This window comes from Cnephaeus nilssonii, assembly GCF_951640355.1.
Source record: "Cnephaeus nilssonii genome assembly, chromosome: 11".
NCBI lineage: Eukaryota > Metazoa > Chordata > Mammalia > Chiroptera > Vespertilionidae > Cnephaeus > Cnephaeus nilssonii.
In genome coordinates, this window is record NC_137082.1 from 39,247,740 (window position 1) to 39,391,918 (window position 144,179).

At 40.0% G+C, this 144,179-nt stretch overlaps 2 protein-coding genes and 1 pseudogene across 10 annotated transcripts; 2 read left to right on the top strand and 1 right to left on the bottom strand.

Annotated features, from left to right (window-relative positions):
• Positions 1-925: 925 nt before the first annotated feature.
• RAB27B (RAB27B, member RAS oncogene family) lies at positions 926-57,576 on the top strand. 5 transcript variants are annotated; one of them, XM_079784181.1, is made up of 7 exons: positions 926-1,151; positions 22,534-22,600; positions 46,392-46,563; positions 48,188-48,273; positions 52,863-52,966; positions 55,274-55,397; positions 56,448-57,576. In XM_079784181.1, the coding sequence occupies exons 3-7, from the start codon at positions 46,411-46,413 to the stop codon at positions 56,635-56,637; spliced, it is 657 nt and encodes a 218-aa protein (XP_079640307.1). In that variant the 5' UTR covers positions 926-1,151; positions 22,534-22,600; positions 46,392-46,410; the 3' UTR covers positions 56,638-57,576. The 5 variants fall into 5 exon arrangements, with proteins under 5 accessions (XP_079640307.1, XP_079640305.1, XP_079640308.1 ...); XM_079784180.1 differs by lacking the exon at positions 926-1,151 and adding an exon at positions 20,378-20,415; XM_079784179.1 differs by lacking the exon at positions 22,534-22,600 and having other exon boundaries at positions 1,015-1,151.
• Positions 57,577-70,322: 12,746 nt separating this feature from the next.
• Positions 70,323-111,957, bottom strand: CCDC68 (coiled-coil domain containing 68). 4 transcript variants are annotated; one of them, XM_079784185.1, is made up of 13 exons: positions 111,836-111,957; positions 102,369-102,448; positions 97,721-97,816; positions 94,237-94,361; positions 93,023-93,109; positions 90,000-90,140; positions 88,882-89,007; positions 86,202-86,330; positions 80,943-81,025; positions 78,530-78,635; positions 77,029-77,112; positions 75,027-75,103; positions 70,323-70,645 (listed from the first exon to the last, which is right to left on the bottom strand). In XM_079784185.1, exons 4-13 carry the CDS (start codon positions 94,351-94,353, stop codon positions 70,588-70,590), a joined length of 1,008 nt encoding a protein of 335 aa, XP_079640311.1. In that variant the 5' UTR covers positions 94,354-94,361; positions 97,721-97,816; positions 102,369-102,448; positions 111,836-111,957; the 3' UTR covers positions 70,323-70,587. The 4 variants fall into 4 exon arrangements, with proteins under 4 accessions (XP_079640311.1, XP_079640312.1, XP_079640309.1 ...); XM_079784183.1 differs by having other exon boundaries at positions 70,326-70,645; positions 94,237-94,365; XM_079784186.1 differs by lacking the exons at positions 102,369-102,448; positions 111,836-111,957 and adding an exon at positions 111,687-111,698.
• LOC307107494 (elongation factor 1-beta-like) lies at positions 100,717-109,668 on the top strand (annotated as a pseudogene). Its single transcript has 3 exons — positions 100,717-100,913; positions 101,431-101,504; positions 108,829-109,668. The product of its transcript is annotated as an elongation factor 1-beta-like (transcript).
• Positions 111,958-144,179: the final 32,222 nt, after the last annotated feature.

Consider the following 144,179-nt stretch of genomic DNA (forward strand, 5'->3'; position numbering starts at 1 on the left):
CTACTTTGCTGTTGTCTGTGTTTCATTTTGATTTGGGGGTATTCCTTTATCCCCTCTCCCCCCACAGCACTTCCCCAGGAGACACTTCCTAGCTGATTCTCTAAGGCCCCCTGTCAGAGGTCAGGGCAGGGTCAAACAATTAAAATTTAAGCATCCATTTCCTTGTTGACCAACATGAGTGCAAGCAACAGGTTGGGACCTTTTAAAATTTTCTTCACAGAGGAAGAAACAGCTGCTATCTGATGTATATGACCTGGGATTCCCACCTTTACATTAGTCTGTAAACTAGGGATGTGAGTCTGTCTGAACCGTGAGCTCAAGAGAGCCAGCCAGGATCCCTGTTGTGGGTGAATCCAAAGTGTCTAGGACAGGGTGTGCCACACAGTAGGTTCTTAGTACTAGTATGTGTTCAGTGACTGTGTGTCCTCCTGATTCTGTTTGATCTCTATTCACTAACCTACTGATCTCTGAAGTGTCTAGGAGGCAAAGCTTAGCCTGCGCATACTGATGAATGTATGCATAGCTACAGATCCTCACTTAAAACACGAATTTCGAGCTGCCCTTCCATTTCCTGGGCCTCTGTTCTTCACTGGCAATGCCTCGCTCTCTATAGTTAATGAGACATTCCCCTGGGAGAGCATGCAAGGGGTTGGGAGCAGTTCTCACAGTGCCCTGGGCTCTCTCAAGAATATATGATTTTATATATATAATCAAAAGAAAACACGGGGAAATAAGGAATAAAAATGAGCTGCTGCTAGGGCTTGAAGCTCCACAAGGAGAATTTAACCAGGAGCCAAGCGCATTTGAGTCACAACCAAGATTGGCCCGAGGTGTGCTCTGCACATCCGCGTTAGGAGTGGGAGACACGCCTTCTTCTCACACAAACCTCCCAGATCCAGGCGGCTGTGCGGACCCAGGGGTGGTGCTCACGTCCTGCCACTCGCCGTCCAGACGGGCAGGGGCTGGGGACCGAGCCAGAGCCACAGGTTGGAAGGAGAAGGAGAAGGTGCTGTCTTCACGATGGTCGCCCTGTAGAGCAGATCCCGCGTCGCTGCTGGTGTGGAAGCCCGGGAGTCCCAGGGCTCCGGGAAGGGGAAGGAAGCCTCTGAAACCCGACACCAGCCCTTGCGCACGGGAAACTTCGCGAGCTGGTGAGTTGGGGAAGTCGGGCTGTTATTGCCGGAATGTGTTCCCACCCACTCAGGGTATTCTCGGCGCCGGGCCTTGGAGAAGGAAGTGAGACGTGGATGAGAGCGATCCACGGCCGGCCCGCCGAGAGGCGAGGGGAGCCTGGCTGTGCGTGAGCGCCTTAGATCCGCAGCGTCCGCAGAAATCCTAGCCGGAGCGGTGATGTGTGCGCGCGCGGATGGCATCAGAAAACTAGCTGGCTGTCTTTTTTTGGTATTTGCATTTCAAACAGCTGGTGAGGATAAAAAAAAACTGGGCACTGCCGTGGCAATTTCCTTCCACTGGTATCTCAAACAACAACCAAGGATTAATAACGATGATGATCGTCATAAGAACGTGTTTAGAGTTTCATTTAAGGAGAGGCAATTTAGTGAGGCGAGCCAGGCAAGTGATCACACATTTCTTTGCCCTTCCTCAGATGAAATAGAAGCAGAGAATTGAAAAGTAAATTCTGTCTTCCAATGTTTTGCTCAGTTGTGTTGTGGTGTTTTTTTTCCCCCCAAAAAAATTCTGATCCAAGTGTTGCAGTAACTAGGGTGTGAGCAAATGTATTCGTTCAAGTGGTAACTATATTAGCTTTCCAGTTTCCCACCCAATACAACATAATCTGAAAACGATTGAAGCAGGTGAAATGTGACTAGCAAGGGAAGCTAGAGGCCTCCTTCCTAGGAAAAATGTATGTTTGGTTAAAGTCACACTCCTATAACAAGGTCTAAAATTAAGGGTAGAAGATTCCAGTTGTTTAAATGGTTAACTTAAGCCCAACTTAATAACATGTAGTTTCAGGATTATTAGCAATAATTTTGTTGCTAATTTAACATAGTAATAGCTATAGATTTTCTCTTCAGTTCTGTTTAAGAGAAAATTTTGTGTTTTTTAAAAATATTTAGTTACATTCATGCATATTCAGTATTATAAAAAGCATATACGTATTATATACATGGTTTATAGTTCTACATTTTAAAAGTTAACAGAAAAGATAGACTTAGCATTATAGCCTCAGGTATTTAAGTTGATTGAATTTTCAAGTTACTATAAAGTTCAAATTGTAGTATGAAGTGAGAGCCATTCTCCCTAAATATATTTCATAGTTTCCTAACATAATCCTCTATCCAGATGGATCAGTCCTTCTTGAAGGGAAGAGGGGATTCTTACAGATGACAAAAAAAAAAAAAAGTATTCTTGACAGTTTGATATTAATGAGGCTTTTCTGTTTAAGAACTGACTATGGCCTACTATGAAATGTTACCATCATTGATTTCAAAAGGAAAATAAAACATTGCATATGAAACTGGATGGGCCTGTTCTCATAGTTGCCAACAAGGAATAAAGGAATCTGTCATATGTGAGCAAACCACTCTCTCATAGGTTGTTTCTGGGACAGGAATACTTGACTTGATAGGGAAGGTAACCCTAGGATAACTGATCATCTAGCTCATTAGCACACCAGCTTTTACTAAAATTATCTGCTGGTGTCTGAATTGCTTTCCATGTACTGACCTACTCTCCTGGAAAAGTGGACGTCATCCAAAGCCCCAGGTGGTTCAGAACAGAAATCTGCTCTTTTCCCACCCTCACTCGGAAATTTCGGGTTAGTTATTTTTTTGATTTTCAGAGCAGTAGAGCATGAAATGTAGACCAATTATTTACATAAAACTCAGCTCATAGTTAATCCAGTTTCTTGAGTTGAATCATCAAGGCAGGTTAACCAATAGTTAAGCTCTTGAGCAAGTAATGTAATGTTGAGATGCAGGAAAACAATTATAGTCAAAGCAGACAGGGGAAACAAGTTGTTTTCCATGTCAAATATGTCCCTTTCTAAAGATGATGGCTAAAGGAGAATTATTTTTTACTCATTGTTAGGTGTATATGGAGCTTGAGTTTATTATATGGTTGTAGGAAGTAGGACTATCACTAAGGGCAGTAAAACCCTATTGTAAACCTCATAAATGAAGTTGAGACTATTAGTTCCCCATAAATGGAGCTGAGACTATTACTTACTTTGCTTTGTGCCTTTTGCAATCATTATTCATGTTCCCTAAATATTAAACTTTTCTCATAGGCCCTCCTTACATGAAGAAAACTTGTCTGGAGTGTTAATAATGAGAACAAAATTCTGTTTAACAAATAGCTTAAAGTATCTTCAATTAGACACCTAAGTTAATAAAGAAATGAGCAATTATGAAAGTTTCAATGCTATTAAAATATTTAAAGTATAATCATGAGAGTGACCTGGGATGGAGAGGGAGGCTTGGTGTGATTCAATGGTCCAGGGAGAGCCTCAGGGGAGGCCATCATTTTATTTATTATATATTTTTATTTTTAATCCTCACCCAAAAATATTTTTTCCATTGACTTTTTTTTTTTTTTTTTGAGAGAGAGAGAATGGTAGGGAGGGAGAGGGAGAGAGAAAGGGAGACAGAGAGAGGGAAAGATTGGTTGCATCCCACATGTACCTCAACTGGGGTCGGGGATTGAACCTGAAACCCAGGTATGTGCCCTTGACTAGGAATCAAACCTGTGACACTTTGGTCCATGGCCCAATAATCTGAGCCACATGAAACAGGGCAAGGCCATCTTTTTAAAAGATCACTATGGCCTCAGTGAAGAGAACATATTATACGGGGACCAGAGTAGACCAGTTAGGACAGTATTCTAGTAGACCAGAGATGACAGTGGGATAAAATAGGTGGAAACAGTGCTAATAGAGAGAAGTGGATAAATTCAGGAAGTATTTGAAGGCAGAGATAATAGGACTTGCTGACTAATTGGATAAAGAGTGGGAATGAAGGAAATGAGAAGACAAAATGATCACCCAGTTTTTTACTGGAGCTACCGGGTAGATGGTAAAGCCATTTCCTAAGATGGATAAAGAAAAACAATTCATTTCCAGACCTTTAATATTTTTAGGTATCCAAGTGGAAATGTCAAACTGGGCTTTTGGATATAACCACCTGGAGAACTTGGGAGAAGTCATAGGCAAATAGAAAAGTTAAGAATCAAGTGCCCATGTAGGCTATTTCCAGCCATGATCTTGAGGACATCACCCAATTTGGAATCATTGGCAGCTTTCATAGAAGATGGAATTCTTAAAAAAAAAGGAGTTCAGATAAACTAACTTTTAAAAAATGTGAAATTAGCATTTCCCATTATCCCAAGAAAGATACCACTAGAGCAATTCATGATTATACATAGAGACTTTAATCAGATCCATTTTTCAAAATGGCTTGTAGAATGGATGAACCAAGGAAGACATAATTAGAAATACTTACAAAGGTGTTAAATGAGCTGTAAGTATAGTGTGAGGAAGAGTAAAACCCAGAGTGGACTGAAATTTGGAAAGAAAAAACAAAACACGCTAAAGGACAGCCCAAAATTCTCATAGTATTGTTTAGAGCAAAGCAGTGAATAAGGAAGTTAATGGGTGTGAGAGAAAGTGTTATTACTCAGTGCCTATTGCTTTCTTCTTCTTTCTAATTAAAAGACATAGGTGTTCAAAAACAGGAAGGACAACACTAAAACAAAATTAAAATCAAAGAAATATGAGAAGTTATTGTGACTGCAAGCAACTTTTTCAAATGGAAAAGAATAATGGTGGGGGCAGTCAAGAGGACTTGTCTAAGGAAATAGTGTTTTCCTTGAGATATAAAGGCTATCTGGGTGTCAGTCTGGTGGACAGTTGGCAGAGAACAATTCAGACAGAGCAAAAGTATCTGCCAAGTTCCTGACTTGGGAAAGAGCTTGATGCATTCAGTGAGCTGGCAGAAGAGTTCAGAGAGTCGAAAGTAGGCAATAGAGAGAGGCACAAGGTGAGGCCAGAAAGACACGTGGGAAGTCATAAGTGTAGGTAGTTCTCCAAGACTTAGTTGTTCCTGGGATGGTTTATATTGGGAAGTTGGACTAAACGACCTTCAAGCTCTCTTCCAAAACTGTGATTCTATAAATATAAGAACACAACTTGTTTGATGTTTGATATATATTCTAGATCACAAATTAAGAGATAGTAGTGAAAGTGTAGTTAATAAAGTTGTAATAAAATAACAGATCAAAGTAAATTAAGTTGTAGTTGCCATATAAACCAAATGTCTAATACCCAGAAATACAGAAAGAAACTTTTAGTAGGTAAAACAAAATCAAGGCTATCAAGCGTCACCCACATAATTTTGGGAACAATTTCAGAGAAGGCTAATTAGATTTCATAAATTAGTAAGGTTTATATAAAAATATTAAGAAAATCATCACTAATAAAATACTGTTAGTGCTGAATAATATAGCTATCAATATGAAATTAGTCTCCAAAAGGTTTGATTTTCTCCTGTGTGAAAGAAAAATGTTGATTATTTTAATATCTCTATTGTCTAGCCTTAGACCTAGGTAACGTATACTTTTTGCTTAATGTTTTTAGTTCCTTTCTCATTTTTTCTTTGTATCTTTCCTCTCTTCTTCCAATTATTTACATATCTACCCATTTAGATAGGTAGATAGATAGATATCCATAGATATTGATACATGCACATACCTACACACAGAGAGAACAAGGAGAGAAAGGCAAGTGTGTGTGTGTGTGTGTGTGTGTGTGTGTGTGTATATATATATATTCTATAAAAGGGGGAAATTCATTTTAAAAGGCTTAAAGAAAAATGTACAATATTTTATTTTAATCTTTTTACTGTAGTATACAATTTTTTTTTAATTATAGTGATCTTGGGATCAACCCAATATGTTTCTTGTGCTTCTCTCTTTAACTTGCTCAGAAAATTGAAATTGTGTACTAAATCTGACCTGAGGGATACACCAGAACAAAAATAATTAGAAAAGCAAAATTGCTTTGTATTCTATTTGTTCAGTCTAACTTAGGCAAGGACCTCACAGCCTAGGTTTGTTAAAAAAAAAATTACTCAGTTCTTGTGGTCTATTATTCAAAATATGCTCTTTTTGTTAAAAAATGTACTTTGGTTAATGTTCTTGGACATGTCAAAATATTTTAAATATAGAACAAAATTAGATTTTCAAAGAGGATAAGAAAAACTTGCATCTCTTAGTGCTTAAAAAAAAGGTGGAAAGCTTTTCCAAGATCAAGAGTGTAACCAAACACAGGTTCGGCTGCCTGCTTCAATGAAAGTCAAACTCTTGAGACGGGGGCTGGTGAGAAGGAAAGTGGTTTATTCAAGTGCCAGCCACCTGAGATGGGGGACTCTTGTCCCAAAGCTCACTTCTCCATCGCAGTATAGATTAAGGTTTTTATAAGAAGGAAGAAGGAAAACAGAACAAAGAGATCAAGGAGAGGGGGTTGAGAGTTCTCCATTAGGGTACTGTGTACAGACCAGCACAGTCTATTCTGATAAAGACCTTGAAACTGGTCAAGCAATGGTTTGGTGTGCATCTTCCTGGTTTTCATATGAAGGTCAACAAATCTCCAAGAGCTGGAATGTCTGAAGGCTGGAGTCTGTAGTTTTTGAAGTTAATTCCTAGGATTTTTATACAAACATGCTGTTCATCTACAAGCTACATATTAGTCAGAATTGACATTACAGAAACAATGTCAAAAGAATAGTGGGGTGAATTTCCTACAGTTACAGAGCTTTTAAATATTGACTCAGGTACCTTCATGGATTGACCTGGGCCTGAGATTTTCTAAAGTTTTCTTCCAAATGCTGGGAAATGCAGGAGCCATGTAACCCATTTGGTAATTTCTTAGTTCACGGAGTAAAACAAAGAGAGTTACCACAATTAACTATGTAGAACCTATTATTCCCAGTCTCTGTTCCTGTCCTGTCCCAATCCAGTCTTTGACTTTAAATTTTTTAAGGTTGGCAATACCTGTTATCAAATGTTGCCTCTCAGGGTTTAGTAATACAAGCTTCTACTAGAAACAATACAGAAAACAACACTGCAAAACATATCTTAGAAAAGTTGCTTTAATAAAAATATTCTGGTATTTATAACTGAGGGTTAAGACATAAGGAAACAGGCATAAAAATAGAGCATAATATGAGGAAGGTCTATTCTTTAATCTTCAGTTGGAAACTGGTGCTAGTTGATAAAGACTGCATAATAGTAATCAAGTGAAATGAGCAACCTGGGTTTTCTTTTCTCTCCAGACCTCACTAGACCATCATCAGGTGCTAGTTATTTTGAAATCGACCTATACAAATCACCCTGGTTAGGTTTTAATTTTTCACTTACTTACTGGAAAAAACAACAAGCAAACCAAATTAGAATGCATAACTCCTTAGTACTAGTCCTGAGCCCCCTTAATGGAGGTGCACTCTGCTCACCCCAGGACTTTATATACTTGATGAGAATTCATTCTGTTTGAGATACAAAGAGTATCCCTGGTAAAGGTGAGGGCCTGATGAGGGTAAGGACCCTTGTCTGATTTGTTTTCCCCTCTAATGCAGAAGTTAACGCCAACCTGAGGGCTTGCCTCTGCAGGCGTGGAGAAAGCCTGGCGTGCACATGTTTTCAGTGCACGCTGCAAGGATGTCTATGAGTTCTATGTTGTGGTTTTCTCTGTAAAACAACAATAGGAAAATAACTATGTTGCTGTGAAGATGAATTTCCCTTGAATTATAGTGTTTTTCTTCCTGGTTCCCAACAGTTTTTCTAATCAAGTGTGGTTTTCATGGTTCTGACCTCCTACAGTGTTTCACTCTTTTAAACTATATTTTGACTTTTACAGTAAACTTATGATAGGAATCAGAAACTAGATTTCTGATTCCTTTAGTTTATGGAAGGTGTTGGGCTAAGATGTTGAGTCTAGAGTAATAATGTTGATTCTTAAAATCAATATAGTAAATATTCACACACCTACAGGGATAGGCACCAACTAATTCAAAAGAAAATAGGAATAATTCAAAATCATAAATGTTAATTATATATTTAAAGAAAGATATACTGTTTGCATCATCATATTTTATAAACAGGAATAATATTTTCTACTTGTCTTATTTTTCAGGAACCACGTTTTCTAAAAGTGTGTAGAACTTGGAATAGGAGGGTTAAAGAAATAGCTTAAAACTGCTTTCTAATTTGTCTTTTCTACCATAAACATGTTATTGTGCATAGTCACTTGATCCAAAAGATAAAAATAAGTAATTCAAAAATTATTCAAATCCTTTGGAGAGCACAAATTCTACCTGGATAGCATAAACTTCAGAGAAAATGTCAAGTTAGTTATGTTAAAGTTGACACTGTTATTTATCACAATAAAATATTTGCTCACCGTGTTAAAACTGATAATAGCAATGTGGTCTCTGGTATAATTTTTTATATCTTAATTTTTCATCAAAAACTTCTTTGAGTACCTTTAATATATCAGCATCATATTTGGTACTTTGGTTATAAAGATGAATAAGACCTAGTTCCTGTTCTTGAAGGGCTTAAAATCTGGTAAGGTAGAGAGAGATACATGAGCAGAAAATTTTTAGTGTAAACTGGTAAAATCAGTGATTTTAATGCTGTTTTGTGGTAATAAAGAGTAAGATAAATTTAATGGGGTTACAACTATAGAGAGATAGTTAAGAGTGGAAAATAAAAAAGGTCTGAAATTAGGTCAGTGATTATAAGGTTAGAGAAGAAAAGTCAGATTAGGGAAATTAATGAATGGTATTGATCAGATATTAGGAGAAAGGAAAAATATAAGGTCTCAATAGTTGGTTTAAGGAGGCAATGGATGGATGAATAATAGTCCTCAAAACTGAAATGAGGTATAAAAAAGGTGAAGCACATTGAGGGGGTAAGACATACAGCATTTGGGGTCATTCAGTTGGATTTGTGTAGGAAAATGACTTCCAGAATCTACACCTCTTAAGGTTGATCAGGCTAGTGATAGTGATTAGGGAATACTGCAATGCAGTAACAATCAAAATTCACAAGAACTAATGCCATCTCAGAGAGACCCTGGAAAGAGGGAGGAATATAGCCATAAGATAGGACTCATAATTTTATTCCTTTTCTGTAAGCACTGACCTGCTTTGGCTAATAGTGACATTTAAGTTCTAGAAGGACTTAGGGGAAATGTAAGGTTATATCTAACTAGAAGCCCGGTGCACGAAATTCGTGCATGGCGGGGGGTTGTCCCTTAGCCCAGCCTGTACCCTCTCCAATCTGGGACTCCTGGAGGGATGTCCGACTGCCCGTTTAGGCCCGATCCCACCAGGATCGGGCCTAAACGGGCAGTCGGACATCCCTCTCACAATCCAGGACTGCTGGCTCCCAACTGCTTGCCTGCCTGCCTTCCTGATTGCCCCTAACCGCTTCTGCCTGCCAGCCTGATCACCCCCTAACCACTCCGCTGCCAGCCTGGTTGATGCTTAACTGCTCCCCTGCCAGCCTGTTTGCCCCCAACTTCCCTCCTCTGCCAGCCTGGTCACCCCTAACTGCCCTCTCCTGCAGGGTTGATCACCTCCAACTGCCCTCCCTTGCAAGCCTGGTCTCTCACAACTGCCCTCCCTTGCAGGCCGGGTGCCTCCCAACTGCCCTCTCCTGCTGGCCATCTTGTAGTGGCCATCTTGTGTCCACATGGGGGCAGGATCTTTGACCACATGGGGGCAGCTATATTGTGTGTTGCAGTGATGATCAATCTGTATATTATTCTTATATTAGATAGGATAGAGGCCTGGTACAGGGGTGGGGGCCAGCTGGTTTGCCCTGAAGGGTGTCACAGATAAGGGTGGGGGTTCCCTTGGGGTGTGGGGCGGCCTGAGCGAGGGGCCTGTGGTGGTTTGCAGGCCGGCCACGCCCTCTGGCAACCCAAGGGGAGGCCCTGGTATCTGGAATTTATTTTCCTTCTACAATTGAAACTTTGTAGCCTGGAGCGGAGCCAAGCCTGGGGCTCCGGCAGCCATTTCTGTGGCAGTTAATTCACCTTCTACAATTGAAACTTTGTTGCCTTAAGCGGGTGGGCCCGGCCAGGGTGTGCGGAAAGCTTTGCTTCCCCTGTTGCCGCCGGCAACCCTGGCCTGCTCTCTCAAGCTCCATTCTGCCACAATTTGTTTGAATTTGTTTACCTTCTATAATTGAAACTTTGTAGCTTGAGTGGAGGCTTAGGCCTGCAATGGCTATGGAAAGCTTGGCTTCCTCTGTTACATGGGAAACCTTGCTCTCTGTGGCTGTAGCCATCTTGGATTGGGGTTAATTTACATACTCGCCCTGATTGGCTGGTGGGCATGGCTTGGCTGGTGGGCGTGGCTTATGTAGCGGAGTGATGGTTAATTTGCATATTACCATTTTATTAGAGAGGATTATTTACATTTATAATTATTATTGATAAATTTAGAGGATATATTAAATACCAGTGGCCCAGTGCACGAAATTCATGCACGGGGGGGGGGGTTCCCTCAGCCCAGCCTGCACCCTCTCTGATCGGGGACATCCCTCTCACAATCTGGGACCGCTGGCTCCTAACCTTTCACCTGCCTGCCTGCCTGATCAGCCCTAACTTCCCTCCCCTGCTGGCCTGATCTCGCCCCCAACTGCCCTCTCTGCCTCAGCCCCCACCACCATGGCTTTATCTGGAAGGAAGTCAGACGTCCGGAAGATGGCCGGTCGACCCGGTCTAATTAGCATATTACCCTTTTATTAGTATAGATGTCTGTAGCTCTTAGTTTATGACTATGACACCATTTATCCCTTTTTGTGGGACAATCATTTTTAAGTAACATTTTTTTCCTATAATTCTGTTCGCCCATATTCTCTCCCATCCACACTGTGAAACGCAAAAAGTCCTGTCTCAGCTAGGAATGTGTCTGTTACCAGAGAATGGAAAATCTAACAGATCCCTAATGTGATTGAATCTATTGATTTGGGCTCCTTAATAACTATCACCCAGTCCATATTGATTTAAGAACAGATAAACTCCCATTGTCTTCATTTTACTCAGGAGCTCTGCTCTAGCTCTTCTATGACTTAATTTATGACACTTTTCACCTCAGGATCTACTTACCAAAGCATAACAAAATATACCACAATGTTCTAAAAGAATTGAAGAACAACTCTTTTGTAATGATTATTTTTTGCTATTTCCTATAATATGTAAAATATTGTCAAATGATTGACTTGCAAGTTTTTGCCAAGAGACTAAGTTTAGGGAAGGTTATTCTCCCTCTCTTCTCTCCTCTTCCTACCCCATCACCATTCCCATGATAATACACATTTCAGTTCACTGTTTGCAATATTTTATTACATCGACAATCATTCATTATACAACCATCTACTGCCTCTCACGCTCCACTCCAAGTATTTTTGATTATTAAATAATCAATATGAACTTCCTGCATGACCACTTGTCCAACTGAGGGGTTCTCTCTGTTCCTTGTGGATTAATTCCAGGTGAGTAAAGCATTCTTTGTTATAGATGCATCATTTCAGACATCTAGTTCTAAACAAATGTGTTTTTCATAAAAGTTTCTTATAATAAGCCAATAGCCCAGTTATTTGTATTCTGATTATTATAGTTGGAGAAGCAAAATCCTTAAAAAAATATGTGATGACTCATCTATGAGTTAGACACATAATCCAGGTCTAGAAATATCCCAGTCAGGATTTCTAATTGGAACCATGTTGACTTTAGTTCTTTTGTACTTTTCCCCCTCAAGCATTTTGTTACTTATGTTATTCACTAAGCTATTATCTAACTGTTTTCCACCTCTGTAAAGTCATCAATATTTCATATTATATTGAAAAATAGCAGTGTGTTTTTTCATTTGTTTGGGGTTTGAGAAGAGGTAAGCGAATATTCTGAACACAAATCTCTCACTTTGCAGAGTATTTGGGTTTGTGTGGAAGTATAATAATAATAATACAAAGAAAAGGCACACATATTATCTCAGATTTAAAAAGTCCTCCTGTAACGTATGATGAGCATTTGAGGATCACTATGAAGTATGGTTGTTTGACATAGTTGTCAAGGGTGAAAACTGGCATTGATAATGAGTTCTCAGTTAAAGACTGACACAAGGGCCATCAGTTTCAGCTTTAAAATACGATCACCTAAAGAATGTATTCATTGCGTGCCCTAATTTTCAGCTGTAAGAAAAGAAAAGTTTGATAATTTTCCTTTTAATGGGACAAGTTTTACAAATTCTGCTTTTTCTTACAACTGCTTTCTGTTTGGTACATGTTTTACATATAACTTGTAAAGATTTCAGAACATGCAAGCAGTGTATATTCCAAGGTCTGAAAAAAGATGAAAATTAAAAAGAAACAGACATTTCTTCCATTCTAGCCATAATCTTTATGAGTTTAGTTTCTTTTTTTCATTTATTCCACATGTATTTTTAATTATTTTTTATCACCACTTATACCCTCTATGCTCTCTTCCACCTCCACCTGCCCACCCTGCAATCACCACAATGTTGTCAATGTCCATGAGTTTAATTTATTTTAACACAATTACCAAAATTGGCCCAAGGAACAATATAAAGGCAAAATTGAACTACATGATCTGGGTAACAATGAAGTCTTCTCTAATCCACAGAGTTCTAAGGAAAAGTGTATATAAAAGCAGAAGTAGAAGTTGTATTTACCTATTGGGGGCCTTCCTCCAGTATTATCTAGTACTCCCAGATACTAAGAACGTATATCTAATCCAACACTAGTTAAGACAAGTCTAAGGAGTAGACTAGATCTTAAATAATATCTTTTGTTTTTTAAGCAGAAAATAAAACTTAATTCCCATTAGTTTAAAATTACCCTGTTTAATTGGACCTAAATTTAATTGATACTAGTATTAAAGAGGGGAGGGAATATTTCTATGATAGCCATTCCAGTGGTGAGTTTCCAGAACAAATTTTAAACCCAGCAATGGTGTCTACAAGTAAACATATATTATTCTTAAGATAGTTGCTTTTGTCATGAAGCTTTATTAAGGAAGAAACAAAAGATGCTTTTTGGTATACTTTTTAGAAAAATGATATATCTTCAGCTTCTCCTATATAATTGGAAATAATGAAACTTTTTATAAGGCCAAACATTCCCTTGGGATCTCTAAACTCCTGCCTGGGCAAATGATTTTATTACATGTCTATTTTATCAGGGATGTAAGATTGTCTCCTTGAGTCTTCTTTTTCTTTGACACTTATTGACAGTTGAACAAAGAACTTTCTTTTTAGTACAAGCCATGGATAAAATTGATTTCTCTCAGAACTGTATATAAGAGCCCACTTTTCTCTTTTGATATTTTTCTACAGTGCTTGGTACCAATTTGTTGCTCCCAAGATGGAAAATCAATGACTTGTTGACCAGTCTTTCTGATGAATCAATTTCTTCTAAAGTAGCTATCACTGAAAACAGCTAATGCCCAGTAGGCTTTTTGCTTTATAACATGTAGCAAAGATCCAAAGCATGCCTAATATTAGAAATTTCAGGATAGACCTCTAGAGGAACAATCTGGGGCAAAAAACTTTATTTGTTAAAGCTAATGTTGCCCAGTTGGATGGTGGGTCTATGGCCTGCAATTTCTGGAGCAGCCACCATTTAAAATCTTCCATGACCAGGGCAGACTCTGGGTTAGATAAGGATTCAAATCCCTCGTTCTGAAAATATGGTCTCATTCCTTTGTAGAAAAGGTGACCTTTCTCTAGAGTCTCTGAAGGCCATCGTAAGAAAGGAAATTGGCCTCTCGTAGAGTTTGAGACTTGCTCACCAATACTATCTGCCTGTGTATCCTTGATAGTTTAAGTTTGCAGTTTCCAGTCTTGTGGGTGAACATTACAAGCATATGCAAATAGACTCCATTGATAAGCTGGCAGATGCCGTGGTTAGTCCACAGACTAAAGTAATAATAAGAGATCAAATTGCCTGAATATTTTTCCATCAGCAATAGATACATGATATCAAAAGATCACTTGGTTATTTGTATCTTGGTAATTGTAGAGTCATTCTTAACACCATCACCGTCCTTTTGCGTTTTTACCTTTAGAAATAGACACCAGTATACTTCAGTCTGATTTCCAGCCTGCCAGCCTAAGAAAACCCAATTACTACATAGAATAAAATAGTTCCAGGTTAAGGATTTAGACAATTCACAGGAATCACAAAGAGGTAACAGTTTGACTTTCCTTAGAGACAAAAATCAAACCTTATTGATTATAGTGAGCCAAATGGAGTCCAGCATTCGCTGTTTAAGCATATTTAGATGTGTTGCCAAGTAACAAGGTAGGTCAGATGCCTAATGGCAGAAGGCTGCTATGTAAGATATAGTCCCAGAGTAATACTAAGTGGTTTATCATGGGGAAATTTAGTCCTGGTTTTCTATCTGTACTTGGCTTGTTTCCAAACAATACTTCATTTCAAGTCGGTGAAATTTAAAAAACTGACCTGGGAGTGGTTGACACACTTGCTTGTAAGAAGGGATCTGCAAGCAGTTTCTTGTTTATTCTACCGTAACTACTGAAATTTTTTGAAATATTTTTATGGGTTTTTCTTTGCAGAACTACTAGAATATTGAATAGAATGAACTGAAATCATTTCTAGTTTCTTTTTCAAGGACCCAAGGTTTTTGAACTATTTTTCAAAAATAGATTTCTGTAAAGCTTTATGTGTGAAAGGAAATGCGGATATATATATATTTTTTCAACTAATTTTTAAGACTAACACGGTTTATCAGAACATTCTCAAATCCATCAAAGCTTAGGTGATAATATAAAGAAAGATAAAGAAAATAACCATTGGGAGCATATCAATAATATAAGTAAAATTACTTTTTTCCTGATGATCAAAGCAGAATTCAAAATACCGACGGCTATATCTTTTAAGATAACCATTGGCATTAGGTCTTACCTGTCTTTACTTTTAAGGGCAAAATGCCTGTTTAAAAATATTCTTAGTTCAGTGGTCTGCTGCAACTAACTATTTTTTCCTTAGATTTTCTAGTTTCAGACAAAAATATTTGTTGTATCTTGAATTAATGTATTTGTATTACATTTGAATGAGCAGAGAAACTGTAAACCTCTATGAAGGTCAATGACTGACTGTCCTTCAGATTTACTTGTACCATTGTCACTGGGTATTGTTTCAGCAAGTAACATAACCAGACTGAAGTTTCTGGTAAAGTTTTCTGATGATTGGGGTTCAGGAAGGCACTAAAATAAATGTATCAAGAAGATGCTTCTGAATCTCTGTACAGAGAACTTGCACTTGAAGTGCTTTTAAAAATAGGTCAGGGATGTATTTGCACTTATCTCTTCTGTTTCCTCTCCTGATTCCCTGAGAACCAGAGGTGATGGTAAACATATTGAATAGCATCGCACCTACTGACCAATCAGGATATCAAGAACATTTAAGCCACACTGGATTGTACCTGCTGCATATCAGCTGGGCCAGGGCACCAATGTCAAACTATTATAAAATAAAGCAGAGCAAACTGGCTATTTTGGAAAGCAGACACATTTTAACCTTTACCTCAATCTATTTGAATATTACACTTTTAAATATCAGATAGTAACAGGAGGATTATTTCTATTCTTCTGAAATATAAACTGTGAATGATGAAGTCTTCTTTAAAATATTTCTTCAAATTTTATAAACTTTGGCCAAACTGGAGCTATACATTCCTCTTCCTTTTCAGATAACCAAGATTAAAATAATTTTTAAGACCATGAATATTAGAGCAGCCATCCCTCATATGCTGGAATCTCTATGCCAATCTTGCATCCAAATAGGTTTAGGACCAGAGTCCAAATGAAGGACAGGAAGTGTAAGTGCCACAGAACTAGAAGAGAAGTCATTTCATAACCCTGAGATGGCTTCAGCGAAGTGGGGAGGAGCATCATAGTAACTAGGGTGGAGTCTGAAATAACAAGGGTGTGACTTCAAGAACCAAGCCAAGTTCATGAATAACACACAGTGTACAATTATGATTTATCTATATATCAATATCCTCCACAGGAAATAACTTCATGGAAAAAGACATTGAATTAGCCATCAACCATAACAAATAGCCATGAGTGAAAATATCTACAGAACTCCATGGTGTTAATAATCCCCATAGTTCTCACAGAATAAGAGATCCAATAGGGTTAATTAGTGTTGGTGAGAAGCCAAGTACAGAAACCATACTGAATCTTCACTTTAGGAGCTAATTAATTTTAAATTAGAGCTACTTCTTATGTAGTTGATCCCCAGAGGACCTACTGTGTGCAACATCCTAATTGAATGGGCTAATTTGCTTTAATACTAGTGATGCAAAATTCACATGCATCTTTCCCAACCTGCTTTCTACCATTTTTTTTTTTTTTTTTTTTTTTTTTTTTTTGCCTATTGTGTGTCTTTGTGTTGGTTTTACTGTGAATATGATGGTGTCAGAGAGGGGGTAGTAGCTGTTCCAGGCTTACTATTGTTTTCTCATCATAAACAGTAGAAAGAGGAGTCTCCCCTCAGAATCTAATATTACAACTTTTACCAACAATTTGGCCAAAATTAACTCGTTACAGATTAGGCTGCTTTTCCGTCAGATGTGTTAGCATTACAGTACTTGGTCATTATAGACTGATACATTTTTCTCAGTTTAGAGTAAGAATTGATTGGGGAAGAAAAAATGTCCCCCTGAATGACTCTAGTTAAGCATTAATGAATATAATAAAAGGGTTACTGTAATAGGAACAAAGTAAAATTGTGAGATAGGTGAATGCTGTGTCCTTTTTAGACTCACCTGTCTCCCCTCTCCTTTCCCCAGAGCCCTGTGCCCCTTGTGGGCCTGCTGCCCTGGATCTGCTCCTCTCATCTTCATTCTAACCTTTCCACGGGTTATCCAAGTGAACCTGTCCCTGGTTCCGCTCCCCCATGGCCTCCTTTATACTCAAGAATCTGAGATTCTAATTGTTGCTAATGCACTAACTGGCCCCAAAATAATGGTTTTACCTTTGGGAAACTGTACAATCAATCCTCAGGATTTGCTGATTGCGTATTTGTGAATTTACCTACTGGTTAAAATTCATTTGTAACCCCAAAACCAATGCCCCTGATGCATTTGCAGTCATCCACAGACATGTTTGGAAGTGGGGAAACTCTTGAATTTCCTGACATGCACTGGCCCCAAGCAAAGCACTGAAGTTCTGAGTAGTGTTTTTAAGCACAGGAAGGCTGTGATGTGCCTATGGAGAAAATATATGTGTTCCATAAGCCTCATTCAGGTATGAGTTACAGGGCTGTTGGCCATGATCTCAAAGTTTATGAATCAGCAACATATATTAAATGTGTGTCTTCAAACAGAAACACATAAAACAAGGCTTGTATTGATCAGCTGGTGAAAATATTGTGGCCATAGGCTCACAGGAACTTCACTCTGCATTTCCATTGGGAGCACAGTATTCCCTGATTCTATGTTTGCAGTGTCTTTATAAAACAAAACTACCATGAATCACTGTGTTTATTTCCTCTCATGAAAGGATTTTCAATAGTTTAGAGAAAAAAATGTAGTCAGGTAGCTAAAGGAAAAAATAAAACACAAGCAAACATGGAGTCATGGAGTCCAGAAATAGAAAAGGTCAAGTTTTTTAACCAGAGGACCTTTGATGCCTATTACATGTAAGCAAAACTCTGAATTCTGACCTTCCAGGTAGCCAAGGCTAAAACAAACAAACAACAACAAAAACACAAGGAATACAACTTTTCCTATCAGATTAAAGAAAGTATATCAATTTATTGGGAGATACTTTTTTTTTGGTATCATTATATTCTAAGAGTAATGTTAGGGCACAAAACACATAATATATGTTTCCAATTGTAGTTTTATGAATGATGCAGAAGTGGAACTTGTATGATTGCCTGTATATTGACAATACCAAAGCCCAAGGCGCTAATACGATCTCTATGTTGTTTGATGAAGGATTTCTACAAGGATCTAAAGTCTGTGTGTGGCTGGGATGCTGACATAAAATGCAGTGTTATCACAGGTTAGGCGCACACTTACATCCTTAAAGAGCTTCCGATGAAATTATTGTCATGGTGAAATTACCGGGTCCTCTGGTAAATTGAAGTGGGGAGATACGTTTGATCAGGCTGCTGTCTTGGTGCCTCTAAAAATCCTGTAGACAGAGAGGTCTGCATTTATCTATGAATTTCACAGTCACCAAGGGGCAGCCCAGGAGAATGAGGAGGCTGGAGGAACACTGACTACTATACTTAATCAAATCCACCCGGAAGTGCCCCCTCCAATCATTCACTCTTTTAAATATCCATGCTCATTTTTATTTATTGGTCCATTCTCCCACTGGTGCTAAGAATTTTCTGATAAGATGTGGAGGAAGGTACAAAGAATAGGCTCAAATAGTGAAATTTTAAGGAAAACCAAAAATATTCAGTGAAAGCTTATAAACTCCTCGAAACCTTCCCACATATATTTTATGGATTGATTGTTGATGCCCAAATTCTTGAGCTTAATTTGTCCTGACTTTTTATTAATTTGATTATTAGCCTAACTCTTGTCAGAATTTATAAAAAATGTTCTTTGTGGCTGTTTTGTAAATCTACATTATCAGCAATTTAAAAAAATATGTTTTTATTGATTTTTAGAGAGAGAGGAAGGGAGAGGGGTAGATATAGAAACATCAATGAGAGAAAAGCATCATCCATCAGCTGCCTCCTGCACACCCCCTATTGGGGATCAAGCCTGCAACCTGGGCATATGACCTGACCAGGAATCATACTGGTGACTTCTTGGTTCGTGGGTCCACACTCAACCACTGAACCACACCAGCCGGGCTATCAGCAATTTTTGTACAGATATTTTTATATTGAGTCTTGGGCCTTCATATTGCTAAAATATTAAATGGGGAAAATTCATGGAACTTATTCATAAATAAATGTACATATGTTTCCACAGACCCTAGATAAGGAGACATTGAAGTAAGAACAGGCTGGTGACATATGGGGGGCGGGAGGGGGGGGAAGGGAGTGAGGTCTTGAGAAAACCGAGAGAAAAAATTTTTAACCATTATAGTTTATAAAGGATATAAACAATTCAATTTCTGTAATTTTAAAATTAGGAAGAGAAAACAAAAAACTTGATTCAGTTAGATATAACAAATACAATTAAATGGAGATGCAATTTAATTTATTGGAAGTAATATAAGTTTTATGCAGATTACTGGCAGTACCTTATGAGGATGTAATACAATTGGGAAAATATCTATCAAATCGAATATATACAAAAATATAAACCATACATTTTATGGTATGGTTTGGGGTGATAAGCAGTAGGGAAGTGGAGGGAGGTAAAATTAACATAAAATCCTCAATTACCCATAGCTTTTGAGACATATCCTTGATGGTGTAGATAAAGCATTTCATGCATATTCTTTAATTTTGTTCTTTCAAAGAAAATGCTCCTTTTTATAAGGGATAAAGAAGAAAATAAACAGAATATTCAGACGACAGCACAAACAAAGATGGCGCTACAGACCAAAGGAGCCATAGTCTGGCCAACAGCGTCTCTGGGGCACCGTTTTCAATGACTCCTGAGTCTATTTTTTAAAAGTATGAATTTGGAATAGTAGTTACTCAGAGGGGTTGATGTACGATGGGAGAAAGCACAAATACGAACAAGGCAGCCCTAACCGCAGCATGCCCTCCTCTAGTTGGCCTGGGGCTGGAGAGGAAGGTACCTGCCTTTCCACCTCTCCGATCCAGACCTGCCAGAGGCCCTGGCACCTGCTGACAGAGACCTTGATACCTGTTCAGGGGGGCAGAGCTCTCTTCTCAATAGGATGAGAGCTTTTGGTCCACTGTTTTTTAAATTATTTACTTTAAAGGTTGTTGAAGTATTAGCTTTCAATTGTCATGTCCAACAGAGAATCCCCTTACCCCGACCCCTGACCCCCTGCCATATGAAGAAGGAAGGCCACTGGGAATATATACTAGTAGAATGTGCAGGCCAAAATAGGTTTTGGAGAAATCGTTTCAAAATCATTCATAATAGAAAACGAAACAGCCCTCTAACATAGTCCTATCTCTGGTAAGCTATGAAAATAGGACTGGCTTGATAAGTTCAGTGACATTCTGCTTCTCCCTGACAAATATTTACTCATACTTTTAAATTAAGAAAGTAACTAAATGCAGACTCAAGCTAGAAACTTAACTACTTAAATCCTTTGTAATTTAGCAGACTCCTCTTCACACATAGACCATCACACATGTATTGTACGAAGACCCTCAACTCCAAAGGGCCATTAGCAGACTCCTAGATTATGTCATTTTGTACACCGTCCAGAAACAACTGAATTAGAGGTCAGTCATATTACAAAATATCTTCCCTTCTATAAAGGAATTTAATAGTTTATTTAAAAAAAGACTCCCAATTTATTCTAAATATGTTTACACTTGTAGAAGTGGCATTTATGAACTGACCTGGAACAGAAGCACTGCATAAAGTGAAGTATGTCTGTATATTTACTTAAAAACAGAGAAAGTACTTACGAGTGTGCCATGTTTCATTGCTTGCTGACTGGTGCTAGTAAGAAAAGTGCTTATTCACTGCTCTCTCTTGTTGCATTGACTTCCATGCCCCAAACCAAATTTCCTGACATTAGGAATGTATATTCTGAAAGGCAGTATGGTGGTGACTTGTGTTTAAAAGCAACAGGCTGTGGATTCTGACAGATCTGGATTCGAACCCTGAGCCTGCCAATTATTAGCTGTGTGGCCCTGGGCAAGTTAACTAACCTTTCTGTGTATCAGTCTTTTCATTTGCAAAATCCCCAAATATTTTTGTGAGAATTAAATTAATGTATCTAAAGTGCTTAGCACAGTGATTACAGTGATTTCAAACTTTTTCATCTCATGGCACACATAAACTAATTACTAAAATTCAACAGCACACCAAAAAAGTATGTGTTTTGCTGATCTGACTAAGAAATAGGTATATGTTTGATCCATTCACAGCAGACAGCTATTGTTGGGTTGGCTATTGTCATTTTTTTAAGTTGACAATCTAAGGGAAAAGAGGTCAGTGCCCCTGACTAAATAGTCAGGTATTGCAGGTTTTAAAAATTCTTGCAGCACACCAGTTGAAAATTGCTGGCTCAACATAATAGCAACACAACAGGAGGTTGCTAAAATTACTAGTAATTCCAGTGATAGTCTAGCAACTCAACAAATGGTTAATATCTACTTACATCTAACTACACTGAAAAATCAGAGTATACTAGAATCAAGTATTTGGGCAAATTCCTATCAGCTTTGTTTTCTAAGTGTACCATATGTATCTGCTTTGTCTCCCTATAGTGATTCTTAACTCCTATTAGAAATTATTTATTTTTAAATTTTATAATTTTATTCTAAAAATAAGTACTACATTCTGTGTTCCAAAATTCAAAAGGCGCAAAAGTATACAGTGAGAAGTATCCTTCCTTTCCTTGCCTCCCATCTAGCTCCCCTCCCGAGAAGCAAATTTTCCAAATCTATTTTATACCTAGATAAATACACAATTAGATACACTTATTCTCTTTTCTCTCCTTTTTTTTTTCTTTTCTTTCTTTTTTTTTTTTTTTTTGCACAAATGTTAGGATACTATTTAGGGTTTTCAAATGAAATACTTGACATCCAGCTAAATGCACAATATTTGGGTCTTATACGAAAAAATTTAATTGGTGTTGTATCTGAAATTCAAATTTAACTGAGTGTCCTGAATATTATTTGCTAACTCTGGCATCTCTAAATTACTATCCTACTGTTTGGCATCTTATTTGTCTGCTTGTGTGTGTGTGTTTTCATATTAGAATCATCTGGGATGGTTTTAAAACTCCTCTCCCCAAGCCACACACTCCAGACCAATTTTATCAGAATGTCTAGGAATTGTACTTGGACAGCAGTATTTTTTCCCCAGTGATTTTCTTTCAGTGATTTAATAGAGGAACAATTTACACACTAAAAAGCACACCCATTTTAAGTGTATAGTCCCATGCCCATTGACAAATGCGTACACCTGTTTTTACTTAACAATATATTTTGGCAATCACTCAAAATTGTTTCTTAAAGTATAAACCCTTTAGAGCAAGTATTATATTCTATGCTACTTTTCTTCATAGGACTTGAGCACTTTATAAGTGTTTCCGATAAATACAGGTTGACTAGGAACAGAGTCGTTTATTGCAGTCATTATTAAGTGGTTTTTAAAATTGATTTAAGAGAGAAAAATAGCAATTTGTTGTTCCACTTATTTATGCATTCATTGGTTGATTTTCTTATGTGCCCTGACTGGATCAAACCTACAACCTTGGAATATTGGCCAACACTCTAATCAACTGAACTTCCTGGCCAGGGTTTTATTATTTAGGTAACGCACAAATTGAGAAATATTATTAATGAGTGTTTGCAGTTGCAATACTAATTAAAAATAAATTACAGGATTGCAAAGAAGTTGTTGCCAACAGATCCATCTCCACGTGTGCAGTATCTTCAAGTTGGCTGAGTGGTAAGCCAGGTTTTTTACGTTTACTGTGTGACCCCATTATTTACACAAGAGGGATCTGGGACTGAGGTTGAATAAATTTTCAGGCCATGTAGCTAGTAAGTAGAGGAGCTGGGATTCGAACCATGTCTGACTCCAAATCTTGCTAGGGTCCCATCCTAATCTGGCCTAATTTTGAGATTCCCGACCTTTCTCAACAAGATTCCAAAACTCCTATATTCAATTTGGAAAAAGATTTAGAATAGCTGGTTTTGTTTCTCAGTGGATGACTTCTTCAGCCAAAATGCCTTCTAGAGAGAACCAGCAAAAGAAACCAAACAGGTAAAATTCCTTTGGGCTCAAGTTTCTTTAGTCTCTGTAAAGCCCTTACAAGATAGTTCTGGATTTTGTGTTTGTTCACCTGTCTTGGATTACCTGAGCATGAGGGCTTATGAAAAAAAACTGAATGAACATAATTACGAGTTGTGATTCAGGAGAGCAAGCAGTGTCTTTTGCTAATGAACCTTATCTTTTTGCTCAGATCATGTGTATCTCTCATACCTGTCTTGATGTGTGACTAAATGAAGGAACTGAATTAGAACAGTAGGGGTGCATATCTTATTTCTGCACATGCCAAATATTGTCTTTCTCTTCCTTTATGGATGTGTTTTACGAAATGCATAATATAGAGACAGACCACAAAACCACTCCAGTTTCTGCAGCAGAGAACACAATGTGAGTATCTGTTTCAAGGTCATTTCCTGATATTGATATCTTCCAGTAAATTTGAGGCAGATTCAGAGTAGAAATTGAATTCAATTCATGGCTTAGCTTCTTTCCTCTGTCTCCATTTACAAGACTTAGGAAATTTATTGCATATAGTTGACTTTCAGTAGATGTTTGTTGAACTTTCTTGACATTCTCTTTTAAAAGTGAGGATATACCACCTGGTTGGTGTTGCTCAGTGGTTGAGCATTGACCTATGAACCAGGAGGTCATGGTTAGATTCCCGGTCAGGGAAAGTGCCCAGGTTTCAAGCTTGATCCCCAGTCGGGGGGGCATGCAGGAGGCAGCCAATCCATGATCCTCTCTAATCATTGATGTTTCTGTCTCTCTCTCCCTCCCTCTCTCTTCCTCTCTGAAATCAGTAAACATATTTAAAAAAATTAAAAATAAATATAAAAGTGAGAATATAGTATATTCTGGATAGTTTGGCAAAGTGAGCATATCACTAACATTTAGCAAAAAGTTGATGAGAAAGAATTCTCTGAGGTCCTATGAGTTTCAGAGAGAGCTTCATGCTTGGCAGTCCATGGCAAGTGTGGACAAAAAAAAAAAGAGAAAAAAAAAAGACATCCAGGAAACCGTAATTTGAGTGATTCCAGTAGTTTGGAATTGGGTTTTGGCTCAGAATTCAAAGGAAAATGCTGTGATAGCAGCAAAGAAATTATAAGTATAGTTTTCTCTAAAGACTCTTAAAAAAGAAAAAAAAAAGGAAATTAGGTCAACTTCTTAATGTTTTATTAATTCTCTTTGGTTTTCTTTTTGTGTGTGTTTTTTAAATATATTTTATTGATTTTTTACAGAGAGGAAGAGAGAGGGATAGAGAGTTAGAAACATTGATCAGCTGCCTCCTGCACACCCCCTACTGGGGATGTGCCCACAACCAAGGTACATGCCCTTGACCAGAATCGAACCTGGGACCCTTCAGTCCACAGGCCAGCTCTGTATCCACTGAGCCAAACTGGTTAGGGCAATTCTCTTTGTGTTTTTATTTAATTCTGTGAATTGGTCTGAATGTCTTGATTCTGTCTTTTTCCGAAGTATCACAGTCACACCTGGTAGGCCATTCGGTGGGTTCTCTTCATGTCTCTTCCTGTTAGTACACCTTATCTTGGTTGAAGGACTAGCCTTTATGTCATATGCTCAGAATGATACATAGCTCTTGTCAGGAGTTTATAAAATTCCCCTTTATCCAGCCAGGCCTTTTATTATCTCACTTCTAATGTTTTCACTCATTTCATCCTATTTGTTCAGACCACTTTCATTTGAATTTTTTGGTAGCTTTTTGCTTGTGGCTTTTTTTATATTTAGAATCCAGTAATACAAATATGTCTTTGTAAGTTCTAGCTGAACAATTTGGTATTTCTCCTTACTTCTCCCCATTCTTTGCATCTTGTTTCAACACATCTTTAGACTTTGTGTAGTAGCAAACATACAGATTATTATATATTCAATTAAATGCCACTGGTAAAGGGCAGAGTGGTTTTCCCAAGTTAATTATTTACAACTAGTGGCCTGGTGCACAAAATTCATGCATGGGGATGGGGAGAGTTCCCTCAGCCCAGCCTGCACCCTCTCCAATTGGGGACCCTTTGGGGGATGTCCGACCACCAGTTTAGGCCTGCCCCTAACCTCTCTGCCTGCCTGCCTGATTGTCCCTAACCTCTCTGCCTGCCTGCCTGATCGCCTCTAACTGCCTCTGCCTGCCTGCCTGATCGCCCCTAACTGCCCTCCCCTGCTGGCCTGATCTTGCCCCAACTGCTCTCCCCTGCTGGCCTGATCTCGCCCCCAACTGCCTCTGCCTGCCTGATCACCCCTAACTGCCCTCCCCTGCCTGCCTGATCACCCCTAACTGCCCTCCCCTGCTGGCCTGATCTTGCCCCAACTTCTCTCCCCTGCTGGCCTGATCTTGCCCCCAACTGCCTCTGCCTGCCTGATCACCCCTAACTGCGCTCCCCTGCTGGCCTGATCTCGCCCCCAACTGCCCTCCCTGCTGGCCTGATCTTGCCCCCAACTGCTCTCCCCTGCTGGCCTGATCTTGCTCCCAACTGCCTCTGCCTGCCTGATAACCCCTAACTGCTTTCCCTTGCCAGCCTGATCTTGCCCCCAACTGCCCTCTCCTGCCAGCCTGATCTCGCCCCCAACTGCCCTCCCCTGCTGGCCTGATATTGCCCCAACTGCCCTCCCCTGCTAGCCTGATCGCCCCTAATGGCCTCTGCCTTGGCCCCCACCACTATGGTTTTGTCCAGAAGGAAGTTGGACATCTGGAAGATGGCCGGTCGACCCAGTCTAATTAGCATATTACCCTTTTAGTAGTATAGATAGATTATATAGGATAGGATTGCTTAAATGCGGGGGAGAAGCTAGCAGGAGGAGATGCTCTTGGCAGACAAAAACACATAATCCCTATATCTGGACTGGTAGCCAGCCATATGCACTATACTGCCAAACAGGTCATTAAACAATTGAACTGCTTTCTTACACCTTACACCAAACAGCTGTTGCCCTTAAAACCCCTCCTCAGCCCCCACCTTAGGTTCTGCCTTCACAGTTCACCCAGATTAGATTCTGATTGGTCAGTTTCTATGCCAATCAGCATCAAAAGCTCTGCCTCCTAGGCAGCCATTGGCTCCTTGCACTTCACCCAGATTTGGTTCTGATTGGTCAGTTTCTATGCCAATCAGCATCAAAAGCTCTGCCTCCTAGGCAGCCATTGGCTCCTCACACTTCACCCAGATTTGGTTCTGATTGGTCAGTTTCTGTGCCAGTCAGCATCTCTAGGCCTATCAATGGGCCTGATCAGAGAGGCAGGGCTGATCAGCAGCCACTGCAGAGGCCCAGAGAGAAACAGAGGCTCGGCTACTAGCTAGGCCCAGAGAGGAAGAGGGAGGCAAGGGCTGATCAACAGCTGCCATGGAGGCTATGGATCAGACCCTGCTTCTCCATCCAGGCCTCTCTCTGGGCCTGATCTGCAGCCCCCTCGGCAGTCAGTGCTGGGTCGCAGCACCTCAGCGGCAGGCAGTCAGTGCTGGGTGGCCACGGCAACCCAGCACTGACTTCCGATCTGTCAAGCCTTGGGTCATTTTGGATGTTACAGACCATGGGTTTTTATATATTAGGATAGCTTTTAGAATCTGAAGCTCAACCAATGTGAGCCGAGACCAGTCACAATATGGATATTTAGATTGTGTTATGAAGTGTTTAAGGCCAGCTAGGAACAAAATTTTCAGGGAGAGGTTATAGGGGTCTGACTTTGGACACCTCCGCCTCTTTTTTCAGTGTCCCTCCACCTGCCCATTGACCTTATTTTACTAGGTTTCCTCTCTATTTTCCCATTAAGGAATTTCATTAATACAAATATGCCTTGTTCTAATCTTTGCTTCTTTTTCATAATCCATTTAACAAAATATGTTGTGTCTTTTTTTATCAGGTACTTTACTAATGAAAACTTGCCTTGGAAGACATAGATTTAGGTAATTGTGGGAGGTAATGAGTTTGAGTTAACCTAATCAACACTAATGAGTGAGCTAGTTAATATATTATCTCCTTGGTAATTTCTTGCCTTAATATAGTTAAAGTTACTTCTTTTCACTAGACCCATAAGGAATGTCTATTGCATGAGGCTCCCATAAGGACTTCAATCATCATGGCTGAGCAGATGTTGGGATCCAAGAAAGTCTTTATGTACACCTCAAGAAACTGTCTACAGAGGCCACTTTTAGAGAACAATTATGGGTGGCATGGGAGAATATAGGAAAAAAACAAGAGGTTTTTTTTTCTAGAATTTTGTCTTTGTATCACATAGGGGAAGATCAATCATAACTTTATTTTAAAATATGTGGGGTTTGAAAAATAAAGCAGGTACATTATAAATTTTTCTAATCCTCCAAAAGTTCTCTATAATATAGGTTCTGAGTATTCAACTTCACTGAAATTTGTCCACAGGAAGACCTGCCTGCAGAGTCTCCTATCTTATGGAGCAATTAATTAATTATCCTCTGTCCAGGGAACAAGTCCAAAGTGAAAACAGGGGCTCAGAAGCAAACGTCATCCTTTCGTATACAGAGAATGTAAATGTTATTAGCATCCTATGGTGATGATGCTTTCTGGAATTTTCCTGAAACAGTCACCATTTTTTATACATTTAAAAACATGAACCAGGGAACTTATATGCACATATGCATGATCCATAGACACAGACAATAGAGTGGTGAAGGCCTGGGAGAGGCAGGTATGGGCTGAAAGGGGTCAATGGGAAAAACAACAAAGGGGACATCTGTAATACTTTCAGCAATAAAGATACATTTCAAAAAAGAAACAAAATAATGTGTTGCCCCATTAGGAGCCTTGCATATGGGATTATAGAAATGAGGGTTTTAGCCAATGAGTCTCTTGCATGAGATTCTGTGATATTGCACGTTATAATGAACAAGAAGAAACAGCACTTTGTAAGGCAGAAGAAGGACTTTGGGTGTTATTTTCAGTTTGATGGGATGCCATTGCAAAGTACTAGGCAGAACGGTGATGTGGTCTAATTTACAGTTTTACAAGAGAACTGCTTGGTAAGTGGTGAATGGATGGGGGAAAGGCAGAACTGGAGGCGTGAAGACAAGTTAGGAGGCTCTTATGAATTGCAGTGACCAGACAGTTTGTTCAAATTAGAACCCTTCTGAGAGTGGAAGGAGATGCTATTTACAGAACAGGAGGCGAAAACTGGGCATGTGGTCAGCATACCAGGGCATGCGGTTGCTTTAGCTATTGCGGTTGTTGTTGGAGTAGTGGGACCTTTTATGCCATTTTATTTAATCCCACAATAAGCTCTATAGGCCAGAGCATAGTACATGGTAATAAATGTTCATTGGGTGAGTGAGTAAATGAGTGAATCTGGGGAGATTAGTATCCTTGCTTTCTAAATGGCTATAAGTAGAATACGAAGTCTAATTTTGATTATATATTCCATACTCTTTCTCTAATTTCTTACCAATATCCCTTTATTTTTGCTTCTCAATGTTTCTAACGTGTCTCACATGTATTTCCATGTTCTTTTCTCATTTCCTCCTCTCTCCTGGGTTTAGTGTTTTACATATAGAGGTTCTGTAAATGTGTTTGTTGTATTAGTTTTTATCAAAAGCAGAAATCTTAGAGGTCATTGACAGTGTAGAGTCCCCGGGCAACTTTTTGATCTTCCCTTTGAAGCACACTGTGCCACATTTAATGCACAACTTCATAAGGCCTCCACCTGGGCAGTCTGTCAGGGTCCATTTAACAACACTGATGGTGCCCTAATGTACCACTCACTTCTTATACAAAGAACTTCCTTCTCTGTCTTCTTCTCCCCATCCAGGAAATTAGTACCACCTTACTCCCAGGTAAAGGGAGCTAGGCATTATTTCTGTAGTATGCCACCCCCTCTTTACAATTAGAGTAGTTTTTTTGTTTTTTTTTAGAAGTTAGATGCTTTTAAAATACTGTTTTAAATTAATTTCAGAGAGAGGAAGTGAGAAGGAAAGATAGAAACATCACTGATGAGAGAGAATCATTGGTCATCTGCATCCTGCATGCACCCTACTGGGGATCTAGCCTGAAGCTTGGGCATGTGCCCTGATTAGGAATCAAACCATGACCTGCTAGTTCATGGGCCGATGCTCAACCACTGAGCAACACCGGCCGGGCTAGGGTAGCTTTTGCTCGTTGGAAAACTTGCACCAAATTCTCAATAAAAAAGGTAATCTCACTTTCCTACTTTGAATTATGGGCATAGAAAAATTCAAGTGTATATATTTACAAAGTTTGTATTGCAAATTGTATCTATGTCTGGCTTACTCCATAAACATTCAAGCAGACTTATTTTCTGATAAGACCAGGTAAAATAAAAGACTGGCTTTAGGGAGTGGGTGCACAGTCCACTCCCTAAAGACCTTTCCATGCTTGATGTATCTGTATGCATGTGTGCATGGTGTGTGCGTGTGTACATACATGCCTGTGTGTTCATTATGACCTTGCCGATCCTTTGCAATCAATACCTGATGTAACCCAGTCAATGCTGTTATGCTGGAGAAAAAAAAATGTTCCAGCTTGCCTTCTCATTCCTCAGATTTTATTTTACTTATGTGTATTGCATAAGAAAATGTAAACCTACTCATCATGACAGATAGTATATCATTTGCTGACATTTGTAAAAATAATTCGATTATTCAACAAGGACATCTTACCTGTAGTTGAATTTATAAGACTAGTTTCTGGCCCTAGCTGGTTTGGCTCAGCAGGTAGAGCATCGGCCTGCAGAATGAAGGGTCCTGGGTTTGATTCCAGTCAAGGGCACATGCCCGGGGTTGTGAGCTCAATCCCTAGTGGGGGGCGTACAGGAGGCAGCCGATCAATGATTCTCTCTCATCATTGATGTTTCTATCTCTCTCTCCCTCTCCCTTCCCCTCTGAAATCAATTAAAAAAAAACAAGACTAGTTTCTGTTTTAGATCCTGGAGAAAGTCAACTCTTCTAGAAGTTGGGAGAGTTTCAGGTATATAATATGATAGCCCCACCCTCTGCTTAATTGGGGGAAATAAAATGGACTTAATATTAGCCTGTGTTAGTCATTGTATAAATATGAATTAGAAGATCAGCTACCAATATTATCAGAGAAGGGCAGAGCCAACTTTATTCTCAAACATAAACTCCCCAATAATCAATGGAATATTTACCTTAATGTATTTAACAGAAATATATAGACACAACGAATGTGAAACTTCTTTCTTTATTTGTGTAACTAGAACTTATACTCCTGAAATTTAATATGCAAGCATTTAGCTTTCATAATTTTGCCTCTCACTGTACCTACCAAACTGGGCTCAGATTTCAGCAGGAAAGCTTTTAGTTTAGCCAGAAGGAACCGCACACTTGCAGTTAAGCTCACTGGAACCTTAGGAAACAAGACAGTGAGAGAAATATAGGTGGATTTTTCTGTTTAAAAGTTGATGACCAGTGATATAGAAAGGGCGTTCTTTGATGTTGAAGAAATAGATTGATTCCCAAGAATGTCTTGAGGACATAGACCTTAATAAATTGGGAAGTGCCAGATAAGCAAATGTATTTTTTTTTTGTGACAGATACTTTATTGTGATTCTTTCCCCTCTAAGATGTTAACATTTACTCTCAGTATTTTGACTTAATGTAGTAAATGATGATATCTGTCCTTTTGTTCAAAAATACCAGAAAGTAATATGTAGATCTTTAATGGGAAATGTAATGTTTTTCCTTGGGCAGGAATGGACTTCAGGGTGGCGAACTTGCAGAGATGAGATACAATGTTAGCCAATCCGAGTTCTTCCAGCAACTCAGTGTAGAGTGACTCTGGAAAGTACAGGCAAAGCTAATTTCATAAGAACTGACTCATACCAAGTCTTAGCTTATGAAAACTCCAACTCTTGGCATTTATTTCTTTGCTGAAATCATGATTCTTTTCTCAGTGAGCACAGTCACTGTGGGTTGGAGCAGTCAATAGAGTATGTTTCCAACAAAAGTCCCTTTCTCGGTGTTGTGCAAGTCTGAGTAGCAACCTTATTTAAGTATAATTTCAGTCAACTATGCACACTTTTGAGTATTGCATGGCTTTTCTCAGACCAGAATTGTGATTAACCTGAAAATGTGTGCAAGTTCTAAAGTTACAGAACACTGGAGAGCCACAGTGCCCTGCCAGGATTCTCTTCATGATCAGACCTTAGCAGGCTCCACGCCAGGCACTGGGAAGCTGCCTGCTGCTTCGTCTGATTAGACGTTAAAATGTACCAAACAGCAGGGAAAGGTGGGCATACTGTAAATGTCTCTGTGCTAATGATGACTTTTCTTTTCTCACCAGAACAGCTGGGGGTGAAAGTTGTCAAAGACAAAATTATAAATGTTTTATATTGGAAAATGCCAGGTGAGTTTAAGACATGGTCAACTTATTAGGTTACTGCCAGGAAGTAAACAATAGACTCATTAAAGCTGTAATTAGTCATTGTTGACATATTTTCGTTTTTATCAGGGCTCCAGGAGGGATAAAAGTGAAATAATCTAGTGCTTTGTTAAGTAGAGGTAAAACCAGCTTTTTAAAACTCAGCCATGCCTTTTCCTTGGGATTTCTGTACCACCATTTTTTTTCTGAGGACTTTGTTGACTTCATCTTAGGCTATAAAGTAATTTGTTAATTAACTAATTATTTTGTGGTTTTGTTACATTGTGTCATTAGTCAAAATGTTTTCGTTCTTTATGGTTCCTTATTTCTTGGCAAGTCAAGAGTGGAGGGGGAATTCATGGCGATGGAATACATTGAGCCAGAGGTTTTACATACAACTACAGATAAAGACCATAAGAATCAAGAGTTAAGTAATTTGCCCATGGCCACATGTTGGGTAAATGGCTAAAAGTAACTAAGGGCAATGGAGTTCAATAGCTACCTTTTACCATTACACCACTGTCAACCCTTGATCCTGCAGCTCCAACCTCAGCAGCCAAGCCCCCAGAATGTGTCCTGAGCTTCTAAGCCAAGTTTCCTATAGCCAATGACACTGGGTACACATTCTGCCTGCAGGACCAGTGAGTGCTCTGCTCATCCCAATGCCTCTTTTCTTCTTTCCCTATCAAGTTCCAGCTCTCATCTCACCTCCTCCATGAAGCCTTCCTAAGTACTTCTCCCACTTGCTCATCCTTTATGAGTTTTTCTTTCTCCTCTAAACACCCTTTAGACTTAAAACCCTAGATTTTCTGGTGTAGACCTCATTTTAAATAACTGGTCAGATAAAGGGACTTAATGTTTGTTTGTTTTCTCCCCCACATAAGAATTAAGAACCGTGTGTAATAGTCTTCCTTATTTTCCATTCAGCCTCATATCGTACATATTGCAGAAATAAAATTCCAGTTTAGAAATCTCTATTAACATAAGCATCCACATAACGCAAAGATCCCCTGTGAGACAAATAAGCACTTCCTTTGGACTGACTCCATTCTTTGTAGATATGATCTCTCTTTGCCAACATTTGCTAAGCTTCTTGTTAAATATCAGCCAAAACAATGACCAGCCAACATTCTTTTTTTAAAGAGCTCTTGGATTTCTTATCTTCCTTGTTCTTGGAGTTACCTCATGTTTAAGTGAGAAAATTATAATAATATGGCACATCTTGTTTTCATAGATATGTGCCTATGAACCCATCGATGCTATCTAACTTGGCTTCCTTATATCTCTGAGAGGCAGACTTCGTGGGCACATTTTGGATTAGTATGTCTTTTCTCAGATAATGAAGCGAAGCAAAGCAGTAGAAGTTGTCATGACTTCCTCAAAGCAGCAGCCAGCTGGAACATAAGCCAGTTTGCAAGATGATTAGGCCAACGTCTGAAAACTTAGCAAAGTGTCTTTTAAATGAGCATCTCTTTAAGTTAAAACCTTATCTGTTTTTCTACATGGGAGACCTTGTGTAAGAGTAGATGTGTCTGTTTATACATATTCACTTAATGTCCTTGGACATGTCACATAACTCAACAGAGAAAAGAGACGGGTTGACTGAAAAGGAACTGTCCTGTGACTTGTGCTGGTTGGCCCATTGAAGCAGGTGACTATGGTCAAAAAGGACCCATCTTCCCGACGCGCTACTGTCTGAGGAGACGATATGCCTTCATGAATGTGGTACACTCTTCACTTCAATTAGCCAGAGTACAAATTAGGAATCATTCATTAGCAGTGAGGAGTCTCTGGGGTAAGAGGAGGGGCCATGGTTCTCAAACTTAGTTGTGTATTAGAATCATCTGGAGAGCATCAGAAGATACTAATGCTTTTGTATCACCACTAGAATTCAGATCTACTTGGTTTGGGGTGTGGCCTGGGCATCAGGGAGTTTTTATTGAATTTATTGGGGTGACATTGGTTAAGAAAATTATATAGGTTTCAGGTATACAATTCTGTAATACGTCATCTGTATATCATATTGTGTGTTTACCACCCCAAGTCAAGTCTTCTTCCAATCAACATTTATCCCCCTTATACCCTCTTCTACTATACCCTGTTCTATACCCCACTTTCCCTTTGGTAATCATCATACTGTTGTCTGTGTCTATAAGTTTTGTTTTTGTTTTGGCTTAATCTCTTCACCTTTTTCACCCAGCTCCCAAATTCCTCCCTTCTGACAGCTGACCATCTGTTCTCTCTATCTACAAGTCTGCTTCTATCTTGTTTGTTTATTTATTTTGTTCATTAGATTCCACATGTAAGTGAAATGATATGGTATTCGTCTTTCTTTTACTGACTTATTTCACTTAGCATAAAAAGCCTCCAAGTTTGAGAACCACTGAGTTGGAAACCCCTTTTCTGTTTTTCCTGATTGATCTCAAGAAGACATTGGCCTCTCTGTAGAGACTTCCTAATCTGCTTTATGACATCACAAGCTTTTCCAGCCTTGAAGATATATAATTTGTATCAAAGATTCTTTCAATATAAGGCTTTGCAGAATTTTAAGTATTTTGTATTTCTTTCTCTTGCTCCCTAGCTGGAGTTTTGGCTAAAAGACCTAGGAGAGCATTAAAGAAAAGTATGACTCCCTTATGAAAAGTAAGTCATGCAGCCCCCTTATAAAGACAAGCAGAAAAGCTTTCCAGGTCAAATACTAAATCTTTCAGAACATTCTTGAAGCTTAATTTATTTAATTTGAACATTCATGCAACATCTTCTGTGCATGTATTTAGGGTGAGTACAATACTATCTTGGGAGCTACTAATTGTCAGGGAAACAAAATTTAGGATATGTGAGGGAACAAAAGTTACATGTAGCTGGAAAAGCATAGTAAGTGCATTGTAATAATGGGTTTCAGCAGAAGAAGGACCATGAGCTAGCTATGTGCCAAGCTTTGCTGATGGCAGTCAGCAAAAAGACATTGCTCTAAACCATAACAGGATCAGGTCAGATAAACGAACTCCAGTGGGTTTCCTACACTATAATGAGTTGAGTTGCTGGAGGGGGTTACACAGCTCAACCTTCTGGAGGACCTGCTAGAGGTGAAGAATGATGATGGAGAATGTAATTGGCAAAGCTGGGTGCTCTTCTGTTGTAAACTTAGCAGGATATTTAAATCCAAGTTCCAGGACATAGAGAGTCTGTAGGCTATTCTGGAGAGGCTCTGAAATTTGTATTTGTAAATCCCCACCGGGGATATTGATGACCAGCCAGGGTTGGGTCCCACGGGATAACATGCCGTCAAGTTTCATTCCAGTGGTATTTCACAGGGTCCTGGTAACTGGTCTGCCCTGCTGTTTCTCAGTGAGTTTCAATTACTCAGTCCTCATTGTGAACACATTTGCTCAGCACATGGACTCTCAGGACCCTGTTAAATGATAAATATTTTTACAATAATAAATTATTTTATTTAATTAGGTCATAGACTATATTGATTTCAGGAGGGTATTATTGTTTGAATACACAGGGCACCATTAGTAAGTGGCTTCATTATAAACAAGTATGAATTAACATCTAGCTAAGATAAATCAATTATTTTAAAAATAAAATAGAGTATTCTTACACTGTTGAGCTTTAAAAATAATAGCTTTACTGAGGTTTAATTCATACCATAAAATCCACCCTTTCCAAGTATATAACTCTGTGGTTTTTAGTATATTTGCAAAAATATGCCAACATTACTATCTGAAGCCAGAACTATTACTATCTGAAGCCATTACTATTCTTACCCATCATCTTTAAAAACAAAACAAAATAAACAACAAAAAAACACTCCTCATACCCATTAACAGTCACTCCCATTGCTCCTCTCCACATTCCCAACAAATACTACTTTGCATTCTGTCTCTATGAGTTTGCCTATTCTGGATATTTCATATAAATAGAATTATAAAATACACAACCTGTTGCTTCTGGCTTCTTTCACTGAAGCATAATGTTTCCAAAGTTCATTCATGTTGTAATATGTATCTGTACAGCATTCTCTTTTTATGGCTAGGCAATGTGCTATTGTATGGCTATACTATATTTTATCTCTTTATCCATTGGTAAACATTTGGATTATTTCCATTTGGGGGCTATTATGAGTATTTGTGAACAACTTTTTGCATGGACATAGGTTTTCATTTCTTTTGGAAATAAGCCAAGGAGTGGAATTGCTGGGTCTAAGGGTCACTCTATGTTTAATTTTTTGAGAGAGTGCCAAACTGTTTTCAGAAATGGCTGTACCATTTTACATTCCCATCAGTAACATAGGAGAGTTCCATTTCTACACATCTTTCCCAGCACTAGCTTTGTTCATATTTTTATTATAGCCATCCCAGTGGGTGTGAAGTGGTATTTCATTACAGCTTTGATTGGTACTATTCTAATGACTAATGCTGTCTTAAAATCTTTTCACATGCTTATTGAAAAAATGTATATCATCTTTGGAGAAATAGATTTAAATCTTTTGTCCACTTACTAGTTTGATTATTTATCTTCTTATTTTTGAGTTGTAAAAATTCTTATGTAATCTGGATTCAAGTTCCCTATATGATTCACAGATAGTTCTGGGGGTATATTTTCACTTGTTTGATATGTCTTTTTAAGCACAGTGAGTTTTTCATTGTGCTGAAATGTATTTCTATGCTTTTTTCTTTTGTCACCGGGTTGTTGGGTATTATGTTTAAGAAACCATTGCACAATCTAAGGTTATGAATATTTACTATATTTTTCTAAGAGTTTCATCGTTTTAGCTCTTACACTTAGGTCTATAATCCATTTTTCATTAGTTTTTATATTTGTAGTAAGACAGCAGTCTAAATTCATTCTTCTGAATGTGGCTATCCATTTGCCTCAGAAGCATTTCTTGAAGATTATTCTTACCCATTGAATTGTCTTGCTGCTCTGGTCATAATTGACCATCAATGTAAGAATTTATTTCTAGACTCTCAATTTTATTCCATTGATCTATTTGGGTGTCATTAGTCTGTGCCACATTGTATTGATTGCTGTATCTGTAATAAGTTTTAAAGTTGGAAAGTAGAAGTCCTCAAACTTTGTTCTTCTTCAGGCAAGATTATTTCGGTTTTTCTGTGTCCCTTGCATTTACATATGAACTTTAGCAACGGCTTATAATTTCTGGCCAACAACAGCTAGATTTTGATAATGGGTTAAACCTATTTGTTGCTGGGTTGTTTTAAAGATTAAACATGTTAGTCCTTAGTACTTAGTGCTTAGAACAGTAACTGATATATAATAAAGCAATATAACTATTCTTAGCTATCATTCTGTTATTATTTGAGTTGTCTCAAATATCCCTTTCTAATAATTTGATGTTTTGTTATTTTTAAGTGCATTTGTTTTGTGTGTGGCAGTTTACCCTTGATAGTCACAGATATTTTTCTTTGGTAAAACTTATTATACTTATATGAAAATTCTGTTAATTGGTACATTCTATTGCCCGAGTGTAATTCTTACCTCTCTGAATAAGCAACCATAAAATCCTATATTGTAATAGTGTATAAAAGCATCTATGAAGTTTCTAATTACTATTTCTAAATGTCACGAAGTTTTTAAATTAAGAGTACCATGTAAAGACATTCTTATTCCAATCCACAGAAAAATTATTCCCCCGTTGGCTTAATACACTGTAAGTTGGGATAGAACCCAACTCCCCCCTTCAAATCATTGTTGTGAGCTGAAGACTGGTGGGTACATTTAAAGTGAAAGTTCTTTGATGCACTTGCTCATTGGTTACAGGGATGTGTCAGCACCCACAGGGCTTCTTTTGGAGATTTTGGAGGCATATGCCAACGTCCTGCCTTACAGTTGAGAAAGTTAATGTTAATTGCTCAAAACCATTTTGCAGTGGGTGTAGAAATGCTGCAATGGAACATAAAACAAACCCTTCAGTCTGAAGGCAAAAGCTAAAGGCCAGTTCATTTGAAGACCCTCGTAGCTAGATATCAGGATAACTAAGCAATCCTCAATGTGGTTATTGTGTGGCTCTTTCAAAACTGGGATTTATGAGTTAAATTAAGTTGTACAGGAGGTCTGCTAGGAAATAGATTTCCTTTCCATGCTCTATCTTAGCTATACCATGTCTATTACTTAATTTCATAGATATCAAACAATAAAGGCATATGCCTGAAGTGGGATTCTCAACTTTCTAGCATTTGATATCAATAAAGGTTTTAATTTTAAAAAAGAACAAAACAAAACAACAACACAGAATCACTATAAGTGATATAGAAAATGAGCTGTAAGGGGTAGGCAAAAGTAGGTTTACAGTTTTATGTAAACCACAGAGTTTATTCTTGTATTATTTATAAATTATTATATCATTTTCTATACGAACAAATCTAAACCTACTTTTGCCAACACTTGTATTAATCAGACAGAATTTTATGCAATTGTGGGAGCTGGCTTGGCAGTCTATGTAAGCCTGGTGCTTTTCTGTTCCGTGTTGTACCTGAAGTCAGCAGAACCAGGGTCAGGAAAGAAAGATGGATATGAAATGGGGGAGCGCAAGGAATCCACAAGGTCAATCTGAGATGCAGGAGGATGCCTGGAACTTGCCTGGGTCTCTCACTACCTCTGGCCTCAATGGTGCAAATGACCAGTCAAAGGGACTGTGTCTTCACCATGGAGCTGCACACACACCCAGCCTAGGATTCAGAGAAGCTAAACAGGTCTTTTGGGAGCTGTAGAAACTGAACATCTATTTTTTTTCCTGTGCCACCAAGGTGAACTGACAGATCAGTGACAATGTATGCGAGCTCCAAGACCTGTGCTCACAGCGTGACCCTGGACATATATTGGGTTTCTCTGAATCTGAAACAACTACTTTATTTTGTTTCTACCGACCATTTACTCATCTGAAGCCAAAAGCCTGCATTGCTTTCACTAACCCAGAGATGTGGGGCATATCTGCTAACATGTTTTTAAGCATACATCACTGAGGTGTTTGCTTTCTCTACAGGGGTATAAGTGAGCCTCAAGGGATAATGCTAGGCCATTGCTCTCCTGTTCTTTTCAGCAAGATTCTATTTAGAAAACCTGTCGATATTGTGCTACAACTGAGGACGAAATAGTTTTGTGCCTGGCTGGCTCCTGCTGAGTTGTAATGACCCAATAGCAGGAAGACACATGAATGGATCAATGTTCATAAACAGAATAATTTAAAAGTTTTTTCAATTCTGGTAAAAATATCTTAGATCAGGGAGCAGCCCTATCCTGACCCTAATTACAAAGATTGTTGGCAAGCTGCAGGGATCTCAGTAAGGGTACTCCTTGAGCAAATTTGGGTTTTAGCAATGCCAAGTTCAGAATTCCAAGGCCTACTAGAACTTGACTCCACAGCACTATGTCCCTTGTGGGTATATAGAAACTGGAGTCAAAGTGGAGAAGAACTTATGAGGGGTAGAAGACATTTCAATGGGAAAAAAAAAAGAAAATAGTATTATTGAACTATGGGCCACAATATGAAAATTAAAATAAACTCTTGAGGTAATAAGACTGGTCCTTTCATTGGCTTTTTAAAACCTTCTACAAATAAGTACAAATACACAGAATGGGACACATCAAGTGGAAAAAATAAGTATCAAAACAGAGGGAATGTAAAATTTTATATAAAAGTAGATTGTACAACTTAATAATTCATAATATTTGAATTTATAGATGAAATGATTAATGTTCTACAAAATTATAAGTTTGCAAAATTGATTCTAGTGAAGACAGGATTAAATGGACCAATTATGCCCTAACCGGTTTGGCTCAGTGGATAGAGCATCGGCCTGCGGACTCAAGGGTCACAGGTTAGATTCTGGTCAAGGGCATGTACCTTAGTTGTGGGCACATCCCTAGTAGGGGGTGTGCAGGAGGCAGCTGATTGATGTTTCTCTCTCATCAATGTTTCTGACTCTCTCTCCCTCTCCCTTCCTCTCTGTAAAAAAGTCAATAAAATATATTTTAAAAAATGGACCAATTACCAAAGAAAAAATAGAGGTGTAATTTAAAAAACACCCCATACAAAAATCACCAGGACATAGAAATTCTTTCCAACACTTAAAGATATGTAAAATTAACAGTACTTACACTACTCCAGAGCATGGAAAAAGAAAACAAACTTTCATATTCTTCTAATGAAGTGAAAATAATATAAAGCTTAAAAACAAAGATCATTTCAACAAGATAAATCTTATTAAACTGATAAAAATTAAATAAAACACAAGAAACAAAACCCAGGAGCACATTAAAAGATAATATACCATGAACAAGTGAAATTTACTTTATACATGTGAAGATGTCACTATATAAGGAAATCCATTAATAAAATCAAGCTAAGGAGAGAAATCAGAAGAAGAAGAAAAATCAATAGAAGAAGAGAAATCAATAGAAGAAGAAAGGGTAATTGACAAATTCAATTGTCCTCATGTTAAAGGCCGCCAGCATCTTGCTTAGTGGGAAAACGCTGGAAAATTTACAACTAAAACCAGGAACAAGGATGCACATTATTTTATATGAATGAATTCCTCTATAACCTGAGGTGGGAAAACCTTCCTAACTGTGACTCAGAATTTGATTTCTCCTCCCCCAAACTACATCAACTTAATGTCCTTCATAAACACCATGAGCTTAGTAAAGAGGCGAATGAGAAAATGTATTTGCAAGCTCATGTCACAAAGTTTTAATATTTCTATCTGTTCAGTATCAATATATGATTTCTGACCTATCAAATATCCCAAAAGTCTAAAATTTGATCACCTTTGCTATGGGAAGGCACAATGTCCATAGAGCTAAGTTGAATAATTTTTAGAGATATGTACTGAATTATTTATGAAAAAAAATGTTCTGGTGCCTGGACTGCTTCAAAATAATATGGTATAGGGAGAATTTTGGGTACATGAAACAAGATTGGCCATTTATTAGTAATTTAGAAGCTGGGTGAGCAGTATATGGGGGCACACTACTATTCCCTCAAGTTTTGTATATTTTTGGAATTTCTTGCAATAAAATGTAAAAGAAAAAAAGAAAGAATGTTCATATAGTTTCAAAAGATACCACAAAATTAAGCCAAAGGAAAAACTGTTACTTTTGGAAAAAAAATTTTTTGAGAAATAAATGTATTTATTGGTTTAGAAGTGAGTTTTGTATGTGAAAATCATATATCAATGGAGATAAATCTATTTAAAACTGAATTATGTTAGAACTTTACCCTTTATTTCCAGGGTAAGCTTATATTCAATAAATTATTGGTTGATCTCTATTTTTTTTAGATCCCTTGGTCACAGAATGAAACAAAATGGACACTTTTATTTTTTAAAATTCATTTGATTGCTTCAGTACACACATTGACCATTGTCAACTTAAGTAAAAGTTGTTTGATTAACTTAATGTTGACTTGTCTTTGCAATTTGGCTTGAATCTTCCATATAGGCTCAGATCCATTAATCTTAAATAACCTTTAAGAAGAATCAAAATAAAAATTATCTTCAATAAACCTTCCTAATAGAACAAGATGCTATAGAATACACTAAAAATTTATTTTTAGAAAATGTACCCCTTCCCTCTAGAAAATGCCTTTTATTCTACTGAGGCGCAGCCTACAGGTCCCTAGAACTTCAGCCATCCATAATTTAGCTCCAACCTCCAGGACATGATGTGGTTTTGGGAAGTAGTGTTTGAAGGTCAGTATATGAGAAGTGCCCTCAGGCTATCATTCAGACAATTGAAGTGTTTGCTATGAAAACCCCAGACATCAAAATGCACCTACCGGAGCCCAACACAAACCATCCTACCTAATAAAAGGGAGGTATGCAAATAACCATCACTCAGCTACGCCCATGATTGGGCCGGTGGGAGGTTGGGGGAGGGACTTGGGGTGGCTGATTGGGTTGGCTGGAGGAGCGGGGGGCGGGGACTTACGAGTCCCCGCCCCCCATTCCTCTCCCCGGCCCCGAGGCTGGCGCTGCGGGAGGACCCATGGGGCTGGCAGAAGGCACCAGTGGTGGAACTCGAGGTGGCCGATTGCGTGGCTGCTGGCACCAGTTTTCCGCCAGCATCAGTTTTCCTCTGGCCACCCGCCGATCGGAGTGCTGGCAGGAGGCGCTCCGATCGGCGGGTGGCCAGAGGAAAACTGGTGCTGGAGGAACTCAGGGTGGCTGATCGCGCTGGCGGGAGGCACTCTGATTGGCGAGTGGCCAGAGGAAAACTGGTGCCGGCAGCCAGGTGAAGGAAGGTCTATTGCACGAAACTTCGTGCAACGGGCTTCTAGTTCAAAGATAAATGAGGACCTATTAAACTTCTATTTTATGCTTGTCAGATTTATTTTACTGAAACCATCTAAACTGAATACAAAATAATATTACTGATATTTTGTTTTTCTATTATTTTAAGCTTTCCAATGTGCCTTAAGAATGTTAAGCTGGTGTTTATTAATTTAATAAGTTCAAGTCACAAGGTCATAGCTTGCCATGGTGTTCTTCAGATTGTTACTTGGAGAACTAGCAAAGAGCATCAGTTTACATGGGTAAGTCGGTCTGGATAGCAGTCATCCGTACATATCGGTAGCATTTGTTAAGCTTCCCACTAGAGAAAGCAGAGTGTATCCTCAGAACCATGCCAAATAAGAGGTGCCTGTGAGTGTGTGTTAGATGGGCAAATGGATGCTTTCATGGAGGAGCCCAGGTCTCAGAGGACTGACCTATTCAACTGACAACTTTATAAACTCTGCCAGCACAAATCTCACTTTCATAAAGTATGGTCCCTCTATATGTCATTTCCCCCAGGTTATTTGGAAGGGATCCTCTAAATATATAAATATTGTATTTCAGAAGTATGTTTTTTATACTTGTGTGCAATTTATAATTGAAAAGTGAGCTTGGGAAGCCAGATCTGGAAAGTACCAAGTAACCATTTAATCTAAATATTCACTTCACAGATGAGTCCTGAACTTGGAGTGACACAGCACTTCTTATCTCTGAGATGAATTGATTAATCATGACATTTGCACAGCTCTGGGAGGCTTAAATATATCTGTACACTCAATACACAGGTATTAAGCTTCTACCATACACCAGTCGTTGTTCTGGTCTTTGTGGAACCAGCAGTGGACAGAGGATATTCCTGAACTAATGGAATTTATATTGAACAAGAATGAAGTATAGCAGGGAAAAGAAAAGGAGAGAAACTATGAGCAACCTCTAGATATTCTAACAATGAAAATCATGTTCCTATGAATGCCCAGAGATTTTCTTCCCACTTATGAAAATGTTTCTAGTTTCTACCTATCTAACCCAATTTTCACTTCAAATTCTAGTGACCAGTAGTTTTGGATTTCCTTCTATGGGAAACTGTCACCCTACAAGTCACATGACTTATCCATAAAGTGAAGGCTAGCCCACATGATTACTTAGATTTCCTTCTGTCTTTGTGAATCTTTATTAAACAGAGCCTCCTGTGTGTTTTGGATATTTTCCCTCCTCTGCCAGCCCTACACCTTTCCATGAAGGGTTCTAAGGATGACACTTCAGTTTCTATATCTAAAAGACCTCCTGGCTTGTGTGGTATAGCTTGTGACACAGTGATAATGGTGGAGAGTCAGACACACTTCCTGAAACACAGCAGTCTTCTGGCTTTTTCCTCCCTTGTGGATCCATAGAACCAAGAACTGGACAAGACTATCAGTCATTGGACAGGAATAAACAACACTGCTAAACTTGTCAGCTTTCTGATCCCTCCCAGATCATTTTTTTAGCCCAGTTCTTAGAAGAGGAAACCTTGCCAAGGCTTTTATTTTTCTTTGTGGTGTTGTACGTACTGTGCAAAGGATAGAATATCGAGATCATATGATTTTAGGACTCAGAAAACCACATGGTAATAAAAGAGGAACCAAACTAAATATAAAAGAATTATGCATAGTTAGATATAGGTATATGTAGAGATATAAAATGAGAAGTAAAATTTGTTTTTTGAAAGAAGCTTAGAGGCGAATTATCTCATGCCCAGCTTAATATGTCAGTTTCTTTAAGTAGTCTGTTGGAGACACTAAATATAGGTTTTCCACAGTGCCAAGTTTTGCATTCATTTCAGGTGGAGAATTTGTGGCAAGGGTTGTGCCCACAACCCTTTACTTATAGAAAAGAGCTAGAGTGGGCCACAGTGGAATTGATCCCTGTGAGCCAGGGTTATTCACTCTGGATTAAAGCCTAGCTGGGAGGCAACCCCAGCATTGCCCAGGCAGGTTTATGTATGAACAACAGAGAACAGATTGACTCAGATCAGGAATACACATAGTTGGCAAATAATGATAGTTTCATTCTACACGTGGGAGGTAATCATCCTGCAATGGACCTGTATCTCCTCCTCTTGTACTAAATCCCTCCCTATGCTATAAGGTTTTCTTCCTCTACAAAAGGTTCTCAGACCACTGAAGACCATGAGGACTAATGTTTTGTTAGAACTAAAAGCACAGCAACTATTTGACTCGTTTATCACTTAATCATGTTCCGTCTTGTAAAGTTATGTTGCATTTTCTTGCATCCTTATTTAAGTTTTAAGTGTATGCATGCCTTGTCAGGAACTAGATTTTGAATTACATTTTTTGAATTTTCATCTTTGAACCTGATACTGTATACTGAAGATATTTAACTAGATTTGCTCAAGACTTAGCCTTCCCTGACACTGTCACAAAAATATTGCAAAAAACACAGTTAACTTTAAACTAAGTTTTAAAGTATGCTGATATGTCTTCTTGGTTGCATTGTTTGCACTTTCCAGGGAGCCACAGTACCCTCCAACTTGAGCTTGTATTTAGGCAGCCAAGTGGCTTCCATTTCTTCCCCAAATTATCAATGTGTGTCCAAGAAAAAAAAAATAGGCTCTGGTCACTTATTTTTTAGTTTGAATAAATGTTAATCTCTTTATTTTCACATGAGAATTTTAGCAGTTTCATCCAATTCTTCTAGTGAAATGACAGACTTAGAAAGAGCTGTACATGAACAAGTTGAGTAGTGGTTGAGATAGACCTGAAATGAGGGGAAATCATGAGACTTTAGCAGCAATCTTCTCTGGCAACTCATTTTGCTCAAAGACTAGAAGCATCAACATATTCAACTACAAAGTCCTGGTAAGAGATTTAGAATCACCCAAACTCAGAGCTAGTTGCTGTCAAGTAGTCAACCCGTGCAGGCATTTTCTGAGAAGAATTCCATGTCAATAGTTGAGATATCTGTTTCCTCTTATTAAGGAAGGGTGGTTGTTGATGGCCTCCTCCTGAGCAATGGTTATACTTGGTATAGATATTAAAAAAGAAAAAGTAAACATTCATGGTCAGTAACCACCCTGAGAGTCTTAACTCAGTGAAGAAAGCATATAATTGGGAAGAAAAGCTTTAGTGCAAAATTATGCATTGGCAGCTCTTTTTAAAAATATATATATATATTTCATTGATTTTTCACAGAGAGGAAGGGAGAGGGATAGAGAGTTAGAAACATCGATGAGAGAGAAACATCAATCAGCTGTCTCCTGCACACTCCCCACTGGGTATATGCCTGCAACCAGGGTACATGCCCTTGACTGGAATCGAACCCGGGACCCCTGAGTCCGCAGGCCAATGCTCTAGTGAGCCAAACTGATCAGGGCAATTGGCAGCTTTTGAAGCACTGTCCTCAGGAACCACTCGTTAATTAAAAAAATCATAAACCCATAAGAAATTGAGTTGGATTTAGCAAGAGTATGGTCCAAATTTTAGAAAATTCTAATGTAAACAACACGCAAATCTTCCAAATGATGTAATGGTACTGATTCGCTAAGTCCCTAATTATCATCTTTATTTATCCCAAGACATAAAATCTTTTAGTTTTGACCACTAACTAAAGTGACAATGTAAAAAAAAATATTGTTTTATTTAAATTGCTGAACATGTGTATCATTTTCTCATGTAGAAATTTTTAGAATCATCTAACAATTTTAGATATATCCATCGAATAACCTGTTATTGAAATTAAAATTTTAATCACTTCAGAACTCGTGAAGAGTACAATGCTTTCTGGATCTATAGAGGTGGGGAGAGCATTCCTTCTCACAGAGTGAGGAAAGAAACCTTCCCATCCCAATGAAGTCTTTATAGGCCTTTCTCTATACGAGGATATGACAAAACGATGTCTATAACCCACCAATCATTTTGCCAAACTCATGATTGGAAACTTCACCAAGTGTTCAGTAGGTGGTGGTGTCCTTCACATGTGTGTGGAGGTAGTCTCGATGTTACCAGTGTGGGTGCACTTGGCATTGGCCCTGGGCTCATCTTCACTCATAATCACTGTAACAACAGAAAAAATGAGGCAGAAGTTAGGGCACTGGAAGAAATGGCAACTGACACTGTTCCTTTAGTCAGGAGAAATATTAAATATTAGCAGAATTACCACAATTATGCCTCTTACTATCTCTTCCCTTTTTTTAATGCCCGGAAAACATTGAGCAGACTTGCCAAATATAACAGATTTACCATTGGAGAACAGAGTCTTTAGTATTCCAAAACAGAAGATTTTTAAACATTGCTTTTAAAATGACTTCAAATTAGTGTTTTTAAAGCTTGTCATACCAGTTGTTAAAATTTTAAAATTAAAAAGGAATATTTTGTTCGCACGTGATAGAAAGCTCCTTCTGTATGATTAGATGCAAAATAGCCCTCTAGGCTTTTCTCTCCCACTACCCAAATATAATGTCAGTCTCTCTCTGGCATACCTGCATCATCCTGGGTGGGCTTTTCTGTTCCCTTTGTAACTCTCTCCTCTTCCCAGCGCCATATGCCTGACCCCAAAGGGCTTTAAAACAAAAAGTGATGACTCTTTAGTTCTACTATTGCTGTGGCAATGTCTATTGTAGATATCATGTAGCTTTTGTCCATATTAACTGACCTGATGTAAAAAGATTTGTACTGACTGGAATAATAGATGTGCCCTGACTCCTGAAGCTTCTCAGAACCAGTTAATTGAGAATGTGGCAGAATGAAGGCATTCAAAATGTCAAACTTTGAAACCTAACAAAATATTATTCCTCTTCTACACAGGCCCAACAAGACCATCACTATGACCGATGGGGACTATGATTATCTGATCAAACTCCTGGCCCTTGGAGATTCGGGGGTGGGGAAGACGACATTTCTTTATCGATACACAGACAATAAATTCAATCCCAAGTTCATCACAACAGTAGGAATAGACTTTCGGGAAAAACGTGTGGTGAGTTCTTTTCCATACTGTTAAACTTATTGCTAATCCTCCCAAATGAGATAAGAATTAAGAAGCTATGTTTATTGCATGTGAGACATTTGTCTTTTATCACATGCAATTTATGGCCTGTCACTTTAATTTATATTACTTTTTTACTTTCTCCACTATAAATAACATTTTGCACAGAAAGACGTTGAGTGACACTATCGCTTATCTCCAAAAGTATACAGAGCAACTAAAATAAATAATGTATGAATTTATATGGTGTGTTTTCCACAAATTCTTAAGGACTCTTTCAAAACTTGAATTATTCAGGATAGGAAAACATTAACTCTTAGTCTGAGTTAAGTTCCTCAAAAAGAACAAGTGTTCATTTTTCTACTCTTAAAGACGTCAAAAGAGTGATTGGCAAATAGCTGGAACATGAGTTTTGTAAGTTCTTGCTGCATTTTTATTTATGTGTAGACTCAGCCATCAATCACTAGCTGATTATGAACAGAATGTGAGACCAATCCATGCTATTTTCCGAGATAAGGGAGTTTAAGTGAGAATTGCCACCACTTCCTTCTCCTGTGCTAGACGCTAATGACAGGAATAAAGATATTGTGACATGTGAGACGTGTAGCATAGGCACATAAGCCTTGCCAGATTTACTGCCACCCAAGGTATTCTCGATTGCCAAGATGGCTGCAGCTCTCAGTTGATGTCACAGATCTATTCCTTCCTCAATAATTGAGGGGAAAAAAACAACACACCCAAAAACCCCACACAAAGGAAATGATGGTTGAGAAGGTAAATCATGGTTTCTTATAATGTCCTGTACCTTATCTGAAAGTCCATACACTGAGTGCAGTCAGCAAATTTGCTTCCAACCCCTACAGGGTTTTCCTGTGCCTTCTCCCCTCCTGAGTGCCCCCACTGAGCTAGGTATATGACCTTGTAGTTTTCCCTTTGAAACATTCCACTAAGCCGTACTTAAGGGAGCTGATGAAATATTAAAATTGTTATGCTTTGCTTAATAAGAATTCAAAAGACCATAATTTAAAGAATTTAAAAATAGCCTTGGAAGAAATGGCTAATAAAGGAAGAGTTAAAATATCCTGTGTGAACTTATTGAGAAATTCTGAGCAAATGCCATGGCTAAGTCATTCTGAAAGTCCAATGCACAGTAAAAGATATTCAGGTATTTGTAAATCATTTTACTGTTTTAAGAATGCCTTCACATTTGGTATTTCATTTAAGTTTGCAGTGACTGTAAAGTAGGGAGAGATTATGGGTCTCTATTTTCAGGTAAGAAAATAAGACTCAGAGAGGTTAAATGAAGAGTTGATTTTTGAACCTAGAACTTGGGTCCTAAATCTACTGCTTGCTGCCTCCATGAGGAAATGACAGAAGGTGTCTAATTTAAGTTTGCAGTATGCCTAAATTGTGTTGAAAATCATACTTGTACTTGACATTTAAAAGTGAGAGTACATGTGATACTTCTGGAAAAAAACCAGAGCAAATATTTATCCTGCACTATGAACTTTGATTATAGTAATTGAGAAAAAAAAAACATGTTGAGTGAACCCAGAGAATTTGAATGTTGACAAAATCCAAAGCAGTATAAACTGATGAAAACCATATCTTTCAGGTTTATAATACACAAGGGCCAAATGGATCATCAGGGAAAGCATTTAAGGTGCACCTTCAGCTTTGGGACACTGCAGGACAAGAGCGGTAACAGTAAATTACTTTGTTTCTAGCTACAAATAGCGCAGAAGAACTGATTTTATTTCTTATTTATTTATTTTTTAAGTTATAATTTACTTGTCAATATTATTTTGTATTGGTTTCAGTTATATAGGAAAAAACTTAACCACATTATATGCAGCTATTCCCCTAGTTTAAAAATAGGCATTTGTATTGAGAAATAAAAAGAAATTGTTTATAGTTAATTAACCATAACCAGCATTGTGAGTTTGGTTCAGATTTCAAAAATCTCTATGAAGTTTCTTATTATACGTTGTCATTGTACTTCATAATAGGAAAAAAAACATTTTCTCCAGAATTTAATTGAATTAAGGGGGGACATTTACACTGTTGTAAGGGCTACTCCAAGAGGGACATGAAGGAAAGGGTGTTTAGAGCTTTCTCATCTCTTTCCATTCTCTGCAGAGCCTCTCTGATCTGTGCCATCTGACTAGCTTTATTCTCTAAGACCCTGCCAGGTGTCCTCAAACTACGGCCCGCAGGCCACATGCGGGTATTTTTGCCATTTTGTTTTTTTACTTCAAAATAAGATATGTGCAGTGTGCATAGGAATTTGTTCATAGTTTGTTTTTTTTTTAACTATAGTCCGGCCCTCCAACGGTCTGAGGGACAGTGAACTGGCCCCCTGTTTAAAAAGTTGGAGGACCCCTGCCTCGGACACAGCATTGCCCTCCAGCCAGATTGCCTTTCCACCTTCCCTGATCCTCTCCTTTCACCAGGTCCCCGCTCATATCCACCTCCCCTGGGGCCTTTCTAAACCCCCAGCTGAAAGCAGCTGCCTCTTCCTTTTAGAGTCCTGCAACACCTAGTCTACCACCCCTTAAGTTCATTAAGTATTTACTTCCTGATGAAGCCAATCTTTTTATTTTTTTATTTTTGGTCTCTATTTGCTGTTCTTTGATTCACTTGTAGCCTTGTCACCCAAACAGAATTGTCAGACTTATAAGGGCAGAGACTATGCTTGGTTGTTCAGTGTCATCTCTGGTACAATGTCCAAGATAAGAGCTACTCAGGAGTAAGAGTATTGCTTGCTTATTTGATGGCAGTACATTTCTTTGAGTTACAAGATTTCAAAGGTGCTGAAGACCCCAAGCTAGTGAAGCTCTTCAATATTAGAGTAAATAAAAATTGGCATTAGATTGTCAGGATAAGCTCTTTAGAAGGCACATACCTCCACATTCGGCATCGCGTTTCTTAGACTGTTTATGCTTGTAAACACTGCAGTGTTTGAAATGCATCCAAGTGTTCTCGCCTTCAGTGAGTGTAAACGCCAGGAGAGGTGCTGGGCCCTCTCCGTTAGCTTTTTTGACTGTGAATTCCATTCACACACATCCTTCAACACTGCTGCTGCTGCTGGAGTCATTCCTCACAAGACTCTGTTCGTATGTCAGTTTGGTTGTCACAAAGATGTATGTTTTGTAGACCAATCTGATTCCTATTTGAAGAAGTAATATAGAAAATGTGGTTCCCATATGTCTTCACACATGATTTGTCAGCCTAGCATGATGGCAGGCTTCTCTCATCTATCCCTTTAAGACAGCTGCTCCATGAGGGAAATGGGGAAGACTGGGGACAGTCTTGGTAACAATGGGGTTATTTATCCCTCGGGAATTTTGCATTCTGTAAATATAAGGTGTAGCTAAGCAACAAGATAGAAAGGCCTCACACCTCAACCCTGTTCCAGGACACCTGGCAGCATAACCCATATAAAATAATGGTTATTGATAAAAGTGATATTATGGGAAGGAGGAAAAAAATAACACCCCTTATGTAAGCCCAAAGAATACAGGGCACAGCCTTCATTCCCAGTGAGGGAGAACCAGTGATAATGTGACCCTGGCTTCTGTGTTGTTTTTTTAATGGGTTCCTAGCTTTTTCCACCCTGCAGACAGAATGAAGTTGGTGGGTAAAGCAGAAAATCAATTACCTTCCCTCTGGAATAAGTCCTGGAAAAAATGGAGGATAACAAGCGTACTGGGGGAAAATGGTCCAGGGGATAAGCCTTGTCCAGACTAAGAATATCCTATCCACATTGCTATGGATGCAAAAGTATTTGTCCCAATCAAATCCATACAATAAGCATGTTTTTAAGTGACTTTGTCATGTGAACAGTGAGAGGGGAATAAGGCAGTGTCTTATCCTCAAATAAAACACACACACACACACACACACACACACACACACACACACACACACTCATGGAGAGAAAAGAGAGCAGGCTGTTAGGGTTGAGTTAACCACACTATTGTGGTTGAGTAGCAGACAATTTTATGAGTACAGCTAGTTCCCAAAGAGAGGGATCCATTCAATAAAAGTACTATAATCTCTGTGAGCTTCCAGTGACTAGTAGAAACAAAGCTACAAGAAAAAATTGCATACAATTTTTGGTATTTCATAATCATCATGATTATGTCTCACCAAAAATATCCTAATTTGGAAATTAATAGTTGTTGAAATATCTCTTCTCCATGCTTCAATATTAAAAGTCTTGTTCTTTATTGAAGTCATTTAAATATTTACTAATTTTATATTTTGCTAGTCTCTTGATTCCCCCCCCCTCCCTTAATTTGACATACATTTAATGAGTAAACACTGTGTTCAGGGCCATGAGACATAATGCACAGCAAGTTCGAAACACAGCTCCTTTGCTCATGGAGCTTACCGTCTAGGGTAGAATTTGAACAAATAACAAACTATTGTGATATAGCCTTAAGGCAGTGATAGGACAACAAAGGGTGGTTGGCAGGTGTACCAGAAGGAGCCCATAATCCTGATGTGGTTGTTGAGAAGACTGCTTGGGGAGGTGATATTTTCTCTGATATCTATATTTATATCTATATCTACATCTACATCTATATCTATATACTCATACACAATGTATGAGTGAGTCTTTTTCAGGCTAAAGGGGAAGGAGATGAAGGAAGCATTAAGGAGAGGTTACCCACAGAAAGAACAGCGTGTGTGAAAGTCCGGGGGAGAGAGTGAACTTTCTAAGAACTAAAAGAAGATCAGCATGCCTGCGGGTAGTCCAGAGATGAATCTGGCTAGTGAGCCTTGACAGCTTATTGAACAGTTCAGTCATTATCTTAAAAGTAATGCATCATCATGAATGTGTTTTTATCAGATGATTTATATAATCAGAGGAAAAAACCAGGGAAGAGACAGGTCCCCCCAAAAAAAAACTGGAGACAGGAAGTCTATTGAGAAGGCTGTTGAAGTTATCCAGGTGAAAGATTATGGGTTCAAAATTAGAATAGTGGCAAGGTGGATGGACATAAAGATGAAGGACAGGAGCTTTTTGTTGATTGAATACAGGAGGTGAAGGGGAAAGAGGGTAGAGCAACCAGAAGGATGGTGAAACCAAGAAGGAAATCAGGAAGAAAGGGCAGTTTGGTTTTAGACAAGGGAAGGTGGAGGTATGCTAGGTTCCTCTAAGTGGAAATATCCAGCAAGTAATTGGCCATACAGTATGAAGGCAGGCAAATTCTAGTTCTATAAATTTTGGGTTCAACACATTGGTGATAATTGAGCCAGGAGGTGGATGAGATAACCCAATGAATGTGTGTAGAGTAAGACAAGGTCAAGAATAGAACCTTGAGGAAACCAAAGAATCTACAAGTAAGCTAAAATAGGGGACCAAAATTGAGGACATTAAGATAGGAAGTGATACTCTTCTTAATTTCAAAGTTATGTGCCTTTCTAAAAATGTATTGCCAAATGCATCTCTGTGTCAGCCTTCGCTGGTCCGTATATGTGGTCTCTGGTTTCACCTATTCCCAACATTAAAGTGGGCTTCAGCACATGGTCCACTTCACTGAGGATGTTGAGGTAGAGGGGGTCAGATCAGAGGAGAGACAGTCTTTACACTGCCCAGGACAGAGTGTATTCTTCAAAATCCTCCAATAGAGACGAGTGCTCCCTTTTCTCCCTAACAACTGAGTCTGGCCTTTCCTCGGTTCCCATAATCATTTTCCTCATCCTCCTTTCTTCACTGTCTTCCCTCTTCCTCATGAGACATAGATGCCACTCTTTAACTCCACAGAGTGCTCACAAAAGAGTTTTCTCACCAACGTTGCTTTTCCCTACAAAAGAACTCTGGATCCAGATGCTAACAAGCTGTGGTTTTCTACATGTAATCATAAGCACTCATTTTCAAGCCAAAGTTTCTGGGCACAGACAAGAATGACTGAAAAGTATAAGTTAAAGGCCCAATATTCTAAAGTGTTCTCAGTTTTTATTTGTGGATCACAGGAGGCCCATGAGCCAACGAGTCCAAGGGGCTGTGTAAGCATGTGTGTGATTAAATGTTACAAAATTCCTTGTGCGTGAGTGCTATGGAACATAAAGCCAGGATGTGGTCTTAAAAAGAACCTACCAGCAGACACCATCCTCTGCCCCTTCAGCAGTCTTTCAGGGTCATCTCCCATTCCATAGGATAACCCATAAGGGATGCCATAGAGATTTCATATTTGAGAGGGAAACAGTGTTGTTTGTATTGTCAGCACTATATGTACATGGACTAACTTTCAGAACTACCCACTGTGCTTTCTCGGCAGATTCCGGAGCCTCACGACCGCATTTTTCAGAGATGCCATGGGTTTCTTATTAATGTTTGACCTCACCAGTCAACAGAGCTTCTTAAATGTCAGAAACTGGATGAGTAAGTGGGACCACGTAACCTGTGTTGGTCACTTTGGGGCCCAAGAGCTCTATTTGCTTGTTTGCCTCACAAGATGAAAGAATAACCTTGGGAAGTCATGAGTTTAGTGTTTCCGGTGTCACCTTCAAAGTGGGGGCCTTTATGTGCATCCCGCAAGGTGGCCTGGAATTGTATTTTACTTTGACACTCTTAGAGGAAGCCAATGTGGCTTCAGATCCGTCATATTTAAGGTTTTCATTTTTGCAATTGTAAGGCCATTCATTCTACTTGTCCAGCCATTTAAAGGATTTCCTAGAACAAAGGTGGGGAGCATCCAGCCCACGGGCCAGGCCGTAAAAGGCCCTCAAAATCATTTGGTCTGGGCCTGCCATGGCATTAGGGGTGAGTTAATGAAATGTTTGAACAAATATAGCAGGCTAATTTTAAAGTTGATAATTTTGTATGGCCCATGAATGATGTGATAAATATCCAAATGGCCCTCGACAGAAAAAAGGTTCCCTGTCTTAGAAATATGCGAGCTTCCACATCTATTACATCTAACATAGAAAGGACATAGAGAAAAACAGCTGTTTTTCCTGAGAGGTACACTGGCACCCAAAATGTCTTCCCATGCACTTGGGTTAAGTAAAGGGTTAATTAACTACAGGGTGGTCAGGAGAGAAGCTGCTGCAGAGGACCAGCCACGTGAAGATGAGGGATCATGTGCCAGTCAAGCAGCTCACGTTGAAATTGTACTTTTTTTTTCTTAAAAAAATGGTCGATATGAGGAAGCCTCGTATAGAAAAACTACACAATTTTGATATACTATGAAGTTAAAAGTCACCTAATCAGTCATTAAAGCCAGATTAATATATGTCAGCACAGAAGAATAGTATACTATTTTTATTTTTACTTGATGTGGCACTAAAGATAATATTTTATTTGCTATATCTAATATATATGTCATTATTATATATTATTTGTAATGAATAATGTATATAACTGCTTTAAATGTGAGTTCAATAACAGTTGTTACCTTGGGGAAAAATATTGCTTCTCGAAATGAGTAATTATCCTAGGATCTGTCTCTATTTCCTTTTATTGTTATACTAGAGAGCCTGGTGCATGAATTTGTGCACGAGTAGGGTCCCTCTTCCTGGCCTGTGGGATCGGCCTAAACCAGCTCTCTGAGATTCCCTGAGGGGTCCTAGATTATGAGAAGGTGCAGGCACGGGAAGTTGGCCAGTAGGGGAGGGACTTGGGGAGGGCTCCAGGGCATGTTCGACCTGTGTCGCTCAGTCCCAATGGCCAGACCCCAGCAGCAAGTTAACCTATTAGTTGGAGCGTCTTCCCCCTCGTGGTCAGTGCACATCATAGCGACTGGTCGACTGCTCCCTGGTGGTCAGTGCATATCATAGTGAGTGGTTGAGTGGCCTTAGCATATAATTAGCATATTATGCTTTGATTGGTTGAATGGATGCCTGGACACTTAGTATATTAGGCTTTTATTATATAGGATTTCCTTATTCAAACTTTGGTGTTATTAGATTCTGAGGAGATAAGGAGATAAGATTATTCAACACATACTTTCAGAGAATGATTTCTTCATTCTTTATCAAGGTAGATGAGCCTCTTCCTTGTTTTAAATTTTTTTCAGAAGGATACTATTGGGATTTAAGATAATTCATTGCTATGTTTAAAAAACTTTCATTTCCAACACCCAAATAGTCGATGTTATAGGCTAAGCCTTTGTCTTTTTCCTTGGCAAAATTGCATGCAGCAGGCCTTGTGATAACATTAGAGCAATCCCTCTAACCTCCAAACCATAGGTTGACACATTTCTCATCATTTCTTTTCTTCTCTCTCCCTTCCCCGCCCCCCCTCTCATTTCCTGGAAAAACAAAGACAAAAATCAAGTTTCCTATCTTAAAATTGCTTTTACATGACTTTGTGGAGGTTCAAAAATGTTCCACTCCCTTAGATCATCACCTAAGCTCTTAAAGGAAAGAACAAACTTGTGTACTTTAAAATCATCTTCTGTTTTCTCCACTTACGTTTGAGGAACAAGTGGTAAGAAACAATATGTCCCTCTTGGAGGGCACTTCCTCAGATGGAGAAGAGCACTGATAGGTGTTCATACAGGTGCTTCATGTAAATTATGATTGATCTTCACCACATGCAGCTTGTGAGGCAGTGTGTCCATTTTACTTGGCTAATAGAATATAAAAAGCTGGAGATAAACAATTAGATTAGGAATCTCATATGAGCAGTCATTTGACATTGCTTGTTTGTAACTAGCTTGCTGGTTCCATCTGCTTTCTTTCTAAGGCCAACTGCAAGCAAATGCTTATTGTGAAAATCCAGATATAGTATTAATTGGCAACAAGGCAGACTTACCAGACCAAAGGGAAGTCAATGAACGGCAAGCCCGGGACCTGGCTGACAAATACAGGTAAGTCAGTCACCTGGCAATGTCATCCAGCCTTGCACACTGCTGCTAAGTAATGGGGCAGGGACACAAGGTTGATACTAGGAATTACAAAGATCTTCCAGAGGAATGCATGTGACATTTTAAAGCAATTACTCATTAATAATAGCAACTAACATTTACTGAATACTTATCAGGTACTAGCAACTGTTCCTAGATTTTATTTTCTTTAACCCCTCATGACCATATGTAGAAGGCCTAGAGTTATCCCATTTTATATATGAAAATTAGGCATAGAGAGATTAATAACTGAGGGGAGGCCAAGCCCCTAGCTGGTAAGCAGGAGAGCTGAATTGAACCCAGGCAGTCTGAGATCAGAACTCACGTTCTTCAACACGATCCTCTACGAGTGCCTCTCGATTGATAGCTACAAACCTCTAAAGGTGATACCTGATGTGGATATAATATTGCAGCCTTTATTCTCAATGAACTTAAAGGCAAATGAAAAATTTTAAAGCACCCCATGCAGTTATAAATTGATTTCCAAATCAGACTTTGCCATTATATTTTTTAATTTAAAGCAGTTTCATCACACCTGCCATTCTTTTTGGATTGTCCTTGAGAACATTAAAATGGTACATGTATTCTTGAAACTTTTGATTCCGAGTAAGTGTAGACTGAAGTCACATGAATATCCTACTCAGTGGCAGTTTAATTTCTAAATCAGATTTCTAGATAATTGATTAGAAGGGAAGTAACATTGATCACTAGTTTACCATGTTTTACCCTCTTAAACTTTAAAAAATAGTTACAGTGCCTTGACTTCAAGTTCCTGAGTACCCGCTGTATCCGCTTTCTTGCCCATAGTACTGGTTATATTCACACTAATGAGCAGCTCACCAGTTGACACTCACTGAGTAAGAACAGGGATGCTTTCCAACTCAGCCAGCAAAACCCTGAATATTGTGCAATCTCTGTCAGCCATATTTTCATATGTGTGACTCATTTGTACATCTTGTTGCCTCGTTTCTGATTTCTTCCTCTTGAAAATATTTCTCATCTCTTCCATGCTAGCATACCATATTTTGAAACAAGTGCGGCAACTGGCCAAGATGTGGAGAAAGCTGTGGAAACTCTTCTGGACTTAATAATGAAGCGAATGGAACAGTGTGTAGAGAAGACACAAGTCCCCGACTCTGTCAATGGTGGAAACTCTGGGAAGCTCGATGGGGAGAAACCAGCAGAGAAGAAATGCACCTGCTAGACCTCACACAGGAACTCATCATCCAGATCCCACCCAAATATCACTTCCCCAAACAGCGACTGACCACACAATTGCTGGGTAGACCATGCATAACGGCACATCTTTCTTTTTCTTCCAGAAAATGTATTTTAAGAAACCAGAATAGTCAGCAGTATTCAAAAGAATCGACCCGTTGTTTCTGAGGCCCCTTCAAACGAGATCAAAGATTTCTAATGTGATCTCACCATCATGGACGCCCCATTTGTTGTTGTTGTTGTTTTTTTGTTTTGTTTTTAATAAAGAAGACAAATGTGTAGGGGAGTACACAAGATGAAATAACAGGGAGTTGTAAATGAGAACAAAAATTACCCTGTCGCAGTGGAGGAAGAAATAAGCTAGCAAAGGGAGAACATAGAAAGTTGATTTTTTTTTTTAAAGAGTGGGTTTACTTCCCATGTAGAATCTGATTATTACTTTTGGGTTTGCATTAGGGAAACATAGTTAAAAATGGATACACAATAAAGAATTCTAAATGGACCATTAACAATGACATTATTCTGTACACCCAATACGCTGTATTAGAATGACTTAATTAGTGGTGAGGTTATGAGAGGATGAATGTCAGACTTCTGCTAAAATGTAGGAGAGTGTGTAATAATGCCATTTTTATATTATTAATAAATGGCAGATAGACAAGAACAAGATTGTGGATGACAATGTACAAGAGAAATGCCCTGGGAGAAAAATGAAAGGATGGAAACATGGCATTTGGACAAATGAAATTAAATGTATCTGTTACAGATGTCTGGAAGAGTCACTTAGCCAACTTTCACTCAAGCCAATGAGAAGTTGACATTATCAGCTGGGATTAAGAGATGATCCAGAGGTTTCCATTTCAAACAAAATTTTAGAAATAGGTTCAGTATTCGGCTTCACATTTCTTTTCTTTCTTTTTTTTTTTTTTTTTTTAGCAAATGGTGATAAATAGTCACAAGCACAAATTAAAGATTGCTGCTTATTAAAAAAAAACAACCTCTTTTTAAAAATGCAGTCAACAAAAACCATTTCACCTTAATTTCTTTTAGATAAATATGCTGGTGATGTGAAACAGAAAGTGACTATTAAATTGTGGGCTTCTTTTCAATTTACAAAATCCCAGAAACTCTAAATCAAATTTTTTTTCTCTAACCTATACTCTGGCTTTGAATCAATTGAAAAAATACAGGTGTGTCACTTTGTAGACCAACAACTTCAGAATAATCATGGATCCATGTTATGGTCACTCTGAATTTTCATGTCACTAATCACATAAGAATTGGTGATAACTCATGCCATGTTATAATGTATTTAGCACTTGTTTTTATTTTGCCTAAGGCAAAATGCCTATAGTTGACTTTTATTTGGAGATTGGGAATAATATCTCACCAAAAATTGGTTAATCACTTTTTTCCCCCCACAATAAGCTGCCTTTTCTTTCTAAAGATGATCTCCAAAGTATTTTTCATTGGCCTATTCTTATCATTATTCTTATCATTATCAATTCCTATTAAACCATTATTTAACCATTTCAGTGAATTTTTATCAATAACAAAGGCATTACACTTTAAGTTTTCTTTTTTTACTTTCTTCAGAATGGTTCCTCTTACTATAAAATTTTGCCAATGAAACTTCATTTTCCCAACTCGGTGCATACTTATTTTGTTAAATTACAGACACTGGAAACCCTAAACCCAGCTCTCCCCACCCCTTAACCTCTGCCTACCAACATCTATCTGGTATAAAATCCGTTTTAGGAACTCAGATCCGAGGGAATGTCTACTTACAGTGTTCTTAGTGTGGACTAGACACAGAGAGGTGCCATGGATCAAAGCAATCGGGAAGCTTGGATGGGCTAGCGCCTGGTGGAGTTCTTGGTGTTTTCTGCCCCGTTCCTCTGACTTCTGCAGCACAAAGCCAGTGTCTGAGACAGAGTGTGCTTGGGTACTCCCTCCAATGGTGTTTTTCTCTGTGATGCTCTTCGTGACCTCAGTACCTGTGCCCTGAGGATAGAAAGCTATTGGCTAACATGAAAGATGCTTCTTTTGGAAGAAAGTGAGCAGAAACAATGTAGCTATTGTTTTAGCAAAATGTGGTGAACTTTCGAGGTCATTATGTCAATGTCTTATTTGGATCCAAATTGTGATATCCCCTGCATTTCCATAATAGGGAATATTGAGCCTTTATGAAAACCCTGAAGGTATTCTATTTTGGATATGTCTTTTGTTTCTTTTGATTTTCCAGTTACATGATTGACTTACTTATGCCAAGTTTCTGTCATTGTCAGTTATTTAACAAGCATTTATTCAGGGTCTATTTTAAGATTGTCATTTGATAGTTGCAGCGTGAAGCAGAGGGTGATGATGCCCATAATTATAGAACTACGCCTGTAAAAATAACAATTATTGGGTAATAATCTCAAGTACGACAAAACTTAAGACAAGAAAATTACTTTGTAGTGGTATTCTGCTTATAAAAACTTGACCTAAGAAATATTTTCTCTGTCAGGTTTGACCCCAAATTCTATGTCAACATCAATAGAAATTCCTTCTCTTATTATTTCCCAGTTAATTAGTCTGTATTATTTATTTTACAACCTCAAATTGATTGGGGGCCCTGAAGTATATAGGCCACTTTAAAGGATTGCATAGCCCCTTTAACCCACAACAATATATATGTTTAGCCAAAATGAGCCCTGTAACTAATTATCTCCCAAATGCTCTAGTAAAAGCCAAATTGTATCTTGGAAAAAATCTTTAAAGTGTACATGAAATTCCTTTCTGGCATAGAAACCACTTCTGGAGTGTTTGCTCTGTTTCAGTGTTTACATTGCTCTAACACAGTGCCTCGGATACTTCTGTGACCACATTTGTCTCCAACCTATAGCTCACTTCCTACAATGTCATTATAGGAAGGGCTCACAGAGACATTCACACAGTTTAAGGTCTTTGATGTCTTTGGCAAAGGGTTCAAGGACGTCATTGGGATCAGAGACCATTACCACTGTCTCCTGGTCTCCTAGCTCACTTCTCACAGAGTGAGCATTACCTGAGACTCTTAACTGAATAGGTACAAGGTTACCTTTCTGTGTAAAAAGAGAAAACTCTTTAGAAAAATGTATCAAAAATAGTTGAGAGAATGTTTGTCTTCGTATGACCAGAGTGGCAGGTCAGGAATCGGCAGAGAAAATATTAAGTGCTGGGAGTAGAGCTTGCAGGTCTCTACAGAAGCGTTTTAAAATTCTTTCCAAGTCATACTCTAGCCAGTTTGCTACCATTCCCTTAGTATCAGCCATCACACTGCACACAATTCAAACCAGCATTTTCTAAAGTAAACCTTTTACCTGTTGTTTTTAACCAGGTGGGTCATTCTTTGCATCAGGGGGTGTCTTTCTTATGCTTCTAGTGCCAGTTACCCTCTGCCAATCAGGTTGGATGAACTGGGCAAGAGTTTTAACCAGCCCTTGTAAGAGACAGAAGCTTGACTCTAGAGAAGGACATGACTATATTAAAAAGTAATAATAGCCAAATATTTTTAAACTGTAAATTGAGTCAACGAATTTGATGAAACATATATTTTCACCAATAGAGTGAGCACAGCAGATAGAGAAATATGTAAATACTAGAGGCCCTGTGCACAAAATTTGTGCATGGGTGTGTGTGTGTGTGTTCCTCAGCCCAGCTTGCACCCTCTCCAATCTGGGACATCCCTCTCACAATCCAGGACTGCTGGCTCCCACCCGCTTGCCTGCCTGCCTGCCTGCCTGATTGCCCTTCACTGCTTCTGCCTGCCAGCCTGATCACCCCCAAACCACTCCCCTACCAGCCTCATCAACACCTAACTGCTCCCCCTGTCAGCCCCATTGCCCATAACTGCCCTCCCCTGCTGGCCTGGTCGCCCCTAACTGTCCTCTCCTGCAGGCCTGGTGGCACCCAACTGCCCTCCCCTGCTGGCTCGGTCACTTCTAACTGCCCTCCCTTGCCAGCCTGGTCACCCCTAACTACCCTCCCCTGCTGGCCTGGTCACCCCCAATGGCCCTCCCCTGCAGGCCTGATCGCCCCTAATTGTCCTCCCCTGCGGGCCTGGTCCCCCCCAACTGCCCTCCCCTGCTGGCCTGATCGCCCACAACGGCCCTCCCCTGCCAGCCATCTTGTGGTGGCCATCTTTGACCACATGGGGGCGACCTTCTTGTGTGTTGGAATGATGGTCAATTCGCATTTACCTCTTTATTATTTAGGATGTGTGATAGAAAGAGTGTACAACAAGGTACAGTGTGTAACCTGGAGACTTGTGTCTATGAAACAAGATTGTTTACTGCCCATATCTCTGTTCACCTGAATAAAAAGCGGGTGCGGGGGGGGGGGGGCGTGGGAGGAGGCACGTATGCTTTCCTCATTGTGTATCTATCACACACCCATTTGAGGGAAAATCCTCATCCATAAAGAATTTTGGAGTTTAAAACTCAAACTTTAAAGAAATAATATTAAAATTTCTGTTTCCTAAAATACTGAATAACTCTTTAAAAGGAGTTTCTGAGAGCTGATGTTAACCAAAGTGAATTTAAAAGTTTACTTTCGTCCTCTACTACCTAGCTTTAAAGCATTAAGAGACGTCTAGAATGTTTAAGTATTTTAGGGAAAGCTTTATCATTTTTTAAGGATTCCAAGATGCTGTCTATATTTGAAAAAGTTGTCTAAAAGTTCACCAAAAGCTATGTTTTTTTTTTTCTTGATTTTGTGAGCAAGATGATATAAATGCATTTCTGGGGAGAGTGCTGAGCTCTTAAAAGGGACAGTAGATATAGAATATTATCTGAGATGAGTGTTGTCTCAATGCCTTATAAATCCATTAAAATACTTGTCTCACAAAGTAGAACTGATAAAAATTATTGCGAGATATATAGGGAATGTTATAAACTTATTTTCTTAGAATGCTTGGGTGGAGACCCACCCATGATGACATTGTTGAACGAGCACTATAGAGAGAGAGAAGAGTTACTAGTAAAAGTTGTCTAAGTAGAGCCCTTAGATCTGGCAGAACATGGAGAAGTTCATACTTAAAAGGTTGATTTTTAGGTAGGAAAAAAAGAGTAACAGAAAGAGTTTTTGTAAGTAGATACGTGGGAAATATTTATTCATCCTTTTTATCTAACAAGTAGAGGAGTCTATCCTTAGAACTAAGCTAATAAAAATATTTAAGCTAAAAAAATATTTCATTATTCTCATTAAACTTTTGGAAACTTAGGAACATTTCATTTATCTGAACCTCATAAACCGGAGTAGCATCACATATATGATGATAGGAAATCTCCCCCCACCTATGGTGGGGGGGTCGGGGAGGGGCAGAGGGAGATTTCCTATCGTCATATATAGAGAGGAGAGAAAACAGTGACAAACTAGTGGGATTCTTTTAAAGGGTGTCATCTTTTAAAGAAAAAAACAAAAACGAATCATCTTTGGATTGAGTCATTTAAATGTTTTCAGGTTCTTTTCTTTCCCACGGATCGTGGAAGTCATGACTAATATCCCTCAGCTGACTTAGTCTTTAAGGATCTTTAGGAAATTGTGTAGGAGCTGGTATATCTGTCCTTAACCTAATGGGTCTCTTACTTAACCAGTGGCTGTTGTCTTTATATCTGTTGGCACATCAAAATAGTGTCCCTATGATGTGGAATAACATATGCTTATCCTTAATCTTTTATTCTCCAGGTGATTTTTTTTCAAATGCTCATGGAGAGGAAGCCTTGTCCAGAAAGAACAAGTTGGGGACACATGTATGTCATTAAGTATCTTAGTGGTTTCTCCTCATGTGGGACTTATAAACCCTGAGTGTCTCACAGGGTTCATTTCAGGCTCAATGGCGAACATATATAAGAAGTTGATTTGTAAGATTCATTCCATTTCATAAACAGACTCTATTATCACAAACTAAGAACTAATAAAAATCATAATCTAAAACCGGAGACACAACTAATTTTAGTAGATATATTGGAAATTACCAATGAGTAGTCAACTTGAGGTCATTGTATTTGATTGAAAATGTTTAATATATCTCAAGTTACTGAAAAAAAAAAGAATTCTATTTCATTTTGTATGTTACTTGTATTTCTTTACAGAGTCCAATTATATTCCAGATAGTATATTACAACTTAGTCAACAACCTCTTGTACAAATAGGGCTTTTGTTTCCATAGCCTTGTGAAAGATACTGACTCTCTCTGAAATTATTTAAGAAAAGTAAGTTTCTCTGCTTAATGTGTCAAAAGTAGACAATGTTCTGACATAACACTGATGTGCTTCATGTATCCCAATGGTCTACCGTTAAGTGATATCGTCCTCATTATTAGGCTAAGCACGTTTGGTTGTTTTTGTCTGTCATCTACATACATCTCTGTTTTGACTAGTGCTATGAATGTAACTTAAAACTTTAAGTATAGAGTTTTTCTTCTGTATGCTCCTGAGTAGACTGTGGTGCCTGACAGACCCCATTAGGTCATTATTTTGTTGTACCAAAGTTCTAGTGACTTCAGAAATCATTGCATCCAATGATTTTGTGGTGTCTGGGCTTGAATACTATGGCTGAGAACTGTATTCAGTGATTATTACTGCACACTTTCCAAATAAAAATGAATTTTTATCAATTATTTTGTGTAGTTAAAGCAGCCTTTTTTCTATGCTGAAGGTCAACATGCCATGGGTCGGGGAACATTAAATGAGTATTAACTGAAACTTACATCACATTAAATGGTATCCACCTGAAAATAATACAATGTTATGTCAATTACACATCCATTAAAAAGGAAAAGTATCCATTAGGATGCAGTCAGTGATTTTATCTATCTCTCTAAACTTTCTCATTTATTATTTATTTAAAGACTGGGTTTTGCAAGGGAAATCTATACTAATAAAAGAGTAATATGCTAATTAGACTGGGAGACATTCCAGACGTCCTTCCTGACAAAGCTGGGGGCTTGGCTGGCCTGCAAACTGCCCCCAAATGGCCCTCAACCCCTCACCCAGGCCAGCCATGCCCCCCAGCGGGGACCCTTACCCCGATGGGGGCGTGGCAGCCTGCAAACGGCCATCAGCCCCTTGCCCAGGCCAGCACAAACCCCAACCCTGATGGGGGCGTGGCCAGCCTGAAAATGGCCCTCAGCCCTCACCCAGGCCAGCCACGCACCCCCAGCAGGGGCCCCCACCCCGAAGGGTGTGTGGCCAGCCTGAAAATGGCCCTCAGCCCCTCACCCAGGCTGGCCACATCCCACAGCGGGGACCCCCACCCAATGAGGGCATGGCCAGCCTGCAAACCGCCCAGCCCCTCACCCAGGCCAGCCCCACTCCCAAGAGGACCCCCACCCTGATCTGGGACCCCCTTCAGGGCAAACCAGCTGGCCCCCACCTGTGCACCAGGCCTCTATCTATATTAATATCTATACTAATAAAAGGGTAATATGCTAATTAGACCAGGAGACCTTCTGGACATCCTTCCAGACAAAGCCATGGTGGCGGGGCCAGGGCAGAGGCGGTTAGGGGCGATCAGGTCAGGAGGGGAGGGCACTTGGGGGTGATCAGGCCGGCAGTGGGGGGGCAGTTGGGAGCGATCAGGATGGCAGGGGGGGGCAGTTGGGGGCGAGAAGGCCAGCAGGTAGAGTGGTTAGGAGCCAGCGGTCCAGGATTGTGAGATGGATGTCCCTGTGGGATCGGGCCTAAACTGGCAGTCGGACATCCCCCGAGGGGTTCCAGATTGGAGAGGGTGCAGGCCGGGCTGAGGGACACCCCTCCCCCACTGTGCACGAATTTCATGCACTGGGCCACTAGTTTTCTAATAGCTTTAAATGATGCATTTATAAAATTAGCACTTACCATGTTGAAGTATTCTATAGTACACAACACTTCCATAAGTTATAACCTACTTCTTCCCCATAACAGAATGCTAAGGCAGGCAGTGATGTCTCCCTTAATCACAGACTGGTGAAAGGACCATTGTTCAAGAAAAATTCTAGACCACAACCATGCATTTTCCTTAAATGTTCATTTACAAAGGCTGCCCCAAGCTTGCAACTGGGCATGTGCCCTGACTCGAACCTTGACCTCTTGGTTCATAGGTCGACACTCAACCACTGAGCCATAAGCTGGGCTGTTTGCTTGTTTTTTAAAGTGTCATAGTTTGCTAAATACTTAAGAAGGAATCCTTTTTGTTGGTGTTGTTAATCCTCATTCAAGGACATTTTTTTCCCCAATTGATTTTTTAGAGAGAGTGGAAGGGAGGGAAGGATGGAGAAAGAAGGGGGGGAGAGAAACATCCATGTGAGAGAGACACATTGATTGGTTGCCTTCCCAACATGCCAGGCATTGCGCCCCCAACTGGCAGGAGAATCATACCTGCAATCCAGTATGTACCCTGCCTGGGAATCCAATAGGCAACTTTTTGGTGCACAGGACAATGTTCAACCAACTGAGCCACTCTGATGGGGAAGGATATATTATTTTAAAATTGTTTACATCCTGGCTGGGATGCTCAGTGGTTAGAGCATTGGATGGAGCACCAAAGGGTTGTGGGTTCAATCCCAGTCAAGGGCGCACACCTGGGCTACAGGTTTGATCTCCTGCCCAGAGCAGATTTATGTGTCTCTCTCCTCTCTCTCTCTCTCTCTCTCTCTCTCTCTCTCTCTCTCTCTCTCTCTCCACCTCTCCCTCTCTCCCCCTCTCTCCTTCTCTCTTCCTCTTTCTCCCTCTCTCTCTCTCTCTATCCTTCCTTTCTTCCTTCCCTTCCACTCTAAAAATCAATGGAAAAATATCCTCAGGTGAGGATTAACAACAACAAAAAACAAAAAAACAAACAAAAAAAAAACTGTTTACAAAGTATTATGATCATTCACTATTCTCCATACCACAGCATTTTTTATTCTAATCTGGATTGCTGCTTGTGGAGAAAGAAGAGCTGTAATAAGATTGTGAGCGTTGCTGTTCTGTTAGAAACTCATTTAGGTGACTGGCATTATGGATTAGGAAGCCAACACACGAATGATCATTTGACTAAGGCTATCTTATAGGTACTAGAAACATTTTGTGGTAGTCATCAGATTTGTGAAATGACCATAGCTTTAGAACATTTTCATAGGTCTCTGAGAGAAAGACTCTTCTTTACCAAAAGGTTGTTTTTAAAAAAAAAAAAAAAAAAAAAGCAGCAAGGTTAACAACAGAAGACTTCAATCTGTCTGATTAATTCCCCAGAGAAAATTTACATCATGAGCTCATTCACACTCATGAAAAAGTGAAACAGAGACTTGAGTCCTGCTAGTTAATATATTGGATTATGAACACACAGCACCTTGCTCCCAAATACTAAGAGCAGTTCCTGTCAGTCCTGGAGGGTCAGTCAAAACAAGACTATTCAGTGCCCTGGAAAAAAGCACACCAAGGAGGGGATTGAGGTATGAATTCTTAAAAGCCATTAGGTTACCATGGCTCAGAATTCAAAGAACTGGAGGAAAAACTTAATCAAATAAAAAGAATGATTTATAAAAAGGAAATATGAAAGAATATGCTGCATGGAAAATGCTTTAGACAATATTGGGACTTATTACCTGCCAGTCCAGCTTACGTCTTGACTATTCCCGCCAGCCCATCCTGCAAAGTATGTGCACCTGTGCTGGCTCCTGTCTGGGCCACTCCCACCAAATACCAGCTCCTTTGGCCACTTCCCTATCTTTCTTCTCATCTTTGCCTAAATGTTATCGTCAGAGAGAGAGTTCTTCTTCTTCTTCTTTTTTAATGCACCAGAATGATGCTTTGTAACTTTCAAAATTCTTTTTTTTAACTTTTATTATTTTATTTTTTAAATACAGTTTACTTTCATTATTATTCTGTATTGGTTTCAGCTGTGTAGCATAGTGAGAGAGTTCTTATTTAAGATGACTATCCTCCTTAAATGACGAATCTACAGTTACCATAGTTTCAACGATCACCTGATTAAAATTGCAATCACAGCCTTTCACCCCTGGTAACTCCAGACCCCTGAGTCTTCTTCTTCCTCTCCTCCTCCTCCTCCTCCTCCTCCTCCTCCTCCTCCTCCTCCTCCTCCTCCTCCTCCTCCTCCTTTTTCTTCTTCAGTCAGTGGGCACCTCTAACTTTATTATTTCCATGAAGATGGAGAATTTTTTCCCCTTTTCTTTACTCTTGGCCACATGCACCCCCCTCTCCTCTTCTCACTGCTGTAGCCCTGATATCTAGAACAGTGACTAGCCAATAGGGGGCATTCAATAAATATTTGTTGCAAAACAATGAATGAATCCTGTTTGAAAAATTGATCAAGTGAACTTTAGACTAATAGTGCTAACTTAAAATATTTACTATTTTATTAAAGTAAATTTTCAAATATTTAAATGACATAATTTATGGATTTTTGTGAAGATACATGCTCATGAAAGGCTCACCATTATCAACACATTGAAAATTACTAAACCATCCTTGGGTACCCAGGATAAATTGCATTTTTCCATATTTCTAAAACCAGTTTTTTTTAAAATATATTTTTATTGATTTCAGAGAGGAAGGGAGAGGAGATAGAAACATCAATGAGAGAGAATCATTGATCGGCTGCCTCCTGCACGCCCCCTACTGGGGATTGAGCGCACAACCGGGGCATGTACCCTTGACAGAATCAAACCTGGGACCTTCAGTCTGCAGGCTGACGCTCTATCCATTGAGCCAAACCACATAGGACACATATTTCTAATACAGTTTTAAACACATAAATACTTAATAACAAAGCAATTAAATATAATTTAAATTTTTATTGCATCCTTAATATTTCTAATCAAGAAATAAGAGGTGGATGGAAGAGAAATATAATGATTATTATATTAGTGAGGGGAGTTTCAATTATTGGGGAATTGGGTACCTTTTTTGATATTGGTAAGGATGCTATAATAATTTTCTGGTCAAAGGAGAGTTAAGGATTTTCAAAGTGAAGAAATATGAAAGAATTTTAGAAGTATGTTCGTGTTAATTTCATAATACTACTACTTTTTCAAATGTATAATAAATCATAATAGATTCCTTTTGGCATTGATTTGGATCCAGGGAAAATTAGCAGAAAATTCAGGGAGCTATCTGCATATTGTATTTTTTTATTGACAAAAACAATCAGTTTTTATTATTAATTATATAACAATTTGTTCATTTATTTATGTATAATAATTTTAATGTTAAAAGAAAAAATTCACAAACTATAATGTAAATGTCCTTATTTTAAGACATTATAAGAAATTACTCAAAACATATACTATATCAATGGTTTAAATATTTCTTAATGATAAATTGTAATACTATATGTAATCAAAGTGAAATTAAATTTGCCTGGCTAGCATGGCTAGTGATTGAGCATTAACATATGAACCAGGAGGTCATGCTTTGATTCCCATTCTAGACACATGCCCAGGTTTCAGGCTCGATCCCCAGTGTGGGGCATGTGGGAGGCAACAGATCAATGATTCTCTCTCATCATTGAGGTTTCTATCTCTCTCCTTCTCCCTTTCTCTCTGAAATCAATAAAAGTATATATTTTTTAAAATGAAACTAAATTTCTTTGCATTTCCCACATTCATGTATTCACTTCAAGGCTTACCTCAGATCTTCTTATCCAATATATTAATTAGTATAATTATAAGTGCAATTATTTAGACTTCAACCAAACTAGTGTTTGTTTTTGTGTCTTTCCTGTGTGGCACTACTTTTTAAACTAATAAACTTTTCCACTGTTATCATTTGTTTCGTGACTCAGAAATGTTTATTTAAAAAATGTTTCAAATGATAAAACGCTGAAATAATAAAGAGATAGGAAATAATCCATTTATGACAAATAAATGGTGCTGCTGATGCTACTAAAAAGACACTTTTGTGTTTGAAGAGATCAGATCTTTTCAGGCTTCTGAACCTGCTTATTCTTATTCTCAGGAGATCGCAAGATCATTCATTCCAAAGTGAGCCCTCCAGACCTCATGAGCAGGTCCTATCAGTATTATGTCCAACTGTACTTCCCTGTTTAAAAATGAGTGTAGTTAAATCAAAATAAAATCCAATAGTATTCTTCCATTTTCGATTTTAGAAGACATTGTTCTAACGGATACCACCCAGGCTGTTAGCTCAGTTTGATGGGTTTATTCACAAACCTCGTATTTATTACAATCCAGCATGATGACTGATGGGTAAGAGGAACCTACACGGTCTCTGAGTGAAGTCTCCTACTGCACAGTTATGTAACATTTCAAGGGTGACAGTACTTTGATGGATTTATAAATACATCACTTCGCCTCATTTGTTCAGACCTTTAAATATTTCATAGATGACAGTGATAATTTCACATTCCACATGGAAAGGCTTTGAGCGTATTTCCTGAGAAAATGGTTTGAGTTACATACTAGAGAGGATGATCAAAAGACTTAAAGTAGTTCACCCTTTAGGGCGACTAAGATCTTCCATTATTCCTTTAGTCAAAGAGCATTCTGCTTTCCTGGCTGTCAGTATGTCCGCATTTCTACAGGTTAGAATTTGGTTTTACTCAGAACGATCACAAGCTCACCTGTAATGAATGCATGTACCAACATTTAACCTTTTGCACTCGGATGTCGAGTGTGACTCGACACGGTTAGCATTAGAATAAAGGAATCGAGAAAAAAGCAAGCAAGTGCAAAGGGTTAAGCACACTTTCACAAGAGCACTAGACATACAATTCTAATTCATGAATTCAGATTCTTCTTGGCTGCAGACTGCAGCCACTGTTCCTTCAAACTCATAATACAGGCATTTTTATGGAGGTCTGAGCCAACAGCACTGTGTTCCAGTCCTTACTTGCCCCCAATATTTTACTTAGAAAATATAATAAATATTGAAAAGGAAATTAGCCAGGAAGGCCGTCACAAAGTGCATTCCTTTGTACTTAGGTGTGTGTTTTTTTCATCAACCAATTTTCAATCCCAGCTAAAAAACCCTGGTTTCCTAAGGTGTGGTGAGTAGCCATGTTTCTCAATTTGGGAGGGGTGTGTGTGTGCTGGAGAATTAGCTGAAAAGAATCTTCCCTTGCCCATAACTCAGTTGAGAATAACTGTACCACTAACAATGTTCAAAAATGAACTTATATCATCTACATGAATAAAAGAGAAATATGCAAATTGATCATCACTTCACGACACACCAGCCAATCAGGAGTGAGTATGCAAATAAACCGACAAAGATGGTGGCAGCCCCACCCCCAGCCACTCCAGGCCTCTGGGCAGCATGCATGCAGGTGTGGAGCGGCTGGGCAGAGAAGGATGCCTGCTATGAGGGGAAGGGTGGGGGGTGGTGGGAGCTACAGGAGCGGTGCTCTGGCCGGAGCGAAGACGGAAAGCAGTGGCCAGAGCCAAGGCCTGGGTCCCAGGTGCCTGAGGAAAACCGGTGCTGGCAGCCAGGGGAAGGAAGGCCTATTGCACGAATCTTCGTGCAATGGGCCTCTAGTAGTAAGATATATTTTATTATCCAAAAGTCAACTTTAAAATATAACATTTATTCATACACATATACACACTTTCTTCTACTTACATAAATAAAAACCACTATCAAAGGTTCAAGTTGACAACCTTAAACCTTTCTCTTCAGTAAAAAATCTGCAAGAAAAGATAGGTTTTTAAAAACTTGAAAGCAGAATTTATCTTCCATCATGGGAAACTCCTGGTTTCTTCACCCACTAAATAAGTTTTGAAGAAAGAGTTCTTTCCCTCGAATATATGTTTGTTTGATTTTCTGGAATGTCATCTTGCTGCAAAGCTATTGATGTATAATGGATTCCATTAAATACTGGCATTGGGCCATTTTAACATGCAAGTTTAGATTCTGTTTCAAAGACTAAGTAAGATCCACGGAATGATCGTTCTCATTCAGATCTTCAGCCAGCCAGCTCATTTCCGTAGCCTAACCAACATCAAGTAGGGGGTAGAGTCTTCAGTCTTCAAGTCACTATAGAAAAGACAACACAGTCATCAAGATCAAGCACATTAACCTGCAAGGATATAATTGCTGTACCACCGCCATTACATCTCCACTGTCCTATACCACCGCATCACAACTAATTGCTTTAAGAGATGGCGGTTAATTGATGGATTTTAATTCCCCATGAGACACAGGAGAATCATGTTGTGGAAGCATTAAACTTATGCAAATTCACATAGTTGTACTAGAACAAAAGTGAGGAGGCATGGGGGTGAGGGGTCAGGAGAGTTAGAGCCTGTGTCTGCCACTCCACGCAGTGAAGATACTCACCAGAGTGACATGGAGATGGGAAACACATCAATGCTCCCTCAGAATGTTTTAATTCTGTGCGTTTCTCAAAGCCTGACCTTCTCTCCTCTCTCTCTCTCTCTCTCTCTCTCTCTCTCTCTCTCTCTCTCTGTGCGTGTGTGCATGCGTGTGTGTGTGTGTGTGTGTGCGCGCGCATGTTTTGTTTTCGTTGTCACTGTCTAATGACCTCTAATCTCCACATCTACTGGTGTTCAACCCAAGAAACATCTATATGTTCTAATGCTCAAAGGAAAAGCAAAACAAAGCAAAGCAAAACAAAACACAAACTTGTTTTTGGGTACTTACTGAGAGGTGGCATGGAAATGTATTTTATGGGTGATTTAAGGTATTTGCCTAGATTAATTTTGAAATGTACCTTTTTTTGAGTTAAGGGCTACTTTCATACTCCACTCTCCCTAGAGTTGTAAGCCCACTGTATGTTGGTGAATCTAGACTTACCAAACCATACTACTGCTCACATTCTCAAAGGAACCAATTAACCATATTTATTTTGCAAACATGAGACCTACCATTGAGATAGGGTATGTGGTGAAATGACTGTAACGGATAAGGGCTACAAGGACTATCACAGAGATAGTAAGACTAACCCCCAATGAATGTATGGCTGAGAACCCACAGAAAACCAGCTCTATCCAATGTGGAGACTAATTTCACTTTGCAGTAATCCCTAGCTTTGTTCTATGCTCATTGTAACATATTAGCATTCTAAATCATACACCTGGCTGCCATGATTGGAAACAGAAAGCCAATATAAGAACACAATATGGCCCATGGGGATCTTCCAAGAAGTCTCCATCCTAAATGTTCCTCTCCCTTATTGAATGTTCTATCCTCAGATTAAATGATCCTCAATAAAGGAAGCAAATCCCACGAGGGCAGGGCTACTCTGCCTATGCAGTAGCCTTCTCGTTCACTGCTGCACTACGAAACTTTCACTTTGAACTGTATTCTGGCTTAACTTTGAATTTGTTCCTACATGAGGCCAGGAGCTCACAGTGGGTCCCAGGCCCTTGGGTCCCTGGACCCCTGGAATGCCTGCATCGCCATTACATCATTCACACTGCAATTTCTATCAAAAATCATAAAACAAAGGGCATATTCAGTCCAGTTTCCCTATTTCAATTAGGAACTATTCCCATGTGCCCTTTCCCAAGTCATAGGAAGAAAATAAATCTTTAAAACTAAAAGGCCTTTCACTCTAAATTAACCGCAGCTGCTGTAGGATTGCCCGTAGAAGCCATTGTCTCCAACACATCCCCTCTGTTCCTGCAGCTTTCCCCACTGGGATCTCAGCACTCATTACTGCAGTGGTTACCGTAAGGAGACAACCAGTTCCTGGCTGGCTCCATTCCTTCCAGGGTCCAAACAGTGGATGCTGGCCACAATGCCTCACCACCCCAAGGGGAATGGTATCTGGTGTGGATGGAAAGGGGCCACATACTAAACCTGACAAGCTCAGGGGAGACCTATATGGCAGGCCTTGCAAACTCAGAGACCTAAAGTAGCCACATAGGGTTGTCTGAAATTAAAACTTCCTAACTAAAAGCAAGTCAGGGTGCTTAGTCATGTCTTAGGCCAGTATCTTCCTTGACAAAGGTCAGTCTTTACCTTCACTGGGTCTGTCTATTGTCCTTTTGCAGCTACAATAACAACCCCTTGGAATGTCAGAGTAATCCCCTTTTTCCAGACCCCTCAGGGCACAGTCTCCCAGCAGAGTGAGAGACCATGTAGCCCCTCATTGGTATCTTGTTCTCCCACATACCAGCTGTATGTGCTCTAAATGTTAATTAACTATCCTGTACCCACCAATGTAAAAGGATTTGTCTTTCTGTTTTATTCTTTATCAAATCTCTGAGATTTCCCTGCTTTGCTTTCTCCCACCTCCCTAATCTAGCACCAATGGATATCATGTAACCCCCCTTAAATCTCCACCTTTGACTCTAATGTATAAAATAAGCTGCAAAACTGCCATTCTCCAGAGCATTTGCCCAATCCATTGAGATTTTGCTTCCTGGCAATTGTCATCAGTTTGGCTCAAATAAAGTAAAAAAAAATTCTCTACAGGTTCAGAGGCTTCTTATGTAGATGACACTGTTAAGGAATCAAAAAATTGACCATCCTCTCCTCCCTTGTAAAGTCACAAGTCACGTTTTGCCTTTCTATTCCAAACTCTTCCCCCTCCCTGCTCTGAAGTGACCTTAATAAAACCTCGGTATAATGGACTAATTCAAGTGGGGGGATGTCTGTTAAAGCAGAAAGTCCCTTATATAACAAAGTAGGTTTTCCAAATGTGTGTGTTAAAAATTTAACAAATTACTTAGTTTACCTGTTTTTACTTATGGAGACCTGCTTGTGTAATTAAAATTTAGTATTATGAAAGGTTTAATTTCACAGAAAAGTTTTCTACATGTATTACTATAATTTTAAATTTACATTGAATTGGTCTAGTAAATGCATGCTTTCATCAGTCACCATGAGTAAGCAAATGCACACGGCTGGGCGTGGCTTAGCCCACGTGGGAACATAGGCCAGCAGGAATTAAATCTGCCGCAGAAAGTCTCCAGATAACAGAACCAATTACCACACAGGTGATGTGGTGTGATCAAGTGCTAATCATTCCCTGAACATTTTTTATGAGCAGTGACTCTAGGATTTAAATATGTAGACTACAGTTTTGGTATATAGTATTGATCTATGTTTGTGAAATTACTAGTGTTTTTTCCAACATATGGCCTATTCACTAAAATTTGTTAATAACAGTGAATTAATGATAAAAAATAACCTATTAATTTAATTATAGGCAAATCTTGGTTAAAAGCATTTTTAAATTATCAGGGTGTTAATTTTCACTTATGACATATGGAATGGAAATTTTGTCTGTTAAATCCGAAGTTCATTAAATCGAGGTCCACAAAATCGAGGATTTGCTGTATTCTCACTGCTTCTGAAGTGTGGGCATTTCACTGCCTCCTTTACTACTGCCGGGGCTACTTTCATTTCTTGATTAGAAGTTGCAGGGCTAGTGGCCAAAAGTTAAGAATAGAGCATCTGGGGGCCCAATGGTTTTAGAAGACTGGCTCATATTGGTTTCCTCTCTAGGCTGTAATTACATATATGATTAGCCAAGTGAAGCACTTGTTTCAGGGACTAAGACAGAGATGCTAAGGCCTGAACTCCTAGCCTGATGCTAATCACAGCGGGATTCTCCAGCTCAGGCATGCACCAAGAGTTTCAGAAAATGGGCTTCTGCCCCTGAGGGGCTAGACTGGGAAATTCAAAAGCTGCTAGAACAGGAAGGTTTTAATCACTTTTTAAATTATTCATGTAATTACAGACTGTTTTCTTTTAAGTGAATATTTCATAGAGTATTGTAAAAATGAGATTTGAGACCAGAAGTCTTTTTTTGTTTTGTTTTGTTTTACATCTTGTACTTTGGATTCGGTCAACACTAGAAAGTGACTTTGATGGTTTCAACTATCATTTCTATTGATTTACTGGGTCATTATCGTTACTTAATTGGGTCATTATTAGGTGGTTATTGAAGACACTTGTCGTTAGCAATGCAAGCAGTAAAGTGAAATACAAGGAACTAGTCTTACCCTCTTGACATTTATAGCCTATTTTGATTTGCGGTATAGACATGGACATTTAAATAAATATAAGCACTTCATGCTTAAAATACTCATCAATAGCACAGAACATGTGAGCAGTAGAAGAACAAGGACAAGAGAGGAGCCTATCTAGTTTGTTTGCAGGAAGTATTGAAGCCTAGATTGGGCTTGTTTTATAGCAAAGAAGAGATAAGAGATATCTAAGTGAATTAATTCATTTATTCAGTAAGCATTCATATGGCTCTAAGAAGTCAGTGGTGAACAAGATTAACACAGTTCCTAGTCTTGAAGAACTGAGAAACAGACAGTAAACAATGACATAAGTATTAATACATTGGGATCTCTCTCCAGTGGGATAAATGTCAACATTCATGAATGTTCAACAGGGGTTGTGAAGGCAGGTGGGGGTAGAAGAAGAGAGACTTTACCTTGTAGTGACGGCCTTAGATACCATTGTCCTAGGAGTTTCAGACCAAAGTGCCACCTTGGTTTTTAGTTCTTTATTCTAAAGTTGAAAAAAAAATAGTTCAGAAATCACATAGCTAGCACATTAATCATGCTCCTGATCAACGCTACATCACTCCTTGTCGTTCCTGTCAGAACACAGAAGGTAACCAGTTGAAAGTCACTAATATCTCTGAAATTACACACTCACTAGCTGGGTGACCTCATTCAGTTACTTAACCTCTCTGTGCCTAATTTCTTCATCTGTATAATAGATATAATCATAGTCTGTTCTCCAGAGGTTCTAAAATGAGATAAAAATATGTAAAGAACTCAGCTTAGTGCCAGGCACTGATTTTTAAGACTTAAAGGCAGTTGGTTTTTAACTGCATTGAGTAATTGCCCATCGATGGTATGTTTGCATGATTTTTTGCATGATATTTGCTTATCCATATTTACTACTTTATATAGAATGAATTAATACGTTAGCTGTGTAAAAATAACGTAAGAAAAATATTTTATCAAGTACTATTTGCCAAAAGGCCACTACGTTAGAAAAGCAGTGAGGAGATGCCTTTAAAGACATTTCTTAGCAGGCAGAGGCTGTATTGTGAAATGGATCATATAACCTGAGGCCCTCCGAGGTACCATGGTCAGCCCTCATGGGGCACTTGAGTGAACACTAGTTTTGAGCCAATTATTCCACAATCACCGCGCTTGCAGCTATGGAGAGCTGTGAGCATTGTCTTGATCAATGGACAGTCCCATATGACCTAAAGCAGGTGAGAACCTAAGCAAAGCCTGAGGCTTGAAGGGTTCACCCTGCAGAATGCGGAGAACAGTGGTCCTCTGGGAAGGTAGAAATGGTTACAAAATTCAAGACGTAAAAATCTGGACAACCTCTTTCTGTTATGAGTTTTTTCTTCTGTTGGGAAAGCAGAAGGAACACGGTGGTGGGGGGAATGGTGAGGTGGAAGGAATGGTGACTTGGAAGGAACAGTAAGGGGGTGGAATGGCGAGGTGAGAGGAATGGTGAGGTGGGAGGAATGGTGAGGTGGGAGGAATGGTGTGGCGGCATGCTGGGAGTGTGACCATGTAGCTCTGGTCTGCCCTGGGGAGGAGCAAAGCTCCAAAAGATGAGCAGGTTTGCAAGGAAGTCAGAGCCTCTGCGTATTCACAGAACAGTACAATACGGAAGTGGACAGCAAGCAGGACCCAGGGTTGAAGGAGCCAAGGTGGCCAGGTCTGGGAAGTCAGTGACTAGCCATCTGACAAAGACAGAGGGGTGACCCTGAGCAGTAAGTTGAGCTGAGGCAGCTATGGGGGCTTCATATACCCCAACCTCAGTGGGGGCTTCCCTAGTTCAAAGGGAATAGTGGGCAGATAGAAAAACATCTCAGTAAATGATAAAGTCTTATGCTGAGTTTTAAAACTCTGAAAAATAAGAAAATCATAAGAGCCTCTTGGAGTGAGTGAGCCCTGAGGCAAAGCTTGGAAGCCACGTGGATATGGATAAAGGAAGAAGAGAGAGGACACCTCAGGGTGGGAATAGGTAAAGGCTGGAGACAGCAAACAGGCTATCTGACTAAGCTGGCCTTGACCAAGCTTCTAATACCAGTCCATACCAGCTGTCTCCACAATATAGCAAATGTTCTGGAAAATTTACATGGACTTCTAACAATTATTTATTAATATGTAATGTTAATAATTTAATAATATCAACTGTTTAATACTGATACTTTAGTAATGATTAAGAGCACCTCTCCCCAGAGCTATAATTTCTTATGCATAGAAGATGCACATAAACACACATTCACAAAAAGACACTCATAGATCACCACAGATATGCACATATACTCACACATGAACACCCAGACACAGTCACACACATACATCCACACACAAGACATTCATACACAGGCTCACAGAAACACTGAACACACACAGTCACATTCACACTGAAAAATATAACAGATTCCTCCTTACCTGGGCTTCAAGTACATTAACTTTGTCTTTCAAATTTTCAATTCTTTTATCTTGTTCTTTTAAATTAATTTTTAAGCCTTCCATCTAAGAATTAGGAAACACAATTGAAAAACCTTGTCAGACAACAGGGAATAGTTACGTAAGTCAGAAATTGTGCAGGTTTCTGTGGTCAAATGATGTACATCCAAGACAAAAATGAAATCCCAAAGCATCAGGAGACTCAGCAGGCCAAGGAGAATAGCTGAACAAATTGGCTCCTGGGGATGCGAGCACACAGACGGTGCTGTTAAACATTTCAATCTTTGGGAAACCTGTTTAAACCAAATTCAGCAGGAGTGCGTCTGTGGAAAGCAGCACTGGCCATCCTGGTGTCTCAGCCACATAATGTGTTCAGACTGCAGATGCAGAGGCCAATGGACAAGCTGCCAGGCCGCTGCCTGGCGTGGGGCAGCAACCTGAGGCAGAGATCTGGCCAACCAGCAGCATGATGAGGGGAGCCTGCTTCGCTTCCAGAAGAAAAGCATCAGGCCAGTGGCAGCGTGGGGCTGGGAGGTGGACGAAGTTCAGAAGGGTGCAGGAAGAGCAACACGTGATTCTAAGGCCAACCCTGCCACTGCCAGCTCCGTCATTCAACTGCTGTGGGCCTCAGGTTTCCCATCTGTAAAATGAGACCGCGGGATGCCCCTAAGCCCTTTCTGGCTACAAAGTGCCGACAGTCAATTCTCTTGGTGAGGTTCTAACCGCATAAGCACAGACGTTACATTCATGTCAGGAAGGGGTTTGAGGTGTTTAGAAAGACTCCTTTTGGAGACAAATATTAGTACAAAAAAATGAATGAAGACACCCCTTTTCTAACACTCCTCCTAAGTAAATTTACATGAAACTCACCAATTATTCCTTCCTCGAGAAAAGGCTGAGCCTCCAAATATACACAATCTTCTAAAGAACACTGTACATTACCTAGCTCAGGACACTTAAAAAGTCACTGAAACATCTAAAATAACAATTTTCAACTGGTGTGCCAAAAAGTTTTTAAACATGCAATAGCTGACTCTTTAGTCAGAGGCACTGACCTCTTTTCCCTTAGATTGTCAAATGAAAAGTGACAGCAGCCAACACAACAAGAGCCGTTCGGGTGTGAATGAATCAAAATTATTATTTTTTTGTCAGATCAGCAAAAAACATATTTTGGTGTGCCGCGGGATTTTAGTAATGAGTTTATGTGTGCTATGAGATGAAAAAGGTTGAAAATCGCTGATCTAAAGAGCAGTTAAACACAATTTCCTCGATATCTTAGTTGAGAACATTCCAGGTGTTGGTGTACCAAAAAAAAGGGGGGGAGGGGCGGGCATTGAAAACAGAGCCGTGTTGTTTGGGAATAAAAAGCAGCCATCCGTGGGGAGAAGAATCTGGCTGCCTGTGAAACCCAGGCAAGCCGCTCCTATGGGGTCTTCTCGCTGTAAACATACCATCTCCCCAGAAACGTCTGGATTAACCTGACCTCCTGGATGACTCTGCGCAGGCTCTGGTGTTGGGAGTGGATCACGAACTGCAGGTGAGAGATCTGCTCCTGGAGAAGGGAAATCTCCTTCTGAAGACCCTGGACACTGGAGAGGCAAAGGGAGAGAGAGAGTAAAAGATTCACGAACGCATCATACAGCTGTTTTTTTGTTTGTTTGTTTTTTGTTTTGTTTTTTACAGCTGTGCTGATAGGTTTTCCTCACGTGCCACCTGCTACTTACTGGGCATTATGTGAGTCAGATGCCCAGGCCCCTTCACACAAGACACACTGAAGATAAACAGCCATAAGGCAGCCTCTGGTTAGCTCAGATAGGAACTTCAGTAAGAATATAAATTCGTGTCGAACGCTCCTTTCTGGCCCACCAGCAGGTAGCTGAGCCGAGTTGTAGTGACCCAGGTGCAGCATCTGCCTATCGCACCTGTCTTGCCTATGAGCACCCACAGACCTAGCACCCATCAGAATGCGCAGAGAATTTGAGGGGGGTAAGAGTTTAGAACACGGGTCCAGGAATGGAGACTTTACATACATACCAGAAACCAATTTCCAATGACACAGTTAGTATACCTTATAGATTGTGTATTTGTCTATTTATTATCTTGGCTTCCTACTTTGGGTAATTCTGCTACCTGTAAGTAGCTCAAGGGGGAAAAAAAAGAGGAAATTAAATTCCAGCTAATATTTTGATTCTACATCAACCATCGTGAAAAAAAGATGGTTGAAGTTTGAATTTAGATTACTCATAGTTTCCTAAAGCCCTATTTAGGTAACTGGAATTGATTATATAGTTATAATCAATTGCTAATGTTATCTGAGTTATGAGACAACAGCATTTTGGCAAGACCCACCCAACCTGGGAGCCTCGTGAGTTTGAAGTCACACACCTTTCTAAGCCTCAGTATAATAGACATAATAAGTCCTACCTCTTCTACTTTACAAGATTGTACTGTAGACTTAAAGGGATAAAGTGAATGTACTTTTGGAAAATGAGCTCTTTACAAAGTAATATATGAATATAATTTTCACTTATTAAGGTTTTACGATTATTGGCCAACATCCAATGCAATTGCAATTCTGATTTCCATTGCCTGTTCAAATATTACAAAGGTCATGGAAATTCATGCCACTCTACAGAACATGTTCTCATTAGAAAAAAAGTCTCTGTTTTGTGTCACAGCATGTACTAAAAATTGCTTCTCAAACTGCATGTGCATTGGAGGATCTTGTTAAATCATCAGGGATCTTATGCACATTCTGCCCAATTCAGGAAGCAGTATTAGGCCAGTCAGTCTCTTTCCTCTGGAATGGAGAGGAAAATGCAAAGAATATAAACCAGCTGGTGAAAATGGTGGGAAAAGGTAATGAACTGTACAGGAAGAACAAAGGAAGAGTGAAACTGCTCACACCCAGGACGGAATGGGAGCAACAAAATAATCTGGTTTCTAAAAGCCACGTCAGGTGCCCAGGGTGGCCTCCTGTCTTCCTGGAGATGCCTGCTCTCGAGGGCCGCAGCTCTCCAATCTTAACCCAACAGAGATCACCTTTATTTGTGGGAGCTTAACCCAGTCCCTACTGCTTTAACCCAAGAGTCTGATTCATGCTGATTTCATTTTCTTGCCTCTTAGCAAAGTGAATACCTCTACACCCAGCTCAGAAAAAGCAACAAATGAATATTTGTGATACTTACAAATCTATGAAAATTGCATAGGCCTGGGTGTTCAAACACCTTTCTATAAACACAAAACATCCATTTCCCTCAAGATATTTCTAAAACCTCTTTAAGATTTTTTTGAGAATTCTTTATAACCACTGCTCATATAGAATAGAACTGAAAAAAAAAATAGGTCAATTTCGTTTTTTCAAATGGTTACATTTTTTTTTTTTTTGGCTCAAAGACTGACAAAAAAACTATTATCAATAAAAAAAATCATTTCTAAAAGAAAATCCAGACTGTCTGGACTCTTAATGGAACTAAGGAGTTGTTCACATTATTTTTGTCACTTCCTACAAAGTTGGGGAACACCACAAACCTACCTTACAATTCCACTGCGGCTGGACAATTTAATGTCTGCTACTGCAGAGACCCATCAACAAAAAGTCAGAAGCACAGAAGGAATGAAGACCTCCACAGCATCCCCTTTATCACCAAGGGTAACTGGGGAGGGGAGGGGCTCCCTCAGTCTTCAGAAGGATTAACCTTCCCACAGTTTCCCTGGAGCCCAGGGAGCGGGGAAGGGCAGGCACACAGCGGCTAATGCCAGGAATTCTCTCCTCTCCTGCACTTACAGGCCTCCCGTTTCCTTAGGGGGCGGTAGCCTTCTGTCCACTGGCCAGTGGACCAGTGGAGAGAAAAGGTTCCAGGAACTGCTATTACTTAGGAGGTAGATTCGCAAACCTTTTAGCATGTGTAGTGTTGGATTTGAGTTGCAGCAGTTTGTTTTCCAAAGACAGTTTTCTTTCCAGCAGTGTTCTTTTCTCCTAGGAGAAAATAAGATACAATATTTGCTTATTTCTCTCTCTCTCTCTCTCTCTCTCTCTCTCTCTCATCAACATGTGTACATGTGGTAAGACATAATTGCAAACTGTTCACAAAAGATGCTTCTTGCAATAACAGGAATACCTCTTGAGCTAAAGAGGCCATTTTATGGAGCAGTGACAACCCGCCCCAGTGGAGCCTGGCCAGGCATTCTCTGTGTAGCTTTCGTGTAGTTTTCAAAGTCCGGTTGTCTGCCCCGGCTGTGTTCACTGTCCTTGCCTGCCCGCAGCACTCTCCCCGCAACCCAGCACACTGCCCACACAGCCTGCCCAGTGACCCCTCTCCTGCCTCTCCATCCCACTCCTGCAAGCCCCTGCTCATCTCTCCCACGGCTCTCCCACCACAGGTGCTTCTCCATTAGACTGAGGTCGGTACCCAAGGACACTATTGTGCTTAACTTGATATCTACCTGCTCATAGGGCATCTGTCAGGAAGTAGGAAAGCAGTAAATGCATTTTTAGGGAAGGACCAAGGTCACAAATGATAAAGTCACTTCCTAATTAGGATGTACCAGTAAGCGAAATGACAGGGAGCAAGAATAAGCCTTAATGTCATTAGTAAGCCAAACTCTTTCCATCTGAAAGGAAAATACACAGGTCCATGAAAAACCAAGCTGGGGTGATTGTGTTCTTTTTTATATTTATTTCACACAATGCTGTTTACATTCACTCCTGCGACAGTATCTGTATGGGTGAAACAAGGCAGGCTGTACAGCAAACACAGCATTAGAGTGGCTTTGGACCTGCATTGACCTGGTTTTGAAATTTTATGGCTGCATAATTCTTGCCAAAGCTTTCATCTTTCTGGGCCTTATTGCTGTTAATAAAATCAACCAAAACTTGGAAATCAAAGTAATGTACAGCATGTGGTTTTAATGTCATATTGGGTCACTTTAATAACCCGACCCAAGGATTATTTCATTCTCTTGGAGAATTTCCCTGTGTTTGATTTTTATTATTTATTATTACAGCCCTGACTCTGAAGTTGAATGTTAATTTATAGATTCATGTCTGTTTGAAAAGATAATCCCAAAGGTTATGTATTAATTGCCTTAAAGAATATTAACTGGCTAAATATCTAACCTAGTAATCCTATTCTATATGCCTTTTTACAAAATGCCTATAAATAGCCAGTTTCTCTAAATATTTTATTTAAACCAGCCTCATTAATGAATGATTTGAATAAATCATCTGACATGTATTCATTCTATATTTGTATAAGTCATGTTTTTTGACTCTGAACAACTCTAAAATGGGAATAATACTCCTATATTGAAAGTTGGAATGATTGAAGATAATATATGTGAAAGGCCTACGGGCTTCTCTGGGACGTATTAGGACCTCAATGTATAATAATTTAAAGGTGCCAAACACTTCATATTTTATGTGCTGTTATTTTTAAAATTTATACTTTTTCAATTTTTTTTCCTTAGCATTCCTGTGACATAGAAATTGTTCCAGTGTAGCACTAGTTGTGTTCAAGTTATCTCTGAGGGATCACAGATATGCCTTGTAACCTTATTACAATACTCGGATCATCAAAGAAACATATTACTGATAATATGCTTTGAATTTGTGGGGAGGAAAATGGTGTTTAATGAACATTCTTCTTAATGGACTTACTCCATTATCTTTATAACCAAGGTGCAAGCAGACCAGACAATTGGACATATCAATGTTCTGCCTTAAGGAGGGCTCTTAATGCTTCTTTTTTGACAACACAGAAAATCACACTATCCCAGCCAGAGCTTCTCAGGGATAGTGCCTTCTAGAAGGGAAAGGAGTTCGCAGCGCCACCCAGTGGGCAATCCACTCTTCCCAAATCACCCCTATTCATCATAATGGAGCAGACACTAATTTAAATCATGGCCAGATGTTAACATCTAAATGACCAAGATTGTCGTTTTTATCCAGCATCGGAGAAGACGGAGAGATAAGAGACATAATGGAGAGGATTGTAAACTGGTAACTGGACGACCATGGAATAGTTCCTGCTTGCATTGTCCTCATTTATAAAATGATGATGAGGAACTAGATGGTCTCAAAAGCACCTTTGAACTCTAAAATTCTAATAGAGCTAAATCAATGACACTAGAAAACAAATATGGTGCAACAGAATTGCACTGCTCGCAAAAGGAACATATGCTGTATTATAAGGCTCTAACTGGACGTTTTTGCTGGCTTATCACTGTGTGTATGGAATTCGTTCTTATTGCATCCCTGATTAAAGTGGGACAGATGGTGAGGGTTGTAAGTAATGTGTTCATTACCAGACCTCATACCACTAATGGCTATTTACTGGTGAGTAGAAAATGACTCCTTCTCCGGGGGCACCCCCTACCAGGGTGGTATTTATCAACCTTTGTTGTGGATGTTCATTTTTCAATTTTCATTTCCTTGTTGGACTCACCTTTTTCCTATTATACAAAAGTCTCTGTACCTCCTTCCCTTCTTCTGATACACACTCTGCACCCGAGAAACCCTTCATCACAGCCTGTATTCTCAGTATCTCCTTAAACCAAGATGCTTTGCCCAGCTTTGCTTCTTAAAGTTTTATTTCTTTGCATGTTTGCTTTACAAATATAAAGTATCTTTAAACTAAATGTCTTTAAAAAACCCACAGAAAAACTCCATTGCCCTTCTATTCCATCCTCACCTACCCCGCATCCCAGACATCCGAATGGATCCACTCTAAGAAATCATTGAACTAGTATTCTGGAAGTTACTGCAAGGCCTTGCTGAGCCATGGGCATCTTGTCCACTCACTCTGTCCCAGAACTCCTAGAGACAGTCCACCATGATGGGTCAATATCAAGACAAACGCTCATCACTTCTGAGACATCTCACCTCTTACTGGGGTATATCCCCTATCTTCAGTAGGGGTGCCAGCATCCCTAAGGAGCCCTAAGAGAATGGATGAAGGGAGATCTGGAAAGTTCCTTGAGTCCCACACAACCCAGATATACTACATTGTACTCTCCATAAGCAGACTGTATCTGGTTCATTCATGAATAGATACCTAGCCTCTAGCTCAGGCTGGTACATGGTAGGTGCTCAAATATTTGTGGAATTAAGTCACATGAATATATTCCAGAATTCTGACATGAACCTATATCGAGTACAGATTTCTAGGAAATGAAAAGTATATTCCACGGTTCTTTTGTTCACTTTCAGGAACTGACAATTGGCCCCTAACCCTCACCCAAAGCTGCTGGGTTTGAGGTGAGTGCAAGTCTAAATTTAAATGTCAAACTAGTTAATCAAGTTGTTTGGTTAAACAACCCTATTTGCATTCCAGAATTGTCTTTCTTTCCTAATGGCAAGCATTCTTTGTGCTATCTTAGTTTGTTAAACTATTTATTACATGATAAGTATCCTAATACTACAAATAGTCATTCAAATGTTATAACTTGTCCAAAACATCCTAATGATGGGCTGTCACACAAGGACAAACCAGTTGCTTAAGGACATTGTGGCCCAGTGACTTTGGCTCAAGTGCAACACTCGGTGACCCACTGCACAACATAGATGCAGCTGTGTATTATTATTATTTGATTCAGTTCAGTTTAGGCTTATTTAGTTTTTGTGATTTCCTCATAGGACTTTCATTAAGATTACAAATTTGGCCAAATGCACAGTGTTATCAATTAAATTCTTGGAACATATTTAAAAATTAATCAAAGTCCTTTTGCCAAGAAACGTGAATATTGAAACAAGATGCTTTTGAAGTGACATTTCTAAAATGGGATCAACTGGGGGAAACTCATTAAATAAAACAAGACTGGAAAGAACATAGGTAAATCAGGGAATCTATACTAATAAAAGGGTAATATGCAAATTGGTCAGGACGCCCTCACAGTAACGACCAAACAGCAGGCTGTGTGGGGCGACCAGGCCAGCAGGGGGATTAGTGAGGGACGACCAAATGACTGAACAGTAGGCTGTGTGGGGCAATCAGGCAGGCAGGCAGGTGAGCAGATTGGAGAGGGTGCAGGCTGGGCTAAGGGCACCACCCCCTCCCGTACATGAATTTCGTGCACCAGGCCTCTAGTTAATATAATAAAAATATAAAATGTATTAGAAAGTATTTACTAGAAGTAAAGCCTATATTCTGTGTGGGGCAGGGGGTTTAGTGACGGACGACCAAACAACTGAACAGCAGGCTGCATGGGGTGACCAGGCCGGCAGGGAGGACAGTGAGGGGCGACCAGGCCGGCAAGGGGGGAAGTTGGGGGCGACCAGGCTGGCAGGGGGAGCCATGAGGGGCAACCAGGCCGGCAGGGGTGGCCAGTTGGGGTAACCAGGCCAGCCAGGGGGGCAGTGAGGGTCAGGCCAGTGGGGGCAGCAGTTGGGGGCAACCAGGCTGGCAGGGGGAAGTTGGGGGGTGACCAGGAAGGTGGGGGGGCATTTGGGGGTGACCAGGCCAGCAGGGGGGCAGTTGGGGGCAACCAGGCCAGCAGAGGGGGGCAGTTGAGGGCAACCAGGCCAGCAGGGGGGGCAGTAAGGGGCGACCAGGTTGGCAGAAGAGGGGGAAGTTAGGAGTGATCTGGCCGGCAGGCAGGGGCAGTTAGGGGTGATCAGGCTGAAAGGGGGGGCAGTTAGGGGCAATCAGGCAGGCAGACAGGTGAGCAGTTAGGAGCCAGCAGTCCTGGATTGTGAGAGGGATGTCCGAATGCCCGTTTAGGCCCGATCCTACTGGGATCGGGCCTAAACGGGCAGTCAGACATCCCTCAAGGGGTTCCAAATTGGAGAGGGTGCAGGCTGGGCTGAGGGACACACCACCCCCGTGCACGAATTTCATGCACTGGGCCTCTAGTTAATAGATAAACTTGGTGATCTTCTCCATTGTTTCCATTCAGTGTCTCACATGGTTCCCCTTTCTAAGTTTTACATTTACTGGAAGGAGAAAGTGACAGAGTGATAACATCAGTATTTGTAGAGAGGTCAATCCTGAACAAATAGATCATATTAAATGTGTAAGGACAGAAACTAGCATCACTGAATACTTCCTAAAGTCTTAGGAGTTGAAAAGAGTACTGCTACTTAACGTTATCTTATTCATTTTGGTGATATTTTTTTAATTGCAGGAAGAAATCCCTTTAATTCTCTAGCCCTTTACCTTTTCCATTCTCTGTACAAGGCTCTCCAATGCTGTAATTTTATTATGCTTTTCTTCAAGTTTATCAGCAACTTGATTCAGATGTTCAACCTGTTGTTTCAATTCCTGTTCTTTTTCAAGTTTGTTAACCTTTGGTCAGAAAGACATTTGTCAGTTTATTAATTTGTTAAACCTATACAGCAAATACTCAATTTAACAGACTTTGGATTTAATGAACAAAATTTCTGGTTCATATGTCATATGTGAAAATTAACACCCTGTTAATTTTAAAATACTTTTAACCTAGATTTGGTTATAATTAAATTAACAGGTAATTTTTTTGTTATTAAGTCACTATTATTTTTAACAAGTTTTAATGAATAGCCCTAGCTGTTTTGGCTCAGTGGATAGAGCATCGGCCTGCAGACTGAAAGGTCCCAGGTTCGATTCCGGTCAAGGGCACATGCCTGGGTTGCGGGCTCGATCCCCAGTGGGGGGCATGCAGGAGGCAGCAGATCAACGATTCTCTGTCATCATTGATGTTTCTAACTCTCTCTCCCTCTCCCTTCCTCTCTGAAATCAATAAAAAATATTTTTAAAAATAAGCCAGATGTTGGAAAAAATACTGTAGTAATTTCACCGACATAAATATTATATATCTACAACTATAGTCTACATATTTAAATCCAAGAGTCACCATGTGTAAACAATGTTCAGGGAATGATTATCACGTGATCACACCATGTCATGTGAGGTAATTAGTTCTGTTGTCACGCAGTGTGACTTTCTGCAGCAGTTGTAACTCATGCTGGCCAAAGTTCCCAGTGCACTAAGCCATGCCCAGCCGTGTGCATTTGCTTACTCATTGTGACTGATGAATGCACACATTTACTAGATCTATTCAGTGTAAATTTAAAATTACTGTAATACATATAGGAAACTTTTCATACATACTTCATTTTAATTACACAAATGTGTCTACATAAGTAAAAACAGGTAACCTAATTTGTCAAATTTTTAACATACGCATTGGAAAAACCTACTTTCCTATATAATGGACTTTCGGCTTTAACAGATGACTCCTTGCCTGAATTAGTCCATTATATCAAGGTTTTACTGTACAAATATTATCTTCTATAATTTTCTGAGTAACCCAAAAAATAATAATAACAATTTGCACTTGTTTAGAATTCATTTTTTAATTCAGTGTTTCCTTCTAAATAAACCTGATGGGCTACAACAACACCAAATCAATGAAGAATTAATAATATATAAATATCCCTAGAATGTTTACCTTTGTTACCATAAAGTGTACTACTTGAACTGGTATGAGAAAGAGAGACACAAATTTAAGAAAAACAAAATTTTTTACCTTTTCTCAACAAAACATATCTAGAACAAAAATGAAATTTTATATAGTTTAAGAAAAATAATGTTTTATTTTAACACAAAAGTGTCATAAAAGCAGAATAATTCTCTCCACTGTGTCCAGGCGGGTAGCAGCTGTGCTAAAGACCAGTGGAGAGCAGTCCACCTGGCCGCCCCCGGACCACAGGTGGGCGCTTTTCAGCTGACTTCTGACATGCACACTCACAGCTGCGTGTGTAGTTAACAGATTTGAGTGTGTGCAGTTTTAAAAAAGTGTCTGGCTTCCCTTGACAATACCAGGCGGGCATTGCTGCCAGGCCACTCCAGGCTGGGGCTGAGCCCCTTGGCCGGGACATGTGCGCTCCAGGCCCGCAGGCTCACCCCTCACAGAGCGCTGGGGTCCACACAGCCTGTCACCCAGGCTCTTATCCGCACCCTGCACCTCCACAGGCTGAAGCATGAAGGCCTGTCACCGAGGAGAGAATTTCCTACTGTGTCCCCACCGTGCTTTCCTAGGGCCGGCGCTGGCGGGGATCCAGGCATGAACGAGCTTCCAATTTGGAGCGCGTATGCACGCGCGCGCGCACACACGTGCATGAGCACTATTATTTTTCTTTTCCAGTTCTAGAATACATTCTTCAGATAAACTTTTATTGGCCCTACAATATATACTTCAGATTTAAAAAAAAAACAAACAAAAAATGTGTGTTTACTATATATATACATATATATATACACACATGTGTGTCTACTATATATATATATATATATATATATATATACACACACACACATAATTACATATTTAGGTTTTAATATTTTTAATTTTTATCTATTAAAATAAGAAATATATAATTGTTATATATCTTAAAATATATATGTACACATACACACATGCTTGTTGTTTGCTCAACCTGAGAAATGTATTCTAGAATCAAATCCATTTTGAAACCATTTCACTAGCCCAATTCTTTCATTTTAAACACAAGGAGGTCCAAGTCCAGCAAGGTGGAAGGACTCAACTCAGCTAGTTAGTCAAAGGCAGAACCAGAGGAGAAGTCACTGGCCAGGGTCACCTGGGACAGCTCTGATTTCTAGGCAGGGAGGCACGGCCCACCTGCCACCTGTGCTCTGCAGGGCCCTGGGCAAGGGTGCTAACACAGCAGCTTGGCAACATCCAGGAGCCCGCAAAGCAGGGGTGGCAGGGGGTGGGGGTGGGGGGGAAGGGATGGTCACAGAGCACTTCCTGCCCTTCCCATTGCTTGTTTCACATTTAACTCTTCAGAAAGGGGGACCAGAACGACTGGGGGAGATTTATCCAATAGGCAAGTACCTGGAGGAAGTGTGTACTGTCCTCATGCTGCTTTCTAACTTCTTCAGACTGTGTTTGGTAGATTTCAAATAATCTCTGGGCCACATTTCTCAGAGCTGCTGCGCCTGCTTCCCTGGAGGCTTCCAACTAGGAAAAGAAAAGAAAAAAGGTCACTGTGCAGGTTTTGACATTTACAGTGAAAAGGTTCTAAGGCAGAATGGTTTGACGGGCAATTAAAAACACAGAGGCGGTAAAACACAGAGGCGGTAATTGTCTGGTTTGCACCCCCGTTGTCAATGGACAGGAGAAAAGACGCTTAATTTGTAAAAGGAAAATGTAAAATGAGAAACCCTATTTAGTGGGGCTATCATGCAGGCCGACTGGCCCTGGGCAGGCCAAACCAGAGTTCCACGAACATCAGTGCCCTGCGTGTGCAGACTGTACCCTTCAGACTTCCACAGTGCCCATCAGCTTATGCATGTATTTGCAAGCATTTTATCTTCCATGTTCACAGCAGCACTAAAAGATGCATTGTCCTGAAATAACAGTGATTGAAATAGACAAGATTGGAGTATTAAGGCAGTAAAGCTAAAGTGTAATGAATCTTTCAAGAATTTAACCTAAGGAAATAATCAAGGATGACTGTAAAGATTCACCTACCAAGATAGTCATTGCAGGACTGTATGTGTATATATATATATATATATATATATATATATATATATATATATATGTATATGTATAATATACCATGATTTATTAAACATGTGAATACTTTTAAAAAATTTATTGCATTAAGAACACTTCACACAAGACCGATCCCCCTTAACACATTTTCAAGTGTCCAGCAGTATTAACTAGAGGCAACATGTCATATAGCAGATCTCTAGAAATTCTTCATCTTGCACAACTGAGACTTCATAATCGTTGAGCCTTTGCGAGATCTTTTTAATAATAAAAGTAGGCTCCCAAATAAAATAGTGAGTTTTAATTTATGAAACATCAAACGCTTCTCTACCAATGTGAGCCTAGGTGTGGATCTACGGCTGTGTGTGCAGGTCTGCTTTCACGGGTCCATGAATCTATCCTATTGGCTCAAAGCCTCAAAATACCCTAGAGAGTTCTCCTTGTGGGCATACCTTGATTTTCAATACTTCATTCTCTTTGTTCATTTTTAAGAGCTGTAAATCTTTGCCTCTCATCCTTTCCATGAGCAGATCCAGACTGCAGCACGAGGGGTGCATTTCCGAGTCAGAGCCATTCTGAATGTTTCGACAGCACTGCAATGAGCAAACGTGATAATCACAGACCCGACCTTTCCTTTCCTCTACAAGCTTCAAGAACAACAATGATCACTCCCTATTACGTATATCAGGGGAGATTCAGGTCGGCACAAATAAACCTTCTGAGTCTCAAAGACCAGTAGAAGTTTCTAGATGAAGCAGCTGGCCTCCGTATTTGCTTAAATTTGAGTAGATTTTTATATTTAAAAGAGGCAGAGTACATCTTTTCTGTCTTTTATATTCCCCACAGTTTTAAATATACCATTAACTCCTTTTAAGGAAATGTAATATCTACAAGGCCAGTTTTTTAAAAAAATTGAAGTTACAGACAAATGCAGTTTAGTTACTTATATTGCATTACAAACTAATACAATCAAACCTAATATTTACAATATATAATATATACTAGTAGATCCTATAATTATAACAACTTTTATTCATTAAGCATCTATTATGTGTCAGATAATCTTTTAGCTGTTTTATACACACTCCTTTGTCTGAATACTCAGAACACTAGAAGATATTATGTCCATTATACAGATGAAGACTAGAGAGTTTAATAAGCCCAAGGTTATATCCAAAATAACCGCTCGGACCAGGATTAGAATCCCAGCTTGCTTAACAACAAAGCCTATATCCTCTTTAGTACGATAGATGGACTACATAAATAATTGATTCTGTCATGGTTTTGTTTTTCGTACTTCAGACCCTCACGCATATTCTCACTCTCCATATATAGAGTAGGCATTGTTTTCTTTTTTAATTTATTAAAGAATAATTGACGGGAAAACTCTTGTAGAAGGTAGATTACTGTCCATGGTAGTTAACCACAAAGATCATAGACCAGTGCCTCTCAAACTTTAACGTGCATATGAGTCACTTGGTGATGGATCTGGTTAACATGCAGATTCTGATTCTGGGATTCAGGACGTCCTGGGTAGAGCTCTAGATGCCACACTTCTAACAAGCTCTCTGCTGCTGCAGCTGCTGCTGGGAATGTAGACCGCACTTTGAGAGGAGCATTTTAGAGTGAAATGCTTGGCCTCTTTGACTCCATCTTATTGAAGTCCGCTTCGTTCCCTCATGGCCTTCAGGTTAATAGCTTCTTCAGATCGACATGCTAATCATTACAGGAATTCGGCTTGTAGCCTGAGTTTTTAAAAAAAGATCCCTGACTAGAAGGGGCCTCTCCCAAGGAGGTAAGGGAAGTATATACAAAAATGATTGTTTCTCAAAGATTTGCAGGAACCTTGTGACCTGAATCACATCAACTAGAGTGAACAGACTAAGAACAAAGAAGTTTCACAATCTTTCTTGGACCCCTACTGGTGCCCAGATGTCTGTGGTCATCAATCACCTCTTGCCACTCCAATTCCCCCTTCTCTTGACATAAAAGAAGCCTGAACTCTGTACACTTTGAAGATGGACTTGAGGTACCATTACGTTTTCTATCTTCTCAGTTGGTATCTTCTTGGTCAGTAAACTTCTTACTTTGAGCTCTGATGTTTTGAGTTTTGGCATTTCAAAGCATTGGGCATACAAACTTTAGTTCTGTAACAGCAGAGCCCTGGATCATTACAGTTAAATCTCTTCTGTGACATTACCCAGATGCCAAAGGGAGGGGGCTGATATTTTGATGCTTCATTTGTCTGCTAACCTGTGGTTTGAGATGGCTGAGCAGAGACACTGGCAACACAATTCATCTCCATTTGTAAGAAACTACTTCTATTAAGGTCCTCAAAACATCCCCAATGTTATAGCCAATGGTCAGTGTTCAGTCCTCAATTTACTTGGCCCATGGACACCATTTGACACAGTAGTCCAACTCCTCTTTCTGAGACCCTTTTTCTTGTATTCAGTGACTCCATTTTCTCTTGTTTTTCCTCCTAATCCACTAGTCTCTTTTCTCAGTCTCCTGTGATGATTCTTCCTCTTTTTCCTAAGATCTAACATTGAAAATCTCAGGACTTAGAGCTTAGATTTTTCTCTCATTTCTATCCACACTCACATGCTTGGTGATCTCCTCCACTTTCAGGAGTTTAAGCATCATCCTTACTCCCTCAAATCTCTACCCTGTAGCCTGGACCTACTATCCCAGACCTCTACCCTCCACTCCAGAATCAGATATCCAGCCCACCCACTAGAAACCTTCACTTGGAGATAATAGGCAACTCAACAGAACCAAAACTGATTTTTTCATCGTTCCCATCATTCATAAACATTAACTTTTTTTTTTTCAGTTTCAGAACACTTAGTTTAAGAAAATAATTGAAGCTAGTTGTGTTAGTTTGGGGGGCTGAGGATAATACAGGAGACTATGTTCATGCATCATACCCTATCTTTGGTGTTCTCCATGACCAGACAACATAGTGGATGACATTGACGCTGACGACATGCACTTGGCTCAGATGACATTTAACTTGGAATAATCCAGACAAGGTTAAGGGCAGATTGCTCAACCTTAAGAATATAAGGCTGATCACAGGGGAGGGGGGTCTTTTAAAGTTATCAGTTGTCTGGTCACTCAGCCTAATGGCTTCAACTGCATGGCCATTGTTGAGGGCCAGGTAAACCTAAAAGCTTGTGCCTCTGTCTGGCATTGGGAAATGTTGCCGCCATGTGTCCTGGCTGGGCTGACATCTTCCCATATACTGTAGATAAGTAAGCCCAGTTTAAAATATTCAGGTAAGGCCTGGTCATTCCAATATGATCCTAATGCTTTCTGTAGTTAAATATTTCATGCATATGTCCATTAACATCTTTAGATAGTGATAAAATATTTAACATTCATCATTCAAAGCATCAAAGAATAATTTCTATTTGGCTTTATGCTTATTTACCGAAGAAATTAAGGTAGTGCGTTTTGATAAATTCATTACCTTTGCATCTAGTTTGTGCTTTGTATCGCTATGTCCAGTTTCATCTTTAAACATTTGATTACGGATCTTTTCCAGAGTAGCTCGAATCTAGGAGATAAAAATATTTTATTTTCTTTTAAAGGCATTTAATGTCCAATACTTTTTTTTCTCTATAGCAGCAGCAGTGTACCTGATTTATCTAGACAGTAATATATATATATATACTGATGTCAGATTTAAATAACTACCATCAATCTAACTTGCATTAAGGCTAATATTGTTTAGATTGCAGAAAATGAAGCACTTGATCCTTATAATTCTCAATCAAATCTAAAATACAATCTGAATGAATACTATACGACAAAATAATTACTATTTAGTAATTAGTATTTAATTCTATTTAGCTCTGCTTTTCTATATAGTAATTTAGTACTAATTTAGTATTAAGTAATTAGTGTAAAACAATTACTATTTAGTAATCACTACAAAATAATGACTATTTAGTAATTACTATAAAATAATTACTACCTAGTAATTACTAGAGAATAATTGCTATTTAGTAATTACTAGAGAATAATTACTAAATGGAGATGATACAAATCTATGCATGAAATATAAGCTCCGTGGCCTGGTGACCTATGAAATTGCAAGACACTCAGAGATGAATTAATAGATCTGAATGTTACAAACTCTCTACTTCCACATTTTTCCATCTGTTCTAAGAAACAGTTCCTACGAATGTAAGTTTTGTTACCCATTATCATTGGATTCTTACAAGAATTCACAATTTTCATGAAGGAACATGCCAACATGTAGTCATTGGCAGATAGCAAACTAAGCTGTGAGAAGGAACAAGGTAAGGAGAGACAGGAAGTCAGCAGAAAATGTAAACATCTCCTAGGGAGTGTGGTACCAACACTCCTGAAACAACTGAAAAGAAATGTACCAGTAGGAACTGCAGTGGTGAATACTGTGGGACAAATTAAGTGCTGATAGGCGTTCCAAACCCCTCTGGCTCATTCTTCTATTTTACTCCAAGTGTGAAGACAGAGGGCTCATAGCCTCAAGAGGATACTAAACAGGTGTTCAAACTCCAGTTATCAAGATTGTCCTTTGCCAAACTAGGTTTGCTCTTCCTCACCCATTCTCAGGAAGGAGAAACAAAGCCCACTAATCTGTATTACTTTATTGTAAAAAATCATATCATGCTAACATGATGTCTGGTACCCACATACCATTTTCACATATTCGGTTTCTTCAATAATGTGAGCTGACGTGGACTCATACGAGGCAGGATTGTCTTCTATCTTACCCCTGGAGGGAACCTCGGTGGTCACTGTTACTGTTGTCATGGTGAATTCTGGCTTTAGAAACACATAAATCAGTTAGACTAACTCATTTGATGATATCATTATATGGTGTGTAAATTGTGCTATAATTAAATACTGTATAGTAGAAAATATTATAACTTATTGATATGTATATATACCCATAAATCCAGGAATTTATTTAAAATTAAAACAACATGCCAAAACTGGTTTGGCTCAGTGGATAGAGCATCGGTCTGTGGACTGAAAGGTCCCAGGTTCGATTCCGGTCAAGGGCATGTACATTGGTTGTGGGCACATCCCCGGTAGGGGGTGTGCAGGAGGCAGCTGGTCAATGTTTCTCTCTCATCGATGTTTCTAGCTCTCTATCCCTCTTCCTTCCTCTCTGTAAAAAATCAATAAAATATATTTAAAAAACAACAAACAAAAAAAACAACACTAGCTGAAACAATCCTTGATTAGAAACTTAAAGATTATCTGAGAAGGAAATATGTAACATTTTTCTTTTTAATCCACATCATATTAGACTGTAGATACTGTGGCCTCTTCATCTTTATATTCTAGCACATTGTAAGTGCTTAATAAATTGTTGTGGAAATAAAATAATCCTATCTAATAAAGAGGGGATATGCTAATTGACCCTTACACCATTGCAAAGATGGTGGTGCCCACAGCCAATAAAGAGGGAATATGTTAATTGACTGCCACACCCTCAAAGATGGCGGCGCCCACAGCCACAAGATGGCGGTGCCCAGTCCCCTCAGCCCCACTGGCATGCCTGCCTCTGGAGTCCCCCAGTCTCCTCAGCCCCCCAGCCGCCCAGGGCTGGCCCGAGGTGCAGGCAAGCCTTGGATGGTGGCTGCCCAGTCACCTAGGGCCAGCCCGAGGCGCAGGCAAGGCTCAGATGGTGGCTGCCCAGCTGCCCAGGGCCGCCTGAGGCTCAGGTAACCAGGGCTGGCTGAGGCTTGCGCTGCTGGCAGTAGCAGCAGCAGAGATGTGATGGGGGTGTCGCCTTTCCCTGATCACTGGGTTGCCTCCCGCCCCTGAGGGCTCCCGAACTGTGAGAGGGGGCGAGATCCCCCTTCAGTGCATGAATTTTCATGCATCGGGCCTCTAGTATAATTATAATATATATATATATATATATATATATATATATATATATATATATATATATAACTTATATACAGAGTGTGGCAAATGTAGGTTTGTAGTTGTGAATATGCAAAACACAGACATTTTGTCCTCTAGATGTGGTACAATCACAAGTAGAAAGCATCACCTATGAAATATGATTTTTTTAAAGTGAGCCTGAATCTGATCAAGCTTCTATATCTAATAGCAGTAAATATCTGAACAAGGGGAAAGTGCTTAATGCAGTGGTTCTCAATGTGGTGCACACACCCCACAGAGGGCAATTTAATGTTTAAGGAGGGAAATTCAAGAATGAGTTATTTTCAGTGAATTTTTTACATTTCTTATGGTTCTAGGGGCACCATATACAGTATATCTATATATATAAAACCCTAATATGCAAAAAGACTGAATGGTAGAACAACCGAACCACCAGTCACTATGACGTGTGCTGACCACCAGGGGGTGCGCGTGAAACATAGTGGACATTGGCAGCAGGCAGCAGAATGCAGAACATGCCAGGTATCAGCTGGAGTAGGTGAGCAGGGGCGCCAGACCAAGGTGGGGTGTCGGTTGCTGTCATTGGGGGGCGAGCCTCTAGTGGTTACTGAAAATTCTTTGCTCCTGCGTGCCAAGGTCCCACTGGGTACTCGCACCTACTGCTGGTGCTGGCCCTCCTCGCACCCGCTGCTGGCACCCAGCACCAGCAGTGATCGCTCGACGCCATCAGCAGGTGAGAGTGGTGGCTGCTGGCCCCCACCGCCCCTCAAGGCTTCTCCACCTCCCCCTGCTCCTGAGGGGCGATCAGGGTTGGCAGCCACCTCTCACACTCACTGCTGGCACCAGCCCTGCTAGCACCCACTGCTCGCGCCAGCCCCAATCGCTCTGCGTAGTCAGTGAGTGCGAGCAGGGCTGGCGCTGTCAGTGCATGGGAGTGGTGGTGGCAGGCGCAGGGCTGTGGGCAGACAGGGGATGGGGTAGGGGGAGGGCCTTGGTGGGAGGGACCAGGCAGGGGCTCGGAGGATGGGCTGAGACCCACTCCTGTGCCCACCACAGCCTCGCAGCCCACAATTCCTTTCAAGGTTCACGAATTCATGCACTGGGCCCCTAGTAAATATATATTTTGACATATTTATGCATTTCAGTTCTCTATTATGTTTTGAAATTTTATTTGCTATTTTTTCATATCACTTCATATTAATATTATTATTATTTACAATTTCTTAGTGATTTATTCCTCAGTACCCATTACCAAGTTAATGGCCATTTAGGCTTCCTCCACATTAATAGGAGTCCACTTTTTGAAAAGTAAGAATTATATGTCATGGGGGGGGGGGGGGCATCAGGATTTTAGAGATGCTTAGGTGGGACATGGCCAAAAAAAAAGGTTGGGAACCACTGGTTTAATGACTCTACAAGGGTAAAGGTTGCAATCAGCCAACTCCAGATTATGTGAAATATTACTGGACAAACTAGTTCCTATCACAGATAAATTATATAAAGAAAGATGAGGCAAAGAAAAATTGCTATAAATTAAGAATCTTAAGAGACATATGACCAAATGTAATATATGAATAGTCTTTGGCTCCTGATTCAAATAAACCAGCTATATAAAGACATTTTTGAGGCAATTGGGAAAATTGTAACACTGACTGGATAATAGATGATGTTAAAGACTCACTGTAGTTTTGCTAGGTGTGATAATGAATTTATGACATTCTTTAACTAAAAATCTTGCCCAGCCGGTGTGGTTCAACAGTTGAGCGTTGACCTATGAACCAGGAGGTCAGTTCGATTCCTGGTTGGTCCACATGATGGTGTTGCAGGCTTGATCCCAAAGAGGGGGCATGCAGGAAGCAGTCCATCAATGATTTTCTCTCATCATTGATGTTTCTATCTCTCTTTCCCTCTCCCTTCCTCTCGGAAATCAATAATATATTTTTTAATCTTATCTGTTAGTCATACATTCTGAAGTATTTGCAGTGAATAATATATTTGGAATTGCTTTAAAATATTCTAACACAGAGGAAAAAGTGGGGTGGGCAAAGATGAAAGAAGTTTGGGCAAAATGCAAGGTATTGTCAAAGCTGGGCAGATGGGGTTCATTCTACTCCTCTACCTACTTTGTGTCTGTGGGAAATTTTCATAATAAACCATAACGAACTAAAAAATAAAACAAAAAGTCCTGTGAGATAGGATTATTAATCTCATTTTCCCGATAAAGAAGCCAAGACTCTCACAGGTGATGTTAACTTACCTGAGATCACAGTAAAACTAACAGAGCGGAAACTCAAACTTCTGTCTTCTAGACACCAAGGTCAAGGGTGTTTCCATCACATTAAGGCTGGCTTCCCTAGTGAGAAACAAACACAATTATTTAAAGTTTAGCAATAGCCTATGCAGTTAACACAGAAAGAATTTTCATATTTACTAGCATCAGTTTACAGCTGGATAGCTTTTGGGGATAATGCAGAGTTTTGCATTTATCCTTTAATCTTCGATGAAATTGACGGAGTATGCCAAGAATTTTCCATTTTATTCTAAATCTTCTTAGACAGCCACGCTGACTTCTATTTGTTTAGACTGCAGTTGACTTGGCAGCTGCAGCTCTGCAGTTACAGAATTTGAGTGGAAGTACTTCTGTTACTGGGTCCTCTTAAGTCTCTTCTGGGATTAAGTTCCCAGTTCAAAACAACATCAAAATGCTCAGAGTACAAAATAAGCTCACAGAATATAAACAGACTCATCCATACAGAGAACAGACTGACAGCTGTTAGAGGGGCGTGGCTTGGGGGCTGGGTGGAAAAAAGGGAAGGGACTAAACAAAACAAAGAAAAACAAATAAAAAAGCTCATGAACAACAGTGTGGTGATTACCACAGGGAATGGGGGTGTGGGGAGGTAGGAGAGGATAAAGGGGGCATAAATGGTGACAGAAGGAGACATTGACTTTGACAACACAATATACAGGTGATGTATTATAGAACGGTGCATCTGCAACCTATATAATTTTATTAACCAATAAATTCAATAAAAATTAAAGAGAAAGAAAAAAAAATGTATTTGGAAACCGGAGGTGGAGTGGGCAGGTCAGAGTGGTGGTCAGCAAACCAGGCCCATGAGCCTAAGCTGACTTCCTGTCTTTCTGGACAGCCTATGGACTAAGAATGGTTCTCAAATTTCAACCATTAAAAAAAAAAAACAACCAAAAGAATAACATTTCATGGCACATGAGAATTATATGAAGTTCCAATTTAGTGTCCTTAAATAAAGCTTTATTGTAACCAGAGCCATTCATTTACGTAGTGTCTATGCTGCTTTAGCACTACACACAGCAGAGTTGAGTAGCTGTGACAGAGAAAATATGTGACAAGCAATGTTTAATCTGCTCCTTTACGGAAAAATCCTAGGTTAGGATGTGGCAAGGAGTGGGAGCAAAACCAGTGGGAAAACAGAGGCAAGCAAAACATCGATTTGATGTGAGTTGCTTTTGGTTCTCCAGTTCATTGCCCCTGGATCTATAGTCCCATTTGACGGATTTACCTTCTTGTTTTCTTTTTACCATGTTATGCATTAGGTACATTAACAAATGACAGGAGGTGTTTCATCATAGGAAGTAATCACTCTTAAGAATGGATCTCACTGATTTCTCTCAGTCTTTCATAATTTGAAAACCACGATGGGCCTCATGTTTTATATCCAAAATATATTTTCTTTTGTGTCATTTATTCTTAATATCAAGATATGCAGCTCATTAATCACTGTTATTTCCACTCACTGTTGGGCCATCTTCAACAAGTGCCATGAAATCCTAGGCTCAATTTACATATCTGTAAAATAGGGGTGGAAACGCCTCGAAATGTAAAAACAAAGTTTTTTTTTTAAAAATCCCTGTTTGTAGAAGGCAGTCAATGTAGAGTAACTGCTAATATTGCTGCTCCTTTTATTTTATATTATTGATGACCACAGAAGATAAGCAGCTGGTTGCAAGGTTTATACCCAACTCTATTCATATAAAATCAAATTCCATTTCTCTGGTTCAGAAAACTTTTTCAACCACAGTCCTTGATTTGTATAAAGAAACCCAAGGGGAACTTAAGCTCACAAAGTCCAAATTGCCATATGGCATTAGCTTCCTGGGGAAAATCCATCTTAGCATTTTATTTCTGCCAGAAGTAGATTAGGCAGATAAAAATTTCAACATAAAACACAATCAGTTAATTAAAGTGAGAAACGAATTTTATTTGTTTTCTGCTAGAGTGGATTGAAGACAGCTTACAAGTGGCATCCCTCCAAGAGGTGTTATTTCCTAGATCAAAGCGGTGCAGAAAGGACTCTCAGGGGACCGGGGAGGTGCTGAGCAGGCCGGGCTTTGGCTTCTCATTTGAACCAAAGAAGCGCTGCTTTGTTCAGTCTCACACTGATTTTTTTCCGTGAGACTTTTCGGTGAAGAAAGAGCTTTCTACAAAGAAAAGTTTTGGAGCTAGACTATCTTAGCTTCATGGCCTGACCCTGCCACTCAGCAGAGGTGTGACCTTGATCAAGTTCCTTAACCTCTCTATGCCTCTGTTTCCTTATTAGTAACATTCAGGTAATATTAATAACATGAATAATTAATAATACAAATAAACTGTATGGAATTGTTTGAGTTAACATTTTTCAAGCACTTGTAACAGTGCCTAGCACATAATAAATGATTCATACATGTTTGTCAAATGAGTAAATAAAATATGAAACCACCAGTGGTAGAGAAGAACCAGGTAATATTTTAAACAGTCTGCAGATTGAGCTGGGCTATAAGAGAAACTCTGTTTGGGGGAATCTAAAGACCAGCAAACCCACTGTATTGGTTCTTTCTTGAGAAAGCATCAATAATCCATCAATATCCCAACTGATTATGCTAACATCTAATGAATAGTTTACAAGTTACAAAGCAATTCATACACATTATTATGAATTGTGATAAAGCAACACATCACTGGTCACCCAGAATAATGTGACTAAACCTAGTTCTCTGTTTAATCACAGACAAATGTCTTACCCATTATACAATCAACACATGTAAGGCAGTGTTATGGGTTGAACTATGTCCCCTTTCCCATTTACATGTTGAAGTCCCAGCCCTCAGTACCTCAGGATGTAACCTTATTTGAAAATAGGGTCACTGTAGATATAGTTGGTTAAGATGAACGCATACTTGGGTAGGGTGGATCCCTAATCCCATATGACTGGTGTGTTCATAAAAAGGGGAAGAATGGACACGGACATGCACTTTGGGGAGAAGTGGAAGGCAGCAATCAAGGTGGTGCTTCTACAAGCCAAAGAGCGCCCCAGACTGCCAGAGAACCACCAGGAGCTGGAACGAGAGAAGCACAGAACAGATTCTCCCTCAAAGCTCTTGGAAGGAACCCATCCCACCAACAGGGCTTGGGACCTCCAGCCTCCAGAATTGTGAGACAGAAATGATTATGTTTAAGCCCCAGTTTGTGGCTTTATCATAGCAGCCTTAGGACACTAACACAGACATTGTTTATAGTCTAGAGATTCTAACAAAGGTGTTTCTTTCCTCCACTTAGCCCTTAATCCAGTCATTCATATATTAAGTGTTTATTAAATACAGCTGTGATAAGAGCTGTGGCCACAGAGGTGAGCCAGAGATTCTGAAAGTACAAAACAGTAGTATGGAGAGAAAATAATGGGAGGTAATAACAAATGTCATGAAGAAAAGCAGAGCAGGGGAACAGAATAAAAGGAGGCGCGGGGTGGGAAGGGAAGGCATTTAAGCAAAAGTCTTGAATAAAAGAGGTGAAGCCCTGTGGCCCTCAGGGAGAAGAGGACTGCAGGTTGTGGGGGGAGGAGCAAGAACAGAGGCTGGAGTTTGCTCAGTGTTCTAAGAACAAGGAACACAGTGTAGCCTACCATGTTTTCTTTTTTATTTTAATGTAGCAGGGATTTTTTTTTTTAATAGCCTGAAATTTAAGACTTCCCATGTGCATAAGGAGCTGTCACCACAGCCACTTAAAACAGGTCTCCTCCTGGCTGGTAAGGCTTCCTCAGGGTTCAAGGAAAAGCAGGGTAGAACAAAGTCAAAGCAAGTGCAGCTAACTCCAGGTCAGGCAAGAGAAGGGCATGAAGTCCAGGTGACTAAGTGGTCTTCTCAACTCATTTCCATGATTGATAACTGAAAAGCTCCATGGTGGATGGTTGGCATGCTTGGGTTGTTCAGTACTTGACCCACCTTCCCAGATATATGGAATCAGCATCTGTACAGTCTTTGCAGGAAAAGGTGTCTTACCTGTTCTTCCTCCCTCCCTGGGGCTGGAGCATAGGTACAACACCCAGACCCAGCCCACGGAGGACTGTCACCTGGAAATGCTAGTAAGGGATTGGCCATCAGGCATGTGGAAGCTGGAGTCAATGAAAACCCCATTCTTATTCTGGGAAGGGAAGGAGGCTGGCACAGGGCGGTGCTTTGTGCCCAGGCAGGAAGGCCAGTGGAAGTATCTAGTGACCAGTGGCAATGCCAGAAGGACTTTATCCTGCTCTTGCTAAAGTCTGATCGTTGCAAAGTTTTCCCATCAGTTCTGGATGCTATTCCACATCCTTCCAGTAAATTCCATCTCTGCTTAAGTTAGCCAGAGTCAATTACTTAGGTTTGCAACCAAGAGCCCTGGTTGGTTTGGACACAGTTTCTGAGTTTTCAGTTTCTCAGTTCTGAGCTAACAATATTAACTATTGTTTTCTCATTCTTGATCACTATTATATAGAGCTTAGATATTAGAAACTGAAAGAGTAATACCATACAAGTGCTATAAGCATAATTAGGTTATATGAGGGGGGCGGGGGGTAAGCTCACATATCTCCAAACTCCTGAAGAGACAATCTCCTGAGTATTAAAGAGCATACCTGTTCTGCATCCACATTCCACAGCACAATGGTGACATCCAGTGTCAGCTAGCTAAATCTCAGGTGACTGTGCAATTTACCTGGAAAGTGACGCACAGCATATCAAAAGACATGCATGTTAACACTAAGCCGAAGTAGTAAGTTTTCAAGTAATAATGTAAGTTTTTTAAAGTACAACTAATTGTATTCATTTGCAAATGCTACTCATTTGTACATACACATATATTTATATCATAGCCAGTGCTATACAAAGCTCCTACATATAAAATAAAAGCAAGTTAGTTTGGTGGGGGGAAGGATTGAAATGTTGGTACAAACATAATCTACAAATATAGATTCTTGACAAAGTACTGTGTCATTTACCAAGAAATCATTTCCCATATGCTCTCAAAATTAATCATTACAATACACTATCTAAGGTTATTATCCATATATCTCTATCTCTATCCCTGTATATGTATGTATAATGCAACCAAGTCACAAACAAATGATTTAAGTTTTCCAAGGTCATAAATTGACCTCATTACCTGAACCCAGATAGATTGATCACCAATCCAGGTTTCTTTGTAATGAAATGATCTATCTATTTAGAATTTTGGAAAACAGCTGAAGATTTCACCCAGTGCCCATATGGCAACTAAACTGCAAAGAGGGGCAGGGGGAATCACATGATCCCTTCCCATTTGGAGAGGTGGGGAGCAGGGCCCAGGGTCTATTGCATGCCCATCACATGAAGGCTAGGGTATACTCCCTTTAATAATCCGCACAAACACCCTGAGAGGTTGGTGTTACTAGTTCCATTTCACAGATGATGAAATGAGGCTCAACACAACGAAGTGAAGACTGATACTTCATAATGGTCATGGATCACAACCTATGAGTCCGCTGGTCCTTTCCAGCTTACCACTTTGCCTCCTGTTGAATTCTGAATGGATTTCTAGGCCCAGTTTCTTGAGCCCAAGCTAGTTTAGCAATCAGAGTTTTCCAAAGCAAGTCACTGAGTAACAGTCAAGTACCTCCTGATGTGAGCTCCTAGGTGTGTCCTTCAGGAACCCGAGCAGACAGTGCTGTTCCCACAGATTTATCCCCCAAACAGAAGGAGTATGGATTCATGGTTTAAAAACAGGGGCTTTGGACGAGGTGCTGCCCACAAGACTTTGTTCTCCTTCCACACTAGCTGGGTGGCCTTGGGAACCCTTTTAAACCCCTTAGGCCTCAACTGAAAATGTCAGATGACAATGCCGACTTCCCCTTGGAGTTACATGAGGATTAAATGAGCTAACACATAAAAAGTGCTCACTGGAGTATCTGACCCATAATACGCAGTTAAGGAATACTAAATACTTAAATTCACGGTTATTGTGGACATAGGTTAAAAGGACATCACTTGACAGTGTCAAGGACACACTCAGTTGACCCCACTCAATCGCTCTCCCATCAGCCAATTATTCCTCCTGCTTTGAGCTTTTCCATTAACCATCATTTCAAAAGCCACTTATGATTTGTCACTGAAAAAAAAAAAATACAAAAAGAAACAGATGTCATTGCCATATATCTCAGTCATTTGTACCATTTACAAGGAAAGTGTCCTTTTGGAAAATTTCTTTTGTGGCTTTATAAAATACTTTGAGTAGAAAACTCAGGAATATATAAAATAGTAATAACTTTCTAAACTCATCCTGGAATATTTTCGCTTCAGTATAATTTACTTAGTTTTAAAAATTACCCAGTGATGGGGGGAAAACAGACAATACCAAGTGTGGGTGAGGACATGGAGCTGGAACTCCTGTCTGTTGCTGGTGGGAATGAAAAATGTGCCGCCACATTGGACAACACTGGGTAGCTTCCTATGAAGTTAAGCACACACTGTACAACCCAGCAATCCCATTCCTAGGTATTTACCAAGTGAAATGAAAGTTTATGTCCCATAAAACACAATGTTTATGATTGCCAAACACTAGAAAAAAATCGAATATTCATCAACAGGTGAATCCCACTCATCAATATAAAAGAATAAACTACTGTTATGGCCAACAATATGGATGAATCTCAAATGCATTATGCTGACTAAAGATGGCCAAATCCAAAAGGATACATATCCTTTAGTTCCATTTATATAACATTCTAGAAAATTCTTTGGAGACAGCAAACAGATCAGTGGTTACCTGGGGACAGAAGTGAGGGAGAAGCTGGCTACAAAGGAGAGCCAGGGTATTTTTTTTTGTGGGGGGAGGCAGGAAGGTGGGTGATATAACTGTTCTATGTCCTCGTGGTGATAGTGGTTCAATGACTGGAACCATTTGTCAAAACCTACAGAACTCTACATTAAAAAAGGGTGAATGTATATACTTTTGTTTAAAAAAATAATAATCCAATAGTACCCTAAAAAAGCAAAATACAATTCAGATTTCAGAATCCAAGGATTTCACTGACTTTATCAGAACTAACTGGAAGCCACAATTAGCTTGATTTTCTTTTCTCCATTCAAATTATTGACCCCCCAAAAAAGTAAATATAGCAAAAAAAAAAAATAAATAAAAAACAGCAGTGGAATCAGGATCGTTAAAAAGCAGGTAACAGGGCTGCTGATAATAGAATTATTGCTGCTATAAGAATAGTCAGTAAAACCTGGCATTCAATATGGTGATAGAAACAAGGGAAATCTAAACATCTTAAGAAAGTCAATTATAATTATTATTTACTAAAGTGGAAAAGTAGGAGGAAATATAGAAAAACTATGTAAGAATATTTGCAACAAGATTTAAATCTAATTCATGAAACTAGAACTCCTTGTCTCATCTATCCATCACTTTTCTAGTCATTTTCTAGATGCATAGCATGTTATCATTCTTCAAAGTTGCCCATTTGTATGTAGGCTATCCGGCCAATGGCTACAGAGTCTGCTCAGATTGGCCACTGCCTGAAGCAGCAGGGACCCTGTGCTTGGCAGGCTCTACCCACCCTATAGCTCCAGGAAGATGTCAGACTGATCTGAGGGCAGCATCCCACCAAAATCCAGGCGGTAACAGAAAAAGTACAAGGGTGAGAAGTAGCTTCTGTTCTGGTAAAACCAAGTTCCTTATACTGGATCATGTCAACAAATTTTATGATGAGTGAGCTCATCAAAATAATGAGAAGATGCTTACAGCTCTATGCTGATGGAACCTTCCTCCAGAGAAGCGTGCCCATGCCAATTTCAAAGTCTATGAAAGTGAAAAGGATGAAGACAGATTCCTGCGATTGGTATGTGACTCTTAGGAGACATTTGAAATGAAATTGGCAGTGTATGGCTACAAAAATGCATCTGTCCTGGAAATGTTTAAACCCTGACCAAGTTTAAAAAAAAAAAAAGATGTTACCAACAGAGACTGATAAATTCATCTACACACAGATCATCAAAAGAGTAGTGTTCCCACCCAGGAGTTTCAGCAAGTTGTTTTGATATTTCAAACCGAAAAACTGAGCTCCAAGGAAGCACAGTCAGCTTTGGAAAACTGTACTATTTAACCTAGAGTCTCTTGTTTGCAAATTTTAGAAGTTTAAAGATAGAATCCTTTGCATTCTAAGTTGTCAATACAGTAGATCTTCAAGTTATGTTAGTGAATTCTCCCCCACACCCCAAATAGGAACTTGCAATTTCAGCTATACCACACATTCAAAGACATATGCATTGTCTTCTCTTTAGTGTCACAGATTCTGCCAACTCTTTATAGAAGGGTTTCTCCTCAACTACTTAAATTGCCTTAAGATCTGTTAAGCATAAGCTGTCAAGTGTAACCTCCTAAAATGAACTTGCCACTCAGTAGTTGGCACAGAGCAGGGTGAATGGGGTGTATGAGAAAACAGCTGTGATTGACTGCTGTTCAAGGTTCCCGATTGCTAAAAGAGGCATTCCAAGGTCAATGCCTATGCAGTGTTAGGAGGTTCTTATTTGCTCTGTTCTATAGGAAACACACAGAAAAACAACACCACCTCATAGGAACCTGGGTCATTTACAGTTTCCGTCTAGGTCCTAAAAAAAAAAAAAAAAAAAAAAAAAAAAACACAGAAAAAAAAGGAGTGGCATTCCTTCTGTTTTGGATTTTCTCTGATCTACTAGAAAGAGCTCAAATGAGTGCCTGATTTTGTAAATAAAAGAACAGGTATATCAGTTTCATTCTTCAGCACAGTCATAGAAACAACAGAATAATAAAACTAAAAGTTTATAAATCTAGATACTCTCCCTCCTAATTACTGGCTAAAGGGTATGGATGATTCATGCTTTATGTTAAGTTACCACTGAAATGTGTTACCAAGAAGCGCTCATATTTTGAAGAGTAATTCAGTTGTTACTGTTAGGTCTAAGGATCATCAACATTTCCTTATTCTAAATGCATACATTTGGGATGAAATGTAGCAAAGGAGATGTATCTTCTTTACAAATATTAATGTCAAGAGTTAAACATCTTCCAAGCCCAACCGAAATGACTGAATGGCCCTAACTGGAGAGGTTCGGTTGGTTGAGTGTCATTGATTCCTGGTCAGGGCACAAGCTCAGGTTGTGGTTCAGTCCCTGATCAGGGTGGTGTATAGGAGGAAACTGATTGATGTTTTTCTTTCTCACATCAATATTTCTCTCTCTTTCTCTCTCAAAAAATCAATAGAAACATTTTTTAAAGGACTGAATGACTGAGGCTTCTTTCTATCAGCATGAGGTTTACTATTCACAATTTTCATGGGAGTATCACAGAAAGATCACAGCTACGTCACATTCTGGAAAGATCGGCAATCCATACCAGGAATATATTTTTCATAAATATAAGTACGAGGTTGGCTCCCATCAGTTATTTTCAAATTATGCTACCAAGGAAGCTTAGACCAACATGTCTGTCTTACCACCTAAATGTAATTGCAGAAATGAGTCACAACCATACAGCAGAATGAATATAAGCAATAAAAACAAGCCAACCACTGAAACATTCTACGACCTGAAGGAACCTCAAAAACATTATTTTAGGTGGAAAAAGCCAGATGCTGATGACCAAATAGTGTATGATTCCATTTGCATAAAGTGTACAGAAAAGTCAAATGTAAAGAGACTTTACATTTTAGTGGCTGCTGGGGCTGAGGGTCAGTGAGGGAGACAGCCATGTGGGGTCTTTTTGAGATAATAAAAATGTTCTAAAGCCGGATTGTGGTGATGGTTGTACAATTCTGTACATTTACTAAAAATCATTGAATTATACACTTGAATATATTTTTCAGGATATAAATTATACCTCTGATAAAGCTGTTTTTTAAAAAGAGCAGAAAAAAAGAGGGGAGGCAAGAATGGCTTGAATAAAGTTACTCTTTACCGCTGGGAGGAAATATAATTACTGTCATAATATACAGGAAAATATAATTTGATGCATAGAATTTTCTCAATTTGAAGTTTTTCATTCATTTTTTCCTCCTAACTTATTGACATCAAGTACTAAAAGTTTAGTTTTTATTAAATTTATATATAATTGATATTTAGCTATTTTAGGCTTAATATCTCAATATTTCATAATATTTGTTAGACAGACCCCCAGAATGTTAGACCTCCAGGACGATGGGCAGGTACAAAAACTCTGTAGGGCAGAAAGGTCAGGAATGTCTAGCTAGAGGCAAAACTGGGAAAACAAGAACCTTGCCCCCAGGGTAACCTATCCTCTCTGTAGCATATCACTGGTCATGTGACCTTTTCTTCTGTAATGATAACATCTAGGTCTCAGCTGTATTTCCGCTCCAGGTCCAGAAAATCAGCAAAACCAAACAAGTGGCACTGTGGCTACCTCAGGACCAGCTATATTGACTAATGACCTCCCCACCCACACCTCACCTCCTCACTTTCCCCACCCCCCACTCCCCTCACTCCATCCTGGCACCAACCAAACAGTAGAGACCAGGACCCTAGAAGAGCACACCTGCAATGCTGATGAATATTCTATTAAGACCCTCCCTGAGACCTCCCCTAAGATTTCCACCTGCAAAGCAAAGGACCCCGTGCGCATTCTCCCTCCAAGGAGCACACCCTTGCCATTCCCCCACTGGCACGTATCCTACAACCTCTAAGGGAGCACATGAGACTTGCAACTGGGAGAACAATGGGCAGCTCATCCTGGGCTTACCCCTGAACTGTCTCTAAGCCCCCTTTTCTCTGACTTCCCAGTGAGCCAGAGCAGCCCGGCCTACACTCTCCTGTTGCCTTGTCTATGCCCTTCCTTGTTTCACTGTCCCAAGTATATTTTGGCTGCCATCATTGACCCAATGTCGGTGCTGGGCAGCCCTTCCCTTTGGATATCCCATCCCCCATTCCCTTTCCCTAAATAAATTAAATTTTCTTTAATCACCATCTGAGATGGCTGTTTAGCCTGCCTGCATGCACCATCCACCATGTTCACCTTTCAATATTAAACCCAGAATACCTGACTCCTAAGTTCTTCCCCAATCTAAGCAAAAGAGAAAACCACTTTTTTCCCCTTCTTATTGCTTGTCACTGATTGCCTGTACACCTCTTTCCTCTTCGGCTGCCCAACTCCTGAATCAGCCAGCACCAGAGGTTTTGGAGGCCTGAACAGGCCCACTGGTCTCCAGGTGCTCAACGACTACCTGCGGACAAGAGCCAGACCCATCGAGGGCTCTGTGCCATCACAAGCAGACGTGGCAGTATTTGAAGCAGTCTCCAGCCTACCACCTGCCGATATGTATTATCCCCCACGTTGGTATAATCACATCAAGTCCATCACTCCTGTCTGCCCGGAGTGAAGACAGCTTTGGACGAGTGTGGCCCTGCTGGTGTGGAAGACACCACAGGGAGTGGAGCTACAGATACTAAAGATGATGATGACATTGATCTCTTTGGATCTGAGGAGGAGGAGGAAAGTGAAGAAGGGAAGAGGCTAAGGGAAGAACACCTTGGGCAGCATGAGTCAAAGAAAGCCACAAAACCTGCACTTGTGGCCAAGCCTTCTGTCTTATTGGATGTGAAACTGGAGGATGATGAGATGGAAATGGCAAAATTAGAGGAGCGTGTCAGGAGCATTCAAGCAGACGGCTTGGTCTGAGGCTCTTCTACACTAGTTCCACGGGGCGTGGGATTTCAAAAACTTCAAATAATAGTGTGTGATGGAAGACAATAAAGTTGGGAATAGACATACTGGAGGAGTGGATCACTGCTTTTGAGGACTATCTAAATCATTCTGGATCATTGCCCTTAAATAAAAGCTTGAAATATAAAAGAAGAAAGAAAACCACTGACACAAATAACACACAAGTTCCTTTACAAATTATTTAAATCAGTGTAAGACAATATGTGGTTTGAAACTAAGCTGGTTTAAATCACAGTCAAAAGTGATGATCATTGATGTGGTTCCTAATCTATGGTCTCGGTGTCCTGGAGGATTCCAATGTTGTGTCAATTCCACAAGGACAGGAATATGCGCTATTTACACAGGGCTGGGTCCCCCTGAGTCGCCAACACAGAACACGGTGCCCTACAGGAGGGGCACTCAGTAAATATTGGTTCAATGGATGCATTTATAAGCCGGAAACCCAGACACACCAAGTATTTTCTAAAATTGAATGGAAACACATACAGGCTCTTGTTTTCCAAACGCAGGTAAATTTTCATGCTTGTAAAATATAAGTTCACTTAAACGTGTAATTAAATTGATAGTAACCTTTTGCCGTCATGAACTTTTTTCAATGAATACATGGTCATGTGATTTTGATGTAAATATCTCAGTTCAAAAGATTTGAAACAACTACTTCTAAAGACATTTAAATTCCCTCCAAAATCTTCAATTTTATTTTTTTTCCTTTTCTGTCCTTATCCCAGACAAATAAACACGCAGTTCACTTTTCAGTTTTAGCCAAACCTAGCTTACTTTTCATCTTTGGTCGTAACTTGGATTAAGCCCACTCGATGTCCAGCACATTGTAACCCATAACATGCTTGTATTGATTCATGGACCATCAAGGCGAATAAATAATACAACTGAAATAGTGACTGTTTATTTCAAAAGCCTCTTTGTAGTTAGAACAGGTTGAAGTCATTTAGCAAATCACAAAGATAGGCTCCTTCTTAGGAAGTTTGCCTGGGTCCCAGGAAGTGTAAACTGTTTTCATTCTTTCTGTAAATCCAGGGGCCCCTGGGAGGGCATTCCCTGCCCAGGCAGGCATTCCTCTGTGTCAGTGACCTTCACTGTCCAGGAGTGTGAGGGCAGGGGGAGGGGGCGGCCCAGCAACAGGAAACAACAGCACCAATTGTGTCTGTCCGGGTACCTGAGACTCCAGCTCAGATCAAATTTCTGGAAAACCAGACTTCTGCAGAGCTGAATATTTAATAGCGTTGGGTAAAATCAAAAGGACAGACTATCTTTTTCCCCCTCTTGCAAATGCAGAATACAGTAATTCCCCTCTGCATTTCTCTGCTTCACCTCATCTATATATACCAAGAAATAAAGAAGGTTTGGATTCCTCAAATAAAACAATATAGTGTAATGGTGAACTGGCACAGTTTCAGCTATATCCGGGGCTAATTGCTTCTTCCAATCTATATAGTATATTTACAGGCAAATATACTCTATATGGGCAAAAGTGGGTTAATAGTTGTTCCTATGGAAAAAGACATGCAGGTTATGACAATAGTTTTATTTACTCAAAAGAATGTCACGATGGCACAGTAGATCTACTTTTGCCCACCCCTGTGTGTGTGTGTGTGTGTGTGTGTGTGTGTGTGTGTGTTTTGTGTGTGTGTGTGAGAGAGAGAGAGAGAGAGTTTGTGTGTATTTTTCTCTTTTCATTATGAAGAGGGTTGAAAACCACAGCCATATATCATCATCTCATCTAAAAAGCAGCCTTGCGCGGTCCTGTACTAGCCTTTCTGGAAGGTAACACTGCGCCTTTGCACAACTGCAGGGCTGTGGAACTTCCAGCTCTACCATCCCACCACAGCACACCTGCAGCTACAGAGTCCAGCAGGAATGAATGAAGGGCAAGATAACCACCTTCATTCATTCATTTGTCTGGGCTCTTAATTGCGGGAGCAGTGACCTGCCAGAGCCCCGACCTGGGGATTCACAGGTGACAGTAAGTTTTCCAGAGGGCTTTCTCCCTGGCCCTGACAACAGAAACCGCGGGGTCCTCTGGCAACCGAAATAATCTGGTGTTCACCGGCTAAGGAGGACTTATCTTTGCTCAGGGGAGGGAGAGGGGAGCTTGGGGGATAGGAGGTCTGGGGAAGCTCCTTTCTCTTCTCGGAGGAGCAGACACTTCTGGCCTAGGGAATCCGGGCACAGAAGACCGCTTTACCTGGAGGTATATTCTCCTCACAAGGGCCCCTTAACAGGGACATGTCCCTGGTTAACTGAGCTGCGCTGGTGGAACCGGCTTCAAGGGCACCTGGATGCCCGCCCGCCTGCGGGTGACCTGGCGCGCGCTGGGGGCCGCAGATCGCCTACCTTGGAGGGCGCTGAGGGCGCGCGGGTTTCGGAGCCGCTCCTCCCCTGGGATCTCCCGCTGGGTGGCCTTGGGGGGGCCTTGGGAGCTCCTGGGGGACAGATCAGCTCCGCCCGGAAGGGCGCGCCCGGGGCAAAGTCCGGCGTCCCGGTGGCTCCGGGGAGGAGCCTGGGCTCCCGCCGCGCCCAGCGCCCAGACGCACCCTCCCTGCTCCACGCACCCCGGGGCGCACTGCCTGCACCCCAGCGCTCCCGAACTCCGCACCCCTCTCAGGAGAGATATAAGGGGGATAGTTTATAAAGAAGGTTCAGTTTGCACTCTAAGTTCATCAACTTTTGTTTTTGTTGTTGATAATTAAACTTTTTATTTTGGAGTAATTCTAGATTCACTTAAAAGTTGCAGAGACAGCACAGAGTGCCCTAAACCCCTCAGCCGGTGTCCCCTAATGTTCATGTCTTTCATTACCTGGAGGCTTTGTCAAAACTAAGAAATCAGCATTGTCCATACAAGTAACTAAAGTTGACTTAATTCTCATTTCACTAGCTTCCCCTAACATCTTTCTGTGGATCCCCCTCCTCTTCACCCCCTCCCCAGGATTCCACACTGCATTTAATGTCATGTCTCCTAATCTCCTCTAGTCTGTGACAGTTTCTTAGCCTCTCTTGTTTCTGTTCGTTTGTTGGTCTTTGACAGTTTCGAAGAATTCTGCTAAGCTATTCTGCTAAGATTTCTCTGTTTGGTTTTGTCTGGTGTTTGCCTCCTGACTAGACCGTGGTGATGAATTTGGTGAAGGAAGACCACGGAGGTAAAGTGCCTTTCTCACCATAGCATCTGTGGGGGCACAAGATAACAATACCACCCAGTACTGGGAATGGCAACCTGAGTCACTTGGTTAAAGCAGTGCCTGCCAGGTTTTTCCAAGGCAGTGACTCTTTTTCTCTGTCATACTCTTCTTTGGATGAAGGTCACTAAATCCAGCCCACACCCAAGAGAGGAGGTTGGGGGGGGGGGGGGGGGGGAGGGAGAGGGGTGAATAAAACTCCACCTGCTGGATGGGTGGGGGTATCTACACATATTACCTGCAATTACTCTACAAGGAAGATATGTTCCTTCTCTCCCACTTACTCATCTATTCAACCATTTACTTATGCCAGTATGGACTCATGTATATTCTATACTTTGAGCTGTAATTGATACTACATTATTTATTTTGTTGCTCAAATTGTCCTAGCTTTGACCATTGGGAACTCTTTTGGGTTGGTTCCTGAGTTCCTTTGAAAGTGCATAAAGTATTGGGTCTGGGGAGGGGAGATAATTAACTAATTATTTGATGCACTCATCTCACATTGGACAGAGTTGGAAAACTGCAGCCCGCCTCCCCCAATATCCGAGGGCTTTTCAGAATCTTATTGGGAGTCCTTTGATTACTGAGTCCCAACCCAGTAAGAGGAAAAGAAATGGTGTGTGTGTGTGTGTGTGTGTGTGTGTGTGTGTGTGTGTGTGTGATGAGCTTGAGGATTGGGCCCCAATTGGAGAGGTGAAAATTGATGTTTCTTAGGTAAGTTTTGGTTAAGTTACCCTTGTGGTTCTATTAAATAGATAAATGCATGTTTATAGACAAACCTGTTCCAAACTTAGCCATGGATGTTTATAACAACTTTAAACATGGGAGAAATCCAGCGGCTGAGGATCCTTTGTTCCGTTGCTTTGGTTTGCTCATGTTTGCATTTGCAAGTTGGTCCCATAAACACCACATTTCCTCCTCTGAGCTGGGATCTGGCTCAGTCCTGCTTTCTGAGATCCTGTCATCCCTCTTCCTGGGCTTAACACTTCATGGAGAGGGATATGTACCCCTATAGTCCAGGTAAACACAGGATAGATGGCCCAGTACCACAGAGCTAAGCGATTTTCTATATTTCAAGTATTTTTTGAGAAAGTTGCTAAAAGTAATAATAGTTAAGAGAAAAAATTTGTATGTAAGCCCCAGAGGAAATTGACAAGCAAAGAGGGGAGGGTGAGATTTCTGGGCACTTTTCTGGGGGAGATGGAGAACTTGACCTGAAAGCATAATATGAAGTACTGTTTCATAGTTCTGCAAATGTACTACTACTTAGGTGACTTTAGTAAATCTTGTATGGAGGGAAGCTGGGAACCTCTCAGGATTAACAAGAATGTGGAGTTATTAGCAACCTACATTGTAGGGAAAGAAACTCTGGTTGTTGTTATGAGTTCATCAGTAGAACACTTAGCAAATATTTATGAACAATATATGAGTGTCTACTTGTGTATACAAGTCTGTCTGAACAGGTGCACCTTTTGTAAGGCTACTTTCACATAATAGATACAGAAACCATGACATAACCAAGGGTAATATTCAAAATACGTGCCTGCTGGTTTGAGCAGTGGCACCAACCAATCAGAAAAGCTGCCTACCATAACCATCTGGTAGACTAGTAGATGAACCAACCTAAACCAGCTGGAGGCCACACAGTTTGGTATATTCCTTTGGACTTGATGTGTTCTGTTTTTCATAACCCTTCTTTCTGCTATAAGCTTCACCCCCTCTGACTTAGCAGTAGCTAGAATAATAATATAACTTTCCTCTGTGTTGTGATCCCTTCCCCCTCATGAAAGAGGCATAGACAAGAGTGGAGGAAGGTATGGGAGTTGTGATGCCTATTCTAAATACTTCATCCAGGTATTTCTATGTTTGGAGGAGGGATGTGAAGCCAGAGCAAGGCCGTGGGAAGGTCGTGTTAGACAAAGTTTTTGGTTATAGGTAGAGCCTAAATGTGGAGATGGGTTGTCTTAGCTTCCTTTTGTTCCTCTTCTCTTCCTTTATCCTTGTTCTACCTGCAGTTGGAAAGGATAATGTCAATATACTCCAGCAGCTCATTTTGTTGTGTTCTTTTTTGTTTTCCTTCTGCTGGAATAGGGGAAAACCTAATATATTCCCAAACCAAACAAGCAGAACTTTCTTTAATTATCTGTTTCTTGAACCTGTTCACAGCATTACAGTTCCAACCCTTACTTTATGGATTAATAAAATAAAAAGAAAGATTTAGAGGAAAATGCAGCATTTCATTTCAAACTTTTATGACTAAAATACCTATTAAATATCCAATAGAGAGATTTAACATTGAGGTAGTTTTATATGGGAGTCTGGAGTTCAATACTGGGTATAATTGTATAAAAATAAATATGTGAATTATTAAAGGCATTGGAAAATTATAGAACTGGATGAAATAATTAAGGGGATGAGTATGAAGATAAAATACCGGGATGACAAAAAGAGGAGGATGTAGCAGAGATTAAGAAAAAAACAGCTAATGAATTGGGAGAAAAACTGGATATATGTAGCTTTGAAGTCTCAGATATTTTTGTAAATTTCATAATGCCATAAAGATAGGATTCAATCAGAAGCCTATTTAACTAATTAATATGACTCAGATGGAACCATTTAAAACTTACATATGTATGTTTCATGATAATGAATGGTGAAATATTGATTACAAATCAAAAAGAAAGATATTTAGGACAGTTCGAACAGTTCGAATCTGTTTAAAATCTGTAAAGAAATCAATTAGCATCTTGTTCCTGAAAACAGAGAGTGGCCAAAGTCACAGCTTATCTTTACTGGCCAAGGAAAGTCCCCTTTGTGTGCACTTGACCTGTGTGTGTGTGGTATCAAGTGGTCACAGACACCTGGGGAGTCACATTTCAGCTGCTTCAGTAACAAAGTAGTCATGGGGCCTCAGGAGTCCACAGCTGACCCTGAAATTCTCCCTCTGGTACCTCAGCTCCTCCTGTCCCACATCACTGGTTCTCCCTGGACTTTGGGTTCACTGACACCCTCACACTTGAGCACTAAGGGGTTACTGCTCCCCTCTCTATGGCCCTAAAGAGATTCTTTAAGGAATGAAATTTACTTTAAAAGTTGGCTTAACCAAGTAATTACTAAATCACCTTAGAATTGTTCTGCAAGCTACAGGAAAATACATCTCTCACAGATGTTACAGGTGCAACAGGAAGATCAGTTAGTCCTACACCAGTTTCCTAACCATTGCTTCTCACAGTCCTCCCTGGGCCTCTCAGGGCACAGTCCTTTCCTTTCTGCTCTCTCTGCTGTGCCCCTCTAGGGCCCCTGGAGCTGTGCTCTAGCTCCTGGTTTAGCAGAGGAAAAGAAGAAGGTGCTCCTGAGTCCTCCTGGGCTTCTGGGCTTACAGTAAGTTCTTGTCCTCTACGGGACATTCCTAGAGCACCTTTTCTCACAAGGCCACCTCCCACTCTGTCCCCTCTCTCTGTGTGTCTCTGTGCTGCACAGCTGGCCAAAGCCACATTCATCACTGTCTTCCTCAGGGAAGCGAGCATCTTCATTTGTCCCCCTGAGCTCAGACTTTAGATGGTCCAAGTGATGCCTTGTGGCTCAGTCTTCATCTTGAGCTTCTTGGCAGGTATCATGTCTCTTTCCCAGGAGGAGGGAGAATCCCAGCCCTTCCAGTTTTCAAACTCTGGACTTTCTTCAGGCCTTCCCAGAAAATTACCTTGCAGGCTGCAGAAACTCTCCCATTCATGGTTTATTTTCAGAATAGAGAACTCTGCTAAGTCATATGCCAAAGGAAGAAACTCTTTTCTGAAGAGCCCCAAAGACTCACTCCAATATTTAAGGAAATAATTCTCTAGGCATTGACAATGGCAAAATGATTTAAATGTCCATTGAGCACAGCATTGAGATAATTCCTACCAAAACCCAGGGGTGGGGGTAGATGTTCCTACAGTTTCTACATACATCTTTGCCTTTAACAGTGTAGTGTAACATCCTGACAAATACAATAATAGAAATATGCTTTTGAAACCTAAGCAAGAATAAAAGAATATACTTATTTACACTTCACAGTCTTCCAAAAATAACTTCAGGTAGAGTGTCATAAATATTCCCAATTACCTTAATAGTTGGAAGAAGATAACATTTATTAAGAACTGTGAATTTAAAGTGAGCTAAATACCTGAGTGAAATTAACCCCAAGAATGAGTTCCAAGTATTCCAATATTGATTTTCACTGCAAAGAAATACTGTTCTTTGCCTTACAAAATTAATTAAGCTCTGTGTTAATTAATCAGTACGCCTCTATAATGAGAGGCTGCCAATCACCCTGTCAGATTGTTTACAGTTGAAATTGTAGCCGAAAATTCATCTGGTTGATGATCTAGGTTAAATTTAACCCAAGTCTCAGGACCTCAAACCTAATTCCAGACCACAACAGTGATCCTAGCTTTAGAAAGCCCTAGATGCCATTAAAGCAACCAAGGTCCAGATCTCACACGTCTCCCAGCTGAAATTGATCTGAACCTTCCTAGGCTGTGAACATAGGACTGATACACAGAAAATCAGTACATATTGTTTTTCTGCCTCATAAAGCAATGTGATTGATAAATAATTTATTTTTGACTTTTAACTGTAGAATTACCAAACTCTTTGGCATCTTTACAACTAAAAGAGTGTCAAATCTGGGATAAATATGCCACTGATGTGTGAAAAAAATATATAAACGATGGTTTCAAGTACAGTACCCTGTTTATTTTTTACTCAGGAACTTAAGACTTTCGGCCAATTACCTTTCAGTGATTTTTCTTCTCCTTTGCTTGTGTTACTTATATGGATCTCCTTTTCTTGAAAATTGAAGCTATAGGATTGAAGCTATCTTAGAGAAGTGTTATCTCTTTGGCACTTATGATTTTAAAACTAGGGGAAACAAAGCCTCAACAGGGCTTCTTGGACTGAGACTTTGATTACTAGGTGTACCAGTTAATAATGTGGATTTTTTTTCAATAGAAGGAGTTACACATATGTTGATATATGTGCGATTTGATATGTATGCTATTTTGTTGTATTGACAACAAGCTTCAAAACTTCATATGTCAAATTTTCTGAAGGTGTTAACATCATAGATATTTTTACGCTTAAAAATATCGAATTTCATGCCAAAAAAGAGCATTTGTGGGAAGTTTTAATTCATTACTTTATTTTGAAGAAAAGTGCTGCTGAAAGTTATCTTATACTTTGGGGAGCTTATGGTGAACATGCTCCATCTCAAGGTACTTGTGAACGCTGGTTTAAATACTTTAGAAGTGATGATTTTGATGTGAAAGACAAAGAACGTCCAGGTCAACTGAAAAAATTTGAAGACCAACAATTACAAGGATGAAGAGGCATGTCAAACTCAAAAACAACTTGCAAAAAGATTAAACGTTGCTCAGCAAACAATTTCCAATCGTTTACAAGCAATGGGAAAGATTTTAAAGGAAGGAAAATGGGTGCCACATCAACTGAACGAAAGACAAATGGAAAATTGAAAAGTCATCAGTAAAACGTTGCTTCAACGGCACAAAGAAAGTCTTTTTTTGCATCGAATTGTGACTGGTGATGAAAAGTGGATTTATTTTGAGAATCCCAAACGCACAAAATCATGGGTTGATCCAGGTCAACCATCAACATGGACTGCAAGACCAAATAGCTTCGGAAAGAAGACAATGCTCTGCGTTTGGTGGGATCAGGAAGGTGTGGTATATTATGAGCTTCAAAAACCAGGTGAAACTGTTAATACTGATTGCTACCGACAACAAATAATCAATTTGAACCACGCTTTGATCATGAAATGACCAGAATGGATCAGAAGACACGGCAAAGTAATTTTGCTTCATGATGACACACCATCACACACTTCAAAACCAGTTAAAGACACGTTAAAAGATCTTGCATGGAAGTATTAACCCACCCGCACTTTCTGAGCAGCACTTCAAAATGTACCAAGAGGTGGAAAATTGGGTCTCTGAATGGTCTGCCTCAAAACAAGAAAAGTTCTATTGGGATGGTATCCACAAATTACCTGAAAGATGAGGGAAATGTGTAGCTAGCGATGGACATTACTTTGAATAAAGCACTTTTGATGTTTCTCTTGCAATTATTGTGTTTTCTTTGATTATAAAATCTGCATTTTTAACTGGTTAGAACGTTCAATCCCCATTATCAACCAATATCTGCATTATTAACCAGTACACCTAGTAAGCCTCCTGTGTGATGGGAAAACCTGTTCAAAGCAAGGACTCAATAGACTCACACAATGTTTCAGTCTCTCACATTACACTGGATGGGCAACAAGGTCTCTTTAAGCCTGGTTCATTATTGTTGGCATTAAGATTTTCACTCATGTGGTTTTTCCCCTTGAGTAAGGGCACAGGAATGAGAAGGTAAAGGTTAGGGCTAGGAATTTGAGAAAAAGAAAAATCACAGGGCACAACTAGTCTGGGAACTAGCCCAAGTTTGTGGTCAGAGAAGAGTGAGGTGTCCGGATGAGGGCCAAGTTCAGGGTCAGGCAATAGTTTCAAGCAGCACCTTTCAATAAAGCAGCCACTAGCTACACATGGCTACTGAGTACTTAGAATGTGGCTAGTCTGAACTGAGATGTGATGTAAGCATAAAATAAACACCTGATTTCAAAGACCTGCTATGAAAAAAAGAATGTAAATAACCTCATGGATAATTGTAATGGTCACATATTAAAACAATGAGATTTTCGATATATTGCATTAAAATATATTGCTAACATCAATTCACCTGTTTATTTACATATCTATACTAATAAAAGGGTAATATGCTAATTAGACTGGGTTGACTGACTATCTTCCGGACATCCGACTTCCTTCTAGACAAAGCCATGTGGTGGGGGCTGAGGCAGAGGCAGTTAGGAGCAATCAGGCCAGCAAGGGAGAGCAGTTAGGGGCAAGAACAGGCTGGCAGGTGGTTAGGGGCAATCAGGCCGGCAGGGGAGGGCCATTGGGGGTGACCAGGCCAGCAGGGAAGGGTAGTTGGGTGTGATCAGGCCAGCAGGGGAGGGAATTTGGGGGCAAAATGGCCTGTAGGGGAGGGCAGTTTGGGGCGAACTGACCTGCAGGGAAGGGCAGTTGGGGGCAACCAGGCCTGCAAGGGGAGGGCTGTTGGGGGTGACCAGGCCAGCAGGGGAGGATTGTTGGGGGCGATCAAGCTGTCAGGGGAGGGCCGTTGGGGGCAACCAGGCTGGCAGGGGAGAGCCATTGGGGGTGACCAGGCCAGCAGGGGAGGGCCATTGGAGGTTAGGAGCCAGTGGTCCTGGATTGCAAGAGGGATGTCTGACTGTTGGTTTAGGCTTGATCCCATAGCTGGACATCCCCCAAGGGGTCCTGGATTGGAGAGGGTGCAGGTCAGGCTGAGGGACACCGCCCCATGCATGAATTTCATGCACCAGGCCTCTAGTTTTAATATAACATCTAAAACTGAAAAAACATTTGTGGCTCACATTGTGTTTCTATGGGACAGCTCTGGTTTAGAGTCATATTCTTAGAGATAAGCCAAGCTTTGGACTGCCCCTGGAGGGAGCAGTACACTTGAAGCTCATGATGTCCAATGAGGAACTTATTTCTTACGAAGGTACCTGACCCTATCATGATCCTCATCTGCATTATAAAGTTTTTCATGTTCACTACTGCTGATGAAGATAGCCACGGTATCAATTCAGACAGATCTAATGCTAGACCAATGGTTCTCAAAAGTGGTTCCCTGATCAACACGTTCACCCTGAAAACTTGTCAGGAATCCAGATTCTTATGCCTCATCCCAGCTCCACTGACCCAGACACTCTGAGGATGGGAGCCTAGGATTCCGTGTTGATAAGTGATTCTGCTGCACAGTGATATTTGAAAACTTACTGTCCCATATAATCATGAGAGTAGGGCAGCCAGATAAAATCTAGGGTACTCAGTTAAATTAGCATTTTAGGTCAACAACAAAGAAATGTAAATATGTCCCATGCAGTATTTGAGATACACTAAAAAGTTATTTACTGTTGAACTTGTAATTGAACTGTGTGCTCTGTATTTTTATTTGCTAAATCTGCCAATTCTACTGTAGCACAGTGGGTCTCAACCCACACTGTAAATTAATGTAATTCATCTGTGTGGTACCCAGGCATTGGGATATTTTTTTATGTCCCAAAGGTATTCTAATGTGCAGCTGCTTTTCAAACTTTAATATGCTTTCAAATCACCTGGAGGTGGTCTTCGTAGAGTACAGATTCTGTTTAAGTATTTTGGGGGTAGAGTCTGAGAGTTGGCATTCTTAACAAACTCCCAAGTGATGTTACTGCCTTTGGTCTGGGGAGCCTGTTTTGAGGAACAAAGCATAGAGATGGTAGAGTCGACTGCTCTAATATCCAATAAAATGCTGCATGGGAGACTACCCAGAGGACAACAACAAGGCAGGAAAGAATATGACGCAAACCATTAATACCACGAAAGAGGCTCAGAGTACTGCGAGGGTTTCAAAAAGAGGGAGAAACCCCATCTAGTACAGGAGGAAAGGTTCATCTTTCAAAAATGTTGTATCACATTAAAAATACGATGATAATATTTTACAAGAGATGGAAACTGGCTATGCAGGTGCTGTCATAACAAATAAATGAAAACACGTGGCCTTGACTTCGTGACCAGACAGCAGGCAGAGGCTAGAGGAGCAGCAAGGAAACATGGGGGAGTCTGGAAGAGCAGTGAGGACTCTGCTGTAGGAGGCTGGAAGGGCTGACCCAGACCCACGTTTTGTGGCAGTGAAGCAGGTGGGCAAACTGGTGGCTGGAAGATAAAAACTGTATCTCATGAGCGTGTAGCTCTGATGAGGGAGATGGGAACAATTTCTGTCTTAGTTGTCTCTTGCTATGAGACATCCTACCCTAACATGCAGTAGCTTAAAATAATCACTTGTCATTTCTTGCGGTCTGATTCTAATGGTGTGCTCATGAGGCGTCAGCTGCAGGCTTACTGGGGGCTGGGACAGCTGGGCCTCTCTCTTGGTGGCTATGCTCTTTCAGCCTCAAATAGGCTAGACCGGATCTCATCACATGGTGGCAGCAACGTTCTAAGAGGGGAAGCTCCAATGCACAAGCGCTTTTCAATCCTCTGCTTCTGTCGCATCTACTAATGTCCCCTTGGCCAAAGCAAGTCACAAGGCCCAGCCCAGAGTCAATGCAGGAGGGACTCCACAAAGGCGTGGATACCTGGAGGCATGATTCACTGTCAGCCTTTACCATAATGATTTACCCCAGATGGTAACTGATTTACTGGAGAGCAGATACATGTAGATAAATAGTAGAAAATAAAACTTGAGAAGTGGATTGCTATTGTATTTTTGGAGGCCTGAATTCCATTGTGAGGAACGTGCACTTGATTTTCCAGATCATAGGGAATCATTGAATGTTAGGATAGAAAAGCCCCACTCTGGAAGCTGGAGGGTCAGTCAGTGCTCTCAGGTAGTAGACAACAGAAACTGTGCACCTAACAGAATTCATTGGATTAGTTCATTGGAAAGAGGTCACAGAATCAAAGGAAAAGCTGAACAGCCAGCTCTCAGAAGAAGAGAAGTCAGATAGTTCTATTAGATTGGGGATCAAGGAGCAGGACCTAGAGGGAGTCTTTCCGAGTCACCGATGCTGGAGTGAGTCAACTCCAACCTTTTGCTTCTTTTCACTTAGATTCAAATTTCCGAGAGAGAATCGTACATGTGTCAATTGCTCATCATTTGGTCCATAGGAAGAGCATTTTGGTCAACAGTCCCACCAAGAAAGCATGCAAGGAATCCTCTAAGATAGGTAGAAACTGGAAAGTCACCACAGCTCTGAAACTCAACACCAACTCCAAACCACACATCAAGTAGCTCAGAGAAAGCCAACTCCAGCCCTACTTCTTGCTCTTTAGGGTCTTCTTATTACTCTGACCACATTCAATACTATATTCCACCTTCCGGTCCTCCAATCCTATTTCCCTTTATGGTTTTTCGCTTTAAATCTTCATTCTTCACATAATGGCACAGGTCTCCTGGATTCCCCTTTACCACAATTTGAATTTTTCTACTCACTCCTCTGATTTGGTTACATGGTTCATTCAACTTCGCTCTGGAGTCCCTCCATGCATTCCCCTCCTCATCCTTCCTTCTCCCCATGCTCCTCTCCCTTGCTCACCCTCCTTTGTCAAACCTACTCCTGCCAGACCCCACAGATCTTCCAGGTAGGACTTGGGCAACCTGAACCAAACTCTACTTTAGGAAGATTAATCTGCCATCAATGTATAGGCAGGCAGACAGGAGGCAGTGGGATAGCTGGGAGGCTTCTGCAAAATGCAAGGTCCTGAACTAGGAATGGAAAGGAAATGAATGACAGGTGAGAGCAGGCCACTGGTTCTGGTTGATGGGGGAACTGTCTGAGATTGCTGAAGTTCTTTTTTTTAAAAAATATTTTTATTGACTTTAGAGAGGAAAGGAGAGGGAGAGAGAGAATCATTGATTGGCTGCCTCTTGCACACCCCACACTGGGGATGAAGCCTGCAACTCAGGTATATGCCCGGACCATGGCATATACCTGGAATCGAATCATGACTTCCTGGTTCATAGGTCGAGGCTCAACCACTGCGCCATGCTGGCTGGGCAGATTGCTGAAGTCTTGAGTCAAGGGGTTAAGGAGTCAGAAGGGTAAAGAAATGGAAGTAGGGGATGTTTGACTACTCTTTAAAGAATCTTTTAGTGAAAATTTGTAGTGTAATCCAAAAAGTTGGTTAAAATGGTGGAATCATAAAAAATGGCATGCAAATACTTTATCTGACTTTAACTTAAAACATAAGTGTACATTTATTCATCCGTTTATTGAGGCAGGGCCCAAGTCTTTGAGTAAGTGGCTGACTTCTAATGGATCATCTTGGGGCATCTTGATTCTAAATAAACATGCTCACATAGGCATGGCCTAAAGTGTCCAAATTCAGTTCTTTTAGTGAGAGCAAGAACTTACACTTACGAAACAATCCAAGTGTAGGTCCTTTCCATGTGTTTCCTGTTTGTACTAATTAATTCATTGGCTTATCTACACCTATTTTGAGAGAAAAAGTATTTTAGCAACTCACCTTTGAGTCTTTTCAAAGCATTCAACATATTTTTCATAAAAACAACTATTCATTTTTGTACTACATCAGTGTGTATATTTAAATAAATTACAAAACTAAAATGTTGCATAGAGCTGACATAAACAGATTTGGAAAAATAATGCAATTGATACTTAAGAAGCATACAGCTCACTCGTGTGAGCAGAAGTGTCTGGGCTTTCTAGAGAACTACTTCACCTGCTGCCAGCACCCAGAGTGGAGAGCATTACTCATAGACTGGACCAATGGAGTCTGCACTGGAGGTTCAATTCAGTGACTCAGCAGTGAGGTGGGGTTCAGATAAAGAGTTCCTTTTATAGATTGTGTGCTACATGAAGGATAGCAGGGTACCAACAAGTTGGTAGTGCGACATGTTTGCTGATGATCTGAAAGATCATTAATTAGTTATATTAAACAACATGGGTTTGTTTTTGTTTCTTTGTTCTATATGTACAAGTCATTGATTTAGTAGACTTAAATTTCAGTGTGTGCTCTGGGTAAACTTTCTTCTTGTATTTCAAAATTTCCACCAGCCTGCTTTCCCATAATTACTACATGTATCATAATTGTTTACTTATTGTCTGTTTCCCTATTAGAATATATGAGCAATGGTGAAGGTGGAGATTATTTCTGTTTGAATCAACAATGAATTCCTAAGTCCTGTGTCACCAAGTCAATAAATATTTGTTTAATGAACAATGATATACTTTGTCCTTGCTAAGGCTATGCTATGCTCCCAGCTCTCAGCAACTATACTTTAAATAGTTTTAGACAACCCATGGATTGACAGTGTATTCTTTGCAGAACAAACAGATAAAAACCTACTCTATAACATTTGCAAATATTTACACATTACCATAGAGTAACTTTCAATATAATGGAAGTCTTTTGCTGGATGACCCTTCCTCAATAATGTGAATTGTAATCAATATACCTCCTTTTCCAACATGGACCCCAGCACCGTCACTAACAACAACAAAAATGATTTGAAAGCTTGCTTTAAAATATGAGTTTGAGAATGCTAATTTTATAATAGGCCTGAGGTTAATTTCCAGGCAATATTTGGATTATTATTGACTTTCAATTAAAAATTAAAGATTTAGCATATGTATAGATTAGGATTATATTATTTTATTGTAGGCAGTGAGATTTCAGAAGCAAGGCCCATACTTGTTCTGGAACTTCATTCATTAATATCAATTTTTCCCTCATCCATTTAATGCTTTATAGTAAATGTAAGTAAGTAGTCAAATATATTAGGGAAGTCTCCATAATGTACTCAAATATATATTAAATAACGTAAGATTTTATCATATAACTACTTCCAAAACAGTCTCCCTAAAATGGTTTTATTATATAATTGTGTTTCACACATAAACCTAAACCCCTTCAGGATGGAGATCTTTAATGGTAATTCGCATCACCAGGAATGTTCTCTCCCTTGTTCAGAAACATGTTTTTGTTCATGCCTCGCTCTCTCATTGATAGCTGCTTCCCAGATTCATCAACTTATTTTTCAGTCATTTTTATGCCTCCTCAAATAAATATACTACCAATCAGTAGCAAAAGCAAAGAAAATAGAAGTTCATTTTAGAGAGATGACTGATATTTGTAAAAAAATTCCACACTTTTTTGGTCACATAATTAATGTGCTATTTCTGACTTTTTGTCTTTATCAATTCTTCAATCTAAGAATATGAAATCCATGAAAAGAAAAAACTTCTCTATCAGTTGTCTCCCTAAGTTGTTAATATTATGGCAAATGAACAGAGTGCAAACAATGGAATTTTTGAATAATGTAGATGAACATTCCTTAAATTCTTCTTCCTTTGTCAGGCAACCAAGTTAAACCTGAACATTTAAAAATCAAATACATAAGAGCCTTTGATTAGGAAATGTAGAGTGGAATACTTAACTTGTTGCTCTCATGATATAGGGTAAATGATTCAAACATGTGAATAAAAAATGTTATTTTTTAAACAAGAAGCCACTAATTGGAGCTATTCCTATTCAAATAATGACAATAGCCAGTCCATTTTTGTTTGTGATAAAATTCTTAATTATCAGAGAAGGCATATGTGGTCTCTTAGGGTTCTTGTTACAAACTTAGGCAGTGGGGACAGTAAAAATGACAACATGTTGCCACCTAGTGGTCATTTTGCAAAATTTCTAGACATTCTGTTTCCTGATGCAGTATCCTGTGCCCCTAGAATCAGAAAATGTAGGGCTTGGGAGGATCTTGGACACCATCCATATAGCTCTCCTGTTTCACACAATCAACTTAGGCTCTAGACCCAAATTGGAGTTGTAAAAATTAAGGATCAAAGTCAGGAGATAGAAATGCCTAAAATTTAGTGAGCACCTACTTTGTGTCAAGCTTTTATCTGGATTATCTTCTATAATCCTCAGGGCAACCCTATTACTAATATAACTCCCCCTTTTCCATATTAAGAAACCAAGGCATAGGATACTTAAAGTAACTCACTGTGGAGCTGAGGTTTGAATTCAGAGCTCGGGTCCTCGTCTGAACAACTTCCTCAGTTTCTGAAGCTGGGGAGTGATTCATGTTTTTTTATTTTTATTGAACGTATACAACACTTGGAGTAGCTTTAGGCTTCCAAGGAAGAAAGCAAGAGGACCCAACAGTGTGGCCCTGTGCTGGAAGGTAGAGGCAGTCACACTAGTGTGGGGTCTGAGACGCTCACTCCCAAATTTCAGCACTCCAGGATTCAACTTCAGTGGTAACTCTTTTAGGGTTAAACACTGTTATCTGGGAGTGTAACCCAGAAGCTGTGAATATTTGATCTGATTAACCAATATCTGTCTGTTGTTTCAAAGCCCAACCAGCATCTCTTGCTGGAGTAGAAGGAAGAAGGGTTGAATCTAAGAAATAGTAAATCAAGGAATTGACCACAAAACTGGAGGTGGAGTTGTATGGGAACAAAGAAAAGAGACACAGAACTTCCCTCCAGTGCTCCCCCAACAGTTTGCTCAAACCCTATTTATAGCACTTGGCTATGTTTTAATGAATATTTAAGACTATTCATTGACTCCTCACCCCTCCATCACCCGCACCACTGCCTCATACAGGCTCCTGAAGGTAAAAAAAAAAAATTTAAAAATGGTGTGTTTGTTTTTATAAAATCTCTGGACTCCTTAGTATCTGGCACAATGCCAGGCCATAGTATTTATTCAATGAGTGTTTGTTCACTAATATAGTTCCAATACCCCAAAGAGTGTTTGGCATATAACAGTTGCTTAATAAAGACTTGTGTGAAGGAATAGATCAGTTCTATTCAAGACATTTTAATAGATCCAAATGTCACCATATCTATGATGGGAATTCTACTAGGCTTAGTTATTTTGTTTTTGTTTTAATTCACTCAAGTTTCCTGAAAACTTAGTGTCAATGGCATAGCCTACTTATAAAATATGCTCATACTCTTTTATTTTTTTCCTAATCAATCCCTTGAGCCTAAAAAGGCATCCTCCTTTTAGCAGAAAGGACAGCATCTCCACCTTGAAGACATTTGTGCCTCCCACTTGCCCAAGAACCTCTCAGACTTTATCAGCCCAAATGAGGCCAACTCTGCTTCCAAATAAAATAGACCAATAAGGCTGAGGAGTGTGAAGTCAGACAACTCCTCCCGCACTGGTGTGTCCAGGTGACTTAGAGATGCAGGTGGACAGCAGCCTCACTTTCCATGGCTGCAGGGAAGCACTTGCATCAGTTACCTATCACCACAGTGATGCTGCAGAACAAACAATCTCACCACCTCAGTGGTGTGTGATGATGAACATTTTGTGGGCTCACGTGTTTTCAGGGTTCAGTGGATATGGGCTGGGCTCAGCTGATCTTGGCTGGGTTTACGCACACATTTGGGATCTGATGTTTAGTGTGGCCTTGGCTGGGATGATGGGTATCTCAGCTCTGTTCCTATGTTTCAGCTTCCAGCAGGCTCACCCAGGCATGTTCCCATGGCCATGCACAGGAGCAAGAGCAGAGCAAGGGGGGAGGTGCCAGGCGTCCCAAGGCCTAGGTTTGACACGGGCACACTGTTACTGCTACTATACTCAAGTGGCCAAAGCAAGTACAAGTCCAGCCCAAAGTCAAGGGGAGGGGAAACAGGATTCACCTCTTTACTCTAACTGCAAAATCACACGGCAAAGGTCAGAAGTTGCGGAAGAGATGAAGAATGTTTTGGGTCATTAATGCAATCTACCAGTCCCTTCCTGCTCTGCACAGAGCCTCCTAAGCCATACTCAAGCCCCCTAAGCCATACTCAAGCCCCCTAAGCCATCATGTCCCCGATTTTTGCCTTGTTCGGGCAGGTCTATGTTCATTGAGGCTTCTTGCCTCAGCCAATTGCTGAGTCAGAATTAACTATGCTCTGAAATTTGACACCATAGTAATTTAATAAGGCCAACAGCATTTCAATTACCCAAGGAAAATTAAATTTAAGCGATAAATAAAGAAATGGGTATTTTATAAATCATCAATCTATACACAGCTCCATACTGGATGCTGGGGGAAGGATATGGACAAAGTTACCACAATTTCCTAATGACCTCAGCATGGGAACCCCAATTATAAAGAGTCAAGAAAGAGTTTTAAAAGTCAGCAAACAGAGTAGAAGTTTGGTAGAGATAAAACAAACAGATAAAACTACCAAAAACCTTGAAGCTCCCATTCTTGCATCAGCCAATGACCACAAAGAGTGGCCTATATGTGGGTATATGTGTGCCTTTGTGGTATATACGTAGGACAGAGCATCGACCATCACCACCCCCTACTCTCCAGTCTCCTCAGAGTTCTCTCTAATCACTTCTTTTCCTCTGAATCTTACCCTTATCACACACTTTATTTCAATTCTATGAAAAGAGTTTGGAAAGGGCTGTGTCATAGAGTACGATTTACTCTGGTGTTGAGATAGAATCGATGATTCTGGGTACAGAACTATAGAGCAGAGGCCTGGCTATGAAAGAACTTAGTACAACGTGGTTGGACTAGCGTGCATGATTCCTCAGTAAAGAGGACAAGATAAACTGGATGTGGAGCTAAACCAATGGTGTAGACACGGAGCTTTAGGGAGAAAAAGTACAACAATTATGAAGACACAGCTTCCGCCCTGAAAATGAGCCACTGCCCCAGTGGATTCTGGAATTACAATGCTCATACGTCATGTCTAAGACCCAGATGAAATCACCACTTCTCCATGAAGCCCGGACTCGTTTCTCCAACCTCAGGAATTACTGTGCACTCAATCCTTACAGCACTCAGGATCCGCACCACATAATTGAACCCTTGATTGTGTTTTGTCTAGTAACGCTTTGCTGTTTTTTCAGGATGGTTAGTCTTACACTCCTACCAGATTGTAAACTCACTAAGGCCTGGGAACATATGTGTCTGCATAGCATTGAATGAGGCCTTCGAGATCATTGCGTATAATCCTTTCTTTTCTACAGCTGGGAAAACCAAGGACTGACAAGTTGTGACCTGCCTAAGCTCAGACAACCATTTCGTGTTTAGAAGAGACCTTAAGACTGTTTATTTTTACCTGCCCTTGATTGGTGAGCAAAGCTCTTTCCAGGGAAAATGTTACATTGTATGTTGTTTTGTTTAGGATTTTCTCACCTTGAAAGGTAGAAGTAGTAAAAGGCATAACCCTGTAGATTGGGTGTAGATTTTTTATTTGATTTAAAATGTGACTCGGTGCTGGTGAGCAAGATTTGAACATAGCTATGGTGGGATCCCACACACAGATTCAATTCTCTCTCAATGCAAGGTGAAGAACTGGAACCTGTAGCTTTTCTACAAATGTGTCAGCTGAAGAGATAAGAAGGGGCAGACAGGAGTGGCCTGGGTTGTATGAACCAGAGAGAGAAATGGGAGCATTATGAGATGCTGAGTTTGGTTCTGGAGGTGAGAGTGCGATGTTTTCTCTTTAAAGACCCAAAATAAGAGATGCCTTTTTCCACCTGGGACCTTTGAATGGTCCAAGAGGTCTCTCCATCACCAGTCACACCCACTCCCAAGCTGGAGATGCCTGGAATCTCAGAGACTTCAGTCTTGACAGCAGAAGTGGAAAAGCCCAGATATATAATTCTACATTTGCTTTTTGTCTCCACTGTTGCCAATAAATAGCCAGTTTTAATTATTGAAAAATGATCAATATAGTTTGATAAAACTAGCTGGGTTGGACAGAATTAAAATAACCCTTCAACTTCCTATCTGTTTAGAAACAATTCTTGAATATTGATACTTCTTCCTTTCATGAAAATGAACTATCCACCCAGTTGGCTATCTCCCCAGAGGATTAAATAAGAGTCTGTACTGGTGATTACTTTCATTTTTTAGTTTTTATACAGCTTTTTGGAGGTATAACCAACATACAATAAACTGCAAATATTTAAAGTATACAATTTGATATATTTTGACATATGAATACACCTGTGAAACCCCAGTGTTCCTGTACCTTTCTGCAATCTCTCCCTACCATTCCTGCCCCATGACCCCCAGGCAACCACGGTTCTGCTTTCTGTCACTCTACATTAGTTTACATTTTTAGAAATCTTACATAAATAGAGTTATATAGTATGTACTTTTTTCCCTTTGTTTCTTTCATTCAGAAGAATCACTTTAAATTTGTTTATGTTCAGTATGTTGTTTATTTTTTGTTTGTTTACTAACTAGTATTCCATTGTATGGCTACACCACCGTTTGTTTATCCATCCACTTGTGGATGGGTGTGTGGTTTGTTTCCAGTATTTGGCTATCACAAATAAAGCTGCAATGTACATTCATGTACAAGCTTTGTATGGATTCTCACTTTAATTTCTCTTAAGTAAATACCAGGAGTAGAATAGCTGAATCATATGGTGTGTGTATGTGTAATGTATTAAGAAACTGCCAAACGGTTCTGCAAAGGTTGCACCGTTTTATATTCCCACCAGCCGTTCACTTCAGGTTCTCCCGCATCCTTGCTAACACTTGGTAGGTGATACTTTTTCATTTTAGCCATTCTATTTATGTGTAGTCAGATCTCTTAAAGGTTCCTATTTGCATTTCTCTAATGACTCGTGATAAACATCTTTTTTAGTTTATTGTCATTCGTATATCTTCTTCAGTAAAATCTGTGTTCAAACCTTTTGTCCATTTTTAATTTTTTTTGTTTTGTTTTGTTTGTTTCCTATCATTAAGTTTTAAGAGTTCTTTATACAGGGGTGGGTAAAGTAGATTTACTGTGCCTTTGTGACATTCTTTTGAGTTAATAATGTTACAGGATTCCAGGGTAGGAGGAATAGGGAAACTGAGACAGGAAAGTTAAAACAAGTCCAAACAGTGTGGGCAACTTGCAGCCAGCTTATAACTAACAAACCATTGTCTTCCCCAGCCAAGGACCCCAGAGCAAATGGTTAAAAACAACTCCCCTAACAAGAGAATGCAGAAATGGAGGAGAAAAGAGGAAAGAAAAACAGGGCCGTTTTACTACCTACGCAGAGAAGCCAGCAGTCTCAAGGTTTGGCAAGATAAAGTTGCCAGGTGCTTCTCATGAATTCTGGGAAGGCCACAGCTAAGTAAAAAAAAAAAAAAAAAAAAGGGGGGACCTTGAGACTCAATCTGTACCTAAGTAGTCAGCAGAGGGATTGTGAAGCCTATAGGAGGAGGGTTCATAACGCCTCACACCCACCCAACCTGCTCTTCAGATTCGCTGAGAGCCCGTCTGTGCTTCCCAAGCCAGATGTATGGTTCTATTGACTTTTGTGTTATACATTCAATAGGATTTTCTAACTAGATATCACGTTGTCTACAAATAAAGTTGTCTTTAAGATCTGCATGTCTTTTATTTCTTTTAAAAAATATATTTTATTGATTTTAGAGAGGAAGGGAGAGGGAGAGAAAGATAGAAATATCCATGATGAGAGAGAATCATTGATTGGCTGCCTCCTGCATGCCCCCTACTGGGGATTGAGCCAACAACCCAGATATGTGCCCTTGGCCAGAATCGAACCTGGGACCCTTCAGTCCGCAGGCCAATGCTCTATTCATTGAGCCAAACCAGCTAGCGCTGCATGTCTTTTATTTCTACTTCTTGTTGTACTCTGCTGGCTAGAACCTCCAAAACAAGGTTGAATTTAAGCAGTGAGAACAACATTCTTGTCTTTTACTTGCTCTTACAGGGAAAGCACTGAGTCTTTCATCACTAAATATGATGTCACCTGTAGCATTTCTGTAGATGCCCTTTATCAGTTTCAGGAATTTTGCAGCTTTGCAATGCCCTGTGAATCATACCAGGTTTTTCAGTTTGGCTGATTGGATCAGGTCCTATTCCTGACCCTGGGTGAATTCTGGGCACTGTTCTATGAAAACCTCTCAAACTATGATCAAGTAGAAGAAATTCTCTTCTATTCCTAGATTGCTGAGAGTTTTTATCATGAATAAATTTTGTCTAATGCTGGGTGTGTGTTTTTTTCTATCTCCTGTTATGATCATGTGGTAATTCTTGTTTGTTGTGATAGTACCTTGATTGAATTATGATGTATTCTTTTTTTAATGTAAAGAATGTGGCACCATTCTAGGAAAATATTCTGAAACCTCATCCAGGCTCGGCAGGTAACAGTGGGGCAATTGAGGAGAGCCACCTGAACTGGGTGCAGGAACTGGATTGGCTGCTTGTTTGCCATGAAGTTGTCATTTGGTCCCTCACTGGTGATGTATTCAGGGAGTAAGTGCTGTTTTTCTCCTCTGATCTGAGAGTAGTGTCTGAGCCCCCAATGCTATACAAGTTGAATTTCATTACATTTTTTGAGTTATTTCCAAAAAAGTTTACCCTCTTCTCAGTGGGAAAAAAAAATCTGACAGACAAACACCAAGCCAATGAATATATTGAACACTAGAGCACCCATTTCTTCAGGGTAAACCTATCGTTTTTTTCTCATTTTGGATCCCCTTGGGTGTGATTTATCGGGAGAAATGTGTTTCCTTTCGAAGCTGTAGAGTGTTAACAAGATATTGGCATGGGGACTATTTATGTCTATGTCATCCATTCTATCCTAACCCCACATGCCACTCCTTATGTCCCCTGCGGAGAAACCACTGAATGGGAAGGATGTGTTCCTGGTGTCTGTTACTGAAATTCAGAATGAATTTCTTATTATCACTGGTGGCAAGGTGCCATTAAAATGTTGCTCAAAGTGCTTTATACTGATGCATTCTAGTTTACATTATTTTTCGTTTTTCTTGGAATCTGCCCTTTAATGCTACCACTGTTTCTCTGCAGAGATGTGTAACTAATAGGCTTCAAATAATTGATAAAAGGACGTGGAGAACTTAACCCATTTTTAAGTTGGAGACGATCTGAATATTGTCCGAATGCGTTATGCTAAAACATGTATGTCCTGTGCTCATTTAACAATATGTGGAAGCATTTGAGAAGACAATAAGAAAAGAAACTTCGTTTTCTTGTGCAACAAAACAAACAAATGAGGGGAAAGGGGGAAATCTCAGGCTGCTACTGAACTCTCTGAGATAGCTAAAGTTGAAATTGATTCTGGCATGGCTATTAGGAGGGTAATTGTCCAAGAGAATTTTTCTTGCACAGGAAATTAGAGACAGGGAAAACGTTATTAAAAGTAAAAATTTGTAGATATTTGAGACTGCCAGAATGTGTAGCAGTTCTTGTATCCCCTTATGGGATTAACAACTAAATTGAATTTTAGTTAGGCTCAGATTTTGTGCTGAATTCCAAGTTGAAGGACCTTTGAGGAGGAGGAAAAAAAAGGCAGAAGGATTCAAGATGTTCTTTTCATACAGTGAAACCAACCCCTATCCACTTTCCAGATTACGTTTTACAATGTTACCAAAAAAGGTAAAGCAAAGGGTTTTATTGTTTATATTAAATGAAAGATCAAAATGTTTTGATTGGTACTTTAGATAAAAAGCCTGGTTACGATTCTGCACAAAATTCACCATGTGTATGTGATTCACCATGTGCAAGTTAGATGTGACAAGATATGAAAAATATCTGTCACTAAATATCATAATTAAATTTTATAGCAAAGTGGAGAATTGATTGACTAATCCAGAAATCTGGACATGTGTCTGTGAGCATGTATGTGTTTGTAAGCATGTGTGTATTTCTGTTGTGTGCATGTATGCATTTTGAAGGGGAAGAGAATAGCAAGATTAAAAATGCTAACTTGGCCCTAACTGGTTTGGCTAAGTGGATAGAGTGTCGTCCTGCGGACTCAAGGGTCCCAGGTTCGATTCGGGTCAAGGGCATGTACCTTGGTTGCAGGCACATACCCCGTAGGGAGTGTGCAGGAGGGAGCTGATCGATGTTTCTCTCTCATTGATGTTTCTAACTCTTTATCCCTCTCCCTTCCTCTCTGTAAAAAATCAATAAACTATATATTTTAAAAAATGCTAACTTAGAAAAATTTTCTTGAATATCTGAATTACAGTAATTATTTATATTAATTAATTTTGCCAAGTAATGAACTTACCTTTTGCTTGACCTGTAGTCCTTTGGGTTTTCATTTAAAAAATGCAGCTTTATTGATACCACACTTTCTATTTCTCTGCAATGATTTAAAGAATAGGGGTTCTATCCTGTCAAGTAAACAGACATTTTTGGACCAGACAAGACATGCACTCATTAACAGCTCATTTACTCATGGCTATACGTTTTTGCATAAGCGAATTTTCCAGATAACAAAAATTAAACCCACGAAATTTTATTTGAACCATTTTAATGGAAAGGTATCAACTTTCTTTATTTCTTAAATAAACCATTCTGATGAGGATTCCAAGTGAGTTCCAGATAATTGTGAGAAGGAAATCCTGTTACCTGGTGAGCAGGAATTAGAGCATACTGTATAATTTAAATTGTACTTTTGCATGACATTTAGTTATATGGAAAACGCTATGCTATAACGTTGAATGGTAGAAGATGTAAAGCTATATTCTGTGCTATTCCAATAATGCTCTATGGAGAGAGTATGTACAGCAAACGTAGATCAAATGATCTATGTTTTAAAATGATCCACATAAAGAACAAGCACCGGAAATAGAAAGCACCTCGAATTGGTAACATAGCTATCTTTGATAGAGAATTAAAGATTTTAAATTTTTCCTCATTCCTTTTTTATTTTTCAGATTTTCTACCATGAACACATTAAAAAAAAAGACAGGTGTTTTAAATGTCAGTGGAGTGTTTAAGAATTGTATAATAGATATTTATTTATGCTCCAGTTACCAGGGCCTGTTACCTACTAAGTAATAAATACAAGTTTTAACATAATAGATGCTCAGAGGACATTCAGTCTTTTACTCATTTTTACATAAAAAACGTTTCCTCAAAAATTCTGAGGGCATTTCCATACACAGGCTGCTCTTAAACTATTTTACTTTTTTATAGCTTTCTTATGCAGACTACGATTTTTTTAAAGTACATACTTATTGATCACAGAGGCTAAGAGGTCAACTAGGAGATATCAGATGGGTGACTGGTCCCTCCTGCTGTGTCTACATTGCACAAAGCAAAGTAAGGCCATGCTGTTTCCACTCGGGATTCAGTATGAGGACATGCTACTTCAGCCCCACATTTCTGCCAAAATCTGGTTTGCTGCCGAGTTGACCATGTGAGTGGAGAACTAAACAAAGATACCAGTGCTCCCTGGAATAAGTATATTCTCAATACAGTTACATCTCCCCTTCAGTTCTTGTGATAATCAAAAGACAACAACAACAAAAAAGACATTATCTTGACTAAAATGCTTTATTGTGGTTTCTAGGATAGTGACATTTAATATTGTAGCGGAGTGGGTCAGCAATGGTAGTGTTGTCACTTCTTTGATTATAGCTAGTTAAAACAAACTCCAATGGCCGTTGAGGCCCTGGTGCCATTGAGCTTATAGTCTTCACACCTGGAGTCATGTGCTCCTGTGTAAGGATTATTTATGAGTGGTCTCTGATGGTACACTACTTGGATATCTTTTTTAAATTAAATTCATTTGCATGACATCCTATCTAATAAAAGAGTAATATGCAGATTGACCATCACTCCAACACACAAGATGGCTGCTCCCATGTGGACACAAGATGGCTGCCACAAGATGGCCAGCAGGGAGGGCAGTTGGGAGGGACCAGGCCTGCAAGGGAGGGCAGTTGGGGGCGATCAAACCTGCAGGGAAGGAGAGTTAGGTGTGACCAGACTGGCACAGGAGGGAAGTTGGGGGCGACTGGGACTGCAGGGAAGGGCAGTTGGGGGGGATCCAGGCCTGCAGGGGAGATCATTTGGGAGAGACCAGGCCTGCAGGGGAGGGCAGTTAGGGGTGAGCAGGTCTGCAGGGGAGAGCAGTTAGGGACAATCAGGCTGGCAGGGGAGCAGTTAGGCATCAATCAGGCTGGCAGGGGAGTGGTTAGGGTGTGATTAGGCTGGCAGGAGAAGCGGTTAGAGGCAATCAGAAAGGCACAGGCGAGTAGTTGGGAGCCAGCAGTCCTGGGTTGTGAGAGTGATGTCCGACTGCCCATTTAGGCCCGATCCCAGTAGGGCAATCGGACATCCCTTGAGGGGTCCCAGATTGGAGAGGGTGCAGACTGGGCTGAGGGACACACACCCCATGCACGATTTTTGTGCACCAGGCTTCTAGTTGATTAATAAAATTATATAGGTTTCAAGTGTACAATTTCATGATACATCATCTGTATATTGCATTGCATGCCCACCTTCCAAAGTCAAATCTTCTTCCAATATCATATACTAGCAGCCCTGCACACGAATTTGTGCACCAGTAGCTCTCTGTGGGGCCTGGCCGCTCCACGCCCGCTGCCCAGAGGCTCTCCATGACCCAGAGGCCCATCCGCGGCCAGGCACAGAATGCTTGCATTGTTGCCGCGGTGACAAAGCAAGCATTCTGCCAGGCCGCTCACACTGCCCACTCTCAGCGGCTGCCCCCCTGGGACTGGGGGACTACGGCGGGGCTGAGAGGACTGGGTGCTGCCATCTTGTGGCTATGGGCACCGCCATCTTTGTGACGGAGTGATGGTTAGTTTGCATATTACCCTTTTATTAGATAGGATTTGATCCCCTTTACCCTTTACTACTCTCCACTCCCCCTTCTGTCTGGTAGCCACCATACTGTTGCCTGTATCTATGAGTTTTTATTTGTTTTTCTTATTTGGATACCTTTTCACAGGTGATCTTGATCAAGATTCTTAACCTCTCTGTGCCTCAATTTCCTCATCTACAAAATAAGACTAACCTTAGAATCAATTTCATAAGGCCACTGACCAAATTAAATGAGATAATTCATGTATCATGCTTAATGTGGTACCTAGAACATGTTAAGTATTCACAAAATATGATTATCTTTTACTTATGGTTAATAATTAACATAACTGTGCATGTAAACATTTATAAATTCTTAATGTGCCAAAACTCTTATGAGAAAACAGTAATTTTGATTGGGCAGCTGACAGTTCAGAACAGGTGTTGGGAAACTGTGACCCTCAGGCTAAATTCAAATGCTGACATGTAAATAAGCATACCGAATATTATTGGACCCTAGAACCAATCATTTAGATATCATCTATGGTGTTTTTGTGCTACAGTGGCAGAGTTGAGAAGTTGCTACAGAGACTGCATAGCCAGCAAAGCCTAAAATATTTACTATCTGGTCCTGTACAGAACATGTTTGCCATCCCATCATCCAGATCACAAACAGAATACAAGGAATCAGGGAAGGATAAATGAGAACTAAAGGAAATGCAATGCTTAGAGAAACACCAAAGGAAGAGAGTGTCTGAGAATTACCCTGATTGGCGAATTAGCAAGTAAAACAGTAGAAACCATATAGATGCAAGTGATTACACAAGTGGAATAATGTCCAGGAATCAACAGCAGTCGGTGTCTTTGAAGCCGAGGGGAAGGATCCTATTGAAGGGAAATGGAAAGGATAAGAAAGAGCAAGTCAACATAAAGTTTCATATTATCAACCAAGGCTAACAAGGAAAGCCATCTGCATGCTGAATAACTGTATTCCAAAGCAATAATAAAATACAAAAAGTATTCAGTGATGTGACAGGTAATTCTTTAAAATACTAGTAAAGGTGTGCACATTTCAAAAATACTGACACCAACTATAAGACAAGTAGGGCAGAGAAACTAGAACCTAGAGAAGCTCAAAGTAGATGTCAACCTTTTGGGAAACGTATGAAGACACACAAGAACATCAGGCCCATCCCGAGATAATGATTGGAAGATGTCCTTCTGCCTGGGGTTACACAGTCTTTGGGAAGATCAAGGCAATAGCACCTTCCCACGACAAAAAAGTCATATAAAGCATCAGGCCAGAACTACTACTCTATTGAGGAGAAATCACCGCTTCTGTGCGATAATGTTGCCAAAGCTACAAAACCTCCCATCACTTCCCCTGTCATAGGGTTGGCTGTTGATGTATGAAGGAACCAAATGCTGACATGTAAATAAGCATCCCTAATTGGTTTGAGTCTATAATGTTTAAGTCTGTAAACTATATCAGTTATAGTTAATATAAAATCTTTATTCTTAAAATTGAAATAACTTCTCTCCTGCCTCAACTGGAGACAGTAAGATAACAGTCAGGCTACTGAGTGGCTGACTGACTGAACTGAAGGCCTGAGGCCTCCGGAGGCCTCATTCAAGCAGTCACACAGCAGGAACTTAAGTTGGGGTGAAGCATGGAGGCGCACATTCGGATGCAAGTCTGCTCCTATAGAACCTGAATTGCCCACAGGATGATCGAACATTTCCCTTCATTTGGACTATGTAGCCTGTTCGCCCATCAATCTTTGGTAAAAGACCAAGGAATGCAGGGAGCAACTTACACTTTAAATGAAGCTAATGGAATCCAAACAGACATGTTACTGGCTCTGTCTCCAGGGAAGAAAATTCTTCCCATGTATTATGTTCCTATTTTGGAACCAATGACTACCTACTGAGACATTAGGTTCATTAGATTTATTCTGCACTGACACTGAATTGAGCGATTTCTTCATTGATGCTGCTTTCATGGTTCCATCATCATTACAAGGCACGTGGGAGAGAGACTTGGGAACAGTATATGGAAGCTCTGCCCTGTCGCACATATGCTTGGATACATCAAAAGCAGTGAGGGATGCAAGGTTAAAATTAACGCAGTTTAGACCAAAACATCATTTCTATTGGACTCAGAACAAGGTGCATGAACTAAGGGTTCCTGAACCATTTTGTTGCTTTTTTTATTCTGTGAGAAAATAATAATAATGTACCTAATAATTATTGAACTCTGGATATTTTAACAGTTTGCAGAAATGTGGGTTTCAGCCCACAAAAGGTTATAGGAGGAAACAAAGACTGGAAGGAAAGTCACAAAAATGTTAAGCTTTTTTTTATTTGAGTGGAGAGAATACTGATTTTTCTCCTCTATTTTTCTTTATTTCAGTTTTACTAATAATTACATGTATTCTAATACAGTGGAGAAAATATATAATAAACTACATTACATTAGTTTACCTAATATCTTTCAGCATATTTGAAAAAAAAAAGACAGAAAAAGAAAATTAGCTTATTTCCTGCTATCACAGATGGATGTCTGGGAACTACATTTAAAAAATGATTTTGATAAATGAGAGTAGGCAAATAATAACATTTTTCTGGCATTTAAGCCTAATATACATGAGTAAAAAAGACACAGTTCTACCTTAATGAAATATGTTTGCCAAAAATTCATTCATTTTTATTTGTCATGTGGATAAATAAATGTTATTTCCCCAACTCCCACCTTTGTCTGCTTCTGTTTCCTTCCTGCCATTTTCCTTTTTGATTCTCCTTTCTCCCCATCTCCACCTTTATTGTTCAGATCAGACAATGAGCACATTGTTCAAGTACATAAAATAAAGGTGTTTGTCTTTTGAGATAACAGACTTACCATTTTGCACGTTTATTTTCCATCTTGCTTCCTACTCATAAATTACATATGTGTGAATTGTTCTATGTTGCTATTAAAATGAGGTAGATATTATTCTAATTCAAGAAACAGGTAGTAACTAGGATGTATTTGCAATTAATAAGAATTTTTTGATATGCCTACATTACAAGCCAACATTTAAAACTGCATTTCTCAGCACAGATACACTAAAATGTGTATTTTAGGCCATTATAAGTACTATCAGTACAAAAACTGCTCATGTCTAAAACAATTTGTACTTTTGCATTTGCAATTTTCTTGGTCTATTATAAACAAATGCACATTTTATAGAGCACATTTAAATGCATTATTTCCGTGCTTAAAAATGTACTCTTTAAAAAAGAGCATTAAGAGAAATGTTAATGTAGCCATTTTACTAATTTCACGCGGGCAAAGGGTGAATCAGTTGAAGGTTGGGAATTCAAATAAAGTATCCTGGCTGTGTTGACAGGACATGTGATCCTGTACGTTCGGAACAGCAGTGAATCAATCAGGCTGAGCCTGACACTGCATGTGACAAACACTACCCGGCCAAGACCTGCTGCCGTAGATGGTGCAGCATGCTTCCAAGCCAGAGAAGTCTGTGTGCGGGCTCTACCACTTGTCCGTGTGGTCTTGGGGTGTTTCTTATTTATACTGAGGTTGACTTCCTTCCTCTGTAAGTGGGTATGGAGGGGAAAGCATCCATTTCATAAGGAGTCTGTAAATGAAACAATGCACGTGACCCTGTCACACGAGTGGTCTGTAGTTAGTGTTCAACCAAGGGCATTTGCCACAGTTTTGCTTTTGTCTTTGCCCGCCATCCGTCCGTGACCAGTCATTTATCCCACAAAGCAGAACCCAGGTTCCTTGGACCAGAACTGGTTCCAGTGGCTTAACCACAATGCAATTTCCCTGATTTTCCTTAGCCGTCTCTAGTCCAGCAACATGCGGTAATCCAGCTCCCACTGTGTGCACAGTGGCATGATAAGCAGTCTCCTTGGAGGAAAGAAATAGATTGTGGTACCAAACAAACACAATATGCCCTTTAAAACATAAGAACGTTAATGCTAAAATTCTCCCAGTACACACTGGGTTCCTGATTCCTACCCCTCCACTTTGTACCTGTCTACAAATTTCCAATTTGGTCTCTTCCATTGGAAATATATATATATATATTAATTGATTTTTAGAGAGAGAAGACAGGAGAGGGAGAGAGAGAGAAAGATCAATGTCCACGTGAAATATCAATTGGCTGCCTCCGGCATGACCCCTACCGGGATCAAGCCTGTAGCCTGGGCATGTGCCATGCTGGGGAATCGAACCCTCAACCTTTTGGTGCACTGCACAATGCCCAACCAACTGAGCCACACCGGCCGGGGCTCTATTGGAAATATTTAATCAGCTTGCATGAAAGTTTAGTTTAAAAAACAAAACAAATAAATATGCACAATCTGCCAGGCATTAAAAAGTAATAAAATACTATTCATTCAGTATTTCCCATTTTAACTCCCTAGAAACAGCACAACTTGGCCATAATATCATTACATGGATTTGTCCTTATCCCAACTGGACTCTCTCCCACAGACATAGCACCCTGGAGGGTGTAAGACCCATCCTGTGGTTAGTGGAATGAACTAGAAAGAGCCAGAACCCAAGCTGAGCAGAGGGGGGCTCAGGGGATCCCTCCCCGGAGCTGCTCCCGCCAGTGCTGAGCAGAGGGGCTGCTGCTCTCCCTGGGGGCCCTCTCTGATGGAAACCTCACTGGTGTCCCTGTGCCTGGGTCCGTGCTTGAGGAAGCTGCGCCGTGCTCCTTCCGAGGGAGGGATCCTGGCTTCCTCACTCTGGCCGGTGACTCAGGGATGGAGGCCTGTGCCTAGATCCCCTCTGTGGAGGTCCACGCTTTCTAAACACCCTCTCCCTGGCCGGGTCCTCTCGCCTGGACTTCTCAGCAGCCCTCCTCCCTGGTTCCCGCCACGCTGGCACACACTCGTGAACTGTCTAGGCTGTCACCCACTTTTTGCCACTCTGCCCTCTGGACACCCATTGCTCAACTGGCTTCATCTCTTTTGTCTCACCCAATCACCTTCTCCCCATTCACCATTGTATGCCCCCTTCCCACGCCTGGGCATCGCTTAGCCTCTTCCCCCTGCCTCCTGCCTCCTGCCTCCTCCTGACCTGGAGGGTGTAAGCAGGCGCTGGCAGGTGTGGTTTCTGAGCCCAGGAGAGCCGCAAGTCAAGGAATAGGTCTTATGACTTCCGTTGTAAAGGCTTCCAATTCTATGGATTATTTTCCCCTCCATTAATTTGGTTCTGAATCTGTAAATGCCATCTGGATTCTTTAGGAGTTTTCGCAATCAGTGTTTGTTGTTTGAAAAACACCCGACTTGCCTTATTGCTGGCTGTTGCGAGAATCGATGCTCTTTGTTCCCCGCGCGCCACCTCAGAGGCACCGTTTACTAATGCGCGGAGAGCAGGATTTTTAACAATGAGGGGCTCAGGAAAGTGGCCTTGAAACAGACCCAGATCAAACAGAACACGGATGACATGAAGGCCGCGGGAGGCGGCAGATCCAGGGACGTATTCGTGTGCCTCCAATACAAATCCTATGTATCTCTGCCTGGATTTGTCAGTGAGCCGCCTCTGTCTCTACCTTCCCCTAAGAAAGGGAGCTGGGGCCTCAGCAGGGGTAAATGAGCTCCCTGCAGGTTTAGGAAGCTGTTCCCTGATCCGAATCGGGGTGCTTGAGCAGTTCCGACAATGAAATGAAATGAAATGAATTTTCGACTGCTATAGAGATGCTGCTCTGCAGACCCACCCAGCTCCTCCACTGGTGCTCACACCGAAAATGAGCCCGTCACAGATGTTCCAGCCCTGAAAAGCCTTCCTCTCATTGTACTTGACGCTGCTCGCTCTCTGACTGCGTCCTTCCCAGGTTATCCACCTCTGAGCAGCGGAAAGGGCGCCTAACCCTGCCTCCTGGCTTTCCTCAAAGCGATCTCCGCAAAAGCATTTTAAACCCAGTCACCCTCTTAGAGGCCGGGCGAGGGAGGCGGGGCCAGGGCCAGCCAGCTGCCACCTGCGTACACACACAGAGCACTCTCAGGTCCAAACTATTTTAGGAATGTGCCGATTAGGAAGATTTATTTACTTATGCGTTCACATTCGTGGTTCTTTCCAAGTCCCTGAGATTTGAACACATAAGAATATTGAATTTCTGTGACTAAAAATGACCAGAAGAATGCCAAGCATCAAACTGAGGAAAATATTTATGATAAATGATAGACAAAGGTTTATTATTCTTTTATAGAAATAGGTCTTACCAACCAGTAAGAACACATAAAACTTCCCACTCTCTTCCCCTACCAAAACTACATAAAGGGCAGGATTAGGAAATTTGCAAAAGATTATTGTCTAAAAATTAAAGAGGTACCAATTTTTATTTTTTAAGTAAAATATTTAGTTCCTGTAGCCTTTAAAATGATGAGTGGTCTTTAGCACTTCAAGGGGAAATATAATTGGTTTTCTTGTATTAGAAGTCAGTGTAGTTGATTCAATTGGTGAAAAGTATTTAATAGGATAAAATGTTTATCATGTTAAACATTTCTTGCTCTTAAAAATTCATATTTACTCATAAAATATATAATATCAATCAATAAATTTGTAAGAAAAAGACTAGAAAATAAGAAGTCAAAAGAGTATTAGTTATTGAATAATTATGGACTTTTAGGTGCCTTACTTTTTTTTCATTTTGCTTCCTTATATTTTCCACAATTTCTGAAAGAATCATTATTTTGTTTCTATTAGAGAAAAAACATTATAAACCATTATGTACATGTATTAAAATATATCTACCTACAATAGTGCTCTTGCTAAGAAGTTTTAATATCTAGTTCTTTGAACAGTTTTACAACCCTCTTATATTTAAACACAGTGCATAAGCAAGGAAGACCTTCCTAGCAGCGGAAAGTTAAATCTATGTGTGTGAGTTATGGAGAGCGAGAGCCACAAGTGGCCTATCAGCCTCATCCTATATAATAAAACCCTAATATGCTAAGTGTTGGGTCATCCGTTCAACCAATCAAAGCATAATATGTTAATGATACGCTAAGTCCACTCAACCACTTGCTATGACGTGCACTAACCATCAGGGGGCAGACAGTCGACTGGTCGACCAGTTGCTATGATGTGCACTGAGCACCAGGGGGCAGACGCTCTGACCGGTAGGTTAGCTTGCTGCTGGAGTCCAGCCAATCCGGACTGAGTGAGATGAGCCAGACACGCCCTGGAGCCCTCCCACGGTCCCTCCCTGGCTGGCCAACCTCCTGCGTTGCTCCCCGGCTCTGATTGTGCACCGGTGGGGTCCCTCGGCCTGGCTTGTGCCCT

Bases quoted from the DNA above. Each gene is read 5' to 3' on its own strand.
- CCDC68 (XM_079784185.1), bottom strand. From the start codon at position 94,353: ATGACAACAGTAACAGTGACCACCGAGGTTCCCTCCAGGGGTAAGATA. The intron at 89,008-89,999 runs GTATGCCCACAA...TTCTTTTCCTAG, and splicing joins ATGAAGTATTGAAAATCAAG to TTGGAAGCCTCCAGGGAAGC. The intron at 77,113-78,529 runs GTCAGGTTAATC...CCTAATTCTTAG, and splicing joins TGCGCAGAGTCATCCAGGAG to ATGGAAGGCTTAAAAATTAA.
- RAB27B (XM_079784178.1), top strand. From the start codon at position 41,794: ATGGTGTTCTTCAGATTGTTACTTGGAGAACTAGCAAAGAGCATCAGT. The intron at 41,850-46,391 runs GTAAGTCGGTCT...TCTTCTACACAG, and splicing joins AAGAGCATCAGTTTACATGG to GCCCAACAAGACCATCACTA. The intron at 46,564-48,187 runs GTGAGTTCTTTT...CATATCTTTCAG, and splicing joins ACTTTCGGGAAAAACGTGTG to GTTTATAATACACAAGGGCC.